Source organism: Kogia breviceps, chromosome 1, assembly GCF_026419965.1.
Source record: "Kogia breviceps isolate mKogBre1 chromosome 1, mKogBre1 haplotype 1, whole genome shotgun sequence".
Classification (NCBI taxonomy): Eukaryota; Metazoa; Chordata; class Mammalia; order Artiodactyla; family Physeteridae; genus Kogia; species Kogia breviceps.
Genome location: NC_081310.1, coordinates 156361067 through 156483306, shown reverse-complemented (window position 1 = coordinate 156483306; position 122240 = coordinate 156361067). Strand labels below are relative to the sequence as shown.

At 46.1% G+C, this 122240-nt stretch overlaps 3 protein-coding genes across 10 annotated transcripts; 2 read left to right on the top strand and 1 right to left on the bottom strand.

The window, feature by feature from the left end:
• The first annotated feature begins 20481 nt into the window (after nt 1-20481).
• MROH7 (maestro heat like repeat family member 7) lies at nt 20482-65164 on the top strand. The gene is given in 25 exon segments (XM_059062988.2): nt 20482-21069; nt 21071-21707; nt 31439-31509; nt 31939-31942; nt 32842-32924; nt 33866-33945; nt 34258-34387; nt 36985-37070; nt 37543-37681; nt 37895-38030; nt 40588-40700; nt 41109-41285; nt 41671-41711; nt 41713-41808; nt 43963-44101; nt 46266-46456; nt 48476-48612; nt 50457-50572; nt 56207-56347; nt 57050-57229; nt 57820-57975; nt 58262-58384; nt 62141-62243; nt 64340-64402; nt 64920-65164. Coding segments are annotated over 25 exon segments (3975 nt in total).
• Nucleotides 65165-70063: 4899 nt separating this feature from the next.
• Nucleotides 70064-107194, top strand: TTC4 (tetratricopeptide repeat domain 4). 3 transcript variants are annotated; one of them, XM_059063272.2, is made up of 10 exons: nt 70064-70294; nt 70948-71065; nt 72230-72391; nt 75678-75755; nt 77180-77304; nt 93202-93288; nt 95049-95266; nt 95842-95923; nt 103857-103939; nt 106010-107194. In XM_059063272.2, exons 1-10 carry the CDS (start codon nt 70184-70186, stop codon nt 106110-106112), a joined length of 1167 nt encoding a protein of 388 aa, XP_058919255.1. In that variant the 5' UTR covers nt 70064-70183; the 3' UTR covers nt 106113-107194. The 3 variants fall into 3 exon arrangements, with proteins under 3 accessions (XP_058919255.1, XP_066863260.1, XP_066863249.1); XM_067007159.1 differs by having other exon boundaries at nt 70103-70294; nt 106073-107194; XM_067007148.1 differs by having other exon boundaries at nt 70103-70294; nt 106054-107194.
• Nucleotides 107195-114527: 7333 nt separating this feature from the next.
• On the bottom strand, nt 114528-120261 carry PARS2 (prolyl-tRNA synthetase 2, mitochondrial). 6 transcript variants are annotated; one of them, XM_059063125.2, is made up of 3 exons: nt 118230-118803; nt 117432-117566; nt 114528-116782 (listed from the first exon to the last, which is right to left on the bottom strand). In XM_059063125.2, the coding sequence occupies exon 3, from the start codon at nt 116751-116753 to the stop codon at nt 115326-115328; it is 1428 nt and encodes a 475-aa protein (XP_058919108.1). In that variant the 5' UTR covers nt 116754-116782; nt 117432-117566; nt 118230-118803; the 3' UTR covers nt 114528-115325. The 6 variants fall into 6 exon arrangements, with proteins under 6 accessions (XP_058919108.1, XP_066863230.1, XP_058919127.1 ...); XM_067007129.1 differs by having other exon boundaries at nt 114528-116670; XM_059063144.2 differs by lacking the exons at nt 117432-117566; nt 118230-118803 and adding an exon at nt 120194-120261.
• Between the last annotated feature and the right edge of the window lie 1979 nt (nt 120262-122240).

Below are 122240 nucleotides of genomic sequence, written 5' to 3'. Positions count from 1 at the left end.
AGACTGAGCCCCACCTGCTGCCTGTCTGCCCCTGCCTGGGAGTTGGGGGACCAAGGATCTAGATCCAGCTTGACTTTGCTTTCCTGAAGACCTGGAGGTTTTCTGCCCCTGCATAAAAGGAGACACCTAGATGGTTCTTCCCTCTTTCTGCCCTGCCCCGGGGAGTCACAAAGGTCAGGCAAGGGTGGGTGACAAGGACAGAGTAGATCTGCCAGAGGAATATGAACTTTCCTTCTATCCCAGATAGATTATCTGCCTGAGATTGAAAGTGATAAGCCTGGAGGGCAAGGGGGAAGACGGCAGAGTAGAAGGATGGGCGCTCACTCCCTCTTGTGAGAGCACCGGAATCACAACTAACTGCTGAACAATCATCAATAGGATAAAACTGGAACTCACTAAAAAAGATACCCCACATCAAAGACAAAGGAGAAGCCACCTTGAGGTGGTAGGAGTGGCACAATCACAATAAAATCAAATCCCATAACTGCTGGGTGGGTGACTCACAAACTGGAGAACACTAATACCACAGAAGTCCACCCACTGGAGTGAAGGTTCTGAGCCCCAGGTCAGGCTTCCCAACCTGGGGGTCCAGCAACGGGAGGAGGAATTCCTAGAGAATTAGACTTTGAAGGCTAGTGGGATTTGATTGCAGGACTTCAACAGGACTGGGGGAAACAGAGACTCCACTCTTGGAGGGCACACACAAAGTAGTGTGCGCATTGGGACCCAGGGGAAGGAGCAGTGACCCCATAGAGACAGAACCAGACCTACCTGCTAGTGTTGGGGGGTCTCCTGCCGAGGCAGGTGTGGCTGTGGCTCACAGTGGGGACAAGGACACTGGCAGCAGTTCTGGGAAGTACTCCTTGGCGTGAGCCCTCCCGGAGTCCACCATTAGCCCCTCCAAAGAGCAGGCTAGGCTCCAGTGTTGGGTTGCCTCAGGCCAAACAACCAACAGGGAGGGAACCGAGCCCCACCCATCAGCAGACAAGCGGATTAAAGTTTTACTGAGCTCTGCCCACCAGAGCAACACCCAGCTCTACCCACCACCAGCCCCTCCCATCAGGAAACTTGCACAAGCCTCTTAGGTAGCTCCATCCACCAGAGGGCAGAGAGTAGAAGCAAGAACTACAATTCTGCAGCCTGTGGAAGGAAAACCACATTCACAGAAAGATACACAAAATGAAAAGGCAGAGGACTTTGTACCAGATGAAGGAACAAGATAAAGCCCCAGAAAAACAACTAAATGAAGTGGAGATAGGCAACCTTCCAGAAAAAGAATTCAGAATAATGTTAGTGAAGATGATCCAGGACCTAGGAAAAAGAATGGAGGCAAAGATTGAGAAGATGCAAGAAATGTTTAACAAAGACCTAGAAGAATTAAAGAATAAACACCTAGAAGAATTAAAGAACAAACAAACAGTGGTAAACAATATAATAACTGAAATGAAAAATACACTAGAAGAAATCAATAGCAGAATAACTGAGGTAGTAGAACGGATAAGTGATCTGGAAGACAGAATGGTGGAATTCACTGCCATGGAACAGAATAAAGAAAAAAGAATGAAAAGAAATGAAGACAGCCTAAGAGACCTCTGGGAAAACATTAAATGCACCAACATTCACATTATAGGGGTCCCAGAAGGAGAAGAGAGAGAAAGGACTGAGAAAATATTCAAAGAGATTATAGTTGAAAACTTCCCTAACATGGGAAAGGAAATAGCCACCCCAGTCCAGGAAGTGCAGAGAGTACCAGGAAGGATAAACCCAAGGAGAAACAAACTGAGACACATAGTAATCAAACTGACAAAAATTAAAGACAAAGAAAAATTATTGAAAGCAGCAAGGGAAAAATGACACATAACATACAAGGGCACTCCCATACGGTTAACAGCTGATTTCTCAGCAGAAACTCTACAAGCCAGAAGGGAGTGACATGATATATTTAAAGTGATGAAAAGGAAGAACCTACAACCAAGATTACTCTACCTGGCAAGGATCTCATTCAGATACAACAGAGAAATCAAAAGCTTTACAGACAAGCAAAAGCTAAGGGAATTCAGCATCACCAAACCTGCTCTACAACAAATGCTAAAGGAACTTTTCTGAGTGGGAAACACAAGAGAAGAAAAGGACCTACAAAAACAAACCAATAACAATTAAGAAAATGGTAATAGGAACGTACATATAGATAATTACCTTAAATGTGAATGGATTAAATGCTTCAACCAAAAGACCCAGGCTCGCTCGCTGAATGGATATAAAACCAAGACCCATCTATATGCTGTCTACAAGAGACCCACTTCAGACCTAGGGACACATACAGACTGAAAGTGAAGGGATGGAAAAAGATATTCTATGCAAATGGAAATCAAAAGAAAGCTGGAGTAGCAATACTCATATCAGATAAAATAGACTTTAAAATAAAGAATGTTACAAGAGACAAAGAAGGACACTACATAATGATCAAGGGATCAATCCAAGAAGAAGAGATAACAATTACAAATATATATGCACCCAACATAGGAGCACCTCAATACATAAGGCAACTGCTAACAGCTATAAAAGAGGAAATTGACAGCAACACAGTAATAGTGGGGGACTTTTAACACCTCACTTACACCAATGGACAGATCATCCAAACAGAAAATTACTAAGGAAACACAAGCTTTAAATGACACAATAGACCCGATAGATTTAATTGATATTTATAGGACATACCATCCAAAAACAGCAGATTACAATTTCTTCTCAAGTGCACACGGAACATTCTCCAGGATAGATCACATCATGGGTCACAAATCAAGCCTCAGTAAATTTAAGAAAATTGAAATCATATCAAACATCTTTTCTGACCACAATGTTATGACATTAGAAATGAATTACAGGGGGAAAAACGTAAAAAACACAAACACATGGAGGCTAAACAATATGTTACTAAATAACCAAAAGATCACTGAAGAAATCAAAGAGGAAATCAAAAAATACCTAGAAACAAATGACAATGAAAACACGACGATCCAAAGCCTATGGGATGCAGCAAAAGCAGTTCTAAGAGGGAAGTTTATAGCTATACAAGCCTACCTCAAGAAACAAGAAATATCTCAAATAAACAATCTAACCTTACACCTAAAGGAACTAGAGAAAGAAGAACAAAGAAAACCCAAAGTTAGCAGAAGGAAAGAAATCATAAAGATCAGAGCAGAAATCAATGAAATAGAAACAAAGAAAACAATAGCAAAGATCAATAAAACTAAAATCTGGTTCTTTGAGAAGATAAACAGAATTGATAAACCATTAGACAGACTCATCAAGAAAAAGAGGGAGAGGAATCAAAAAAATAAAATTAGAAATGAAAAAGGAGAAGTTATGACAGACACCACAGAAATACAAAGCATTCTAAGAGACTACTACAAGCAATTCTATGCCAATAAAATGGACAACCTGGAAGAAATGGACAAATTCTTAGAAAGGTATAACCTTCCAAGACTAAACCAGGAAGAAATAGAAAATATGAACAGGCTACTCACAAGTAATGAAATTGAAACTGTGATTAAAAATCTTTCAACAAACAGAAGTCCAGGACCAGATGGCTTCACAGGTGAATTCTATCAAACATTTAGAGAAGAGCTAACATCCATCCTTCTCAAACTCTTCCAAAAAATTGCAGAGGAAGGAACACTCCCAAACTCATTCTATGAGACCACCATTACCCTGATTCCAAAACCAAACAAAGATACTACAAAAAAAAAGAAAATTACAGACCAATATCACTGATGGACATAGATGCAAAAATCCTCAACAAAATACTAGCAAACAGAATCCAACAACACATTAAAAGGATCATACACCATGATCAAGTGGGATTTATCCAAGGGATGCAAGGATTCTTCGATATATGCAAATCAATCAATGTGATACACTATATTAACAAATTGAAGAATAAAAACCATATGATCATCTCGGATGCAGAAAGAGCTTTTGACAAAATTCAACACTCATTTATGATAAAAACTCTCCAGAAAGTGGGCATAGAGGGAACCTACCTCAACATAATAAAGGCTATATACTACAAACCCACAGCAAACATCATTCTCAATGGTGAAAAACTGAAAGCATTTCCTCTAAGATCAGGAACAAGACAAGGATGTCCACTCTCACCACTATTATTCAACATAGTCTTGGAAGTCCTAGCCATGGCAATCAGAGAAGAAAAAGAAATAAAAGGAATACAAATTGGAAAAGAAGAAGTAAAACTGTCACTGTTTGCAGATGACATGATACTATACATAGAGAATACTAAGGATGCTACCAGAAAACTACTAGAACTAATCAATGAATTTGGTAAAGTAGCAGGATACAAAATTAATGCACAGAGATCTCTTGCATTCCTATACACTAATGATGAAAAATCTGAAAGAGAAATCAAGGAAACACTCCCATTTACCACTGCAACAAAAAGAATAAAATACCTAGGAATAAACCTACCTAGGGAGACAAAAGACCTGTATGCAGAAAACTATAAGACACTGATGAAAGAAATTAAAGATGATACCAACAGATGGAGAGATATACCATGTTCTTGGATTGGAAGAGTCAACATTGTGAAAATGACTACACTACCCAAAGCAATCTACAGAATCAGTGCACTCCCTATCAAATTACCAATGGCATTTTTTTACAGAACTAGAGCAAAAAGTCTTAAAATTTGTATGGAGACACAAAAGACCCCGAATAGCCAAAGCAGTCTTGAGGGAAAAAAACAGAGCTGGAGGAGTCAGGCTCCCTGACTTCAGACTATACTACAGAGCAACAGTAATCAAGACAATATGGTACTTGCACAAAAACAGAAATACAGATCAGTGGAACAGGATAGAAAGCCCAGAGATAAACCCATGCACCTATGGTCAACTAATCTATGACAAAGGAGGCAAAGATACACAATGGAGAAAAGACAGTCTCTTCAATAAGTGGTGCTGGGAAAACTGGACAGCTACATGTAAAAGAATGAAATTAGAACACTCCCTAACATCATACACAAAAATAAACTCAAAATGGATTAGAGACCTAAATGTAAGACTGGACACTATAAAACTCTTAAAGGAAAACATAGCAAGAACACTCTGACATAAATCACAGCGAGATCTTTTTTGATCCACCTCCTAGAGTAATGGAAATAAAAACAAAAATAAACAAATGGGACCTAATGAAACTTCAAAGCTTTTGCACAGCAAAGGAAACTACAAACAAGACAAAAAGACAACCCTCAGAATGGGAGAAAATATTTGCAAATGAATCAACGGACAAAGGATTAATCTCCAAAATATATAAACAGCTCATGCAGCTCAATATTAAAAACACAAACAACCCAATCCAAAAATGGGCAGAAGACCTAAATAGACATTTCTCCAAAGAAGACATACAGATGGCCAAAAGGCACATGAAAAGCTGCTCAACATCACTAATTATTAGAGAAATGCAAATCAAACCTACAATGAGGTATCACCTCACACCAGTTAGAATGGGCATCATGAGAAAATCTACAAACAACAAATACTGGAGAGGGTGTGGAGAAAAGGGAACCCTCTTGCACTGTGGGTGGGAATGTAAATTGATACAGCCACTGTGGAGAACAGTATGGAGGTTCCTTAAAAAACGAAAAATAGAATTACCATATGACACAGCAACCCCACTTCTGGGCATATACCCAGAGAAAACCATAATTCAAAAAGACACATGCATTCCAATGTTCACTGCAGCACTATTTACAATAGCCAGGTCATGGTAGCAACCTGAATGTGCATTGACCGACGAATGGATAAAGAAGATGTGGTACCTATATACAATGGGATATTACTCAGCCATAAAAAGGAACGAAATTGGGTCATTTGTAGAGACGTGGATGGAACTAGAGTCTGTCATACAGAGTGAAGTAAGTCAGAAAGAGAAAAACAAATACTGTATATTAATGCATGTATGTGGAACCTAGAAAAATGGTACAGATGAACTGGTTTGCAGGGGAGAAATAGAGACACAGATGTAGAGAACAAACATATGGACACCAAGGGGGTAAAGTGGTGGTAAGGGGCATGGTGTGATGAATTGGGAGATTGGTATTGACATGTATACACTAATATGTATAAAATAGATAACTAATAAGAACCTGCTGTATAAAAAAATAAAATTCAAAAAAAAAGAAAAAAGGGCAGGGGAAAGTTGGTATAAAAAAAAAAGAAAAGAAAGGGATAGGCCTGGCATGCTGGCCTGGGTTGCTGCAGGCCACTCCTGAGTCCACAGGGAAGGGACTGAGTCACCACCTGGCACAGAGGGCGTCCCATGCGCCCCAGTGTGGGAAAGAGACTGTCCCTATTTCAGGGACCCTGGAGTTTAAATGAGTCCAAGAATCACCTGTAATGTGCACAGGGACTTGGGCTTAGAGAGGTGCACAGAGAAATCCAGCAGGGTCCCGGATGTCTGACTCGAGTGTACGTGTGTAGGAGTGACTAGAGGGATGCCCACGTGGGCAGATGGAGGGAATCTGGGAAGCAAGAAGCAGGTCAGGAGGGAATTTGGTTCAGGCCTCCTGGAGTCCTGGGGGCTCTGTGTCATCCCTGAAGAGCTGTCCAGGAAGGAACTAGATATAGAGGTCTGGGGCTCTGGACCAAACATGCAGGTGTGAGCACCATTTCCTGCCCAAGGCAAAGAGAGAAGGGAGTGGAGGTAGACCTTTGGAGACCACTGACTTTAGGGATGATGAGGGAAGAGAAATCAGTCAAGCATAGTGGGACAGAACAGCGAGAGGTTGGGGAGGGGTCCCAGGAGCCAATGGAAAGGTCACTTTGAGAAGAAAGAGGTGGTCATCTGTGCCTGGAGATGGAGGCCCATAAGGACAGCAAGGTGCTGCCAGATTCAACAGTAAGAAGAGTAACGGTGATGTTGGCGAGGGCAGCGTCCATGGACTCCATTTACAATGGGATCGTCACTCTTTTTGATTACAGTATCTAATGCCAATGCTAGACAAATCTCTTTTTTGAAAGAAAAATCCAGAACTTAGCTCTTACAATTGACCAGGGCTCTCCACATACAAACAGCCCTCGTTTTAGAATTGTGTGCTTATTTAGTCTTTGTGACACTCTTATGGGGGAAGCGTCACAGCCACTTCTCAGATAAGGGAGTGGGAGTGGGTCAGCAGCAGAGCTGGGGAATATGACCCTGAGTCTTTCCGTCCAGCAGGCTGTGTGTTGCCCACCCCTGGAAAGGATGCTGGTGAGTTCTGAGGCACTGAGCTTTGCTGCCTCTCTCGGCTCTGAGGCCTCTGCAGGCTGCCTTGGAAGAAGAGGGACCTTATCCAGCTCTGGCTTTTATCAGGAGGAAGAGCTCTGGGATGGACTCCAGGCTGCAAAGGACTCTACTGCCCGTGACACTTCTCATAAGACAGATAAAGGATGCCCCACTCTGTGCTCGGCGCTGTGCTAGCTCTGGGGACCCAATGGTCCCCCATGACATATAGTAAGAAAGGAGAACCGGGGGGTTGTCACGGACTCCAGCATATGAGAGGTGGAGTCGCTGCTCTACAGCTGGCGCTGCAGGAGCGGGCTCACAGCCTATAAAGATGTGCTAATAGCAGGGCCTCCAAGGCGGGGCATGATGGATCAGGAGACACAAGGGGATTGGGAGCACAGCAGAGGAGCCCCGACCTCCTGCGTGGGCCAGGCGGTTTTCAGGGGAGGCGTGGAGAACTTGGAGAGCCATGCGGGACCGGGGCTAGGGAAGGATGTTCTACACAAGGGGATAGTGTGTGCGGAGCGAGCAAGCCACGTGGGAGAAGGACTGGCTTGGGAGGGCAGTAGTGCAGTGGGACTGGATCCCGCCAGGTGGGAGACAGGGGTGCTCGGGAGGGGAGGCTGGGGAGGCGAGCAGGGCTGGGTCACTCTGATAAAGAGCTTGGCTCCAACCTGGAGGGCATGGGGAGCCTTCACCTGTGGGACAAGCATGAGAGAGACATGCTCAGCTTTGATTTCGGAGAATGATTCTGGAAGTTTGTATTGAGATATGGCTGAAGAAGGCCTGACTGTCCCTAGCACTGGGGACATCCAGTTTTAGCACCAGGGGGTGCTATACCTCCCCATCCCTCCATTCCCTGCCATGGAGCCACAAGACTTCCCATGCCATTCTCCTCAGAACAACCACAGGCCCACAGAGGCCCAGCCTCTGTTACCTGGGTTACTTCAATCCCCCTGCCTTTACCTGAAAACTGGGTTCACCTCTTGTCGGTGTCAAGTCAAAAGACACAACCAAGCCAAACATCCGGGAAGGAAGGATTTATTACCTGCAGCAAGGAGAAACACTCCTTAACACTCCTTTCCCAAAGGAGTGTTAAGCTAAGGGTACATGCATATTCATGAGGGGCTTGAGCAGAGGAGAATTCAGCATTGAACTGGGGCAAAGGTCAACAGAGTCCAAGCTTAAACTGTTTGAAGTCATGAAGGTCAGGAAAGGTCAACATCATCCCATCCTCCACCTGGGTGGGGGCCTTAGTTCCTGCAGAACTCAAAGATTGTTAGGTGTATCCCTTGAGGAGGAACTAGGACTGTTTTATCTGAACTACTCTTTTTTTTTTTTTAACTTTTTATTCTACATTGGAGTATAGCCGATTAACAATGCTGTGACAGTTTCAGGTGCACAGCAAAGCGACCCAGCCTGTTTCTTGACTGCTTTTCCTTTGTTCCTGCATTCCCTTACTTCCCTTAAGATTATTGATTACTGAGACCTGTTCAAGGGCAAGCATTGTGGCCAGGCTGAGATCACAAAAATCGCTTAGGCCCAAATGGCTTCTCTTAAGTCAAGAAAGCCGTGCCTGGTTCTCTTTCTCTGGGGCTCCCCTCACCTATCTGCTTATACCCTCCACCTATATGATAGGGAGAAAAAATAGAGGTTATTAGGAAGCACCCACATTTCAGATATGGAGCAGTGGTCTTTAGAATCTTTAGAGCTGGTGCTGCAGGAACTTCTGCCCACTGTGCCCTAAGAGCTTCTGTGAGGCCGTGTCGCCCCGCACAACCCCACCCTCCCCACCCAGAATCCCATCAGAGTGTCAGGAAATACAGCCTTGAAGTACCTCAGTCAGGAAAAATGATTGATTGTTCCTGAATCCAGGGCTCCCCTAGCACTAGCCAGGGCCCCTGAGCTCAGGGGAGAATCCCACCTGAGGCATTTAGAATCCAGATGTAGTGTTAAGGCCATGGGAGAAGAGATGCCACCCCTAACCATGGGTAAAGTATCTGGGAGGCTTCCTGGGGGAGGTGGCATTTGACCTGGACCTTGAAGGATGGGTATGATTGCTTAGGGAGAGTTTTCCCCTTATAAAAATGGTACAAAAAAGATATTGGAAAATTTGGAAATATGGAAAAAGAAATGATCATTCCTTAAAAATAAACAAAGAGATTCACCAGCCAGGTATAACTGATTGTTTTCATTCTATTGAAGACCTGTCCAATCTTTTTCAACGCACATTTATTACTGGAACTTTTGCTTTGTTTTGCTTTTTTGGTGGGCGTGTTTTCTACTGCTGCTGTAACAAATTACTGCAAATTTAGTGGCTTAAACAACACATCTTTAATCTTACAGTTCTGGAGGTCAGAAGTCTGAGATAGGTTTCTCTGGGCCCAAATCAACTTGTTGGTATGGCTGGAGGCTGGAGGCTCTAGGGGAGGATCTGTTTCCTGGCCTTTTCCAGCTTCTAGAGTTGGCCTGCATCCCTTGGCTCCTGGCCTCATTCCTCCATCTCCATAGCCAGCAAGGTTGGGCATAGTATCGTCTCTCGGACTCACTTTCTTCTGCCTCTCCCTCTTCTACTTATAAGGAACCCTGTGATTACATTGGGCCTCTACCCAGATAAGCCAGAATAATCTCCCCATTTTAAGGTCAGCTAGTTATTAACCTTAATTCCATCTGCAATTGTAATTCCTTTTGCATATAAAGTAACACAGGTTAGGATGTGAATATCTTTGGGGGGGCCATTATTCTACCTACCATGGCAAGGTTTGGCTATTATTGCCCTTTCAGTCTTTGGGGTTCCACTCCTTGTGGGAGGCAGCATGGTTAAGTGCACAGGCCCTGGGCTGCCTGTACTCCCTTCCAGCCCTGACACCCACCAGCCGTGTGATCTAGGGCTTTCAGTGCCTCAGTTTCTTCATTTATCAGCTTGTAGGACTGTTGTGAGGCTTAAATGAGTAAATCCATGTAAATCACTTGGGACAGTACCCAGTGCAAACCAAGCGCTTGATAAAGATGATGTGCTGTTGCACATGTATATACAATTAAAAATATATGAGTTTGTATTCTGCTTTTTTTCACGTATACAATATGAGTGTTTCCCTATACGATTGTAATTTTCATTTTCATTTTGTCCCCCCTTTGGTCTGTTGGCCAGACTTTTTTCTTTTTTAAATTACTAGTGTTGTCTAATATGTAGCCCATTGTTGTATTTTGGGCTCAGGAGCTGAACCTGAGTGTCAATCAGCCTTCTCCATTTTTATTTTATTTTATTTTTAAATTTTATTTTATTTATTTAGGCTGGTCTATGCGGCATGTGGGGTCTTATTTCCCTGACCAGGGGTCGAACCAGCAGCCCGTGCACTGGAAGCGCAGAGTCTTAACCGCTGGACTGCCAGGAAAGTCCCTGTAACTTTCATTTTTAATAGATGCATAAAATCTCATTCAATGGCTGTTTCCATAGTTTATGGAACTATTGCCTTCCATGGTGGATACCTGGATTGTTTACAATCTTTTACTAACAGGCAAATGCTCCAGTGAGGATCTCTGGCCACATTCCTGATTATGTTCTTAGGCCAGATCCTCAGAAGTGGAATTGCTTGGTCAGAGAATAAGCACATTTTGAAGGCTTTTGGTATCTGCTGTTAAAATTTCATTCCAGGGACTTCCCTGGTGGTCCAGTGGTCAAGACTCCACTCTTGCACTGCATGGGGCGCAGGTTCGATCCCTGGTCAGGGAACTAAGATCCCACACACTGAATGGTGTGGCCAATAAAAAAAAAAAAAAGAAAATTTCATTCCAAAAGATTTACATCAATGTGGAGCTGCAGGGCTGGGTGGGGTTTCCACTGGAGGAGATGCAAAGAGAAAGTGCCATTCCAGATAGCGGGCAGGATGACCCAAGGCTCAGAGTGAGAGAGCACAGGACACCCTAGGGGAACCGGAAAAAAGACTGACTGGTCATGAGGTCTGAGTGAGCAGTGGTGGGGTATAAGGCTGCAGGGAGGGAAGAGTCTGCTTTGTTTTTTTGTTTTTTGCTATACGTGGGCCTCTCACTGTTGTGGCCTCTCCCGTTGAGGAGCACAGGCTCTGGACGTGGAGGCTCAGCTGCCATGGCTCCATGGCATGTGGGATCTTCCTGGACCGGGGCATGAACCCGTGTCCCCTGCATCCGCAGGCAGACTCTCAACCACTGCGCCACCAGGGAAGCCCAAGAGTCATGTTTGATTCACCAGTGATGGGCAGGTGTAGGATGACTCAGGGAGATGTTAATGGAAGCGGGGAACCCAATGGAGAGGCTCTTGTTAGAAGCCAAGCAAGAGAAGAGGAGATCTGAATTAAGTGGGGGTGGTAAGAATGGAAAGGGGGGTGGGTATGGGTATTTTCTTCAAAGAACCTTTTGGACCTGGAAACTGACACCACATGGAGGAGGGGGGAGAAGGAGGGAGGAGTCAGAGGCCTTGATGAAAGCTTTCAGCCTGCCTCTAGGAGAATCAGGGACGACTGATAGAAGTAAGGACCCTGGGTGGAGGAACATGTTCTGTGGGAAGGAGATTCAGCTGAGACGTGCTGAGTTACAGATGTCCCGTAAGTGGTGGGGCATGCAGATCATGACCAAGCTGGGGCAGGAAGTATAGGTATGGGGCTGTGTTAATCTCAGATCCACTCCTGGCTCTTCCCTTGCCCTGCACTGAGTTAACCCCTGCCTCCCTTCTCACTGCCTTCCAGCTGCCTCAGCCAATGGGAGGCGCTGGCAGGAGCATGGTGGGTGGAAGGGGAGAGGCAGAGTGTATTTTGTCATCTCTCTCCTTCTGCTTCAGAGAACATGTCCAGCAATGAATTGCTCTGTCTGCCTATGGCGCCCACTCCTACCAGGTGACCCAGGAACCTGGGCTTCTGTGTCCCTTCCTACTGCCCATTTGGCTTCTCAGCTATCACTGTGGAACCATGTCCCTGGAATAAATTCCCTCTGTTTTAAATACTCAGTATGGTTTCTTGCTTTCCTGGTTGGACCCTGACTGATCCAGGAGCCAACTGAATGGATGCCCTAATGAAAGCAAGGAGTGTGGAAGAGGTCCCAGGTGAGAGAGAGGAGACCCAAAGCCAGAATCCTGGGGGACACAGATGTAGGGAGTGTTGGGTGGGTGGAGACTCTGAAAAGGACACAGGAGAAAAAGAATCTGGGGCAGGGAGAGGACCAGCAGAGTGAAGTGCCCCAGGGGCCAAGGAAGGAGAAAATTTGGAGCATCGTAAGGTAGATGTTCCAGAGAAGGCAGAGAATGAAGATGAAAGACAAGCCTTTCAAGTCAGCCATGGCCTCAGAGGCAGAACCTCAGTGGAGAGGAGGTGGCAGAGATTAAATGCTTAAGAACAGGGCAGGGAGTGAGGTGGAGGAGGCCAAAGTGAGAATAAGACATTTCTTCAGGAGATACTTACTGAAGTATTGAAATACTGACCCAAGTATACTTGGTACCAGGTATGGGTCTGGCCTCGGGTACCAGACATGCAAAGATGAATAAGACGTCATCTCTGTTCTTAAAGCATTCTCAGTTTAATGGAGGAAATAATCAAGTTACCAGAAATTTATAGCACACTGTAATAAGGTGTAATAATGCTGCAAGAGCAGAGGAGAAAGTCCTAAAACAGCTGTGGGGAGGGGCTCATGACGGACTTCCTAGAGAAGATACCACTGGGTTTTGACAAATGAGTAGGAGTTATGCAGATGAAATGGGGAGGAATGGGAGGGAAACAGCATTCTGGTTGGAAGGAACAGCATGAGAAAAGGCACAGAGGCAAGAAACACCACTATGAGTTCTGGGAAACCACTGTGTTGCTAAAGCAGAAATTGTGTAGGAGGAAATTGTAGGAGATGATTGAATAATGAACTAGAAACATCAATGGGGGCCAGAAGGCAGTGGGATATTCACTTTGATGTGCTAAAATAGAATAACAGACACCCTAGAATTCTACATGCAGTGACAATATTTTCAAGAATGAGGACAAAATTTTTTTGTAAACAAAAACTAAAAGAGCTTATCACTAGTAAACTCTTATTAAGGAATTTATCAAGGCTATTCTTTTTTTTTTTAAGGCTATTCTTTAAGCAGAAGGAAATGGATCCCAGATGGAAGGTCTGAGATTGAATTAAAAAAATGATTGCTACCGAGCCAAACGTGGGTCCACTTGCTCACCTGTGTGAAATAAAGCCAATCTACCAACACCAGGCTGTGATAAAGGAAAGTGCAGCATTTATTGCTGGGCGTCAAGCAAGGAGTTTAGGCAGCTAGTGCTTAAAAGACCCGAACTCCCTGATGGCTTTAGGGAAAGGTTTTTAAGGACAGCCTGAGGGAGGGAGGTTGTGGGGAGTGTGATCAGCTGGTGGACATTCTTCTGATTGGTTGGTTGTGCGGTAATAGGGAGTCAACATCATCAACCTTCTGGTTCCAAGAGATCTGGGGTCTACGTGCTGTGGGTGGCATACAGTTAACATCTTCCATCAGGTGGGGCTTTCAGTATCTGAAAAATAGCTCGAAGGACATGACTCAGGATATTATCTATGGCCCTTGAGGAGGAACTAAAAGTTCTTGATTTTGTTTAATGGTTACACTTATTATTTTGTCTTGCTTAACTCTGACTCTTTGCTTCTGCATTTTCTCACTTCTCTGATTAAATTTATTCTTTAGAACTTGGGGAAGGCCTAGGAGGCTAAAGTTTTTCTACAAACAAGAGACAGGTGGAGGAAAAGGAGGGGTGTTGTGTCCAGGAAGGCCCCATAGAGTCCTGCTCGGTTACATGATCAGACAAAATATTGGTGAGATATTGGTTAAATCTAAACAAACACTGATTGCATAAAACAATGATGTCTAATTGGTAGGATTTAAAAATCAGAACAGGACTAAAATAAAGGATCACAATGGTATATAAGTTGGCTGATTAGTGTTAAACTCTTCTCAGGTCCTTATGTCTTTTGTTTTCTGATTTTTCTGGAGGAAGATAACAGTATTACTTAATTTTAGATTTTTCTATGTAAAGCATGCACGTTAAAATGGCTAGAGTAACCCCAAGGAATAGATACAAAATATGTAAATTCCATACAGATAGAAAAGGGGAAAAAAGGAGTGAGAGAAGAAAGGCAAATTCAATAATCCTAAAGAAAGGAAAAAGGAAGACAAATAAGATAAAAATTTAAAAGGAGAGATTCTACTTCTGGTAATGGCAAGGGTAGCTCCTATCAGACCAACCCTCCTAGAGATAGCAATTATGAGCTCTGGACAAAATATGAAGAACAACTAACTTCCTGAAGGCTCTGGAAAGAGATCAAAAGCAGGAAGAAACTAGAGAAGGGAGCCAACATTGAGAAGAAGGAACAGCCAACACATGCAAAAATATGTAAAATCTCACAAATTTAATATTGAACCAAAGAAGCCAGAAGCAAAAGAGTCTGTGCTGTAGAATTCCATTTGTATAAAGTACAGAAACAGGCAAATCTAAACAGTACTGTTAGAAGTCAGGATAGCACTTACCCTCCGTGGGGGTGGATAGTGACTGGAGGGTTGCTGGGATCCTGGTGGGTTCTATTTCTAGATCTGGGTGCCTGTTACGTGGGTGCGCCCACTTGGTGAAGATTCATCAAAATTGACATGGTATGTGCAATTTTCTGTATGTATATGGTGCTTCAGTACACACTTAAAAAATTGAAAACGGAGCAGAAACAAGGCATGTAGGTAGGCAAAGGCAGACTGTGAAGGGGCCTCAATTCCAGACCAAGGAGTGTGGATGTGACCTTGTGGGGAGTGGGAGGGCTTAAGGGGAAATGAGCTGTCAGGGATGCTCCCTTAGCTGCAGGATGGAGCTGGATTTTATTGTGAAGACTGGCCAGAATCTGGGTTTCCGATGATGATGAGGACCTCAGCCAGGACAGAGGGTATGGAGTTGGAGGGACAGGACAGCTCTGGAAGCAGAAGGACGAGGTGATTTATTGGGTGCTTGAGGCCAGGGAAGGAGAGGGAGGAGTCAAAAAGGGTTCTTGTCACTGCAGGTGAAGAGCGGAGTGAGGGGCTGCGGGGAAAGAAGCAAGTTTGCTGGAGGATTTTTTCTGAGAGGCCATGTTGGGAGGCCACGGAAACAAACAGGTGGAAGACCAGCTAAGCAGCAGGGGGGGTGGGAGGTGCAGGGCCAGGAGTGGGGAAGGCAGGGGGCTGGGGGAGGGGCCAGAAAAGGCGAGATCCCAGGTCGACAGAAGGGAGCCCACTCTCCAGAGCTGACACACCTGGGGGTGGGGACTACGTGTGAGGAGGCAGGTTTCCGGGGCCTTAGAACTCAGAACATCACGTGACAGACACAGACTCTCCTAGGGTCTCAGGATCTGGATGAGTGGGAATACAGCTTAGTGGACAGTTCCACTACTGTTTTGAAGTTTGAAGTCACTGGTTGTCTTAATTAGCTTAGTTATTGCTCAGCATTAAGCAGCTTGTCTTTAGGAAGATAATAGCATTGCCTTCATTTCCTTATCACAGAATCCAGGTTTCACATTCTGGGTCTCCTGGCCTGCTCCACCTCCACACTGTTACCTGAGCCTGCGGAAGCAGGGTGGAGCCAGAGAGAGACAAAGGACACATGCAGTGTCCTAGCTCATGACCTTGGGCTAATCTTTTCCCTCTGTGGGTCTCGGTTTCCTCGTTACAGGTTGTCTGATTACAAGCACTTTGCACACACAGCACTACCCACGAGATTCTATCTCAGGTCTGCTGTGCCCCAAACCTGCCCTGTTCCTTGGAACCAGTCTGTCACCAAAAATAAATGGAGGCATAAGGTCGCAGGGTGAGGGGCTTTTATGGGGAGGCTTGAATGCCAGGCAAGGAAGTCAGTCTTCGTTTGAGCTAGGTCATTTCATTTATAAAAAAAATTAATTTATTTTATTTTATTTATTTTTGGCCGAGTTGGGTCTTCATTGCTGCGCGTGGGCTTTTTCTAGTTGCAGCGAGTGGGGGCTACTCTTCATTGCAGTGCGCGGGCTTCTCATTGCAGTGGCTTCTCTTGTTGCGGAGCACGGGCTCTAGGCTGCAGGCTCAGTAGTTGTGGTGCACGGGCTTAGTTGCTCTGTGGCATGTGGGATCTTCCTGGACCAGGGCTTGAACCCATGTCCCCTGCACTGGCAGGTGGATTCTTAACTGCTGTGCCACCAGTGAAGGCCTGTTTGCCCATTTTTTAATTGGGTTGTCTTTTTGTTGTTAAGTTTTAAGAGTTCTTTGTATGTTCTAGATATTTGACTCTTATCAGGTAAACGTTTTACAAATATTTTCTCACATGCTGTAGGTTGTGTTTTCAGTTCCTAATAGTATCGTTTGATGCACAAGTTTTTAATTTTGCTGATGTTCAGTTTACCTATTTTTTCTTCTGTTGCTTATGCTATTGGTGTCATATCTATGAAATCATTGCCAAATTCAAGGTCATGAAAATTTATGCCTATGTTTTTGCCTATGTATTTATGCCTCTTATATTTAGGTCTTCAATCCATTTTGAGTTAACTTATGTATCTAGTGTGAAAAGGGTCCAATTTATTCTTTTAGATATTGATTTCCAGTTGTCCCACCACCATTTGTTGAAGAGACTATTCTTTCCCCACGGAAAGGAGTTGGCATCCTTGTCAAAAATCAATTGACCATAGATGCATGGATTTACTTCTGGACTCTCAGTTCTATTCCATTGGCCTATATGTCTATCCTTTTGCCAGTACCACACTACTGAATGTAATTTTAAAGGAAGATCTTTGTGGCTCCATTTGGAAAATGGTTTGTTGGGAGCTGTCCTTACACACAGAGACCCTTGTTGAGAGGGCAATTCGAAGACAGAGCCCCAAAGCAATGGGAGCTGTACTTGGGTTTAGCAGTGGCGATGGAGATATTTGGGAGCTTTTCTGGAGCCAGAATTAGCAGAACTTGGCCAAATTTGGATTCAGCAAGTGAAGAAGAGAGTAGTCAAGGATAATATTTTTTCTGGCTTGGGTAATGGTGCCAGTTTCTTGCAATGTAGGAGAATAAGAGGGTCTGATTCGGAGGAAAGCTGGCATGTTCTGTTTCGGATTCTCTAGATCTGAGGTACCTCAGTGTCAGGTGTGTGTGCATACATATTCACATGAGAGCCTAACACATTCCAGGCCTATACGACTGATAAACATGTTCTCAAAGAGGAACTGGAAGACCCACTGATAGTTCCTCCTCCTGAGAGCTCCAGAAACCCCAGTTAAGGGCCTGGAAGCGTTCACAGAAGTGGAGGAGAGAGGATGGGAATTGGTCTGTGGTTCTCTCGGTCTCTGACTGGACTAGGTGTTTTATGGCCTCCCTCTACTCTCCTTATTTGGGGCCCCAGAGCTTGGGGGCAAAGATCAATAGGCAGCTGTGCAGTGACCTCCTTTAGCTCTCTTGGGTCCCACCCAAGCCCCTCAACAACCATCACTTTTCCCAGTGCACAACTTCCCTTTGGTGGAGGGTAAGATATGGGCTGTCCCCCACTGTCAGGCAGCTCTGAAGCCTTGCCTGTCTGTTGCAGGGTGGAGAAGGAGGACTGAGGGAACAAGAGAAAGTGGGGGAGATCGCTCTTTTCTCATGGATGAAGGAGGGTCAACCAGAACTGGGACATGTGCCTTCCTGCCCAGTGACCAGTATTGTGCCTCTGCTGTATCAGAGGGGTAGAAATTATTCACTTTCACAGGCTAAACCGGTGAGGCCTTACAAAATCCTGCTGACTGCATCATAGGCTGTACCTGACTCATATTTTTTTTCAGGTTGAAAATGCCTCCCTTTGTTAACTATAGCCTCTCTGTGTGTGTGTGTGTGTGTGTGTGTGTGTGTGTGTGTGTGTGTCTGTGTGTCTGTGTGTCTGTGTGTCTGTGTCTGTGTGTTTCACGAGAGGAGAATTCTGGTGGGGTGATCCAAGGCTTTTTGGAGCCTGAGCCTTTTTATAATTTTGAGGCTCCTCTTTCAATAGAAGAAGACAAAATGTGAACACAAAATTAAGGACAGTCCCTTTGGAAAAGAACTGTATGAGCAAGGAGCCTTGATATTTTAAATTTCATTAGCTTCAGGTTAAAATCACCTCTGGTGCTGATGGTAGGTGAACACTTCCTTCCTCTGAGGCAGATTGCAAAGTTCTGCATGAACTGCTTGCTTGGGGGTGAAGGCAGTTCCCGCTGGGCTCTGAGCACCTTACTGCTCTCTGCCCACAGTGCCTTGCAGAGAGTAACAGAACAAGTACTAACATTTAGAGAAGAACTTCAGTGGGCCACGTGGGCTGCATGCCAGACACTGAGACTTCAACTGCTCTTGGGTGGTAGGCTTTATGCTCCCCATATTAGAGATGAGGAGGATGAGAGCCAGAGCGGGAGTGTCTCTTCCCCAGATTTACTAACATTACTAGGAGGATGAGCTGAGATTTGAACCCAGGACAACATGACTCCAGATCTATGTTTTTCCAAAGCCAAGCCATAAACATGCACAGCAAAATTTATGGGATGAGTAAATGACTTAGTGCATAAATGAATAATAAATGAATACGTGTTGAAATGAACTAGTGACAGAATGGATGAATGAATGAAGAAATAAAAAGATGAAATAACAAGCTCATTTATTGAAAATTTACTGTGTGCCAGGTGCTGTGCTAGATTCTTATGGATCTTCTTGTCTAGTGGGGAAACCAGATATTGTGTGCCAAGAAAGGGGAAGTGGATAAGATGCCCCGGGGACTTATAAGTGGACCTCACCTGTCTGGGGGACCTGGAAGGCTCAGAACATATAAGCTAAAATCTGAAGGGGTGAAGCTGTGGGTGTTAGTCAGGGAATGTGGCTGGAGAAGGGGGTGCCCCACCTATGGAGGGCCAGAATTAACCTGGGAGCTTGGCTCTTTGGAGAAACTCAAAGGAGTTGAGGGATGTTGGAATGAAGAGGTGGGGTATAGAGGGAGCATGGAGGGGCAAGAAGGGAGAAAAGGGAGTTGGGGCCAGACACAGAAGGGCCTTTTAGGTCCTGCTAAGGATTGGGGATGCTGTCCTGAAGACAATGGGAAGCCATTGAGGGTAGGAAGTCAGGTGGCATAAAGAGGTGGTCTTGGCTGCCCTGAGGGCCAGTGGTGTGGGTCATCCTTCTCCCCTTGACCTCCACTTCCTTAAGTACATAATGCAGTAATCATATCTAACTTCTGGGACTCTGTGTGTGCGTGCAGGGAGATTTTGTTAGCAGATGTGCGTGCCTGGCCTTTAGACTTTGCTCAGTAAGTGTTGAAAAAGCCACTCTTGCCTGACTTGCTGTCCTTTTGCATCTCCTCCCAGGGACCAACTCCTGCTTAAGAACACCATGCACACAGGTGAGCTGTCCCTACAATTCCCATAAGAAGGGTGGCCCAGGTATGGAGGTAGGTTAGAGTGGGAGGACTGGGGAGTTCAGCCAGCAGTCAGATTGCTGGGCTGAGACAGGCTCTGTTTTGGATGATTTTGCCCCAGGTTCTCCTCCATGCAGTCTGCCTCACCCAGAGCAAACTGCTAAGGGCAGTGGGCAGCTCTGTCAAGGCTGCTTTGGGAATCTAGAACCACAGTCATTCACAGAATAGTTCTAGAAACTTAGGAGCTGGCTGGAAGTAGGGTAAGTAAGGAGGCTCCCCCTTCCCTTTTTCTGCCTTAAGGGGGATCCTCATTTGTCTAGTATTTATGGACTTCTTACTGTGGACCTGGCATTGTGTTAGGTGCTGGGGTTGCCCCTGGCACTAAGATGTGCATAGTTCTCTCCAGCGGGGAGCTCATCTCTAGCAGGGGCTGGACCACTAAAAAAGTCATTGGAATAAAGTGCCATGAATCATTTGCTCAGAAGAGTGGGATCGGCAAGGAGAGTAGGAGGAGGTTCCAGGACAAGGCAATTGCATTTAAGGGCCGTGAGCTGCAAGGAAGCAGGGTGTGGTCAAAGAAGGGAACACAGGGGATGGGGCTGGAACTGAGAGAGCCAGGGGAGAGCCGTGCAGGACGGGACTGGACAGGTGGGCTGGACGTGGTCATGAAGGACCTTGTAAGTCACCCCAGGGACTTCATGCTAAGGATGGTGGGGAGCCATGGAAGGGTTTCAACAGGTGAGGCTCAATTTGCCTTTCTCCCTCTCAGGAGCGCAACAGTAGGCTATCGGACAGAAGGGGGCAGTGGCATTGAGAGATCTCCAGACCAGGCAGGGCCATGAATCCAGGGGCTAGTCTGGTCCTCCGTGAAGACACAAAGATGATACCCACTCTCAACTCCACTGAGGCCCCTGGTTTAGGCTCTGGCACCATCTCTGGGCCCAACCTAGATACAGACCTTGTTCCTGTCTTGAATCCACCCCTGGGTCCTGGCTTGGTTCTTGTTCCAGACCTTAATCCAGCTCTGAGTCCTGTCTCAGAGGAGGCCCCTGGCCTGGCATCTGATAACACCCCCAGACCTGATGACAGCAGGGCCGCAGCTCCAGCCTCCCTCCAGATCACCACTGCCCACTCTGGTGAAGCCTTGGGTTTGGATTCCAATCACATCTCGACAGCTGACTCACAGGGGGCCCTAAGTCCAGCCTCAAACCTCGTTCTGAGCCCTGGCTCTACGGAAGCCCAGGGTCGGAGCTTGGGGAACCACTCTGGGCCAAATTCTGAGGAGGCCTTCAGCTCCCTCCCAAGCAAGATTTTTGATTTGGGTCAGAGTAACTCCAATCCTTCCAGGCCTGAATCAAACCCATTTAAAAGGCCTTATTCAAAAGAAACCCTTGTTCTGGGCCAAAGCATCTCCAGGCCGGGCTCAAAAATCTCTCCTTACTCCAGCCCCAAACTCTTCTCTCGATCCTGATTCCAATCAGCTGCTCAGTGTGAGCTCAGGAAACACCTCCAAGCTGGACCTGAATGCAGCTCCAAGTTCTCCTGGGTCCCTAATGCCAGACATGAACGAGACCATCACTTTGGTTTCACATAACATCTCTGGATCTGTTTCAAAAAGAACCTTTGGTGCAGCCTGAAACACGAGTTCCAATGGAACCATCAACATGGCTTCAAATGACAATCCCAAGTCTGATTTGAACATGACTGTCACTCAGGCCTCATGCTTGACCCTGGTTCCTGGTTCCAGCGAGGCTATCAGCCTGCGCTCCAGCACCCAGGCACCCAACTCCACCCCTTCTCCACCCTCGTGCATGACCCCGATCCTGGGCTCCATTGAGACTCTGAGCCTGGTTTCCAGCCTCATTGTCAGTGACACCTCCACCCTGACACCGAGCAGCCAGCAGGACTGTTCCAAGGACAACAGCATCCACACAGTGCCCCTGGAGGGGAATCCGGGGAGCTGGAGCAAGATGACTAGTGTCGAGGTGGGCAAGTTCCCATTGGGGTTCCCCACCAGTGACACCATGAACAAGGACTCCACAGCCTTCCAGAGCATCCCTCAGGGTGAGTAAGGCCAGAGCGCCAGCCCCAGAGAAGACACTGACCTAGAAGAACTCTATTCAGACTTGTAGGGCAGGGAAGGGAGAGGAGAGGGGAAAGGAAGGGAAGAGCATGCAATGGATAACGTGCAATATATTAACTATACGTGAGAAGGGAACAGCATGCAATGAATAATATGCAATATATTAATTATACATGAGAGATCTAGTGCTTGCTGTGTGACTTGGGGCAAGTTACTTAATCTCCCTGAGTTTCAATTTTCTTAACTGTAATATAATATCTCCATATAATAATACTTGCATTCTGTCCAAATTATAAGTCAGCTAACTAACTATACCTTCCTTTCTTTATTGATAAATTTCAGGTCTGTCTTCTCAAGTCAAAGTTTGAACAGTGGAGCAGGCAGGCTTGAGTTTTTGAGGTCCCCACCTAAGTGAAGCCTTGGGGTCCTATCTGGAACCTGTGGCTCACTTCTGATGTTCTGTAAAGGAATCCCCCACCAGTTTTTGATGTTGTGAAGATCTTCTCCCAATTATTTATATCTCCAAATATTTTTGTTTGTTCATGCACCAATACCATATTGCAATTAAAAAAATTTACCATGGCTTTGCAAGTATACATTCATACACTGATAGGGTGAAAACTCCTCTTTAAAGTTCTCAAGACTATTCTGAGGACAACAGCATCCACACCATGCCCTGGAGGCTATTTGAATACCCTCATTCTTCCATATACATTTTAAAATGCATTTGTCTAGGTCCTCAAAATATCTTTCTGGCATTTTTATTGGAGTGTTATTAATCTATCCATCTATTGGAGTTTTACTTTATTTTTTTAATTTAAAAAAAATTTTTTTATTATTTATTTATTTTGCGGTACGCTGGCCTCTCACTGTTGTGGCCTCTCCCGTCACCGAGCCCAGGCTCTGGACGCGCAGGCTCAGCGGCCATGGCTCACAGGCCCAGCCGCTCCGCGGCATGTGGGATCTTCCTGGACCGGGGCACGAACCCATGTCCCCTGCATCGGCAGGCGGATTCTCAACCACTGCGCCACCAGGGAAGCCCAAAACAAAGATTTTTGTTTGTTGGTTAGTTTGTGTATTTCAATTTGTCGCGAGTACACTTAGCATGCCTGTATCAACAGATTCAAATTCCGGCAAAGGGACAGGTCTCCCCGGTGTCCCCTGCATCGGCAGGCAGACTCTCAACCACTGCGCCACCAGGGAAGCCCTATTTTTTTATTTTTTAAAATTTATTTATTTATTTATTTATTTTTGACTGCACTGGGTCTCCGTTGCTGCACGTGGGCTTTCTCTAGTTGTGGCGAGTCGGGGCTACTCTTCGTTGCGGTGTGCGGCCTTCTCATTGCGGTGGCTTCTCTTGTTGCGGAGCACGGGCTCTAGGTGCACAGACTCAGCAGTTGTGGCTCGCGGGCTCTAAAGCACAGGCTCAGTAGTTGTGGTGCCTGGGCTTAGTTGCTCCGTGGCATGTGGGATCTTCCCGGACCAGGGCTCGAACCCGTGTCCCCTGCATTGACAGGTGCATTCTTAACCACTGCGCCACCAGGGAAGTCCCAAGTTTTACTTTATATGGGATATATCCTTTACTAGAATTTAAAAAATTCTCCATAAAAGACTAGTGCATTTTTGGATAGGTTAATTATTAGGTACTTTACAGTTCTTATTGCTACCATGAATCATACTTATTTTCTAATACAATTCTTATTTTGTACTGATGATGCTGATGATGTAGAGAAACTTTGTTTACCCAGTTGGTCTTTTTGTTTAAACAGCTTTATTGAGCTAAAACTTACATATCATAAAAGTCACTCAAAGTGTACAATTTAATGGTTTTAAAATATACATAGAATCATGCAACCATCACCACCACAATCAATTTTGAACATTTTCCAAAGTGGCTGAACTATTTTACATTCCCACCAGCAGTATATGACACTTGTTATTGTTTGTCTGTCTTTTTTTTTTTTTAACAAAAAGCTAGGAATCCTTTTGAATTTCTTAAAATTATTTTTATCTTTTATTTTTATATAATGTTAAATGTTACACTCCATTTACAGTTATTACAAACTATTGGCTATATTCCCCATGTTGCACAATACATCCTTGTAGCCTATCTTACACCCAATAGTTTGTACCTCCCACTTAATTGTCTTTTTGTTGTTGTTGTTGTTGTTGTTTTTGCGGGCCTCTCACTGTTGTGGCCTCTCCCGCTGCGGAGCACAGGTTCTGAACGCGCAGGCCCAGCGGCCATGGCTCACGGGCCCAGCTGCTCCGCGGCATGTGGGATCTTCCTGGACGGGGGCACAAACCCGTGTCCCCTGCATCAGCAGGCGGACTCTCAACCACTGCGCCACCAGGGAAGCCCATGTCTGTCTTTTTGATTATAACCATCTTATTGGGTATGAAGTATCTCATGGTGGTTTTGATTTGCATTTCCCTGAAGGGTAGTAATATTGAATGACTTTTCATATGCTATCAGCCACTTCTATATCTTATTTGGATAAATGTCAATTCAAATCCTTTGCCCACTTAAAAATTGGGCATGTCTTTTTATTACTGAGTTGTAAGTGATCTTTATATATTGTAGATATGTTATATCCCTTATCCCCAGAGAAGATATATACCTTATCAGATATATAATTTACCAATATTTTTTAACCTATGGGTTGTCTTTTTGCTTTTTTCATGGTGTCCTTTGAAACACAAAAGTTTTTTTTTTTTTTTTTTTTTGCGATACACGGGCCTCTCACTGTTGTGGCCTCTCCCATTGTGGAGCACAGGCTCCAGACGCGCAGGCTCAGCGGCCATGGCTCACGGGCCCAGCTGTTCCGTGGCATGTGGGATCTTCCCGGACCGGGGCACGAACCCGTGTCCCCTGCATCGCAGGCGGATTCTCAACCACTGCGCCACCAGGGAAGCCCCCACAAAAGTTTTAAATTTCATTGATGTCCAGTTTATTTTTTCTTTCATTGTTGATGCTTTTGGTGTCATATTTAAGAAATTATTACCTAATCCAAGATCATGAAAATTTATGCCTATGTTTTCTTCTAAGAGTTTTATAATTTTAGTTCTGAAATTTAGGTCTTTGATCCATTTTGAGTTAACTTTTGTATATGGTGTGAAATTGGGGTCCAACTTCATTCCTATGCATGTGGAGTCCAGTTATTATTGTGATATAATTCACATATTATACACTTTACCCACTTAAAGTGAACAATTCAATGGCTTTTGGTATATTATTAATCTTTTAAAAATTGTAGTAAAATATATATAACATACATTTGCCATTTTAAACATTTTTTAAAATAAATTTTTTTATTTTATTTTTGACTGTGCTGGGTCTTTGTTGCTGTGCGTGGGCTTTTCTCTAGTTGTGCCTAGTGGGGGCTACTCTTCATTGTGGTGTGTGGGCTTCTCACTGTGGTGGCTTCTCTTGTTGTGGAGCACGGGCTCTAGGCGCATGGGCTTCAGTAGTTGTGGCATGCGGGCTCAGTAGTTGTGGCTCACGGGCTCAGTAGTAGTGGCTCGCGAGCTCTAGAGCGCAGGCTCAGTAGTTGTGGCGCATGGGCTTTGTTGCTCTGCGGCATGTGGGATCTTCCCGGACCAGGGCTTGAACCCATGTCCCCTGCATTGGCAGGCAGATTCTTAACCACCATGCCACCAGGGAAGCCCTTAAACATTCAGTGGCATTAGTCACACTCACAGTATTGTGTAACCATTACCACTATCTATTTCCAAAACTTTTTCATCATCCCAAATAGAAGGTCTCATCATAGGCAATAACTCCCCATTCCTCTCTCCCCAGTCCCTCATAAGCTCTAATCTACTTTCTGTCTCTATGAATTTGCCTACTCTAGGTAACTCATGAAATGGAATCATACATTTGTCCTTTTGTACCTGGTTTATTTCACTTAGCATAACGTTCATCCATGTTGTAACATGTATCAGTACTTCATTCCTTTTTATGGTTGGATAATATTCCAATGTATGTACCACATTTTATTTGTCCATGGACAAATATTTGGGTTGTTTCCACTTTTTGGTTATTATGAATAATGCCGCTATACACATCAGCACAGAAGTATCTGTTTGAATGCTTGCTTTCAATTCCTTTAGGTATATACTAGGGGTGGAATTGCTGGATCATATGGTAATTCTATGTTTAGCTTTTTGAGGAACAGCCAAATTATTTCCCATAGCAGCTGTACAATTTTGCATTCCCTCCAGAAATGTACAAGGGTGCTAAAGTACAAGGGTTCCAATTTCTGCACTACTAATCTCTCCTTGCTAACACTTGTTATTTTCCATTTTTTAGAAAACGTTTTTATAATAGCCATCCTAAAGAGTGTGAAGTAGTATTTTATTGTGATTTTAATTTGCATTTCCCTAATGACTAATAATGTTGAGCTTTTTAACATGCTTATTTGCCATTTGTATATCTTTTTATGGAGAAATAATTATTCAATCCTTTACCCATTTTCAAATTTGGTTGTTTTTTTTGTTGAGTTTTAAGAGTTCTTTACACATTCTGGATATTAATTCCTTATCAGATATACAGTTTGTAAATATTGGCACCCATTCTGTGAGTTTTCTTTTCATTCTTTTGACATTGTCCTTTGATGCATAAAAGTGTTTAATTTTGATGAGAACCAATTTGTCTACTCGTTTATTATCTGTTATTTTGGTGTTATGTTCAAGAAATTGTTGCCATATCCAATGTTATGAAGATTTCCCCCTATGTTCTCTTCTAAGAGTTTCATAGTTTTAGCTTTTAAGTTTAGTCTTTAAGTTAATTTTTGTATGTAGTATGAGGTAGGGGTCCAACTTCATTCTTTTGCATGTGGATATCCAGTCTTTCTAGCATCATGTGTTGAAAAGAACATCATTTTTCCACTGAATGGTCTTGAGACCTTTGTCAAAAATCAATTGACCATATATATGAGGGTTTATGTCTATTTTATTCCATTGGTCTTTATGTCTGTCCTATGCCAGTACCACACTGTTTTGATTTCTATAGGTTTGTAGTGAGTTTGAAATCAGAAAATATGAGTCTACCAACTTTGTTCTTTTTCAAGATTGTTTTGGCTATTTAGGGTCAATTTTTGTTTTTTAATAGGAGCATTTTGTCTGTTTGGATTTTTAAAAACAACGTATTTTCAAACTGTATCTGTCTTTTAAAAACTTTTTCAAAGTATATAATATATATCAGTAAAATATGTAAAGTGCACTACTAACCTTAAGTGTACAGCTTGATGAATATTTACATACATATACACACTGGTAACTACCACCCAGATCAAGACACAGATCTTTTCCAGCATCCCAGAACCTTCCCTTGTGATCCTTTCCAATCAATACCCTTTCTTCTGGAGCAGGGTTTCTCAGTCTTGGCACTATTGATATTTTGTGTTAGGTAGATCTTTGTTGTGTGAGTGTGGGTGCGTGGGGAGCTGTTCTATGCATTGTAAGATGCATCCCTGGACTCTGCCCAATAGATGCTAGTAGTAACATCCCCCCTCACAAGTTGCCCTCAGTTATCAACAGCCATAGAGGGAACAATTCTGATTTGTATCACCATAGACTAGTTTTGCCTGTTTTTGAACTTCTTATCAATAGGATACTATAGTATATACTGTTTTAACTCTGGCTTCTTTAGCCCAACATGATGTCATTTAGATTCATCCACATTGTTGCATGTATCATAGTCTATTCTTTTTATTGTTTTGCAGTATTCCATCTTATGAACATACCACAATTTGTTTATCCATTTTTTGCTGATGGACATTAGGATTTTTTCTACTTTTTGGATATTATGAATAAAGTTACTTCGAACATTTTCATACATGTCTTTTGGTACACAGCTACATTTATTTATCTAGAAGAGGAATTTTTGGGTCATAGCATAAGCATATGTTTAGCTTTAGTAGATATTGCCAATTTTTCAAAAGTGGTTGAATTAATTTATCGTCTCACCTGTGAGAGTTCCAACTGCTCCACATCCTCACAAACATTTGGTATTGTTTGTTTTCAAAATTTTAGCCATTCTGTTTGGTGTTTAATGATATTTTGGTGTGATTTTAATTTGCATTTTTTGATGACTACTGATGTTAAGCATCTTTTAATATGATTATTGTCAATTTGTATATCCTTTTTTAGAATATATTTATTTATTTTTGGCTGTGTTGGGTCTTAGTTGCTGCACACAGGCTGTTTGTTGCAGCGTGTGGGCTTCTTTCTAGCTGTAGCATGTGGGCTCCTGAGTGCGCAGGCTCTCTAGTTGTGGCATAGGGCTCTCTAGTTGTGGCATGCAGGCTCTCTAGCTGTGGCCTGCAGTCTCAGTAGTTATGGTGTGCAGGCTTAGTTGCCCTGCAGCATGTGGGATCTTTGTTCCCTGACCAGGGATTGAACCTGCGTCTGCTGCATTGGAGGCAGTCTTAACCCCTGGACCACCAGGGAGGTCCCTGTATATCCTTTTTTATGAAGTGCCTGTTCAAGTCTTTTGCTCATTTAAAAAATGTGGGTTGTCTTTTTCTCATTGATTTGTGGAAGTTCTTTATATTGATACAATCCAGATATGTGTACCCAAAGGTTTTGAAAATAGTCTCATATTTTCCCCCAGAAGTTTTATTGTTTTTTCGTTCACATTAAATTTATAATGCATCATGTATTAATTTTGGAAAACAGTGTGAGAGAGGGACTTAAGGCTCATTTTCCCCCCATGTGGATATCTAATTGCTCCAGACCATTTATTGAAAAGACCTACTTTCTCCACTGAATTGCAGTGTCACCTTTGAGGTAAGTCAAGTGACTGTATATGCGTAGGTTTATTTCTGGACTCTTTCTGTTCCTTTGTTTGTCTATCCTTAACCATTGCCATAGTTACTGTGTTTTAGAGTAGGTCTTGATATTTATTACTGTAAGTCCTCCTACTTTGTCCTTTCTCAAGATTGTCTATTCTAGGTGATTTACTTTTCCATATCGATTCTAGAAACAGCTAGTCAATTTCCATAAAATATAATAAAAATCTGTTAGATTTTCATTGGAATTTCATTGAATTTATAAATCAATTTATGTAGCATTGTCTTCTTTATAAACTGTGTTTTCCAACCCATAGTCCATTTATATTTAATGTAATTATGGATAGTTTAAAATTTTTTTTTAAATTTTAAATTGAAGTATAGTTGATTTACAATTATGGGTAGTTTGATATCTATCATCTTATGTTTGTATTCTTTGTTCTGCTCGCTCTATATTTTTTTACTCCTTTTTTGGTTTTAGGGTTATTTTTTCCTTCCTCTTTTCTCTGTTACTTGTGTGGAAGTTACACACTGTTTTAAGTCTTTTAGTGATTCTCTAGAAGTTACAATGTGAGTATTTAATTTATCACAAAGTCCAACTAATCAATGCATTTATCTTCCTCCCAGACAGTTTAAGACTTAGAAACATGTTAACCCCACTTAATCCCCTCCTCACCACCAATTTATATGCTCTCCTGGTAATGTATATTAATTCTGTCTTTTTCTTAACCCTGTAAACATTATTATTATTTTATGTAGTTAATATTCTTACATTTACCAAAATATTAACCTCTTTTTCTTATTTGCTTGTTGCATCTCAGACCTTCCATCTGGGATTAATTTCCTTTTGCCTAAAGTGCATCCTTTAGAATTTGCTTTAGTGAATTCTGCTGATGGCCGACTCTTTCCATTTTTGTCTGAAAATGCCTCTATTTATCCCTTATTCTTTCAAAAAACTTAAAACAATAAAAACTTGCAGAAAAGTTGAAAGTACAATATAAAATTTTTTTCTGAATAATTTGATAATAAGTTGCCAAATGATATCCTACCCATCTTGAATTTTAATATGTGTTTCTTACAATAAAGGATAAAAGTTAACCATCAGAATCAGGAAATTAATACTGATACACTGTTACCATCTAATCATCACGCCCCATTCAAATGTCACCAATTGTCCCAGTAATGTTCTTTATTAAAAAAGGATCCAGGTCAGAATCACTCATTGCTCTTTTTTGTCTCATCTGTTTTGTTTCCCCCAGCCCTCAGACTTTCCTTGACTGTCAAGTCCTTGATACACTGGAAGATTACAGGCCAGCTATTTTGTAAGGTGTGCCTCATTTTGGGTTTATCTGATGTTTCCTCATGATCAGATTCATGTCATACATCTTTGGCAGGAATAGCACAGACGTGATGCTTGGTTTTCCTCGCTGCATCCTATCTGGTGGTGTATGATTTTGATTTGTTCCATTACTGGCAATGTTCACTTTGATCACTTGAGTACAATGGTTGCTGCCAAGGTTTTCCACTGTAAAGTCATTATTTACCTTTTTTAGTAAATATTATGTATTAAATATTATGTAAAAATATTAAGGAGGTACTTTGAAACTATGTAAATATATCATTCCTCATCAAACTTTCAATTTAGTTATTTACTTATTTATATTAGTATGGACTTATGTTTTCCTAGTCTACTCAATGGACCATAATCTGTTGCTACCATCATTTTTTGTGATACTCAAACTTTCCCCAGTTTAACCAAGGAATCCCTTTTGAGCAAGCTTTGTATCTCTTTGATGTGTTTCCATAATTCCTTGGGCTCTCTTCCTTGTTTTCTGGAAGATGCCTCAGGCTCATCCTGCACTTTCTCTGCCCAACTCCTAGAATCAGCCATTTCTCCAAGGAGACTTGTTCCTTTAGTACTTAGAAGCCAAGATTTGGTGCTAGCTGTATTCACTACTATTGAGGTGTCTCTGCTTCTCACTATTGACCCCATCCTCTGGTAGCCTCTGGTGGCCAAGTTGCTCCTGAAGTTCCAGGGTCTCGCTCCTTAGGCTTCCCCTCAGCCCTCTTAAGTCAAGGGCTCTATTGGCCCTGCTCAGCCAATGGAGCCCATAGCTGGACCAATCACTGTGTCTGGGGGCACGGGAATCTCTTACTGGCCAAGCTTGGGTTCCAGGTCCACCTTTATTCATGTTTGTTTATTGACAATATTATATTAGTTTCAGGTGTAAAGCCCACCCTTATTTGAAGAGGGATGATGGGTGTGATTTGCAGCTTCACCTAGCTATATGGAATGAGTAGCCTACATGGAAGACAGAGGCTTTTTCACCAGAAGAAAGATGAGGAACTTTGGGGTTGACAAAATAGCATGTATCTACTATAACAAATAAGAGTTTAACTATAAATTGTGATAACAACTGAAAGAAGAGAATAGGATGATGCACAAGAGGATCACAGTGTGCCTTTCATTAGCCTGAAGGTCAGGGGAGGCCTCTTTGAGGAGTGGTAGACAAGCAAAGACCTGAAGGATGGGGCTCTCTACCTGGGCAAAGGGGTGTGGCAGTGGAGCGGCCCTGGTAGAGGAAACTACCTGTGCAAAGGCCCTGAGGGGGAAGTTTGCTGGGCCTGGAAGGAGGCCAGTGTGGTGGGCGCATGGTGAGCGAGGGGAGAGCAGGGGGAGGGGAGGCTGGGGAGGTGGGCAGGGGAGACTGACCTGGCAGGGCCTTGAAGGCATTAACAAGGATGTTTGCTTTATGCTCCGTGAAATGGGGCCCCTGAAGGGTTTTAGGGATGGGAGCTCAGTCTGGCTGCTGGCGGAGTAAGGATTGGAGGGGCCCAGTGGGGGAGGTGGGAAGGGACTCTGCTACACCATATCTTTACCCTCCCTCTTGTCTTCTCAAGGAAACTATGACCTGCAGGAGCCTTCGATGAAGTAGGCTCATGTCTGGTGAAGGTGCCAGGGCAGAGAGAGGATGGCAACAAAATAACTGTGGTATGCTTCCTGCTAACACCCACCTGACTTTACTGGGATGCCCTCTTCCCCCGTGCCAACCCCACCCCCAGCATTCCTTGTTTCTCTGCCTGGCTCTTCTCTCCTCCTTGGTACTCATCATCATCTGAAGCACAATAGGCTTTATGAGTTTATCTTGTTTCTTGTTATTCTCTTGCACTGGGATGCATCCTCCATAAATCAGGGATTTTTGTTTGTCTTATTCCCAGCTGTATTCCTAGCATCTAGAGCAGTGCCTGGAATATCCTAGGTGCTCGATAACAGTTTTTAAACCATGGAATGAATTGTGAGAGGGTTTCTAAAAGCGGAAGAAGAGGGAATTCCCTGGTGGTCCAGTGGTTAGGACTAGGCACTTTCACTGGTAGGGCCTGGGTTTGATCTCTGGTCAGAGAAACAAGATCCTGCAAGCTGCGTGGCATGGCCAAGTTAAAAAAAAAAAGGGGGTGGGGGTGGGGAGAAAAGCTAGAAATTACCTTTTTCAGGACACAAGCCCAACCCAGGTCTTGGCCATGCAGCAGGCCTCGGGAGGCCAGAGAAAGCCAGCATCTACAGGCCTTGGTGAGGGCCAGTGGGGGCAGACTGGACAGGCTGGTGGATGTGAGTGGGACACACGGAGTGTGGGTGAGCCTGGTTGGCGGACAGAGTCTGGAGGCAGAGGGTCCACCCAGGCCAGGCCGTGCAACCTGTTCTCTTGACAGGAGGGGTGGGAAAGAGCTTGTGGCATCTTTGACCCACCACACTGTCCATTAGATTTTCTTGTTTTGCTTTCTTTACTATATATTTCATCTGTTTCATGTTTCTTTCTTCTTCTGCCTTATGATAATGAGAACTAATAGATTAATTAGACGTTGGTTAATGTTTTCGCTCTCTCAGGTTGCAGAATGCCTTAATCCGACTAGTGTGTGCCCTTAAGAAGGGTAGATATTAGAAGGCTCTTATCACTTACGATGGCATTTCAGCTTGAGGTGTTGGGACCCTTTCTGTCCCATTGGCTCCTGTCTCTTCTCCCTTGCTTGGAGAGGAGAGAATGCTTTGCAGTCCCTGATATCTGGTCCTCCTCCAAATGCTGGCCTACAGGGATTATCCCCAACCTCCCTGCTGCCACCACGATCTTCTCAAGTCTTCACCCACCTCAAGTTCCCCTGTGGTTTCTCACTTGTCTTGAGCTGACGCTGGGGGCTGGCAGCTGGGGAGGAGCAGGCCGGCTTGCCTGCAGGTGGCAGGTGGCTAAGGGGGGTGTAGGGACGGCCCCTGAGGGCTGGGTGCAGTGTGGCTCTCACCGTGCGGCTTTGCCCTCTGCTGCCCCCGAAGTCGAGAGTGCCCTCAACCTCCAGAAGAGCCGGGATGTGCTGGACGTGGAAGAAGAGAAGAAGACCACGATGAAGGAGATGATGGTGAGTTAGCAACTTGCAGTCTGTGACATCCGGGTAGGGAGGGGGCAAAGTCCTGAGTCCACCCACTGAGGAGGCTGGAGTAGGGTGGGATGGTCAGAGGACAGTCGAGGCACAGACACTTGGGCTTGAGTCTCAGCTCCACCTCTAATTGCCCCCCACCTACCCTGGGGGAGCTCAGCCCAGTCTCTTCCCCTCTCAGAGCCTCTCTCTTAATACCTCACAAATGACTGTGATAAAACCTGTGTCCTCGGCTTGTTGGGAGGACAGAACCCAAAGGTTAGTTCATTGTAAAGCCTTAGGCACCTGGGAGCAGTCGTTATTATTTTATACATTATTTCCCCCCAAATTCCTTCTGATCGGGAACCTCTGAAGGAACATTCCTTTTCTCTTTGCTAAATACACTCACTTCTCAGTTAACCACCAGAATGTTTGGGCTGGGATAACCACTGAAGTTTCCAGAATATATTTAGCTATAAAGAGAGAAAAAAATCCTTGCCTTTGATACTTCCATTTAATGAATGTTAATTGAGCACCTATGGGTCGTTGGTGCTAGATCAAAATTGAGGAATTAGAAGGACATTTTAAAGGAATTCAACCGGACCACTTTCGAGGGCCATGCGTGGTGTTTTCTGCATTGGGCCGGTCCACGGTTTAGATATACTTCCTCACCATGAGGCTGCTGAAACAGTTCTTCCAGAGCCCTACATGCGGGGCGTGCAGCAGGCTAGGGCTTGTCATGTTTTTGGTGGCCTTGAACTGAGGGCTCTGGACAGGGCTTGAGCAGTCAGCTGGCTCCCCCCCACTGGAGGCCAGGCAGGCTGTGGAGGCTGCCCACGCCAAGGGGCTGCCACGGCCTGCTCCCTGTGAGGAGGAGTGGCCTCGGCCCTAGTGGTCTGCAGTGGCCTGTGCCCTCATCGACACCTCCATGGTCCCCTGTCCAGAAGCAGATCCAGGAGGAGCCGCTGGATTCTCTCTTGAGTTCTGTCCGCCAGCAAGTCATGGAGACCCTGACCCAGCTGAGGTGACCACGGCCCCTTCCCCGAACCCCCACCCCATTCCCCCTACCCCCGGGCTCTGCCTGTATGTTATGGGGCCACTCTGCTGTGCGTGGCCCCAGCCCAATCCTGGGCCTTTTCCTTTCCCTTTGCCCAGCCCCTGCCGGGGCTGTCTGCCCTGCACCCCACTTCTCTCCTCCTCCCCTCCTCATCTCGTGCTTTTGTGGATCTGAATCTCAGCCCTCATGCCAGCCCTGCATCCTTCGCTTCCTGCCTCCAGCCCCAGGGCCCGCCCCCCCAACCCGGCTCCATGCCCTTGCTTTCTGTTTCTTCCTCAGTCATTCCCAGCTTATCCTGGGCGTGCGGGAATGGTCGGAGCTGGTGAACACGTGCGTGAAGAGTGTGTTCTCCCTGCCCTCCGTGCAGGCCATGCAGGAGAGGGATGAGGACAAGGCTAAGGTCATACAGGTGAGGCAGGGCCCTCCCCAGTGGGGCCTTGGGGTTGCCTGGCGTCCTCAGAGTGAGACACGTTCCTGGACTCCCAGCAGGGAGAGGAAGGTGTTCTGGGAGGTAGATTTTTAAATTTATTTATTTTATTTATTTATTTTTGGTTGTGCTGGGTCTTTGTTGCTGTGTGCGGACTTTTTCTAGGGGCAGCGAGCGGGGACTACTCTTCGTTGCAGTGCGCGGGCTTCTCATTGCGGTGGCTTCTCTTGTTGCAGAGCACGGGCTTGAGGTGTGCGGGCTTTAGTAGTTGTGGCACGCAGGCTCAGTAGTTGTGGCTCACGGGTTCTAGAGCTCAGGCTCAGTAGTTGTGGTGCACCGACTGAGTTGCTCCGCAGCATGTGGGATCTTCCCGGACCAGTGCTCAAATCCGTGTCCCCTGCATTGGCAGGTGGATTCTTAACCACTGCGCCACCAGGGAAGTCCCCTGGGAGGTAGATTTGATGTTCACACTGCTACTCAAGTAGCTTGGGTAGTTCACTTCCCCTCTCCTAGCCTGAGTAGGCACTCTATAAACATTTGGTGAATGTGTGAATCTGCAGAATAAAGAATCCCTCATCTGAAGCACTGTCCACTTTGGGCTCTCCCCCATGAGAAGGATGTGGGCAGATGTTGGCATGGCCTCAGGAGGTGGCCAGAAGTGAGAGGAAAAGACCTGAGGACTGGGCGAGTTGGGGCTGAGGCCTGGAAGTGGAACCTCAAGGGGCTCCCATGAGCATCTTCAACCCCCTGCAGGATAGTCCCAGGAGGAGTGATCAGAGGTGACCCTTCATGTAGGATGGGGTTAGTGCGGGAGATTAGGGAGAGGGATTTCAGCTCTGGGTGAGGCACATGCATGCATCCTTTCATTCAGCAAGTATTAACTGATGCCTAATCCAGAAGTACAAGGGAAGGATACAGTAGGGCTGAGGGCAGATTATCTAAGTATCATACAAATAAATGCAAAATTACAACAATGGTACATGTTGCAAGCAAGGAGTACTTGATGCTGTGAAGACTATGAAGAAGCTGGAACTGGGGGAGCCTGAGTGTGTTGGGGGTCAGGGCTCACGATGCTGGAGGTGAGAGGTTACGGAAGAGCTAACTAGTTGAAGGGGACGGCAGAAGGAAGAGTGTGCCAGACAGGAAGCAGCCTGTGCAGCAGCCTGAGGGCAGAGGGAGCATGGTGACTGCAGGACGATAAGGAGGCCATGTGGCTGGAGTCCAAAGGGTGAGGTGAGAGAGCAATGGGGGCCAGACCAGCCCCAGCGTGAAGGTTCTGAGTCCCGGAGGTGGTGCACTTTAGAGAAGACCCAAAGGAGAGGGGGGGAAACCCTGCTGGATGTGAAGAGAGCAGTGCTGCACAGTGAGGGGCCACAGATGGGAGGGAAGGAGGAGGTAGTCGGTGAATGAGGCTTGCTTGATGGTGGTGGTGTAAGCCTGGTGTGCACAGACTCAGGAAGCCTGGACAAAGACAACCTGGAAGGTAGATGTGGAGAGCGGCGGGAAGAGGGGAGGCAGGGGAGAGAGGGTCTCCAAACACTGCTCAGCCTTGTGTGTGTGTGATGCCTGCACCCTCCTAAGATAATTTCAGGACTGTGGTGTGGCTGAGGGAGGAAGAAACAACTGAGCAGAAGAGAGATGGCTCCTGGAAGGGGCAACTTAGAAAATCTATTTGGATCTAGGAGTAGTAATTTAAAAAAGAATCAGAACACTTCCCCAGAGATAATCATGTAAGTCACGCTGGTCGTCCGTTGATCTAGCTCTCACAGTTCCAGAGCTTTTTCCCACCCATCTTCTCATGTTCCTCACAAACCAAAACTACCTTGGACAAGTGTCTCCTTATTGGTAGAATGAGAAAAACACTTTGAGGGGCTTCCCTGGTGGCGCAGTGGTTAAGAATCTGCCTGCCAATGCAGGGGACACGGGTTCGAGCCCTGGTCCGGGAAGATCCCACATGCCATGGAGCAACTAAGCCCGTGTGCCACAACTACTGAGCCTGCGCTCTAGAGCCCACGAGCCACAACTACTGAGCCTGTGTGCCACAACTACTGAAGCCTGCGTGGCTAGAGCCTGTGCTCTGCAATAAGAGAAGCCACTGCAATGAGAAGCCTGCGCACCGCAACCAAGGATAGCCCCCGCTCACCACAACTAGAGAAAGCCCGTGTGCAGCAACGAAGACCCAATGCAGCCAAAAATAAAATAAATAAAATAAAAATAATTTTTTTTAAAAAAAGAAAGAAAAACACTCTGAGGACAAAATGATATGGTTGTGCAAATCACGAGGCATGCACCTGGCCCGTGGTAGATTTTCAGTAAATGCTGGGCCTCTGATTCCTCCCCTTGTAAGCTAAGAAGGGCAGAGATAATAATTACCAATTTGTCGATAAGGAAACTGTAACCCATGGAGGGGAAATAATTTGTCCAATATCACACACCAAGGTTAGTCTCAGAGGTGGGACAAGAAAGCAGCTCTCCTGGGTCCGAGCACCCCTTCTTCCCCTGACCCACACCAGGGGTTGCCTAGGGCTGGGGTCTGCTCCAGAGGCTCCCTAGTGGCTTGGTCCTCCTCCTGTCCACAGACACTTTACCATCAGACCTTGGATGCTCTGCAGACACTTCTCAATGCCCTCTTTGTTGAGGACCCCACTCCTGCCGGGCTGAAGAGGTACAGAGGCCGGGAGGAGAGCAAAGGCAGAGGAGAATGGAGAATTGACTCGTGAGATCTGGGGTGGTGGGGCTGGACCCAGAAAGAGTGATTTTACTTCAGGATGTCATCTTGTGCCAGGTTTGTGCTTTCCTGCCCCTCTCACAGGCCATGTCCCAAACTCCTGCCCCTTCACTCTCTCCCTATCCCCCATACTCCTGCTACAGCTGTCCCCATATCCTTGCTTTCTAAATTCTTGTTCCTGTCTCTCTCTCCTATCCTCAAGACTCTCCACCTTTCATCTCTCTCCTCACTGACCTTTATCCTCCCTCTGGTCTTCCAGTCCTGTGCTCAGTTTCTGGACCCCATGTCTCCCTATACTCTAAGAAGAGGAGGAGGGCTATGGCGGGTTGTCTTTATGCTCTCCCTAGAAGCTTCCTGATGATTGGTGAAGGCTGGCCTGCCCATCCAGGCAGTAGACGCTGGCATCCAGCTTGTAGCTTTGAGTCTTGCCCTTTTCCCCACAGCCTCTGGGGCCCTGGATGAACTCTGGGAAGGCCCATGAGAGAGCACGGGCTGTGAAAAGCAATGTCTCTGTGTCGAACCACACGCTTATGACCCTGCCTTTGTTTGTGAGTGGCCCTGGGAGGGGGGAGGGGACACTCCTAGGGAGAATCTTCCCAGCTCTGAGGGAGCCTGTGCATCTATCCAGAGATTCCCAGGTGGTCCCCACTATCCTCAGAGGGCTCAGCTCTCAGGGCCAGACCATCTAGCTCTGTTCACCGTTTACTGTATAGCCTTATTAAACCTATAAGTCTCAATCCCTAAGATTATGACATAAACAGATGTCCTCGGGGTTCCCGGCACTGGGGCTTCTGCTGGGGAGGCTTGTCATTCGCGTCGGGGATCCTGATGAGGAGATTAGCCAGGAGGCTCTGGACGGCATCACCATCCTCTACACCATCTTGGAGCTTCAAAAACGTAAGTCCTTTGGAGTGCCTCTAAAACAAGGCTTTTGAGCAGGTACTCGGCCTATAGGAATTGAATGGAGCCATGGCAACAAGGCACTGGTGGGGTATGGAAGAGACCAACACAGAGTCCAGTGGGGTCTGGAAATCAGTGTGAAGGCTTAGTCCCCACAGAACTAGGAGACAGAGGTGACAAACAAACCCGTTTTGACTTAAGCAATGCTTCTATTTAAGCTTCTCTTCATTCTTCCAAGTTTAATGTGTGACTCTCACTTTCACATTCCCATGCCACCATGTACACCCAGGCATAAGAGCCCCAATGTCCTGGTTTTTGGTCTGTCTTCCCCCACTAGACTATAAGTTCATTTGAGTCTGTGTCTTGTTCACCACCGTATTCCCAAGATCTAGCCCTGGGCCTGGCACATGATGGGTGCTCAGTGAATATTTATTGGATGAATGAGCAAAGAGCAGGTCCTATCTTGGAATCTGGAGTGGCTAAAGCCTGTAGGTGGGAGTACATCTCTGGATTCAGCTGCAGGGAGCTGGCGATATGGTATGGGCTGCCACAGAAACCCAGCCGGCCCTGCACCCAGAGGTGTGCCTTATCAGCTGTTACTTGCCTCCTTCCTTTCTCCAGAATCCCAACTCTGCTCCAAACCAAGGAACCTTGGCGCGTTGTTCAAAATTCCCTGGCTCTGGAGGCAGAGTGACCTGGCTACAAGAACTAGCTCTGGCTCTTCCTAGCTGTGTGAACTTAGGCAAGTATTTTTCTTGTCAAGGCCTAGATTTCCTCATTTGTAAAAAAGGACACAATAGGATATAACTCACCAGTTTTTTGGAAGATTAAATGAGATCATATATGTAAAAAGACCAGCTCATTCCACCCATTATAGGTACTCGCCAAATAGAGTTTCCTTTTTCCCCATCCCTACAAGGATCCTCTTATTAGTTTCAGCCTTTTGGGATATGGCTGGTGTCCCTGCTCTTCTTGTTCTTTAGCATTTGGGGCAAAGATTTAGCCCCTAGGAGATTTCCCCTGCTGCCTGGGAACCACTCAGACCTCCTGAGTGATAGACGAAGGTGATATAAGCCATGTTAATGATCCGTCTTAGGGACAGGAAGAGTATACACCAAATTAGTATTGCCAGATTTAGCAAATAAAAATATAGGACACCCAGTTAAATCTGAATTTCAGATAAAAGGCAAATACCTTTTGGTATATTTGAGACATACTTTCACTAAAAATTGTTTATCTGAAATTCAAATGTACTGGGTATCTTGTATTTTATCTGGTGACCCTAAGACAAACCCATCCTGTTCGATTCTCAAGGAGTGAAATGGTTTATCCAGGCCCCCTGCCTGTAGGAAGCAGCAAAGCTAGGATTTGAATCTGGGTCTGCCTGATTCCAGGTCTCAATCTCCTTCCCTTTACAAACAACCTGAATGCTTAGTCCATATGTTATTCTGCCTCGGTGGCCCTTTCTTATGCCTGTGTCTCACACACCCTGGGGGATCCAGGTAGGACCCACTCCAGGCCACAGTTAGGCTCAGGAAATGTTCCTGAAATGTGTTTCCTTCAGCATAAAATAAGGAGCCCACACATGCAGGTACTATTCTAGGCACTCAGGACACATAAGAAAAAAGATTAATTCAATAATCCTCCTGTTGAGCTTATCTTCTTGTTGTCAGGAGACAATGAACAGATAACAAGTAACACCTATAGTAAGTCAAACGATGATTAGTATTACAGAAAAAAGAAAACAGAAAAGGGGGATTGGGGACACCAGGGGTAAGGGAATTGCAATTTAATAGAGGTGTTGCCACGCACACACCAGAATGGCAAAAATGGAACAGACAATTCACTGGTGAGATGTGAATCCACTGGAATCTCACACACTGCTGGTGGGAGCATAATTGTTCCCCACTGTGGAAAACTGTTTATCAATATCCCCTGAAGCTGAACCCATACCCACCTTAGGACACAATTCCAATCCTAGCTATGTGCCTACAAATGTGTACCTATAGTCACCAAAAGGCATGGACTAGATGTGTCAGAACATTCACATCAGCGCTATGCATAATAGCTGGAAACAACCCAAATGTCTGTCCATCAGAAGTAGAACAGATCAATAAATTGTAGTATATTCATACCATGGAAAATTATAGAGCACTGGGAGCGAGTGAACCCATGCAACTTGCAACAGTGTGGATGAATCTCACCCACAGAAGGTTGAGTGAAAGCCAGACACAAAGGATAACATACAGTATGAGTCCATTTATATAAAGTCCAGCAGCAAGGAGATCGAATCCGCGGGTTTAGAAGTCAGAATAGTGGTTACCCTGAGTGGGGGAGGAGGATAGTGGACTGAAATGGGGGCACAGGAGGGTCTTCTGGGGTGCTGACCGTGTTCTATTTCTTGACCTGGGTGCCTGCTACAAGGATATGCTCACCGTGAAAACTGATCCCCCTGGTCATCTATGATTTATGCACATCCTACATCTACGTTTAATAGAAAGTTAAAAAACAAAATAGGTGGTCAGGCCTCACTGAAAAGGTTCTTTTCTTGCAGGAGCCAGAGATAAGGAAGCGACCAATAAAAAGGAGCTGTATGAGAGCAACAAGCGTTTCCTGGGCCCCTACAACCTTGTCAGCCCGTGCCAGAACATTCTGCGTGTTATCGTGGTGACCACCTGCTCCCCATCAGCCCTGGGCCTTCCTGGGGCGATGGGGACAAGGGAGGAGGGGGCAACACCAGCCTGCCCCAGTGCTTCCTCCTCGCCTTCCATCCTTCCAGGCTCAATTTCCTTTACATTCATTTACATGCTTTCCTTGACCACACAGGCCCATCCTGTGGGCTCCCAACCCCTCTGGTCTGTGCCACAGTGTGTGGGCCGTGTCACCAGCTCTGGGGGCAGGGGCCACGTCACCCCTTCTTCTGTAGCTCCTCCTCAAAGTGTTTGACACTCACGGATTAACTGAGTATATGCCCCCCTGCTGACCTCTGCATATGTCTGGTGGTGTTAGTGCGTCCATGTACGGCTCGCTCTGGGTCTGCCCATGTGTGTCAAGATCTCTATGCCTTTGTTTCAGGAATTTGGAGACTTCCTGGGGCCCCAACAGGTAAAGGACCTGATGCTAGCAGCCCTGGAAGGGCTGAAAGGTGGCTCAGAGGCTTGGGGCAAGGACTCGGGGGAAATGATGCAGCTGGCCTCGGAGGTCACAGTCAGCTCGGTGCTGGAGCGGTACCCACCCAGGGCACTGGAGGTGGTAAGGCCCCCTGGGGGCAGGGGCTGGGCTGGGCAACCCCACAGGGCCCACTCATCCCTCAGGCAGGGCAGGGCTGGTGGTGGCTGAGTTCTAGATGCTTCCAACTTGCAGGTGAGAAAGAACTCGCTTATAGGTCCCCAAGACAGCTCAACTATCAAGTGTGGGGTGGGGGAGGGCAGCAAAGACAAGCTGTCTCCCAGGGAAGGGGCGGCTGCTCTGTCTGCCCGTCTCCCCATTTCTCCCCTCTGCGCCCTCCTCTCCCCTCTCTCTCCCCTCACCCTGTCACCCCCTTCCTTCCTCCTCCTGTCTCCCTACTCCCCCATCACCCCCTTGGCTTCTCCACTTGGCCCTCTGCCTGCTCCTGTCCACCCTGGCTGTACCCCAGATTCCAGAAATCATGCAGGGCATCTATGTGCACCTGAGCCATGGGCCCGAGAGGTGGCCCTGTTGCCCGTCTCCTGGCCAGCTCCTTCATGAACAAGGTCGTCGTGGCCCTGCTCATGTGTCCCCTCCCACTGGACAGGTACCAAGTGAGGGAGGCTTCCATCCACTACACTTCAGAGGGTTGATACAGCCCTGTTCCCGGGCTGGGAATCCCTTCTTCTACCAGAGGAGCCCCTCGCCCTCCCAGGTGGTCCCTCTTCTATGATCTATGATGCTTATGACAACCGTTAAGTCCTTCCTGAGCACTGCCAGGTGTCTGTGCTGCACATTTATATGTTTTCTCACAAGTGTAACAACCCCATTCTATAGATAAGGAAACTGAGGCTCATGGGAAGTTTCTAGCCCTAGGCACCTACTGAGCAAGCAACAGAATGAGGACCTAAACTCGTATCTGACCAACTCCAAGCCCAGAGCGCTTCAATGATGCCATAAAAGTAGAACTGAGTGTTGGTCCTGATTCTGCCTCCAGACGCTCTGTGGTCTTGGGCAGCCTGCTTGCCCTCTCTGGGCTTGAGTTTTCCCCCATATGCAAAAGGAAGACATAATCCCCCCATCCTCACCCCAAATGGGTGGTCATGACAAGTAATGCAGCCAGTCGTGCTGAGTGCCTGCCCTGTGCTCCATGCTGTCAGCCTTCAGGGACCTCTGGTCTGTTGGGTAGAGGGGACTGTGGCCAGATGGTGATGAGCTCGTGGGCAGGGGAGACAAATCTGGCTGCTGCAGTCTCCCAGCTCAGGAAATGCTCCCACACCTTCGAATGAAAACAAGGCAGAAGCGTGTGATCCACATCTTAAGGTAGCTGGTTGAGAGTGAACGGAAAAGAATTATGCAGAACTGTGCAATTGAGGTGCGCTTCTAACCAAGAGAGCTGGTGTCATTCATAGAAACCAAGATCAGTGCAGGGGTGACACACTCCCATTTCCCACCTGGAAGAATTTAACCCTTCCTGACTTCCCTGGAAACCAGGGAGTTTTCTTCTTGGAGCCACTAAACATTCAGACTCAAGACTGCCAGGGCCATACCTGACCTCAGTTACTCAGGATATAGGACAGGACAGAGTCCTTACAGCAGCCTGTGTAGCAGGCCAGACAGAGCTGGGACAAAATTTAAGGAGGCCTCGCTCTCAAGTGCCACTCCTGTGCTTGCCCGATTGGAGGACCTCCTTAAATGTTGTGGCCTGGATGCCTCACTTTCCTCAACCTAGTATTGGCCCTGGTCCTCCCAGGTGAAAGGTGTAGGTGCTGCCCTGGCTTAAGTGGCTCAGGCTTCAAAGGAACTAGTGTCTCTTACAATAACTGTCTAGACTTTGCTTCCAGGATCCCCACAGGGACAAGCCCAGTCACAAGAGTCACTGCACCCTGAGAAGCTCAACGCCACAGCGTCCCCAATGGTCCTTCGAGTTAATTTATAGTTGCTCCAGCCCAGACGCAATTTACCCATTGGGTCATTTTTACCATAAGCAATGTTGCCTAGCAACATAGTTGACATACTATCTTTATCAGGTTTCCAGGGGAACGGAGCTGGAAAGTTAACGGAAGGTTCAAATCTTAAGCAGAAGGGGGAAAGGGTTTTGTTAACCGTTTAGTGCACTGGCCCTGTCAACATTTCCACCTCCCCACGATAAGAGTGCCTACAGGCTGGTGCCTGCTGGCCCAGATGCTTTCCCCTGCCTGGTATACTGCCTTCTAAGGGACAGGAGTGGGCCCTCCTTGACATTATGTGACAAATGCAAGATCCAGGCCCCGAAGGGCTCCTTGGCATAGAAGAACAGGCAAAGGCTTTGGAGTCGTCAGGCCTGGTCACTTCTGGTCTCTGTAGCACATTAGCCGTGTAGTCTTGGACTGGTGATTTCACCTCTCTGAGCCTTAACTCCACATCTGTAAAATTAGAATAAGAATCCACCTTGAGGGTCAGTGTAAGAATTCAGGGACCTTGAGTATCTTGAATATCTTGCTCACGTCTGCTGGCAGACAGCAAATGCTCGATATTTGCCGAAATAATAAATTGTATGCAAAACACCTGGTAAAGTAAGTACCTGAGTCATAGGGTTTTCGATAATTGTTAGCCCCCCGTCTCTTAGGGAGTGTTTTCTTGTCCATTCCAGAAATTTTCTGGTACGTCCATGGATGCCATTTCAAAGGCACCTTCCCTTCTCCCTCCCCAAACAACTGGGCTGCAGGGTGTGCCCCACTACCCTGGTCCCCACTAACCATCGCCACCCTTGACCCCCCAGCAATGGAGCAGAGATGTGGAGGCAGCTGATACTGCGCAAGCCCAGCTGTGACGTCCGAGATCTCCTGGATCTGCTCCTGACCAGCCTGAAGGAAAAGCCTGTCACCAAGAAGGGCCGGGCCTCCATCGTGCCCCTAGCAGTGAGGACACCCCACCCCGCACACCCATCTTCTAGTTCCCTGCTCTTCCAGGAACTAACTGTGTGGCCTTGAGCAAGTCTGTCTCTGGGCTCTTGTTTGTGATCCACTGGACGACAATAGTACTGTTACTTACAGTGACGGCAGCAGCCTGGAATAGTGGACACAAAATGACCTGGGACTCGCAGATCTTAGTCTGAGGGCTGGCTTTGCTCAGGTTTTGTAACCTGAGCAAGTCACTTCACCTCCCTGACGCTCACTCTCTGCATCTATAAATGGAAATAATAATATCCACCTCATATGGCAGTTGGGAAAATTAAACGAGGTAACTCGTTCACTCATTTAGCAACATAAAATGTTTAAGTGCTGCTGCCAGTCTCAGAGGTCGGCCCTGGGAACACGGAGGGAAAGGGCTCTGACTGCAGGAACGGGGCTGGTTGGAGAGACAGATTTCTCTCCGCCTCTGTCACCAACCCCCTGGTCCTAGCTAGCTGGATAATACCCCCACTCATCTCCTTGCTTCCACTCCAGCCCCTCCAATCTGTACCACAGCTAAAAAAATCTTTGAGAAATGCACATCTGCTCTTCTCAACCCTCTCAATGGCTTCCCATTGCCCTTGAGAGTAACACAGTGCTCCTACCTGTGTGCTACAAGGCCCTGCACCCCTCACCGGCCTTTTGCCCTTATCCCTCACCGTGATCCTCTTGCTTGCATGGGTCCAACCTCATTGTTCTTTGTCAGATCTTCTTCTTCTTCTTCTTTTTTTAAAAAATATTTATTCATTTGGTTGTGCCGGGTCTTAGTTGCAGCAGGCGGGCATCTTAGTGTGGCATACATGTGGGATCTAGTTCCCTGACCAGGGATGGAAGCTGGGCCCCCTGCATTGGGAGCGTGGAGTCTTATTCACTGTGCCACCAGGGAAGTTCCCTGTCAGATCTTAAACACTGCTGTCTTCTGTCACAGGGCCTTTGCACATGCTGTTTCCTCTGCCTAGACTGCTTTCCACCAAGTTAACTTCTGCTCAACCCTTAGCTCTTATCACCTCCTCAGGGAAGCCCTCCCTGATTTCTCTGACCAGATCAAATCAGTGCATATTATACTTTGCTTCACATACTTTATCTTGGGAGAGTTTACACCAGCTGTGATTTAACAGTACTCTGTGTGTGTGTGTGGGGGGGGGCGGCGTGTCATTTGGGTAATCAGTGAGATGCATGAATTCAGTGCCTGAGCCTGATATCCCCAAAGTCCAACATACACCTGGCACACAGTAGACTCAAAAATTTTTTGTTGGATTGATCAATTTATTCAACAGATATTGAGCACCTATTATGTGCCAGGCATACTCATAAGTTCTGGGGATTCAGCAGAGAGCAAGACAAGCTGGTGGAGGGAAGCAAATAAAGAGGAGCAAGTGGTATTATCCCTTTACAGAGGAAGATACTGATGCTCAGAGACATTCCATGTCTCACGTAAGGTCACACAGCTAGTGAATGGTGGTGCCAGGACTCAGATCTCCTGCCCCGGAATCCCGCGCTTCACCACTGGATCTCTCTGCCTTTCTCCCCCAGCACTGAGTTCTATGACTAGGGCACCAGCACCCATTCCTTTCCTGGTTTGGGCATTCAAGCACTCCTCCTCTGATCACTGTGTGTTGGTATATTCTCATGTCACTCAGAGGAGGCAGTGAGGGCAGCCTAGTTTAACGGCCCTCAGCGAAGAGGCAACTGGTGTCCCCCTCACCGTCTGTGTGCCTGTGTTATGAACCAGGAAGAGGCAGGGCTCACTACAGTGCATAATCTGAAAACCTGGCTTCAAGTCCCAGCTCTGCCCCCGGGAGGCTAGGTGACCTTGGGCAAGTCTCTTCACCCCTTGTCTCCTCCCCTGCACAGTGGGATGAAGACTCTACCTCACAAATGTGGGAAGAGATCCTTCCACCACGATTCTTCCAGGGGTGTGTCAAAGGCAAAGGGTCGCTGTGGTTGTTCTGGGGCAGGGCTCACCCAGAGAGCCAGGAGCTGGGGTGTGGTAGTTGCGGGGGGGGAATCTGGGCTTGCCCAAGTTGGGCCAGAGAACAGCAAAGATCCAGGGCCAGCCTCCTAGAGAAGCAGTCCAGGCCCTGCCAGGAGTGCTGGGACATCTACCAGATCCCGCCCCCCGCCCCACCAGGCAGTCAGAGGCCTCTGTGAGCTCCTGTCCGTCAACATCTGCATGGGCCGCGTGAGGCGCGTCTACCCCCAGCTTCTCCTGGCCCTGCTCATTCAGGTCCATTATCACATCGGCCTCAACCTGCCTGGCCGCGTGGTTTCCCTCAAGGATGCCAAGAAAGACGGACAGCCCTCTGGTTTCGTGCCCGTACAGTATGTTCCTACTGTCCCCGGCAGGGGGAGGGCCACCAGCGAGGGCCCTTCTGAAAGTCTTTAGGGCAATTGATCAGTAGAAATTAGCTTTGGGACTAGAAGAGAAAACAGACATGCACTTTTTTTTCTTTTTTAATTTATTATTTATTTTTGGCTGCGTTAGGTCTTTGTTGCTGTGTGCGGGCTTTCTCTAGTTGCGGTGAGTGGGGGCTACTCTTTGTTGTGGTGTGCGGGCTTCTCATTGCAGTGGCTTCTCTTGTTGTGATGCACGGCCTGTAGGTACATGGGCTTCAGTAGTCGTGGCTTGTGGGCTCTAGAGTGCAGGCTCAGTAGTTGTGGCCCACGGGCTTAGTTGCTTCGCGGCAGGTGGGATCTTCCCGGACCAGGGCTCGATCCCATGTCCCCTGCACTGGCAGGCGGATTCTTAACCCCTGCGCCACCAGGGAAGTCCTCAGATGCACACTTTTATGAGAGAGCCAATCATGTGTTCAACAACTGTTTGTGAGTACCTGCAGGGTATGTCCTCTGCTTAGGGCTGGATGGCAGGGAAGAATCAGCTTCCCCCAAGCAGCTCACCATTTCGGTCTTCATCCTCCCTCCCTAGAGATATTATTTGTATTAGATTTGTACCCAAGGCCAAACTATTTGATATTTATTTATTAATTGGAACAGGTAATATAGGCACACGGGTAAACATCTCAAAAGGCATTAAAAGGGAGTCTCTGTTCCTCTCTTTACCCCAGTTTGTCTGCCCTAAGAACCAGGTTCTTTCTCTTGCCCTTCAGAGGGGGTTGATGTAGGGCTAAGCCCACATGTTTTCATTCTCTACTTTTAAACCAATTGTAGTGGACCTTACACAGTTATATATTTTTGCTTTTATTGTATAACATATCTCTGAGATCATTACATATAGAGCTGCCTCATTATTTTTAACAGCCACATAATATCCCTCTGTGTAGATTCCAATATACCATCATTTACTTAACCAGGATCCTCTTGATTTAGGTGCTTCACAGCATTTTGCAATTAGAAACAATGCTGCAGTAAGTGAGGCTGTTTATATGTCTTTATACTTACATGTGATTGTATATGTACGATGAATTCCTGAAAGTAGAATGGGTGCATCAGAAGGTTTCTGTATTTAAATATTAATGGTGGTATAGGAATATGTGGTGGAAAAAGTTCTTGACCAGTGAGTGAAAGGAAAATGAAGGACCTCCTAAAGCACCCAGTTTGCCAAATTGCCTCCCACAGAGGACACCACCGCCAGTAGTATATGACACTATTTATTTCCCCACAGCTTTGCCAGCACATTCTCATCTTTGCCAATCTGAAAGTTGAAAAAAATGGCATTTTGCTGTAATTTTAGTTTGTATTTCTCTTATTATGAATGTGGTTGAAGTTTAAATGCCATTTCTGTTTCCTTTTCTGTCAGCAACCTGTTCTTGCTCTTTGCCTAATTTTATATAGGACTGTTGGGAATTTTTCTTATTAGTTTGTAAGAGCTCTTTATATATTAAGGACATTAACTCTTTGTCATTTGTATTCCAGTTTATCACTTAACCTGCAACAATTTGATGGTCTTTTGCTATTCAGAACTTTAAAATTTTTATGTAGTCCAGTTCCTCAGTCTTTTCCTTTTTGGTTTCTATTGCGTGTTATGCTCAGAAAAGTGCACTTTGAGGGATAGAGGGCAAGCAGTTGTGTAGGTGGGCTTGAAGTCAGGACACCTTGGGTTTGAGTCCTGGCCTATAACAGTGCTTTGCACTTTGGGTTAAGCCAATTTAACCTCCTGGCAACTTGGTTCCTTGCCTATGAAATGGGGTAAGCAGTTCCTACCCTGACAGGTGTGTTGTAAGGACAAGATAGGATCTCGTCACAGGACGATACCGTGTGCTGAGGCTGTGGAGAGAAATTTGTCTGGCAGATGGAACTGATGGTGGGAAAGACTTGGGTGGAGGGAGGTCTGGCCTTTTGGGGGCAGGGTGACGTGAGGTCTCAGCCCTCTTGTCTTAGCAGCTGGGTGGTCAAAGTGGTGAAAATCCTTCTGCTGAAGATGGGCTGCCCATACGAGGTTACCTTTCTGGAGGACCAGGGCGGCTGGGAGCTCATGGGGCAGGCGGAGAACCACCACCGTGGAGTGTCCCTGCTGGCCAGGTGAGGCCGGGGATCCCCAGGGCAGGGGTTGGAGGGAGGGAAGAGACCTCAGGGTCTTTGGAAAGACCTGCGTTTGCATCTCTCTCTGGGCAAGACCCTTCACTCACTCCATCGTCTCTCCTCTGAGACTGGCAGAGTATCATCTACCTCAGTGGGTAGACAATTCAGATGTGAAAGATAGCACACACTCTACAAACTGTCGTTATAGCAGTACCTGGCATTGCAGAGCACTTAGGTTATTTATAAAGCACCTTTCTCACCACATTATGAATTTAGTTCCCACGCTAATACAGAAATTATGGTCTAACCAAGCAGTTTATAGTGCGGCCTTGGAGCAGGTCTATCTGCGTCTGAATCCCAGCTTACCACTTCCCAGCTGTGTGACACAGGGCAAGTTCGTTTCCTTCTCTGTGTCTCAGTTTTCCCATCAGTAGTATGGGAATAATAACAGGGCCCACCTCCAAGATTTAGGGTGAGGATTAAAGTACTATGAACAGCCCCTGGCATATAATAAGAGTCCAACACAGGTTAGCTTTTATTATCATCATGCTGACTGGTGGGGCAGGGATTATTAATGCACATTTTGCAGGGGAAGGTGCCAGGGTTCAGAGAGGGACAGTTATATACCAAAGGTCACACAACCAGGAAGTGGCAAGGCTTGGAAATGACCTGCTGACCCAGATCAGGGCTTTTCCCCCCAACCACTCATAGCCTCCCATGGGGTCAAGAGAAGGGTGGGGTGGCACCTTGATTTCACTAATGTGGCTCCTGCAGGAAGAGTCTGCTTCTTAGCCCTGCACGCTGAGTGTCCAGGATGGCGCTCTCCCCAGGGGTCTCAAGATACAACCTCATTTATTGAGCAATTACTATGCTCTAGGCACCATGCAAACAGCCGTACATTCATGGACTATTCCATTTAACCCTCGCCATGACCGATGAAATAGCACTATTATTTTCCCAGTGTTACCCATGAGGAACCTGAGACCCAGAGAAGTTAAGTGACTTGCCCAAAGTCACACAGCTAGTGGTAGGGCCAGAATTTGAACCCAGGCTGTCTTATTCCAGACTCTACTCTTGGCTGACACACTTGCCTGGATTCATTGATTAATGAAGCATAGTGCAGACTTGAGGGTGCATCAGAATCATCTATGGGACTCGTTAAAACACTGATTGCTGGGCCCCACCTCTAAAGTTTCTGATTCAGTTATCCTGGGATGGGAGACTGAGGATGTGCATTTCTAACAAGTTCCCAGGTGATGCTGATACTGCTAGTCCAGGGGCCGCACTTTGAAAACCACTGGCTTAGTAGAATGAACGAGGCAGCTGGAGTGGGGAGCCCTGGGTTGGGGCTCCAGCTCTGCCATTTTCCAGCTCTATGACCTCGGGCACTTCACACTCAAAGCCTCTGTTTCCTCATCTATGAAATAGGTTAACAACAGTAACCTACCTCATAGGGTAATGGTGAGGATCAAATGCAATATCTACTTGAAAGTGTCTGGCTGCTGCCTGGTGCCTAGTGAGGGGGTCCTCACACCCTTTCCTTCCTGTCTCTTCCTGCTGGAGCGGTCCTGTGCACTCTGGGGTCTTAAGCCTGTCTTTCTTACTGATTTGCTCTGTGCTCTCAGGCAAGTCACCTTCCCACTCTGGGCCTCAGTTTTCCCATCTGTAAAATGAAGCAGTTAGACCAAATGGTCTCTGAGATCCTGTCCAGGTGGGAAACACTGGGGATTCAGGAACCCAGGTGACTTGGGCTCGCCCAGAGTTTTGAGTGTTGGGGCTAGGCCCCCACCCAGAACATGCTGCTGGGGCTGGAGAGCCTAAGGGCACTGTTCCCCCACACCCGGGGCCATGGTCCACTACTCCTGCCAGGAGCTGTGCCACATCCTCTACCTGCTCATCCCACTCCTGGAGCGAGGCAACGAGAAGCACATGATCACCACCACTGCCTTCTTCGTGGAGGTAGAGACTGGGCACTGGGCGTGGGGCAGGGGTCCCCCCGGGCCTTCCCCTGAGCATAGGCCTCAGTTCCCATTGCTGGTCATTTCTCCTGTGCAATAAGTACTTAACACTTTAGAAACTTTCCTGAACATGATTTCTTTTGAGTACAAAGGCTTTGTAGCTCTCTCTCCCTCCTCCCTCCCATCTCTCCTCTTCTTTCTACCCCCTCCACCCCATTCCATTCTTCCCAGACTCCCCCTTGCCCCAGGCAACCACCAAACTTTGCTGGGCACATCTGTGTGCCAGGTACCAGATTGGAGACACAAATATGAATTTGACTCTTCCTCGCTCTCAAGGAGTTCTTGGTATGGGAGGGGAGATAGAGCACATCCCAATTATAACACAGGGTACTATAGAGTGACTTGTGCTATGATGGGGGCAATTCAGGCTGTGGTGGGAGAACCAAAGTCTTGGAGGTGTTGGGTGGGGGAACATCAGGGAGGCCTTCCTGGAGGAAGTGACAACTAAGCTGAGTGAGTGTATGGGGGTACTGGAGTGGATACTGGGGAGAGATGAGTCAGGAGAAGGTTGGTAGGGTTGACCCCAGAAGGGAAGACTTGCCAATAACAATAGCCAACGTTTATTGAGCACTTACTACCTTCTAGGCATATTCTAAGAGCTTTATACCTATCGATCCATTTAATCCTCACAATAATCCTATGATGCATATACTATTCCATCCCCTAGTTTAGAGGAGGAAACAAAGGCACAGATTTAAGTAACTTTCCCAAGGCCACACAGTTCATTAAGTGGCTGATCCAAGATTCAAAGCCAGACACCTGGGCTCTAAAGTACACTCTCTCTTTCATTTTGTGTGTGTGCTTGTGGTTGTGTATGTGGTAAAAAAATAAATACTTCATGAAAGTTACCATTTTAACCATTATCTATTTATTGATTGATTGATTTGCGGTACGCGGGCCTCTCGCTGTTGTGGCCTCTCCCTTTGCGGAGCACAGGCTCCGGACGCGCAGGCTCAGCGGCCATGGCTCACAGGCCCAGCCGCTCCGCGGCATGTGGGATCTTCCCGGACCAGGGCATGAACCTGTGTCCCCGGCATCGGCAGGCAGACTCTCAACCACTGCGCCACCAGGGAAGCCCCATTTTAACCATTTTTAAGTGAACAGCTCAGTGGCATTAAGTGCATTCACACTTTTGTGCAAACATCACTGCCATCCATCTTCAGAAGTTTTTCATCTTCCTTCCCAAACTGAAACTCTGTACCCATTAAACACTAACTCTCCCTCCCTCGTTTCCTCAGCCCCTGTAACCACCATTCTACCTTCTGTCTCTATGAATTTGCCTATTCTAGGTTTCATATAAGTGGATTCATCAATATTTGTCCTTTCATGTCTTGCTTATTTCACTTAATATAATGTCTTCGGCTTCCCTGGTGGAGCAGTGGTTGAGAATCCACCTGCCAATGCAGGGGACACGGGTTCAAGCCCTGGTCTGGGAAGATCCCACATGCCGCGGAGCAACCGGACCCGTGAGCCACAATTACTGAGCCTGCACGTCTGGAGCCTGTGCTTTGTGACAAGGAGGCCGTGATAGTGAGAGGCCCGCGCACCATGATGAAGAGTGGCCCCTGCTTGCCACAACTAGAGAAAGCCCTCGCACAGAAACGAAGGCCCAACACAACCATAAATGAATAACTAAATAAAATTATAATGTCTTCAAGGCTCATCCATGTTGTAACGCAGGTCAGAATTTCATTCTTTTTTAAGTCTGAATAATATTCTGTTGTATGTACATACCGCATGTTGTTTCTCCATTCATTGGTCGATGGACATTTGGAAAACCCACTCTCTTAACTACCATCCCATCTTCCTCTTGTGACCTGCTGGCTGCCACACAGGGGGTCTGGGCTATCACCAGGGTCTGTACAGTGGGGCTCAGAGGCTCACTGTCTGCTCAGACAGTGGAAGGTTAAGGAAGGCTTCCTGGAAGAGGTGCCATTTGAGTTGGGCCTTGAGTAAAGATTGCCAGGTGGACAGAGGGCAGCATGGCAATCCCGGCACTTCTTGCACCTTTCTGCCTCTCCAGTGGACTGTGAGTTTAGGGAGTAGGGACTACATTGTGTTTATGTTGCATCCCTAGACCCAATCCCAAGAGGGCCCCCAAGAAGTGGGGATATGATGGATGAGTGAGCACCCAAGTGAACACTTTGCCTGGCTCTGCAGGCACCAGCAGAATATGTCACCTCCAAGAGGACAAGCGTGTGTCTTGGAGCCAGGAGTCGGGGTTACAGCCTCAGCTCTGCTGGGGTCTACTTCTAATTTCCCCGATGACCCTGGTGAGGAAAGGGAAAGTGCCATTTCTTGAGGGGCTGTCACATGCCAAACACCATGCTGACCTCTTTTATCTGCTACCCTGCTCATCAGCACAGCAGCCCTGAAAACCAGGAATTGTGAAGCTCACGTGTCGACGAGGTAAGAGGCAGTTTTCAAGGTCACACAGCTCAAGTTGTCCAGAGGGATTCCGACCAGGTCTGCCCACCTGGCTCCTCTATCCCGGTCAGCCTCGTGGGAGAGGCGGTCCTCTCTCTGTCTGTTAGTGGCTGCCACAGGGGCTCTTGGGGGAGCGGGGAGGAGGTTGGACCTCCCGTGTCCACAAGGTCAGGGACAGTAGGCTTAACCTTTCCCAGCATTCCCCTGGAGCCCTGAGCAGTGGCCCTCCCTCCCTGGGGCAGGGGTCCTCACCCAGCTTCAGTCCTTCTCCCGCTCCCCAGAAGAGATGGCCTACTCCTGGCCAGAACCAGGCCCACCATGTTCATGGTGGTGCTTTGATGTTGCTCAGATGTCCCTCCCCAGCTCCCCTAGTCCCTCATGCTGTGACTGTGTGTGTGCTTGATTCTTCCAATGGTGGGTGAAGTCCTCAAGGGAGCTGTGTGACCTTCGGCAAGTTGCTGAACCTGTCTGTGCCTTGTTTTCTTATAATACAGGGATAATGCATTGCTCATCTCGTGGGGTTTTTTTTTCAAGCAAAAATTTTAAATCTTTTATTGTTTCACTCTTATTTTGAAATAATTTTAGATGTAACAGAGGAGCTGTAAAAATAATAAGCAAGTTCCTGTATATCCCACACCCAGCTACCCCCAACGATAACAACTTACATAAAAATAGTACAATAATCGAAACTAAGACATGGGTACAATACTATAAACTACAGACTGCTCAGATTTCACAGTTTTCCACTGATGTCCTTTCTCTATTCCAGGATCCATTCTGGATCCCACCTTGCACATTAGTTGACTTAATGGGACCTCCTTCATCTCCTCTAATCTTGCCTGTCATGGCCTTGGCACACTGAAAGACTAACTCTAGGTATTTTGTAGAATGTCCTTCCATTTGGCTTTGTCTCACGTGTTCCCATGATTAGACTGAGGTTATGCATTTAGGAGAAGAACCTGTATAGGTGATGTGACCTCTCAGGGCATCATGTCAGGGGGCCCATGACCTCTATTTTAACTTCTTATTATTGATGATGTTAACTTTCATCAGTTGGTAAAGGTGGTTGGGACTGTGAGGGTAACATGTATCCTTTTCTAGTTAAGAAATATATGTGGAGAGATACTTTGAAACTAGGCAAGTTAAACTTTTACCCCCTAATTTTAGCATTCATCAATGGATCCTGCCTGGAGCCATTATTCCTGTGGTTTTCTAATGGTGATTTTTCTATTTCCTTCATTCAGCCTACAATTAGTTGGAATTCTTCTGTAAGAGTTGTTCCTTCTACTTTCACGTATTTATTTGGTCATTTTTTAATAGCAATACAGACTTGTGGATATTTACTTGATTCTTTGGGTTATAATCCAATACTATCCTTATTTTTTTTTTAACATCTTTATTGGAGTATAATTGCTTTGCGATGTTGTGTTAGTTTCTGCTGTATAACAAAGTGAATCAGCTATATGTATACATATATCCCTATATCCCCTCCCTCTTGCATCTCCCTCCCACCCTCCCTATCTCACCCCTCTAGGTGGTCACAAAGCACCAAGCTGATCTCCCTGTGCTATGCGGCTGCTTCCCACTAGCTATCTATTTTACGTTTGGTAGTGTATATATGTCCACGCCACTCTCTCACTTCGTCCCAGCTTCTCCATAGTGACTGTATCAATTTACATTCCCACCAACAGTGCAAGAGGGTTCCCTTTTCTCCACACCCTCTCCAGCATTTATTGTTTGTAGATTTTCTGATGATGGCCATTCTGACCTCTCATAGGTTTTTTGTGGTACGCGGGCCTCTCACTGCTGTGGCCTCTCCCATTGCAGAGCGCAGGCTCCGGACGCACAGGCTCAGCGGCCATGGTTCACAGGCCCAACCGCTCCGCAGCACGTGGGATCTTCCCGGACCGGGGCACGAACCCGTGTCCCCTGCATCGGCAGGCGGATTCCCAACCACTGCGCCACCAGGGAAGCCCTCTCATAGGGTTTTGATGAGGATTAGGTGAGTTCACATAAAGCACTTAGAACAGAGCCAGCACACTGGTGCAGAGCAGCAGTGTTGTATGATGGGTGGAGGGCGGGTGGTAGGTGGAGCCCCACTTTTCCTGCCTCCCCCACTTCCCACCCCATCAACTGTCCTGCCCGCTCTCTCCAGCTCTCTCTTCTCATCACAGACATAGGGTCTCAATAGTCACAGTAGATGGAGGACAAGGGAACAGATGGGAGAAGTGCTTATGGGGATGACTAGGCAGGAACTGAAGACCAGTTGGGTGCTGGAGGTGGGGGGCAAGGGAGAGGAAGGAGATGAGAGTGATGCCTGGTTTGGAGCTGGGACAATGGGGGGCTGATGGTGCTAATCCCGCAATGGGGGGCACTGGAGGAGGGCAGTTCTTTTGTGGTGCGCAGGCTCCAGGGTGCGTGGGCTCTGTAGTTTGTGGCACAAGGGCTCTCTAGTTGAGGTGTGCAAGCTCAGTAGTTGTGGCGCACGGGCTTAATTGCCCCGCGGCATGTGGGATCTTAGTTCCCTGACCAGGGATCGAACCCACATCCCTTGCATTGTAAGGCGGATTCTTTACCACTGGACCACCGGGGAAGTCCTGGAGGGCAATTCTAAGGAGGAAAGGAACCATTTCTTGTTGGATGTGAACTCAGGCAACAAGTGTTCCCTGAGCACACACTTCACCCTAGAGCTTGTATCAGGTAACAGGCGCCCAAGGAGAAAGGCTCAGTTTGTGTCCTCAAGGAAGCCACTAGTGGGATAGGATACGGGAGGCAGATGCATAAGCACATGGGGGCACTAAGGTTTCCATGTTCAGGGCTCCCAGGGCCCCAGAGAAGGGGGCAGTCAGCCTAGGTGAGGCCTGGGGACACTGTCAAACATGCCTTCAGGGGGGCTGAGTTTTGGATGGAGCTGTTCACGGTGGGCTGGGGCTAGAGTGGAGGTGAGAGCCCCTGCAGAAGGGCATCCTGCCCACACAGAGGGGACAAAACAGCCTGGGTCATTCCGTGAATGAGGGGCAGCTTAGTTAGAAGTTGGCTGGTGGTAAGAATGTGGGCTAGAGGGTAGGCAGGTGTGAATGAGGCCCCAGAGGCAAACAGGACCTGAGGTACCCCTTGGGCCAGGGAGTAATTACCCTTACTTCCTCAGCTCCTTCAGATGGAAGAGGTGCGACGGATGCCTGAGGAATACTCTCTGGGGCGGATGGCAGAAGGCCTGAGCCACCGGGACCCCATCATGAAGGCGCTGTCCATCAGAGGCTTGGTCATCCTGGCCCTAAGGACTGAGAAGGTAAGTGGAGGGTAGGGGAGAGCCCACCCAGCCAGGCCCCTGACAGGAGGAAGGATGGAGCTTGGCCATCCTTGACTCTCCAATGCTGGTGGCTGGATACAGAGCTCATTTCTGTCTCTGCCTCAGTTATCCCATCTGTAAAATGGGTATCACTTAATAATTCCTTCTATCCTTTATTCTTTAGAAAATAGTTTCTAAATTCAGATTTTTCACAATGACCCTAAAGGCAGTGTGTATAGGAGGGGTGGGGATGGCAGTAATTATTCCTATTTTACAGATTAGGAAACTGAGTCCCAGGAAACTGAGTCCCAGATTGTTGATATATCATTAACGTTTTTAAAAGTGCTGTGTTTTTCTCTACCAGGCACTGTTGTTGCAGCTTAGGATTTAGAGGGACAAAGGGACAGGATATAGACTCAGAAAGCTAACTAACAACTCATGGTATCATCTATATAGTGCCAAGAAGAGGGGGAGACAACAAAGGGCCTCAGGTATCCAGGCTAGGAAGGAGTCAGTGAGGCCAAAGAGGGCTTTGGGGACAGCAGGAGCTTGAGTGAGGGCATGCCAGGCAGGTGGGACAACATAAGCAAAGGCCTGGAGGTGGGACTTGCTTGACCAAGTTCATCTCAGTGAATCAGAGGCTGGGTCTCCCACCTGTTAGCACAGATAGGAGCCCCCATCCCAAATGCTCCTTCTCCACAGACCACCAAGGTGCAGGCCCTCCTGCCCTCCATGGTGAAGGGTCTGAAGAGTATGGATGGGCTGCTGGTGGTGGAAGCGGTCCACAACATCAAGATCACCTTCAAGGGGCAGGACCGGAAGCTGATGGACAGCTCGGTCTATGTGGAGATGCTGCAGATCCTGCTGCCACACTTCAGTGATGTAAGGAATCCCATGGGGGCGGGAGGATGGGGTGGGGTGGCACCCGGAGGGCAGTTCTTTACTGCTCTGGGAGTTGCAGTAGCTCCCACGGCCTGTTGGGACCTGGGCAAGGCCGAGTCAGCCCAGGGGAAGGGGCACTAGTCCCAACTGGTCCTCATCTCTTTGTAACTGGTTTGCACAGAGAACTTCCTTTTCTAATTAGTTCTCACAGAGGGAGGTCTTTTTGCGTCATCAAGTTTCCCCAGAGACACGCCTCACTGTGATTGGTCCACCTAGAGGGGTCACTGTTTTTTGATTGGTCGCAGCAGAGGGGGGCATTTTCCCACTTGGCACGAAGGCACATTTTAGGCTAGTGGGGGCCCTGGCTGGGAAGAGTGGGCAGAGCTCCAGACCTAGGCTTTGCTGAGGGAGACGCCAGCCCCAGATCGGCCCACCAGGTGGCCTTCACTGTTTTCCGTCTCTGTGTGACTTGTGCCTGGAGGGGCCCTCAGAATGAGTGGAAGGGAGGCCATGTGCCTCCATGGGGGGCACAGAGGCCCAGGCAGCCTCCTGGAAGACGGAGCATGCCTGAGCCTCTGGATCTGCCCCAGTCACGAGAGGACGTGCGCACCTCCTGCATCAACCTGTACGGCAAGGTGGTCCAGAAGCTGCGGTCGCCTCGCACCCCGGCCATGGAGGAGCAGCTGATCAGCACCTTGGTGCCCCTGCTGCTGACCATACAAGAGGGCAATGCCAAGGTGAGCCAGGTGAGCGTGCATGGCCCTGAGCCCTGAGGGTGCACCCCTCTTTGCAGAACCGAACCTAGAATCACAGATGATCCATCACCGGATAGTTTATTTATGTCTGGCCAAGTCTGTTTACCAAAGGTACCCATGTCAGTATTTCTCTTCAAAACAGCCAACTTCACTTGTATGTTTCGAATAGGAATGCTTTTCCAAAATCCAGTTTCATACAGTTTTTTTTTTTTTTGGAACACGTTCCGGCTATCCTGGAATTCCACAGCTCTGGTGTTCTCTTCCTGTTGGCCCCCAGAAATGTGTGAAGACCCTGTTCCACTGTTCTTGCTTCATGGCTTGGGAATTGCCAAAAAGAGCTTACAGTCGGAAGCCCTGGGACGACCAGCATCAGAAGGTGGACAAAATTTGCAAGTACCTTGTGAGTGCTTCCAAGACTACAGTGGGTCCTTATGAGTATGTTGGAGGTGGCAGTTACTTTCCTTGCCTCTTTCTTCGTTTTTCATTTGCATCCTTACTGACGATGCCATTACCACCTACAAGTCGTTGGTTCCTGGAAGTTCATCTTTGTCTCTGATTCCTCTCTCCACTTCTCGTGTTCCCTCTCCATGGCTTACCGACATCTCCCCCGATGAACCACACACACACCTTAAACTCAGCATCTGTCTTCTGATGTCTTCTGATGTCTTCTTATGCCCATCCCATGTCAGTTCTGCTCTGTCCCTCTAGATCCCCAAAAGCTGAAACCTAAAACTCTCTGAGGCTTGTTCTTCTCCCTCACCTTCACCTTTGATCAATCTTAAATATCCTTAATACCTCTGAATCTGTCTTTCCCTCCCCCTCCCCACTATCATTACCCTTCGTTCAGGTCATGGATGTCTCTCAGCAGGGCCATTGGTCCAGCCATCCAGTGGGTCCCCAAGCCTTGAATCTCATTCCCTCCAGTCCACTCCCCATTCAGGCCACCAAAATGGTCTGGTTAAAACACAGTCTGTCTATATTATATCCCTGCTTGAAGGGCTCCATTGGCTCCCTTTTCTACAACAGTAATTCCCAGTGTGTATCCTTTGCAACACCCGTCCTACAAGATATGCCCCACAGGGGAGAAAAGAAGTTCCAAGAAAATAAGTTTGGGAAATACTGCATCGTCATCTTCCTCTTGGAGATTTGCAGTGCCATCGGTACATTAAAGCTCTGAGATGTTCTGTGCCGAGGAAATGTTTCATGGTTAATTCATGGTTTCCCAAAGTTATTTAACCACAGAACTCCCTTTCGAGATAACACCTGAGAACATCCTGCAGTAGGAGAGAGCCACATACACAGTGAAATGCTGCACTGCAGGATGCAGCCTGGTTCCTCCACATACAATTTGGGAGGCTTTGCCATCTAGTCCCATCTACCTTCCCTGTTGTTATGGGCTGCGTTCCCCAGGACGCAGGCTCTGAGGCAGAGATTGGCATGCAGGAGGTTTACTAGGGAGCACCCTTGAGAGCAGTCCCTGTGGAAGGAAGGGCAGAGAGCAGCAGTGGCAGAGGGAGAGTCAAGCTGCAGTGTAGTTTCAGGGGAAGTCTCAGCCAACACTATGCTGAGATTCCTCACATTGGACCTAGGGGTCAGGTTTCCACATAGACCGAGCCGTCCGTCAGTTTCCGGTTCTGTCCCTTGAAGAAGGTCTTGAGGTTGTGGATTGCCTTGTCATTGGACGCCAGCCAGCCTGGGAAGGGACATGACTTTGGGCCAGCAGTTCTCTTCCACCAAAGCAATCTGTACCTGGGGGAATAAGTCCTTTACACCATAAGGGAGCTCTGGCTGGGGCCTACGGCATCCCCATTCTCCCACGGACCTAACCAAAATATACAAAGTAACACATTGTTACTTTGCAACAATAACCCTTATCAACAATGCTCAAAACCTCTGCAGTCCAGTGCCTAATATTTTACCTCATTTTACAGAGGGAAAAAGGCCTGGAGGAAGTGTTTGACCAGGGTTGCTTATTCAAATACTTACCATGATCTGTGACTGCGCAGATAATGATCATAAGTGATGTGGAGGTGGTAGGTCTGTGACAACCTGGAGCGCCCAGGCTCTGGTTTAAAAAAATTTTTTTTTAAGCATTGGTTTTATTTATTGTTTTCCTTAAAACAAAAGTTATTTATTTATTTAGTTAGACTGTGCCAGGTCTTAGTTGCGTCACGCGAAGTGTTAGTTGCGGCACGCGAAATCTTCGTTGTGGTATGCAGGATCTTTTAGTTGTGGCATGCGGGCTCATAGTTGCGGTACGTAAACTCTTAGTTGCGGCACGCATGAGGAATCTAGTTCCCCAACCAGGGATCTAACCTGGGCCCCCTGCATTGGGAGTGCAGAGTCTTACCCACTGGACCACCAGGGAAGTCCCCCCAGGCTCTGTTGAAAGCATGAGTGGAGAGCTCCAGCTCACCATGCAGCCCACTCTCACCAGGGCCTCCAGTTTCACAAGAAAACCTAGATTTTTATAAGACATTAATTAACAATCAATTTAGCTTATTTAAAACACTGTGCTGGCCGCTGCCCTGCCAGCCACTTGTGGCTTGTGGGCTGCCAGCTTGTGACCTCTGCATTAAACCCTTCCAGATTCTCAGTCTCTTCTTTGCTCTCCAGGCATCAGCAGCTCCGCTCATATGAAGGTCAACCTCTAGCCTTAGCTTTAAGAAGGGGTCCGTAACCTAGTCATTCATTCATCCAACACTTTCAGGGCACCTGTGCCATGCCAAGCTCTGTCCAGGGTACTGAGGACTCTGAGCTGAGTGAGCTGGCCCCTTCTTTTGGGGGAACACCAGATTCAGTGGGGGAGATAGGTATAAATAATTATAGGCCTATGTCATAGGTGCCATGACAAGGGCTGTGCAACATGCTATGGTAACGTCAAGAGTGGTGGGATCAGCTTTGCCTGAGGCTTGTGGAAAGCTTTGGGGAGGAGCTGGTTGCTGAGCTGAGCACCAAAGAATGAGAGGGAACTCATCAGGAAGGAAAGAGGGAAAGGCACTCCAGTCAGGAGCAATGGCTTGTACCAGGTACAGATCTGGGGAGAGCTGGGTCACGACTGGGACTGGAGCATGGTGTGCATGGAGGTGGTGATGGAAGTTGAGACAGATTTGCCCACCAGGCCCAGGAGTTTACTCCCCGACATGCAGATTGTCAACAGGATAGTGATCAGATCAGACTTCTCTTCATCTCCCTCAACAGTCTCTTAGCAGATTGCTTGCCCCCTAGTTTCTACTTGATCACACCCAACCTGAACACCACTGTCAGACTATTTTGCCCAAAACATTGCTTGTCATTGCCCATTAAGAATGAGTGCTGGCTTCGTATTTTCTAATGCATAAGGAAGCCCTGTTCCTATCTGGATTTTAAGGACTTTTAAGACCCTCCTAAGTCTCTAGTTTATTCCCCACTGCTCTGTAACTTGAATCCTTTACCTTGGTCAAACCTGTCTCCTTAGTCATGTCCCTCGCATGCCATGTCCATTCTCAGCTCTGGCTGCACTTGCATTATATTTTATTTTTTAAAATAAATTTATTTATTTATTTTAAATTTATTTTTGGCTGTGTTGGGTCTTCACTGCTGCGTGTGGGCTTTCTCTAGTTGAGGCGAGCGGGGGCTACTCTTCATTGCGGTGTGCGGGCTTCTCTTTGTGGTGGCTTCTCTTGCTGTGGAGCATGGGCTCTAGGCCCACGGGCTTTAGTAGTTGGGGCACGTGGGCTCAGTAGTTGTGGCTCGAGGGCTCTACAGCACAGGCTCAGTAGTTGTGGTGCATAGGCTTAGTTGCTCTGCAGCATGTGGGATCTTCCCAGACCAGGGCTTGAACCCATGTCCCCTGCATTGGCAGGTGGATTCTTAACCACTGTGCCACCAGGAAAGTCCCTGGACTTGCATTTTAGAACTTACCTTCCGGCTGTAGCAGGTGGGTGGATTGGAAGAAGAGACAACCAACGCAGGAGGACCATTGAAATGACTGTTGCAATCAGCTAAGAGAACATGAGGCCTGGCCTCTGGGAGAGTCCAGACTGGGTAGCAGAGATGTTTAGGAGGCATGGAGCCAGGACCCAACTGCCCGACATGGTCCCCGTTCCTAGCTTTGGGAGGGGTGGATGGGAGTCCCTCTGAGGACCCAGCACTCTCAGGTTTCTCTTTGTCCCAGGTGGACACCCATCGAGACAGTGCCTTCGCGTTCCTCAGCCAGAGCCTGGAGTACACCAAGAGCTCCAGGGCCTCCCTCCGGAAGTCCTCGGTCATGTCCATAGGTAACCTGCCCTAGCAGAGCTAGTCCTACTGCTTTCTCCCATTGGAAGGAAGCTGTGGCCCTTCTGGCACTGGGTGGATGCCTCCCCTTGGGTGCAAGGCTTGGCCAGCAGATGGCCTTGGTATAAATTAGAAAGGTCTCCCCTCCTCTGAGATCACTGTTTGGGAAGTGAGCCAAGGTCACAACCTTGGCGTCTGTACGCAGAAGTGCTGCTTCCCCCCTGAGTAAGGTGCGGTCCAGGCCCAGCAGGATTTTGCTGTTGACCTCGGCAGAAGGCGCCAAGCTGCGCAGTGGAAAAGTGAACTAGGATCTCAGCTCCATGATCCCCTTTCTGTGTGACCCCCAACTGAGTCATTTACTCCCACTGAGCCTCTGTAAGATCTGTAAGCTCATCAGGAAGATGGGGATCAACTCCTACTTCATGGAGCGGATGAGAATATTTTTTGCGTGTGTGAACACTGGCAGATAAAGCTGCTCCCTCAGTGTTAGTCACCTTCATCTTTCTTTCCACAGTCCCTACCTCTGCCTTTCTGGGGGAAAAACCATAGATTGCCCTCGCGCAGAGTCCCCCCATAGGACCCTTCTGATGGCATGCTTTCTCCTCTCAGCTACTCCCCTCCCCTCCGCTCCCTGAAATATCCACACACCCTTCAAGGACCAGGAGACCCTACTGCAGAGAGGCTTGGAGAGGATGACGTTCCCAGCCCTCCACCTTGTAAAGCGATGTTTCTTTTAGTACCTTCGCCCAATTCACTTGCAGTTTTTCATCCATCCTGTCGTCCATGCATTCAATGGCTTATGCCGCAATCATTGATTGATCCTCTACTCCGTGTCAGGCACTGCGCTTAGCCTAGAGAAACACAGAACTTTTCAGGAGGTGATGTTGATGTTTGGGGGTGGGGAGGTGTAGGGGTGGCTCTTAACGTGATCAGTTCCGGGACATATGAGTGATGCCCAGGACAGGGTGCGGGGTGTGGGGGTGGGGGGTGGGCAATCCCTCAGGCTGTGGGGACCGGCTCAGGGACACCTTCTCACACAGAGTGACATTATTTCTTAAATTCTGACTTCTCTAAATCTTGCTCCAAATTAATCACTTCTAAAAATGTTGGTGTTTAACACCCTGGGAGTCTTCTCTGTGTCAGGGCCTGTGCTGGGAAAAGAAAGCTGGGTAGCAGCTGCATCTGCCCGCAGACAGCTCCTAGTGTGGTGTTTTGATTCCTAACCTCTTGTGGGTTATGGATCTTTTGTGAGACCCTGCAGAAAGTTATGAGCTCTTTCCCTAGAAAAATGCATATAAGCATACACTCAGAGACTATCCTTCCTACTCCCCCATCCCCAGTGGATGGATCTAAGCTGAAGAAACCCCTGGTCTGGTGGGAGATGTTCAGGAATCACAAGGAAAATGCAACACAGTATATACAGGTAGAGAGAAACTCAGCGAGTCTGGGAACCCAGAGAGGCATTTAACTAGCTTGAGGGCGGGGTCAGGAAAAATTTCCCGGAGGAGCGACTGTGTTAAACTGAATATTCAAGGACAAATAGGAATTAGCCAGGCACAGAAGTGGGGGAAGGGCCTTTTGAGAGGTACGGCTGATTCAAGGATCCGCAGGTACTTTAGGAGCTGGGCATGCAGGCTGGGAGCAGGGTAGGGCTCAGCAGTGTGGCCGAGGAGCTGAGTCTCAGCCCCTCCCGGGGCCCCACCAACCACCAGCCTGGAAGGTATGCGAGGCACTTAGTACCCTTCCTGTTACTGTGGCTCAAACTCCCTGGAGGAGGGGGTGCCGAGGCAGCACCTCCCTGAGTCTAAGGACACTAAGGACCAGCCTGGGGAAGAGACCACCTAGGACCACCCCTCAGAGTCAGCTGCAGCCCAGCTCCTGCCCCTGTCCTGGTGCCACCCCTGCCTGCTGGACCTGCCACCTCTCCTAGGAATCTGTGTCGTAGGGAATCTGTCCCAGGTCAAGACAAAGTTCTCTTTTTGTGTCCTTACTTGTGGGGCTGGAAGAGGGTAGGGAGGGCTTTTCTGAGGGGGTCTGGTCCAAAGGTGGGGGTCGGAGTCAGGAGGTGGAGGCACTCACCTCTCGGATTATGCTCAAGGGTCCCTGGTCCCCTGCATGGAGAGCATCATGACGGAAGATCATCTGAATGAAGTTAAAGCCGGTATGCCCTGCCCTGCGCTGGTGAGATTTCAGGGGCCAGTGAGGGAACGAGTAGGCTCACAGTGGGTAATGGGAAAGGGAAGGGCTATGTCTCAAGGTCAGGGGCCTCAGCTCAGTCCGGGTGTGCTAGTATTGACCCAGGCAAGTACATGTTAAGTACTGTGGAGTCACCAAGACACAGACACACAACCCCACCCTAGGGGAGCTTATGATCCAGGAAACGAGGCTCAGAAAATAAGACCAAAAACCATTTAGTGCAGAGCAAGTAGTTTAGTCTCTTAAGGGAGCACGTACATTTTTTTAACTGGGGAAGCTGATGGGAGCATGAAGGTAGGCTGGGGTAGTCCAGGAAGGCTTCCTGGAGAACGCAGGTTTTGATTCAGGCTTCAAAAGAGCTGGGAGATGAGGGGGTGCTGAGCAGAGTGATTAAGCCAAGGCATGAAGGGCGAAGGTTGAGGTGTGAGACTCATGGGGGGACCTGGTCTTAACAAGCGACTTCTCTCCTCCCCATAACCCAGCTCTGGAAAACTTGAGACACGACCCAGAAGCATCAGTGTGCATCTACGCGGCCCAGGCCCAGAACAACATCCTGGCCAGCTGCTGGCGGAACTCTTGGCCACTGCCATGTGGGAACTCTTGGGTGTGTGACCCAGCTACCACGCGCCGCTGGAGCCCTGGCTGTGAGAACCTGCCCACTTCCCACCAGCGGCGCTCCTGGATCATGCAGGCACTGGGTTCCTTGAAGATGTCCTTGAAGCAGTGATACCCCTGAGCCCCCAGCCCTCCTCGGAGGTGGCCGTGGCCCCAGCCATGCTCACTGTAAATGCCACATGTTTTGCCTCTCCTCACGGAGTGTTTCCTATGAGATGAGCATGGCCTTCATCACTGAGTCAGTCAACACTTACAGATGCACATAGGCTGTCTTGTCCACATCTTATAAGTGGGGAGACTGAGGCTCAGAGAGGTGGTATGGCTTGCTCAAGGCCACACAGTAAGTCTGCTGGATATCTCAGGTTGCCCTCCCTCACAGGGAGAGAATAAGAACAAAAGGAGATGATGATTTGGGTAGCCTTTGGAGGAGGAAAAGAGAACCCCATGATATCATGCATATCCCAGAATCCTGATCTCTGAGTCCCACCCTCCAGTCTTTGCCCAGCAATTGGCCACCAGTCATTCGGGCAATATTTATTGAGCACCTAACCTGGGCCAGGCCTGCTCTGGGTGCCAGAGATATACAGATGTGAATGAGTCTCAGCCCCAGGCCCTGGGCAGTTCACAGTCTGATGCAGTGGTTCTCAACTGGGGGTGATTTTGGCCAGGTCTGAAGACATATTTGGTTGTTACAACTTGGGTTGGGGATATTATTGTCATGAGTGGGTAGAGGCCAGAGATGCTGCTAAACATCCTACAGTGCACAGGGCAGCCCTACAGCAAAGACTTGTCCATCTCAAATTGTCAAAAGTGCTAAGGTTGAGAAACTGTGGCCTAATGGAAGTATCAGAGACATATAAAGACACGAACAGCCCAGCAGGTCAATGCTGTGCTGAACGGCAGCATAGGGGCTGTGAAGTCCAGAGGAGGTACATCAGCCAGCTGGGGGTCGGAGTGTCAGGGAAGGCTTCCCAGAGAAGACACGTCCCCTCCAGGGGGTTTGGAAAGATGACCATATGACAGGCGTGTATGGGACCAAGAACCAACTACAGATATGTAGGTGCCCTGGAGCCCAGAGTGGGAAGGAAGAGGAGGACAAGGGCTGGGTCAGTATGGCCTTGGAGCCTGTGTTAAGGAGGAAGACTTCAGAGTCTGGGAAGGCATGGTGGGAAGGGGAGAGGCAAGCAGTGGGGAGATGTGGGCAGATGTCTGTTTCAGAAAGCTCCCTCCTCATGCACATACAGGCACTGCTGATAGGAGGGCAGATGGTAGCCATTCTGGACAGGAATCTGTTACTCTTCAGTCATATTAGGTTTATGCATGCCTGTAGCTCAGCAATTCCACTCGTGGGCACACATGTCAGGGAACTATTCCCATAGGTCCATAAGGGGAGACGGATGAGGAAGTCTTCGTGTTCTCTGTGGTGCGAGGGAGAGGAGGCAGCTTGAGGATCCATCTTCGGGAAGTGGATGGGCACTTTGGAGTCCCACGCAGCAGTTAGGGGCAGTAGGGGTACATGTAGCACCATGGATGGGACCTAAAACCTAGTGCTGAGGGAAAAAACTATATAAAACATATGCACAAAAGAAGTTGCATTTTGCAAGGACACTTACAAACTGAAAATGTACATTAAAACACATTAGAGGGCTTCCCTGGTGGTGCAGTGGTTGGGAGTCCGCCTGCCGGTGCAGGGGACGCGGGTTCGTGCCCCGGTCCGGGAGGATCCCACATGCCACGGAGCGGCTGGAACCGTGGGCCATGGCCGCTGAGCCTGCGCGTCCGGAGCCTGTGCTCCGTAATGGGAGAGGCCACAACAGTGAGAGGCCCGCGTACCGAAAAAAAAAAAAACGAACAACAACAACACATTAGAGTGATAGGAGTGGGAAAGGGGGAGGGCTCTGGAGCATAAAAGGGAATAAATCAGAAAACAGAGAGGAAGAAAGCTCATGCAGGAATGGAGGGAAAGTGCTGGGTCGGGGGGCTGGACAAGAGCACAGACAGGGAGACCCGGCTAGAGTCTTATGGGGCCTGGAAGGGGCCTGGGCTGCAGTGCAGGATGGAGAGGGTGACTGGACCTGTGGGAGACTGAGGAAGGAGAATTTTCAGAATCTGGTGGTTGACAGGAGGGAGAGCAAGACGTCAGGATGGTGCCCAGGTTTCTGGGTGGGTGACTAGGCCAATGGTGTCCCCGACTGAGTGTCCCTCAGGACCAGGAGCAGGTTTGGGGAGTGGTGAGGTCAGTCTGGACATGGTGAACTTGAGGGGCTTGTCTGCCATGCTAGTGGAGACCGCCCCCAGGTGCTGGCTGCACGCGGGAGGGATCTGAGATGGAAACAGATTTGGAATTCATCTGTGCACAGGTGTGAGCTGAGATTCCCCGGGTAAGTGTGCAGAGCAGGAAAATCTGAGATGTAAACCTGAGGGGCACCTACATTTAAGCTCCTGCTGGGGATGAGGAACCCGTGAAGTTGACAACACAATCATCTTCCAATAAATGTAGGCCAAGGCCATCAGGATTCTGGGCCTGAGAGAGTAGGAAATGGGGTGGTCATTTTGCATAACCTTGTCCATTGCCAAGAATGTTCACGAGCATTGCCTCATTTGAATCTCACAGTAGCCATATGGAATTAAGGGGAAGGCAGGTTGGCTTCATTGCCCACGTTCTCCAGATGAGGACAGGGCTCAAAGACGGTGGGTGTTGTCCAATGTCATGCCAGGAAGCAACAGAAGTGTGGATCCCAAAGGCCTCCCAACTCCCATGCTTGAGCCCTTTCCACCTAGAGACACTGCTGTTTTCATTGGTCAGCATCCTGGTCTTGGTGGCCTTGATAAATAACAGCCACCTATTCTGGGTCTGGGTGGTCTTGAAGCACAAAGGAGTCTGATAGGCTCAATTATTGGCCAAGGCCCCCAAGTAGTCTCGAGTTGGAAGGGTCAAAGAGCACTTCCCTTCTCTGAACCTTCCCTACCATCACCTGTAAAATGAGTTCTTACAGGATTTTATAGGAATCAAATTTTAAAAAGGAAGCAAAAGGACTTTGTAGGCTCTGTATTCAAGAAGGGAAAATAAATGAAGAGAATAAAAGGGAATCCTTGGGCTTCCCTGGTGGCACAGTGGTTGAGAATCTGCCTGCTAATGCAGGGGACACGGGTTTGAGCCCTGGTCTGGGAGGATCCCACATGCCACGGAGCAACTAGGCCTGTGAGCCACAACTACTGAGCCTGAACGTCTGGAGCCTGTGCTCTGCAACAAGAGAGGCCGCGATAGTGAGAGGCCCACGCACCGCGATGAAGAGTGGCCCCCGCTTGCCACAACTGGAGAAAGCCCTCGCACAGAAACAAAGACCCAATACAGCAAAAATAAATAAATTAATTAATAAAACTCCTACCCCCAAGATCTTCTTAAAAAAAAAAAAAAAAAAAAAGAAAGGGAATCCTTAGGGAGCGGGCTAGAGGAGGAAGTATGGAAAAGGAGGTTTGGATTTAGAGGAAAGGGAGCATTTGGACCAGGTGTTCTGCTGGGTGTGGGTGAGGTAGAAAGGGAAAGACACAGTCCTGGCCCTGGAAGGCTCCACGTATCATCCTTAGCCCTGCTGTCTGTCTCATCCTCGTGTCAAATAATGAGCAAGCCTGTCAGCTCTGCTTCTGGGCTTCAGATCTCTTTTCTCCCCTGGCCTCTCACCAGCATTCTCCTTGTCAATCTCTTAATCCAGACTCCCCCATCAATCCTTCACCTGGCAACCCAGGCCTTCCTAAGACAAATTTGCCTGTAGGTGTGTCAGTGACTCACTGTCCTCTGCAGGATAAAGGGCTACAGGGCAGTCAGGCCCTCTGGCCCCCACCCACCTTGCTGGCCTTCCTCTCAACTCTTGCAGTAGCCAGCATGCAGACTGTTGCCCACCCACACGTCTCTTCACATGGGCTCCCAACTGCCTAAAATGCCCAACTTCCCTTCAGCCCCCATCCATCTGCAGAGATAGTCCTCATCTCTGCTCCCAGGTCTGCGTCACCTCCTCTGTGAAACCTCCCTGAACCCCCCAGGGAACAACCACTCCTCTGCACCTCCACTGCGAAGGCTTGTGACCAGCCGGGGTTTAGATTGGTCTGCCACCTGCCTGTCTTTCCTTCTAGACTAGGTTGTGAGATGCCAAGACTGTAGCACCCGATGCAGGGCCCAGCAGCCAGTTGCTGGGTAACCTAGGGGTTGCAGGAAGGCTTACTTGCCCTGGAGGCCTTGTTCCCATCTCAGCTGTGGGGACTGAGGGTAGAGGTGGTTAACCTCAGAAACAGAGTGTGAGCACATCACTCCTTTCCTCAGAACTCTCCAGAAGGTCCCACTGCACGCTGAGGAAAGCCCAAACGCTCAGACTCACAGCCCATTATCCCTCCCACCTACCTTCTACTCACACACCTTGCTGCACCCCAGAGCCCGGCCCTCTCTGTTTCCTCCGTGGGGAATGCTCTTGCGCAGACAACCCCCCACCTCTTCCTTTGCTTGAATGCCTTCCCACCCCGTTTAAAACTTTTCTTCCAGGGCTTCCCTGGTGGCGCAGTGGTTGAGAATCTGCCTGCCGATGCAGGGGACACGGGTTCGTGCCCCGGTCCGGGAAGATCCCACATGCCGCAGAGCGGCTGGGCCTGTGAGCCATGGCCGCTGAGCCTGTGCGTCCGGAACTTTTCTTCCATAGTCCTTGCTACCACCTGACAATCTGTCACATCTTATTTGTTTATTGTCTGTCTCTCGCCTCTACCTAATCAACTCCTAGAGGGCAGGGATTTTACCTGCTTTGCCTAGCGCTGTATACCCAGCGACTAGCACAGGCCTGGAGCTTAGGAACTATGTGTTGACTGAATGGTTGAATAAATGAATGAATGAAGTGATAGTGGGGTGTTGTGGGCCCCTGGGCTTGCCCATGACCCCAAAAGTACTAGGGAGGGTGCGCCGGGTCCGGTGCTTCCCGGGGATGGGAGTTGGGGGGTGGAGTCGGGTCGGCCACGCCCCCAGAAAGGCGGAACCAGAGGCGCAAGGGCCAGCGCAGCCCGGAAGATTGAGGGAAGGGCATCCACGCCGCCGGAAGTCGTCGAGCGATTCTTGGCGTCTGGACCGTGGCAGGAGAGCCAGGGAGGTGATATGGAGCGGCCGGAGGCGGATGCGGCCTCTGACGACGCCATGGACTCGTTCCTGGAAAAGTTCCAGAGCCAGCCTTACCGCGGCGGGTTCCACGAGGACCAGTGGGAGGAGGTGAGCGGGCCCGGGGTCTCCGCAAGTGTCTGTGTGTGTGTGTGTGGGGGGGGGGGGGGGGTGTCGTCCGAACTCCTGGGGCCTCCAGGGCGCGGAGGGGCCTCCAGGGCGCGGAGGCGCCTCCCTCACCTCCGAGCCCTGCCGCTGCCAGCGGAAAGGTAGTTTCTACTTGAGTGTTAAAAATCGGTCCCGAAGTTTTGAGGGTCTTAAGCTGCCAGTACGTTTAGGTGTCCAGGTTTTGGAGTCAGAAACCTGTGACTCCACCACTTACTGGCTGTAATACTGGGTTAGTTATTTCACCTATCTGAGCCCGTCCCCTCATTTGTAAAATTCCTCTAACTGTAACACCAATCTCGGGATTGTGGCGAAGCTGAAGTGAGAGGGTGGGTAAAGTGCCAGGAACCTATGAGCGTTCAACTGATGGTGATGACTACCACTCTTATAAGAATGTGAGAACTGAAAGATCTTTAGGGATTATTCTACGCTCTGTTTTACAGATGGGAAACTGGGGCCTGGATAGGGAGAGAGAAGGGCAGTCATGAAGATTTGCAAATTATGATGAGTAAGAAAACTTTGATGCAGAGACATGGAATTGGATGTACTCAGTGGAAAATCCTATATATGTAGTTCATTCTTCTCTTAACAACCTCCAGGAATTTGAAAAGATCCCCCTATTTATGAAGAAAGCGCCATCAGAAATTGATCCCCAGGAGAATCCTGACTTGGCTTGCCTCCAGTCAATTATTTTTGATGAAGAGCGATCTCCAGAAGGTATCTTCAACGTTTGTTTTGCTCCTCCATTGAATTGAGATAAAGTGTGAGTCAGAAAGCTTCTGATGGATAACAAGAAGTAGTTAGCCCGAGCTAACTTGTCACTATTTATTCCAAATATATTTCTTTGGATACCTACTAAATGCTAGTCATTGGGGATACAGGAATGAATGAAACTGCCCTCAAAGGTTACATTCCAGTGGATAGCCAAACTGCCCTAAAGAATCAGGACAAACCTGTGTGATAAGTGCCAACGTGTAACTATAGGTACTGTTGGAATACTATAGGTGGGGGAGGTAGGAGTGGGCTTTCACTGGGTGGGAAATTTGAACTGAATTGTAACAGTTTTGTAGGCTTTTGCTAAGTTGAGGGGGGTAATTTGCATCCCAGGGACTCAAACAACATGTGCAAAAACAGAAGTGTTATTTCCCCTGCGTTTCTTCTGTACTTAAAAGAAAAGTCCTCTCTCTCAGACTTCCTTGGTGGCATAGTGGTTAAGAATCTGCCTGCCAGTGCAGGGGACGTGGGTTTGAGCCCTGATTGGGGAAGATCCCACATGCCGCGGAGCAACTAAGCCCGTGTGCCACAACTACTGAGCCTGTGCTCTAGAACCCGCGAACCACAACTACTGAGCCCATGCGCCACAAGTACTGAAGCCTGCACGCCTAGAGCCCGTGATCCGCAACAAGAGAAGCCACCGCAGTGAGAAGCCTGTGCACCACAATGAAGAGTAGCCTCTGCTCACTGCAACTAGAGAAAGCCCGCGTGCAGCAACGAACACCCAATGCAGCCAAAAATAAATAAATAAATAAATAAATAAATAAATAAATAAATAAATAAGAAAAAAGCAAAATAATATTTGGAAAAAAGAGTCCTCTCTTCAAGAGCTAGGATAAGTATACTTTTTTCCTTTATACTTTTTTTTTTTGTAAACACTTAATAATCTACCTTGTAAGATATTTGGAATTGATTGTAGTTAAGTATGTGTGACTTTATCTCTCCATGGTGATACCCAGTTTTATAGCATTCATTTTTGAGTTTTCTTTCCCTATTGGTTTCTTGTTTTTGTTTGTCATATATTACATTATTGCATGATATAGAATTATTTTTAATGAGCCCTTTAAAAAATAGGAAATAGTGATCATTTTTTTCTCTTTTTTGCAGAACAGGCCAGAACCTTTAAAGACGAGGGCAATGATTACTTTAAAGAAAAAGACTATAAGAAAGCTGTGATTTCATACACTGAAGGATTAAAGAAGAAATGTGCAGACCCTGATTTGAATGCTGTTCTTTATTCCAACCGGGCAGCAGCACAGTACTATCTGGGTAATTTATTCCATTATTTAGTACTTTCTAAAAAATTAGCTTATGATAAAAACAACTGTATGATGACTAGTGGAGGGTTTGAGAGTGTCAGAGGAAGAGGAGCTGCTTATCCCAGAAGCCTAGGATAGCTTACTCTAACTGAACTCTGCTTTTCTAGATAGACTTGGTGAAAAGGGAAACAGGTAGGTTGTATAATTCTTACTGTCTGAACCAAATGAGTAACATCAAATACCTTAATACATGAGTTGGTATGATCTGGAATTTTTGAGCCCAAATGCTTCTACTCTGTCTCTCAAAAAAAAGATTTTTTTCTGGCCTCAAGGATGCTAGAAGGGTTAAGGCAATAGAGTTCTTTGTGTGAGAGAAACTATTAATACAAGGGAGAATTTCTCAAAGAGTATTCTGTGGGACCTTTGAAGTAAAACATTCTTTGGACAAGTAAATTTGAACAGTGCTGCTTCTTCATGGGAGATTCGCAGTGCACATTAGTATGTTAATGCTGAGAAAACCTACAGCAAAGAACCTTACCCTGTGATTCTCAGGTTTTGTAAGCCCCCTTTTCAAGTAACACTTATTAACATGCAGGACTGTTCTGCAGACATGACTTTGGGAAACACTGATTAATTATTTGGTTGGCATTATTGGTGGTGACTATAGTCTTGGTCGTATTAGACCCAGGTTTCTTATCACAGAGTTTTAGAGAGGACCTGGGAATGACCTCAGCCTTTTCTGAGGGGCTGGTAGACAATAAACCTTGCAGTCTAGCTGGGATAAGTCTGTTGGGACTCGTCACCATTGGAGCAGAGTTTCTTTCTAATCATAGGCCGCTTCAGCTGTTTTCTCCTTTAGAACTTTAGAGATTATTTGAGCCAACCAGCCCCCTTATTTTACATAGGCCCAGAGAGCGACCCCTTTGGTTAGTGCCAGAACCTTGACTAGAAACCCACTCTTCTAACTTCTGGAGGAATACATTTTCTTTATTCAGCAAACTGATTCTTGTTCCATGCTAGGCACTGGCATCATAGGAGTGAGTTAAGACCTGACCTTTCCCTAAAGGAGTTTAATTCATTTACCTATTCAGTCAGTAAATAGAAAGCATTTACTGTGTGCTAGGCACTGCACTGTGAATAAGAGCTACATAGTTCCTTTCCTTGGGGAACTAAAGAATGTCATGTATAGGGCTAATAAGACCAAAAACACCTTGAAAGAAAAAAACCACATGTAATGTGATAACCAGAGGAGCAAATGTGTAATACTTAGAGACATTCCTTAAATGATGTCACTGGTATGGTATAGCTTACAGAGCACTTTCAAATTTTTTTTTATCCCTCTTGACCTCATAGCAGCTATGTAAGATAAATGAGGTTTACAGCTTTATCCCTAGTTAGCAGAGTAAGAAACTGTAGTAATAAATGTAGTAAAGTGAATTGTTGAAGGGTACACAGTGCTAGCATTATAGTGTGGAATCAAGTTTGATTCAGAATACACTAAATGGAAGACCCCTTTACCCACACTTCCAGAGGTACCTGGTGCTGTTGATTCTTTCGTTCTGAGTGTAGGTTCTACAGTATAGCTTGGTAGCTTTGAGTTTTCTCTCTGCTGGCTTAGAAGTCAGTTTTCTCAAGCCTAATTAGGCATTTAGCCTGTGTCTCTTTGTTCTCCAGCTTTAAAATGTGTTCTGTTGTTCTCATTCTTGTTGTCTCTGTGGATTTATGGCTTTTTTGTGGCAGAGGGGAAGTGGTAGGGGTTGAATTGCATGTGTTCAGTCTACTGCCTTTAACCAGAAGTTTTTGGATTTCTCTTATATGTATTTTTTCCATAGTTAGGATCATGCTGTTCTTCCAATTTTGTATTCAGTTCTTTTCACTTAATTTTATAACATAAACAATTTCACCTGTCATTAAATTATTTGTGAATACTATTTTAATAGCTATGTAAAGTTGCATCATATGGACGTACTAGGGTTTACACTATTTGCTTTACTATTCTGCAGTTGTTGAGTATATGGCTGCTTTTAGGTATTTTTAAGTAATGCAAAAACGAACAAAGTTAGTGATAAAGTTTTTCCAATAATTCTGGTTATTCTTTAGGATTTGGCAAACTATGACTCACAGGCCACATCTGGATCCCTGACCTCTTGTGAGCTAAAAGTGTTTTTTACATTTTTAAAGGATTGTAAAACAAAGAAGAATGTATAACAGATCATATGTAGCCTGTAAAGTCTGAAATATTTACTATATGGCCCTTTAGAGAAAAATTTTGCTGACCCCCAGGCTAGAGTTTTAGAAGTGAAATTAATAGGTAAATACTGCTAAGTAATATTTACGGTATAAACTAGAAAGTGAACGTCTATCTCATGCCTCCTAGTTTGGATAACCAGTGTGTATGATTGCACACCTTTTTTAAATGCACTTACAAATATATATGTGTGTGTACCTGTGTCTGTATATTTAGATTGGTTTGTTTTATAATGATGGGCTTCTATACACATTGACCCACCACTTAAAATAATATAGCACAGACATCCTATCATGCTTTTATATGCAGAACTGTCTTACTCTTTTTAATAGCTGTATAGTATTTAGTAGGATGGATTTACCATAATTTATTTCATCATTACTAAATTGAGGATATTTAGGTTATCTCCAGCTTTTCATAATTAAAAGTAATGCAGTGGTTAACATGCTTTTACATTTATCCTTGTACATTTTTGCAAGCATTTTGTTTTGTTTTGTTTTGTTTTTGCAAGCATTTTTTTTTAACATCTTTATTGTTTTGCAAGCATTTTTAAGGATCAGTTCTAGAAGAGTATTGTTGGGTCAGAGTGTATGTACAAAGTGCATGCCAGTTTGCTCTCTAATTTACTCTTAGAGTGTCCTTTTTCCATATCTTCACCAACATTGGATATTATGTTTTTAGATTTTACCAATTTCATGTTAATTTTAATTTCTCTAATCATTAGTGATGTTGAGTATCTCTCCATATGCTTACTAGCCATTTATAGTTGTTCAGTGGGTTGCCTGATGCTGTATAAACATTTCTAAGGTGCTTGATGAGCACAACTATACTTTTTTCTATTGGGTTGGCCAAAAAGTTCGTTCAGGTTTGTCTGTAAGATGTTATGGAAAAACCCGAACAAACCTTTTGGCCAACCCAATATAAACAGTTGCTCTGATTTTTATCTCTCCAAGATTGTCCAAGAGTGTTTTTGTTTCTACACACAAAATTTTGGAAGTAATCTGATCTCAAAACGTGTTTTCTCTTTTACTAAATGGTGTTTTGTTAGGCAATTTTCGTTCTGCTCTCAATGATGTGACAGCTGCCAGAAAGCTAAAACCCTGCCACCTGAAAGCAATAGTAAGAGGTAAGTCTTGTAGAGCTGCAGTATGATTGTCATCATGGAAAAGCTGGCATGCACTGCACCAGAAGTATTTTAAGCTTTGATATGAAGGTGCTAAGATACTAATGAAGTCACCTTATTTTTGGCATCTTGATATTAAGTCCTTGTCAACAGCAACATGCCATTTTTAAAAGAATTCCCCAGAGAATAATCCAACCCTCTGTTTTAAGAATTTGTAGAGAAATTGAAACTCATTTTAAATTAATAAAGATAAAATTAATTAAAATAAAGCAGTTCTAAAAGCCACATTCAAATTTTTTTCCAAATTAGCTGATTGAAAGGCATGATCTTCAAATGCCATGTTAATGTTAATGAAAAGGTAAGTTATGGGACTTTTGCTGCTAACTGTAATGCTGAGATGTTCCCAGATTATTTTTTCTCTTGTAGTCTGACCTTTGTGTGTAATAATAGTGCTTTTATTACTTTTATACTTCACCTTTTCTTTGAGAATCTCAAAGGTGATTTGTAAACTTTAATTTATTCATTACATATTAATCTCTGTATCCTCATGACCAACTTAAAATGCTTTATCAAAGTTATTGCTTAAGTAATCATGGTTAGGGGGTTTAAGTAGATCTAGGTCCTTCAGCTGTAGGGAAAGGAGGTACTAAACAAAGATGGGCAAGTAAATTGAGCATAGTCCTGTGGAATTTGCCACAGGCTGGAAGTCTGTACTTTGAATTGTCACTTTTACCTTACCATGTGACCCTGGTGAGACACCCACTCTGAGTATCAGTATGCCCATCTCTGGAAGATGAGGTTGAATTCTATTGACATTTAAGCCCTTATAGTTCTGATATTTAAAAATTCTGTGGAAAGCCCAAAGAGGCTAACTGGAGAAAAAACATGATTAAAGGAGAAGCAGCTTAAACTGGTAGCCATCAAGAACAATTTTAGGAGAGACCTAATGTCTTTGGTCTTGCCATTGCTTTTGTGAATGACTGAGACAAATTCTGCTTTCTCTCTCCATTTAAAGAAAGTCATCTGAGATGAACTTTATTCTTCTCATTTATAGATGAGGAACCTGAAGCTCAGGGATGCTCAGTCCTTTGTCTAATGTTTAGCTGGTAAATGACAGCCAGATTTCCAGTCCAGATCTGTCTGATTCCAAAGACTGTGTTCTTTGCCACTAAGCTGTAGCCTTCCCTACTTTGAGTCCTTGATAGAAAGGCTTACAGGAGTTTTGAGCTGAATGGGCCCTAGAAATCTTTCTGATCTAAGATACAAGACATAGTCTTCCTTGTCTGGGGAATGTACTACAAGGGTCTTTATCATCCATTTTCCCTTCAGAGTACTGGCTGGTAGCTGGTTAAGGTTGGGGGTCCCGTTCAAGGATGGCTCTTCCCATGCCTGTTGTCCACAGATACTAAGGATGCTGGGTTCTACAGGTGCCTTATGCCATCTGGAACTGAAAAACTATGTCGAGGCTGTGAACTGGTGCGATGAGGGGCTGCAGATAGATGCCACAGAGAAGAAGCTTCTGGAAATGAGGGCTAAAGCAGACAAGTTGAAGGTTGGTGGCAAAATCAGCCAGTTGGCATTTGTTAATTAGCATTAATTAATTTATTAGTATGTCCCAGATTGTATCTTGGGTCATTGTAAACTTTTTCTTCTTTAAAACAAAACCCAGGGAATTCCCTGGCGGTCCAGTGGTTAGGACTCGGCGCCAAGGGCCCCGGTTCAGTCCCTGGTCAGGAACTAAGATCCCACAAGCCATGTGTGGGATCAGCCAATACAACAACAGCCAGCCAAACAACAACAACAACAAACAAAACGCCAAATCAGTCCCTATCCTTGGCACTCTGGAGGATACAGATAAGTAAATAAGCAAGTAAATAAGTAATTATAACATGATAGAGGCAAGGAAGAATACATAGTACTTGATAAATTTATGACCATTATGATTTGAATAAATAGATTAGTGCCATAGTCTAGTCTGCACACTGAGTATAGCTATTGAAAGAGAGGAGGGGAAAGGATAGTTAAACATTTAAGCAAAATCTTAAACTTCTATAATACTGTGTAACTCCCAGCATTAAGACACGTATAACTTGCTCATGAAATGCTACATTTCTGGCACATAACCGCAACAGTGATGATAAAATTAACTCTGTAGTCTGTAATAACAGACTGCCAACACTACCAAAAAAAAAATCCAACATTTAGATAGCACTTACTGTATGTATGTTCCAAGTGCTATTTAAAAATTTTTACTTATATGAATCCATCTGAACCACACACAGTCCTATAAGAGAGGCACTATTCTAATTCACCTTCCACTAGTGAGGTAGCTAAAGCAGAGAGACCAGGAAGTTGCCCAAGTCACACAACTGGTGAAGCTGGGCTTCAAAGTCAGGCTGTTTGGCTCCAGAGTCCACATTCTTAGTCCTGTGCATTATTGCCTTACAAGTCTCTTCAATACAAATCCATACTTGAGTTCTCTTGATTCCTGGTCTAGGTTCACTGTTTATACTATGGAATGGGAATTTTCAGTGCCTAGGGAGCCTAGACCTGGCCCTGAACAGGGATAAGTTTTAGTCAGAGGTCATTTTGGTCATATCTACAAAAGTAGATATGTGTGGACCCACATGGCTCAATAACAGAATTCTGAGCCTAGGCAACTAGGTGTGGGTCAGAATTTCTAAAAGTGGTATACACAGGAGAGAAGATCTCTAGAGGGCTACTGTGGAAGGCCATCGCCGAGCTTATCTGCAGAAAAACCCTTGTTTGACCTAAATGAAAGCTTTTAGGTCCTGCAGCATAATTAAAGGCACATTTCAGGGCCCAAAAGCCTGACATTAGGTATAGGTGACATTGCTTGCAGAGTATCAGGATTATACCCTTTTATCTGTGTATAAATTGATTCTGGATTCCCATGTGCTTGGTATATGTGAGCAGTAGACCCATATGGTTATGTTAAGATCAGAAAAAATAGAATTCAAGGCAATGACTGTTACCAGAGATAAAGCAAGGGATTTTTTTTTTTAATGATGAAAGGGTCAGTTTATCAAGCATATTTAACAATTCTAAATGTGTATGTACCTAATAATAGAACTTAAAAATGTATGAAGCAAAAATTGACAACTCAGGGCTTCCCTGGTGGCGCAGTGGTTGAGAATCCGCCTGCTGATGCAGAGGACACAGGTTCGTGCCCCGGTGCAGGAATATCCCACATGCAGTGGAGCGGCTGGGCCCGTGAGCCATGGCCGCTGAGCCTGTGCGTCCGGAGCCTGCGCTCCGCAACGGGAGAGGCCACGGCAGTGAGAGGCCTGCATACCGCAAAAAAAAAAAAAAAAAAAAAAAGGAAGGAAGAGACAAATGTATAAATAGGTAGAAATGTCAACATCCCTCTCTCAGAGTAACTGATAGACTTAAGTAGATAAATCAGTAAAGAGAAGTGATGTCAGCAAAAATAGCCAAATAAAGACCTGGAAAAATTTTCTCCATAAAGTCAATGGAAAATGGACAAAAATGCTCAATCAACTTTTTCATAACTCTGAAATGAACGGAAGGCTTGCAGCAATCTGGGTAGTGTTTGTTCAAGAAAAATGGCTGAACCTCTGTAAGAACAGCAAGCTTTGTGGCATTTTTAACTTGCCCTATCCCCATCTCCTCCCTCCCCAGTTCCATAGTAGCCTTGAAAGCCAACAGCCCACAATCATGGTGAAAATGAGCAGCCTGGCAGCCACCAGAGGAGGCAGAACAGGATTAGAGCTCCTTCAAGGCCCCATTCCCAGAGGATTGTCATTATTTGACCATCTAGAAGATCCCACTTACAAGTTTTTATTTGACACATCGGCTATCCCAGTAGGAAAAGCTTTTCACAGAGTGTTGGTGTAGGAGGCATTTGTTAAAAACAATTTGAGGCAGTTATTTAAGATTGCATCTGCCGGAGGCAGTGGAAAACCCCTGAGGCAAATAATAGGCTTACCAGAAAACTTAAAAGGAAAAGCTGGGGAATGGGATTCTGTAGGGGCTTTGAAAAGCTCCAACATATTCCTGGGAATCTAGAAGGTCACATATGTGCTCTTGCTATGCATGTACTCAGGAAAGATCTAAGAATGTCCTAAGCTCTAACCTCTGACTGATTTGGAAGCTTTGTGCCAGCAGGAAATGAAGGCTAAGGCTGAATTGTTAACTGCTGGGGTGATTGTTGAAGCCTTGTCCAAACATGCCTGCAGAGCCCCTTGGCAAAGACTGGGAGACTTTTTGGCTTCAGGCATTTAGGGAAATCTGTCCAGTCATTATCTCACCACTAAGCTAACTGGAGACTTTAGTAGTCACATATAACAGAGAATACAGGCTTTACAGAATTAGTTCAGAAAAGTCACTAAACAAACAATAGCGACAGCAACAACAAACACTGGGGAGGGGAGAGAGAGAATATGATTTCCAGAGTTGCCACATTATATTATTTTAAATGTCCAGTTTTCAACAAAAAAATTACAAGACATGCAGAGGATCAAAGTGTGGTCCATATCCAGGAAAAGAAATCAACAGAAACTGTCCCTGAGGAAGCCCAGACATGAGACTTAAAAGGTAAAAAACTTTCAACCAGCTACTTAGAATATGTTCTAAGAACTGCTGCCTGAAAAAAAATGCACAACCTAGAAGTTGAGAAGTTTTATTCACCAGACTTACTGAGGACTTAAGCCTGGGATACCAGCCTCTCAGATAGCTCTGAAGGACTGTTCTGAACAGGTAGGGGAGAAGCAAAGATATAGGAAAAACAAAAACCCCATGTGGTCGAACATCAAAAGACTACTGCTAATTAAAGAAACAGACATTTCAAGTTAATGAATTTAGTGCTTTTCTATATGGGAAGATGGGCTTATTGAAATTTTTCCTTTGATATGCATGTTAACTATAGGACCAGTATTCTGTTTTTTTCCATGCTGAGCATCCTTTAGGATGCACCATCAGGGTGGCTGCAGTGGCTGCTGGCTTGATGGCCACAAAATTCTTTCTTTACTGAAATGGCAGGTTACATTCTTTGTCCACAGTGCCTCCTCTTGATCATAAATTTGATCATTGTTTGGGAGGCATTTCATGACCAATTTTTTCCCACTGCACTAGGAAGGCTCATTCCTAGATCAGGCAAAGAGTCTGTTGGTAGATGACTCAATGTGCTAATTTTGGATCAGGTCCTGTTGATAATCTTAAATTCTCTGGATCGCCTGTCTTACTAGTCTGTTATCCAGGAAATGTTTTCCCTTGTTACTTCTTCCCATATCTAGAGTTGTACTATTACAATTATTCTGTGTAGAGTTGTATATATGATCAACTGCCTTAAGATGTTTAACCATCATTAATTTTGATGGAGGCCTGGTTACACATTGGGTAATGCAAGAGACAACAATCTTATGAAACAGACAGGATATAAGTAATATAGCTAGTAAATTAATAAAGTTGTAGTGCAGCAAAGAGGCACAAGGTATACATAATTTGAAAACAACAAGAGAGAGCAAGTTAAAATAATGGTTAGTATAGCTAGTTGTAATATTGTCACAGTAAGCCATCAGGTCCACAGGGGAGCCAGCTGGAGAAGCCAAATGCAGGAGGGATCAGGTAGAGAGAAAAAAATTAATGTTTCATCTTTGTTTACAAAGGTATACTTTCTCAATTTGTTGTAGGTCATGGTTGCCATAAGAGGAAAACTTTTCTGGAAAGCCAAGATTAAAAGCCAGTATATTTCAGAAAAAGTCATAAAATTATAAATCATATTTATCAGTTCATTCAGTCCCATGTAATTAAGTCCTTGATCTAGATGGAAGCATTGGGTTTTCCATTAGAGTTTTGTAATTTCTTTTTTTAAAAAAATGTATTTTATTTTATTTATTTTTGGCTGCATTGGGTCTTTGTTGCTGCGCACAGGCTTTCTCTAGCTGCGGTGAGCAGGGGCTACTCTTCGCTGTGGTGCGCGGGTTTCTCATTGAGGTGGCTTCTCTTGTTGTGGAGCACGGGCTTTAGGTGCATAGTCTTCAGTAGTTGTGGCTCACGGGCTCTAGAGCACAGGCTCAGTAGCTGTGGAGCACGGGCTTAGTTGCTCCGCAGCATGTGGGATCTTCCCAGACCAGGGCTCAAACCCGTGTCCCCTGCATTGGCAGGCAGATTCTTAACCACTGCACCACTAGGGAAGCCCCTTTTGTAATTTCTAACCCATTTCAGTGGTATGATCTAAAAGTTATCAGAAATTAATATTTTTCAAAGTCCTTCTTGTGAATCTTCTTGAAGATTTTCATTTTATAAAAGCATCAGAGTAAAACAGTGATTGTATGTAAATGACAAAAGACAAAATGGCATGGTTAAAGATCAGATTACAATATGATTGACAAGAAACTTGGTTATTTCTGTGACATACAACATTTTAAGATAATAATTAGAATTATGACTGATAACATACCAGGACAATCAGATTTTTAGGAATTCCATATAAAATTTGGAATATCTGTATTAACATTTACCCACACAGCATAATCTAAGAAGGTTTATCTCCAATCACTTAACAATGTTTTTCAAGTAATTTAACATACCAAATAAACCTAATTAGTTTAATATTCCTCTGAGATGCCTCAGGGTTCCTTTGAAGCTTCCCAGAGTTAGCTGGAGGTCGAAAGAACTTCAGGTAGAATTTGATATTTGGAAAGTGTGTCAAGAATATCAAAAATGTTTCAAAAGGTTTGACTTGGTCAAATAGGATCATAGGTCATTGTGAAACAATACTTACTTAACCAAAATGACAAAAGATTTCAAAAACAGGGACTTCCCTGGTGGTGCAATGGTTAAGAATCCGCATGCCAATGTACGTACGGGACACGGGTTTGATCCTTGGTCCAGGAAGATCCCACATACCGTGGAGCAACTAAGCCCATGCACCACAACTACTGAGCCTGCAAGCCACAACTACTGAGCCTGAGTGCCACAATCACTGAAGCCTGTGTGCCCTAGAGCCCACATGCCACAACTGCTGAAGCCCGCGTGTTCTAGGGCTCATGTGCCACAACTGCTGAGCCCATGTGCTGCAACTAATGAAGCCTGTGCACCTAGAGCCTGTGCTCCACAACAAGAGAAGCCACCACAGTGAGAAGCCCATGCACCACAACCAAGAGTAGCCCCGCTCACTGCAACTAGAGAAAGTCTGCATGCAGCAACGAAGACCCAATGCAGACAAAAATATAAAAAAAAAAGATTTCAAAAGCAAATACACATCACCTAAAGGCAAAGAAACCCATATAATCTGTTATCAAAAACAGTATTCCAAGAAAATTTTTTTCTCTTAATAGAGAGAGGAACCAAATCTAGTCCTGCACCAACCTACTTTTAATAACAAAATCCATTTACCTCATTAATTTAATCCCAGCCTGACCATGTGCAAAACTCCTTTATCAGGGCTTCCTTTCTACAAACCTTCCACAACATTCTGTATCCATATTAGTTTGTTCCTTATTTTTCCATCTAGAAACAACTAGCTTTAGGGCAAAATCACTTGTTGCCCTTAAAATATATTTCCATTCCTCATACCTTCTTTTGCTGAAAACACACATTGTACTTAGTTGCATACTGAAACATTTCCCTTATTGTTTTTAGTGGCTTTAATTACATATTACAGTTTTTTTTGTTTTTTTGTTTGTTTGTTTGTTTTTTGTTTTGTGGTACATGGGCCTCTCACTGCTGTAGCCTCTCCCATTGTGGAGCACAGGCTCCAGATGCGCAGGCCCAGCGGCCATGGCTCACAGGCCCAGCCGCTCCGCGGCATGTGGGATCTTCCCAGACCAGGGCACGAACCCGTGTCCCCTGCATCGGCAGTCAGACTCTCAACCACTGTGCCACCAGGGAAGCCCCTGAGATGTCTGTTTTTATTTAGCAGTAATCTTTCGATGTTCCGACTACCTGGTTTTATGTAGAAACTATATATCCTGGCTCCTCCCTTTCCTCTTCAGAGCAGTTCCTAGAGCTGTCTGCCTCCCAGGTTTAAGTCCTCAGCAAGGACTTAAGAGGCTGCCTCCTAGGCTTAAGTCCTCAGCAAGTCCTCCAGATAAAACATAATTCTCAACTTTTAGGTTGTGCATTTTTTTCAGTCAACAATACCAAGTTAATTTTTCTTGCTGATAAACTCTGCAACAGAAATAACATGAACTTAGTTGACCTAGGTACAATAAAAGTAAGGTATGTCTATATTGATTAAACCAACAAGCTTAAGCTAGCTCTATTACCAGATACAATTTAATATTAAATATTTCCTAGGTCATGTGAACCTGAAACTCATTCTGGCCAGTTTCCATTATATTTAGAAAAATTTAATTTGTAAGTGCTTACTTTTAAGTCAATTAAATGGAGCTCTTTTATAAACTTAATTTTGATAATATTTTCCAGAGGTAGAGACATCTTGTATATATAATGTACACACAGACATACAAACAGACAAAACTAGAGATCTCATAGCTTTAACATGTAGTTATGAATCAGGTATTATAGTATAAACATATTAGTTTATAAATAGCAGTTGGAATAAGTTAAATTTATTTGCTCAGATGACTAAGGCTTATACTGTGTGTGGAAAAGCCTTAAGGTTTATATTTGTCCTTGATAAATCCCTTAAGGAGGGAGGCTATAAGTTAGATTTTGAGTGAGGGATCCTTTCCAGCAGTTTGAGTTTAAAAGAGCCTTTTTGTCTCCTTTGGTTTCAGGTTTTACCTGATTGAGCTAACTAGGCTCAGTCTCAGGTGTTTGTGGGCTGTATTTACATTTCTGATTTGTAGAGGTTTGCAGCACGAAGACAGTTGCTTTAAATTCTCTAAAGAACTGGTCTGCTGCCTAAATGATATTAAAAGATTGATTTGCCCAACTATATTTTCTTTAATTTGCATTTTTATATCAGTGAGAAAATTTCCATCTATCTGAAAATTAAGAGTTCTATGTTCTAGAACTTTAGGGTTCAATTTATCATGCCTTCAAAAGTTTGCACAAGGCATTCAACCAAGGCTCTCTTTCTGAGTGTGTAGGGTAAACCCAGAGCAAAAATCTCTATTATTATTTTTATTGGCCCCTGAATATTAACTCCCAGCTTTTATTTCATATAATGTGGGCTCAGGTAACCTTTTTGGTTTCTTTTGGTATGTTTAATTAATATTGTCTGAGGGGCAGATTTATATATGCTGTCTTATAATAGCAGGCAGAGGAAGCATTCCCCAGTGAGATATAATGCCTATCCTACAATATAATTAGGCATAAGGGATATAACCATCTTACATAAAGCCCATTTAAATATACCAATTTATATAAATTTTCATCTCTATTCTGTCAACTTTAAAAAAAATTATTTTTGGCTGTGTTGGGTCTTCATTGCTGTGCGCAGGTTTTCTCTAGTTGCAGTGAGCAGGGACTACTCTTCATTGTGGTGCGCTGGCTTCTCATTGTGGTGTCTTCTACTATTGCAGAGCACGGGCTCTAGGCATGTGGGCTTCAGCAGTTGTGGCTCTTGGGCACAGGCTCAGTAGTTGTGGTGCATGGGCTTAGCTGCTCCACGGCATGTGGGATCTTCCTGGACCGGGGCTTGAACCTCTGTCCCCTGCATTGGCAGGCAGATTCTTAAGCACTGCGCCACCACGGAAGCCCTATTCTGTCATCTTTTATACCTTTAACTAGTTTCCATCAGGATCTGATCAACAAGCCTTGGTCTTAACAACAGTCCTAGAAGCTTTCTTTTCTTTTTATCCCTCAAACATTTAATCTATTTTTGTATAAAAGGCTCTGAGGTCCCCGGTGAGAGATTGAGCCAAGGCACTCAGGCCTTTTTGTCAATCTTTTAACTTGATTAATTGGCCTAACTGTTGCTCCAAGTAATTGTTGGTCAGGTGTCTCAGTGTAGTTTTTTTCGACTTGTTTGGGGCCCTTTAATGTTGGGGACCAATAGAGGGTCCCTTTGGCCCATCCAACCTTAGGTAGTGTTGTATCAGAACCTTTTTAATCCTATTAATGTTCATTTTATTTATCCCGTTTCTTAATAACCGTCTAAAGATTTCTTTATCCATTTGGGATGAGACCGTTTAAAATTTCCACCGTGTTGGGAAGAAGTCTCTAGACTTTCTTTCAGTTTTTTTCTTACTTCCCTGTTAATCAACCTAATTAACATTAATTATCCTAATGTTTTTATTGGCATCTGTAAGACCCATTGAGGGGAAGCAGAGACCACAAATAAGGCTTCCCAAACTGTTTTTTTTTGTTTGTTTGTTTTAAACTAAGGAGTTCTGGGAATTCCCTCGCAATCCACTGGTTAGGACTCCACGCTTTCACTGCCTAAGGCGCGGGTGCGAAGTAAGATGCTGCAAGCCATGTGGCCAAAATAAAATAAATAAATAAACAAGGAGTTCTTAGGTTAGCCATTTTACATATATATATTTTCTACCTTCTAATTTGGCTTTATCATAGGTACCAATAAAATAGCTGTTTATAATGAGAGCTCTCTAAAAGATATACCAATTTAGAATTTTCTCCAATTTAAAAGATCCATTGTCTGGCCATTAACTAGATATATCCTAATAGTGACTCAAACCAATAAGATGCAAGAGGCGTCCCCACAGGAGAGTGCGAAGGATGCTGCCTATATAAGATCTAGGAAGTGTACTCCCAAAAATAGCGTAAGAAGGTAAAGGCCTTTGTTGTACAGGCTGATGCAACTAAGGTTCAGATGACAAAAGCCCCTGAGAATTGGCACAGTCAGACAAAAGACTGCTGAGAATCCCAGTCTGTTCGATTGGTTGTGAAATGTACACCATATGTGTATCTTCCAGATGGCAGAGAACAGGCTCTTAAAACACACACACACACCACATTGAAGAAGATCAGGTAGAACGTTTTCATCTTAAAGGCACAGGGAGAGAAATGCAAGTTCCCTCTAGAAGGGCTTTTGTTTCTTTAAGGTCAGAATTCTGCAAAGATGTTTTATCAAGCTGTCTTTCTCTAACTTAACTGCGAACACAATAAAAGAACTTCATCTTGGCCATTTTCAGGGTGAGATTTCCTTTAATTACCAATTAAGTAAGTACAAGTTTTGTATGTACATAAACCTGGCTGGGGTGTTAGTTGGAGGCTGGCTTTCTGATGCCCCTCATTTAGAAAAGATATTAGGCCAGCCTCTCACCCAATCACATAGTCCAGATCACTCAGTATCTCTTGACTGAGCAACTCGCAGTGTCTTCCAACCGGGATGTACTTTTTCCTGTTATCTTTCAACTAGGCTCCCCCAGTATCTTTCAGCTGGGGAGCCAGATACTGGTTATATACAACCGAATAAAACTCACAACCAATAATTGGGAGATCTGAGAACCAAGAGAGACTCAGCCAAATTTGTTTGGACTCTGAGGCAGACGGGCACAAGAGGCCTCTGCTGATACCAAGACTCCGGCTCCTTGTAGAGGTCAGGTGAAGCAGAGAAGTTTGCCCTGAGTCCCTTTGTGGTCACCAAAACTGTCAACTGAAGAAAAAAATGCACTATCTAGAAGTTGAGAATTATGTTTTATTCAGCAGAGTTACTGAGGACTTAATCCTGGGATACAGACTCTCATATAGCTCTGAGGGACTGTTCCATACTGCTAATTAAAGAAACACACATTTCAAGTTAAAGAATTTAGCACTTTTCTATGTATGGGAAGATGTAAGAGTCTGGGCTCATTGAAATTATTCCTTTGATATGCACCATAAATATCTACGGCCAGTATTCTCTTTTTTTTCCATCCTGAATTCCCTCAGGGTGTGCTCTCGGGTGGCTACAGTGGCTGATGGCTTTATGACTACAACATCTTTTGTTTACTGAAATGGCAGTTGACATACTTTGTCCACAAAAGGAACGGAAACAATGTCTAAAGAACTTCAAAAAATACATGGGAACACTCACTCACCAAATAGGGAATATCATTAAAGAAAAATTAACAACTGAAATGAGAAATTCACTAAGGGGTTCAAGATTAGAACTTTGAAGATAGGTCAATTGTGATTACTCAGTCTGAGGAATAGAAAGAAAAAAGAACAAAGAAAGATGAAGAGAGACTGAGAGACTTATGGGATGCCATCAAGCATATCATCATAGGCATAATGAGAGTCCCAGGATAGAGAGAGAAAGGGGCAAAAGAATATTTAAAGAAGTAACAGCCGACAACTTCCCAGATTTGACGGAAAATAGTAAGCTACTCTCCCAAGAAGCTTAACAAACACCAAGTAGGATATACTTAAAGAAATCTATATCCAGACACATCATAATCAAACTGTTAAAAGTCAAAGACAAAGAAGAGAATCTTAAAAGCATAAAAAGAGAAGTGACTCTTCATATATAAGAGATCCTCAATAAAATTAATAGCTGATTTCTCATCAGAAACCATGTTAGCCAAAGGGCAGTAGGATGACATGAAAAGTGCTGAAAGAAAAAGACTCAACCAAGAATTCTATATCCAGCAAACTTATCCTTCAAAAATGATGGAGAGGGGGCTTCCCTGTTGGTGCAGTGGTTAGGAGTCTTCCTGCCAACGCAGAGGACACAGGTTCAAGCCCTGGTCTTATTGGAGGATCCCACGTTGCTGCAGAGCAACTAAGTCCGTGAGCCACAACTACTGAGCCTGCGCGTCTGGAGCCTGTGCTCCACAACGGGAGAGGCCGTGACAGTGAGAGGCCCATGCACTGCGATGAAGAGTGGCCCCCACTCGCCGCAACTGGAGAAAGCCCTAGCACAGAAACAAAGACCCAACACAGCCAAAAATAAATAAATAGATTTATTTTTTTTAAAAATGATGGAGAGGAAGAAGTAAAACTCTATTTGTAAATGATATGAGCTTATATATAGAAAATCCTAAAGAATCCACTAAACTATTGGAACTAGTAAATTAGTTCACCAAGCTGGTAGGATATGTCAGAATACACCGATCAGCTGTATTCTATACACTTTTAATGAACATTCCAAATGTGGAATTAAGAAAATTCCATTTACAATAGCATCAAAAAAAATAAAATATTTAGGAATAAATTTAACAAAAGTAGCATAAAATTTATACTTTGAAAATACAAAACATTGTTGAAAGAAATTAAACCTAAATAAATGGGAAGACATCCCATATTCATGGATCAGATCTTTTTTGAAAAAAAACTTTTATTTTTGGCTGCGTTAGGTATTAGTTGCAGCACGCAGGATCTTTGTTGGGATCGTCACTGCAGCATGCAGGATCCTCTGCTGCAGTGCATGGGCTCCTTGTGGCACATGGGCTTCTCTCTAGTTGTGGCATGTGGGCTCTCTAGTTGTGGCTCAGTAGTTGCAGCACGCGGGCTTAGTTGCCCCATGGCATGTGGAAACTTAGTTCTCCAACCAGAGATCAAACCCGCATCCCCTGCATTGGAAGGCAGATTCTTAACCACTGGACCACCAGGGAAGTCCCTCATGGATCAGATCTTAATATTGTTAAGATGACAGTACTCCCTAAATTAGTGTACAAATTCAATGTAATCTTCCTCAAAATTTCAGTTAATTTATTTGAAGAATTTTGATAAGCTAGCTGATTGTAATATTCACATGGAAATTCAAGGGACCCAGAATAGCCAAAACAATCCTGAAAAACAAAAATAAAGTTAGAGAACTCAAAATTCCCAATTTCAAATCTTACTATAAAGCTATAGTAATAAAGACACTGTGGTACTGGTGTAAAGGTAGACATATAGATCAATATAATAGAATTGAGAGCTCAGAAATAAACCCTCACATTTATACATAGATGATTTGCAGCAAGGGTACCTAGACCATTTAATGGGGAGGGAATAGTCTTTTCAACAAATGATGTTGGGACAACTGGATATCCACGTGCAAAAGAATGAACTTGGACCCTACCTCATACGTGTGTGTGTGTGTGTGTGTATACACACACACACACACACACACACACACACACACACACACATTACCTCGAAATGGTTCAAAGAACTAAAACTGTAAAACTCTCAGAGGAAAACATCAGCATAAATCTTCATGACCTTGGGTTAGGCAATGGTTTCTTAGATACGACACAAAACGCATAAGCAACAAAAGGAAAAATAGGTAAACTGGATTTCATCAAAGGTTAAAAACTTTTGTTCTTCAAAAGATACCATTGAGAAAGTGAAAAGACCACCCACGGAATGGGAGATAATATTTGTATCATATATCTGTAAGAAACTTTTATCTAGAATATATAATGGACTCTTAACATGTCAATAATTAAGAAGACAACCCAATTATTTAATTGGGCAAAGGATCTGACTAGATGTCACTAAATATAATACAAAAATGGCCGACAAACACATGAAAGATGCTCAACATCATTAGTCATTAAGGAAATGTAAATCAAAACCACAGTGAGATACTATTTCATACCCACTAGTATGGCTCTAATTTCTTTTTTATAGGAAGATAACAAATGATGAAGATGTGGAAAAATTGAAACCCTCATAAGTTGCTGGTGGGAATGTAAAATGATACAACCACTATGGAAAACAGTCTGACAGTTCCTAAAAAAATTAACCATAAAATTACCATATGACCCAGCACTTCCACTCCTAGGTATATACCCAAAAGAATTGAAAACAAATATTCAAACAAATACATGTACATGAATGTACATAGCAACAATATTCATAATGGCCAAAACATGGAAACAATCTAAATGTCTATCATGGTAGAAAAAAAGGGATGAAGTACTGTAAAAAGAAATGAAGTACTGATACATGCTACAGTGTAGACGAACCTCAGAAATACCATGCTGAGGGAAAGAAGGCAGATACAAAAGAACACATTGTATGATTCCTTGTATATGAAACATCCAAAATACATAAATCTGTAGAGAGAGAAAGCACATTAGTGGTTGCCAGGGTTTGGGGGAAGGGGTAAATGTTGAGTGACTGCTTAATGGGCTTGAGATTTCTTTTTAGGGTGTTGAAAAGTCTTGGAACTAGATAGAGGTGATGGTTGTACAATAAAGTGAATGTACTAAATGCCACTGAATTGAATACTTCAAAATGGTTAATTTTATGTCATGTGAATTTCACTTCAATTTTAAAAGTTTTTTAAAATATATGCTAACCATGAAATAAAAAATTATTGGACTTGGTCAAAACTGAAAATATTCTATTCTATAAAAGATATCAATAAGAAGATTAAAAGGCAAACCATGGAATGGGAGAAAATATTTGTATTACATACAGTTGGTCCTTGAACCACAGGGGTTTGAATTGTGCACGTCCACTTATGTGCAGATATTTTTCAATAGTAAATACCACAGAACTACGTGTGTGGTTCATGGTTGGTTGAACCTGAGGATGTGGAGAAATAGAGGATACAGAGGGCCGACTATGAGTTATACATGGATTAACCCCAGTGTTGTTCAAGGGTCAACTGTATATCTAACAAAGGATTTGTATCCAGAATACATAAAGAAATCTATTCAATATGAAAATTCCTTTTAATTTTGCAAAAGAAACAGACACTTCTCAAAAGATTTACAGTAGCACATAAAGATATACATAGTATCATTAGTCATGTGGGGGGAGAATGCAACTTAAACTATCAGTGCGATCCCAGTTCACAAGACTGACAATACTGGCAATATTGGCAGAGCTGTGAAGGAGCTGCAACTCTCATAAATTGTCAGTGGGATATAAAGCACTTTGGAAATCAGTTTGTCAGTTTTATATACCTATCCTATGACTCAGCAATTGTACTCCTAGGTATTTAGCTAAGAGAAATGAAAACATGTTCATAACAAGACTTGTATAAGAATGTTGGTAGCTAATTTTATTCATAATAATCCAGAAACAGTCCTTGTGTCTATCAACAGGAGAATAGATAAACAAAGTGTGGTATATTCAAACAATGGAATATGAGTTGGTAATGAAAAGAAACAGACCTATCAGTGATGGGATGGGAGGGTGATGAACTGCAAAGAGGTATGAGGGAACTTTCTAGAATGTTCTCTATCTTGATTGGAGTGTTGGGTACTCAGGGTATACATTTGTCAAAACTCATCTAACTATACACTTAAATTCTCAACAGAGTTGACATTTTTTTACGAATATAATGGGGCAGCAAACCATAGTTCAGGACTCCTCTGACCTAGGGGTTATGTGGGCTTTATGCCGGCTGCAAGGCCCCATACTTCAGGTGAGACAGCAGGGAAATCACATCCTCCTACTTGAATCTGTAAGTCAGAGGAAAAACAACATGGGACAGAATACAAGTCATCCTTAATCATACATCTTAATCATTCTCTAATGTGGACCAGACACTGTGGTCTGGTGTAGCTCAACTGTGAAGGCAGAATTGGACATAGTTCTAGTGATATCCGTGGGTTTGATTATTCTTGGTAGTATAATCAGACTTCCTAACAGCAGAAAGGAGTTTTGCAGCTCTTGGCAGACTGGATTGGAGAAGGATGGCCAAGAATTATCAGCCGTTGTCTCCTGAACGGGTAGACTTTGTTCATAAGAAAAAGAAGATCTGTATTAGCCCTTGTGGGGCTCTTGTGGGGAGGATAAGGGATGGTTGGTGCTATATTTTAGAGCAGGGCTCAGCAAACTGACCCACAGGCCAAATGCAGCCTTTGTTCTGTTTTTGTACATTCTATGAACCAAGAATGTTTTTCATATTTTTAGAAGGTTATAAACAACAAACAAAGCAACAGACAAAGCCAGATAATGATCGACAGAGACCATACATGGTCTGCAAAGCCTAAAATATTTACTGTCTGGCCGTTTACAGAAAAAGTTGGCCCCTACTAATCACAATCCTGAGGGTAGGTAGGAGTACAATCACCTGGCTTTGGGTAGATTAGCAGGAAAAGGAAATCTAAATTATATTTCTGCCAGATGAAGTAGACTGGTGGTATTTTTCTCTCATGGGCTGTAATTGTGCAAAAGGCAGAGCCTCTGATAAGTTCTTGGCCTGGGTTTTTCCAGTGTGTTTTCCTAAACCCCAGCCATAACAGAGAGGTTTAAATGCCCCATTGGCCCTGATGTCAGTCCCTCTACCAAGAATGCCCTCTCTGTTTCATTTGGTTTCTGTCTAAACCCACCTCCTCGATGGGGCAGAATCAGTCACTCCCTTGTCTGTTTTTCATAGCACTCAGTTCATGCTACCAGGCTCACACGTAGACCTTTTTACATGTCTGTCCCCCTCAGTGGACTATGAGCTCCTTGGGTAGATTTTAACATTTTTGCTGCCACTGGTCCTGGCATCCAGATATGTGCTGCTTAAATGTTTATTGAACTGAATCCAGCCACTGGTATCCCTTGATATACAGGAGCCTGGGTTGAATAGAGACCAGAGATAGCTATTTAGGATCAGGCTGGGGTAACAAGCAGAGGCAAGTTCTCTAGAGCTGATGCATCTGAATTTCATTTTCAGCGAACTGAACAGAGGGATATAAGGAAAGCAAAGTTGAAAGAAAAGAAGGAGCAGAATCAGAATGAGGCTTTACTCCAGGCCATCATGGTGAGTTCTCAAACTTTAGGCCCTTCTGGTCTTGTGAAATCCACTAATGCTGAAGCCTGTTGGGAACCTTTCTGGGAATGCTTTACCTGAATGAGTTGTACATTGTCTTTCTGCTTTTGGTGAAGCAGTGTGACAAGTCAGACCTGAGTTCAGTCAGCTCTCTCACTTGCATGCATGTTGGTTTCAGGTAACATATACTGAATTTAGTAGCTTTTGGTTAAGCATTATCTAATCTTCACAGTAGCCTTGTGGGGTAGCCTTTTTGCTCCTGTTTTTGCTAGATGATCACATAGTCTCAGGGACATGAAGAAACCTCACACAGCTAATATGTGTCAGAGCCAGGTCCTTGCTCTCGAAGAAACCTCACACAGCTAATATGTGTCAGAGCCAGGTCCTTGCTCTCAGCCCCTGTGTTATACTGCATCCTGAGAAAGTGAATTTTTAGGATGTAGCTCTTCTAACTATAACAACAACACAAAATTCGATCTCCCCTTCCCTCTCTTTACTGCATCTTAAATGAATGTAGTCTGATCCAAATCTTGCTTTCACAAGTCACTTTGAGCCTTGGCTACTCAGGGGAGGTAATACTGGCTATGAGATTGTGGGGTAGGTTCTTGGTTTCATTCTTTGCCGAGTTAAATTATGTGCCTATTTAAATTACTTGTTGACTTTGAGAACGTCACAGTTCTAAGATGCACTCCACTAGTCCCTCCGCACAAGGAATCTGTTAACACATTAACAGATTAAACAGAAGGGAATACTCCAGAAGGATTTGGTCATTTTCTAAAATGTGGAATATTGGAATGCCCAGACATTTGCGTACAGACCTTATTTTGGTTCTCTCCTTTAACTGTGCATCTCAAACTTCAGTGTCTTAAGAATTAATCTCAAGAGTAATATACACAAAGCTGTATATACTACATTTTAGTGGTTTAAAGCAGGGGTCAGCAAGCTGCAGCCAGTGGCTTACAGCCCTGCCTGTTTGTGTATGTCTTACCAATGGCTGTTTTTACACTACAGTGGCAGGGTTGAGTAATATCAACAGAGACGATTTGGCCCGCAAAACCTAAAATCTTTCTTATCCGACCCTTTAAGGGAAAGTTTGCCAACCCCTGATTTAGGAGATACCATCAAGGTAATTTTGATTATATGTCATTTTCCCCTTGTGTGCTAGCCTTAGGAGGCTCCACACAACATACATAAAAGGTGACTCTACTATTCAGACCTTTGATTTATCCTTATTTCTATGAGACAATCGAGATTAAGTCAATATGTGCATTATTTTTATTATCCCATGTCCTAGCTAAATGGAAATGTTTGCCATGTTCGTACATGCCACTCTCTGCATCTTTTCTGTACCTTTGTACATGCTGTTCCCTGGCTGTTACTTGGAGTAGAATGCCCTTCCCACTCCCCTGCCCCCTAACTTTTCTGCTTTTCAAAGTCATTGTTCAAGGCCTAGCATCCTCCAGTCCCCTCCAGCCCCCAGGCTGAATTAATTATTCACGGTCTACAGTTCCACAGCTTTACTTCTTACCTTATGCTGTACTTATTACCATGTCTAGCTCATGTCTGTGACAGAGTCTAGCATGTGGTAGATGCCCAGTAAAGGTGAGTTAAACAGGTCTCAGGTATAATGAAGATGAATCATGTGTAGAGTTGGCTCTCAGGGAGCTCGCAGTGTTATGGTTTCCTTGTTTTAGTGAAATGAGTTTGCATCCTTCCACACATAAGGTGTGTGTTTTCTTTTTTTAACCCAGGCTAGGAACATCAGGCTACTGTCTGAAGCTGCTGGAGAGGATGAAGATTTAGCTTCAGAAGGTCTCGGTGAGCTCATCCTGAACGGGCTCACTTCTGAGAACCTCTATGGAGCCAGGCTGAGTGTAGATGATGGGGGAAGACTGAGCTGGCCTGTGCTCTTTCTGTACCCAGAGTATGCCCAGTCAGACTTCATCTCTGCTTTTCACGAGGACTCCAGGTACTTCCTTACCCGGGAGCACTCTGCTATACTTGCATGGTCTTCCCTGCTGTCTCCACATGATGGACAGGTGGATTTTTGGTTGAGGGGGAAAGAGAATAGTTTTAGAGGGTTTTACACAGTCTGGTTGGTATAACCTCTCTATTCCATAGCTGATTTCTCCTTTTACTAAGTAGCTTTGCAGTGACAGACCACAGTACAGTGTTTGTCAAGCACTGGTACTTGTCTCGTGAGAAATGAAACCATTGGAGGTAGTACCTGCATAGAACTGAAGGATATATTTATTAGAAAACATGTAACTGGTGATTTTAACATGTGATTTCATAGGGTTAATGCTTAGAATGTGGCTGAATATAAGAATGTTGTTAATCCTGAGTCGGTTTAAAGAGCATTATTGTGTCATAATAGGACAAGTGATACACACATTTTAGGCACTGCTGTCAAAATGGATTAAGCCTGCATTTCATGATTTATACATTCTTGATATCTCTGTGAATTGGTGTCCAGGGCATGGGATATAGGAAAACAGATTATGAGTTATTGATACCCAGAAAGTACATGTTATATCTCCTTAGGTTTATTGATCATCTAATGGTGATGTTTGGTGAAACGCCGTCTTGGGATTTAGAGCAAAAATACTGCCCTGATAATTTAGAGGTAAGAGAAGTTTTATTTTGTTCCTCTATGGGAATTGGGGTGGGGAGGAACAGGGAATGCAGTGAGGTTTCACTGCCTTTTAAAAAAAAATTGTGGTAAAATATAAAAGACATAAAATTTACCATTTTAACCATTTTAAGTGCACAGTTCAGTAGTGTTAAGTACATTCACACTGTTGTACAACCATCACCACCATCTGTCTGCGTTTTCATCATCCTAAACTGAAACTCCATGCCCATTAATCAATAACTCCCTATTTTCCCTTCCCCTCAGCCCATAGCATCTACCCTGATACTTTCTGTCTCTGAATTTATCTCTCATATAAGTGGAATCATACAGTATTTGTCCTTTTGTATCTGGCTTATTTCACCTGGTATAATGTCTTTAAGATTCATCATGTTGTAGCATGGGTCAGAATCTTATTCTTTTTTAAGGCTGAATAACATTCCATTGTTGCAACTTAAAAAAAAATAATCACAACTTTACAGAACAAAGAATTTATCTTCTAACTATTTGAGAGTAAGATGCCAACTGATGCCCCATCACTCCTGAATACTTAAGTGTCTATTTCCTGCAAAAAGGACATTTTCTTTCATGATTCCAGTCAATCATCAAAATCAGGAAATTGTCTTTAATACACTCTTACCAGCTAATCCTCAGACTCCATCAGTTTTCACAAATTTTCCCCCAGTAATGTTGTTGTTTTTTTGGGGGGGCACACACTACTAATTTTAAAAAAATTTTCTTTGAAGTATAGTTGATTTATAGCATTGTGTTAGTTTCAGGTGTACAGCAGTGATTCAATTATATTTTCTCAGATTATTTTCCATTATAGGTTATTTTAAGATATTGAATATAGTTCTCTGTGCTGTACAGTCAATTTTTGTTGCTTATCTATTTTATGTATAGTAGTTTGTATCTGTTAATCCCATACTCCTATTTTATCCTCCCCACCCCCCACTTTGGTAACCATAAGATTGTTTTCTGTGTCTGTGAGTCTCTTTCTATTTTGTATGTAGATTTATTTGTATTAATTTTAGATACACATAATGATATCATATAATATTTGCCTTTGTCTGACTTACTTCATTAAGTGTAATATTCTCTAGGTCCATCCATGTTGCTGCAAAAGGCAATATTTTATTCTTTTTAATGGCTGAGTAATACTCCATTGTGAATATATACCACATCTTCTTAAGCCAGTCATCTGTTGATGGGCACTTGGGTTGTTTCCAATCTTGGCTATTATAAATAGTGCTGCTGTGAACATCGGTGTGCATGTATCTTTTCGAGTTAGAGTTTTCTCTGAACATATGCCCAGGAGTGGGATTGTTGGATCATATGGTAACTCTATTTTTAGTTTTTTAAGGAACCTCCATTACTGTTTTCCATAGTGGCTGCACCAATTTACATTCCCACCAACAGTGTAGAAGAGTTCCCTTTTCTCCACACCCTTTCCAGCATTTATTATTTGTAGACTTTTTAATGATGGCCATTCTGACTTGAGATGTGATGATACCTCATTGTGGTTTTTGATTTGCATTTCTTTAATACTTAACAATATTGAGCATCTTTTCATGTCCCTGTTGGCCATCTGTATGTCTTCTTTGGAGAAATGACTATTTGGGTCTTCTGCCTGTTTTTGATTGGGTTTGATACTGAGTTGTATGAGCTGTTTGTATATTTTGGATATTAACCCCTTGTCAGTTGCATCATTTGCAAATATTTTCTCCCATTCTATAGGTTGTCTTTTCATTTTGTTGATGGTTTCCTTTGCCATGAAAAAGCTTTTAAGTTTGATTAGGTCCCATTTGTTTATTTTTGGTTTTATATTTTGGCCTTGGGAGACTTAAGAAAATATTGCTGCAATTTGTTTCAGATAATGTTTTGCCTCTGTTCTCTTCTAGGAGTTTTGTGGCGTCATGTTTTATATTTAGATCTGAAAACCATTTTGGGTTTATTTTTGTATACGATGTGAATTTCATTGATTTGCATGTAGCTGTCCAGCTTTCCTCAATACTATTTGCTGAAGAAACTGTCTTCTCCATTGTATATTCTTGCATCCTTTGTCGTAGATTAATTGACTGTAGGTGTGTGGGTTTATTTCAGGACTCTCTATTCTGTTCCATTAAGCTCTATGTCTGTTTTTGTGCCAGTACAGTGCTGTTTTTTGTTTTGTTTTGTTTATTTTTGGCTGTGTTGGGTCTTCATTGCTGCACATAGGCTTTCTCTAGTTGTGTTGAGCAGGGGCTACTCTTCCTTGCGGTGCGTGGGCTTCTCATTGCAGTGGCTTCTCTTGTTGTGGAGCATGGGCTCTAGGTGCACAGCCTTCAGTAGTTGTGGCATGCAGGCTCAGTAGTTGTGGCATGCAGGCTCAGTAGTTGTGGCTCACAGGCTGTAGAGCGCAGGCTCAGTAGTTGTGGTGCATGGGCTTAGTTGCTCCATGGCATGGGGGATCTTCCTGGACCAGGGCTTGAACCCATGTCCCCTGCATTGGCAGGCAGATTCTTTTTTTTTTTTAATTTAAAAAAGTTTTTATTTATTTATTTTTGACTGCATTGGGTCTTTGTTACTGCACGTGGAGTTTCTCTAGTTGCGGTGAGCGAGGCTACTCTTTGTTTCAGTGCATGGGCTTCTCATTGCAGTGGCTTCTCTTATTGCAGAGATCAGGCTCTAGGCATTCAGCCTTCAGTAGTTGTGGTATGCAGGCTCAGTAGTTGTGGCACACGGGCTTAGTTGCTCTGTGGCATGTGGGATTTTCCCGGACCAGGGATCGAACCTGTATCCCCTGTATTGGCAGGCAGATTCTTAACCACTGTGCTGCCAGGGAAGTCCCTGGTTCTTGCTTTTTTAAATCCAATCTGCCACTCTGTGTCTTTTGATTAGAGCATTTAGTCCATTGACATTTAAAGTAATTAATGCTAGGTATGTACTTACTACCATTTTAAACCTTGTTTTCCAGTTGTTTTTGTAGTTCTTTGTTCGTTTCTTCTTTTTGTCTTTCCTTTTGTGGTTTGATGATTTTGTTGTAGTATGCTTGAGTTCCTTTATTTTTGATTTTTGTGAATATGTTTTATGGTTTTGCATTTTGGTTACCATGGAATTCAAGTATGTTGATCCATAGCTATATCTACATCTACTTGCCATTTTTTTTTTTTTTTTTTTTTTTTGCCATGCTGCATGGCTTGCATGATTTAGTTCCCCAACCAGGGATTGAACCCAGGCCCTGGCAGTGAAAGCTCCAAGTCCTAACCACTGGACCTCCGGGGAATTCCCAATATCTGCTTGCTTTAAACTGATGGTCATACAAGTTCAAACACATTGTAAAAAAAAATCTACATTTTTATACTCCCCCCCCCATTTTCTGATTTTTATGTCCTGTTTATTGTACATCTTCATGCTTATCCTTTAGCTATTAATTGTAGTTATAATCGACTTTACAGAATTTTTTGATTATTTGTTAATGTATGTACTGGCTTATTCAAGTGATCTTGAATCCTTTTATATATTTACCTTTCCTGTTGTGATCTTTCCTTTCCAGTAGATTCTTGCTTCTTTTCTGTTACAGTTAGAGAAGACCCTTCAACACTGAAGACCCTTAGTATTGCTGAATTCTTTTAGCTTTTGCTTGTCTGAGAAATTCTTTATCCTTCCTTCTATTATAAATGATAATCTTGCTGGGTAGGGTATCCTAGGTTGCAGATTTTTCCATTTCAGGACTTTGAATATATCATGCCACTCCCTCTGGGTTTGTTTTTGTAGACAAATCAGCTGATAGCCTTATGGGGGTTCCCTTTTAACTGACTCTTTGTTTTTCTCTTTCTGACTTGGATCTTCTCTTCAACTTTTGCCATTTTAATTATGATATGTTTCATTGCAGATCTGTTAGGGTTCATCTTGTTTGGGACTCTCTGTGCTTCCTGTACCTGGATATCTATTTTCTTCTTTAGGTTTGGGAAGTTTACAGCCATAATTTCTTCAAATACATGTTTTTTGTTTTTTGTTTGTTTTTGTTTTGCACGGTACACGGGCCTCTCACTGTTGTGGCCTCTCCTGTTGCGGAGCACAGGCTCTGGACGTGCAGGCTCAGCGGCCATGGTTCACGGGCCCAGCCGCTCCACGGCATGTGGGATCTTCCCGGACCGGGGCACAAACCTGTGTCCCCTGTATCAGCAGGCTGACTCTCAACCACTGCGCCACCAGGGAAGCCCCAAATACATTTTTGATCTTCTTTTCTCTCTCTCCTTCTGGAACTCCTATTGTGTGTAGGTTGGCACGCTTTTTATTAGCCCATAGATCTCATATATTGCTTTCATTTTTTTTTTTCTTGTTTGTCTTTCTGTCTGCTGTTCTGATTAGGTAGTTTCCATTATTCTATCTTCCAGATCACTTATTTGTTCTTCTGTGTCATTTAGTCTGCTATCCATTACTTCTAGATCGGTTTTTATCTCGGCAATTGAATTGTCTAATTTTGATTGGTTCATCTTTATAGTTTCTAGTTCCTTTTTACAGTGATCTGCATTTCTATCAATAATCTTTCTTAATTCCTTTAGCAGTTTTATTACTTCTTTTTTGAACTTGGGGTCTTATAGACTGGTGAGGTCTGTTTCATTATTTGTTCTTTCAGGGGATTTCTCCTGTTCTTTTAATTGGGAGTAGTTTCTCTGGTTTTTCGTTTTACTTAACTTTCACTGTTTCTATGAATTTAGGAAAACAGTTAACTATTGTGGTCTTAAAAGGGCGTTTTTATGTAGGAGTGTCCCTGTGTAGACTGTGTGTCCAATATTTTTGGTGTGAGGGCTGGTTTTGGTATGGATGCCTGCCACATCTTTCATCAGAGTGTGCTGGCTGTTACCCCTTTATAGGGAGTGTGATTGGTGTTGCGGTGTCCAGAGCCTGCATTGGATGTGAGGCGGGGCCTTCTCTTTGCTCCATGGCCTGTCAGGGGTGGGGTCTGTTCCTCCGTTGTTGGAGTAGAAGCCATGAGGGACAGGTTCAATAAGGCTTTGTTGCCCTTGAGTGTGTGCCCTGCCGTAAAGGAGGTGGTTGCTGAAGCAGGTGAGGCCCGTGTACTCACAGAGGACTTGTGCACTACCTGTGTAAGCATCCATGATTCACTCAGAAGCAGCCCAAGGTCGCATCCCTTTCTCCATTTTGTTCGTCCCAGATCTAGTGCAAGGCTGTGGTGTGGAGTAGGCTGGAGTGGGGGTCAGGGCATTGTGGTTGCAGGAATTGAGGTGGCCGTGCTGCCATCTGGGACCTGGGGTTGCCTCTGTGGCAGAGCTCTCCCAACACCTGGCCACTCCAGATCTGACGCTAAGGTGCAGTGTGGAGTGGGCAGAACTAGGGTGCTCCCACCGGGAAACCATCACTTCATACTCCCACCCAGGGCCTGCCTGACTGCCCAAGATTCAGCGCCTAGCCACTGTGTGTTCTTGTGGCACTGCCCAGTGTGTGCACTGACAATGTCTGCTGCAGCTAGACTTGCTACTGCTGTTTGGATGCTGACAGTGGGTTTTGCAGCTACCCCCAAATCATATCTCAGGCCTTCCAGGCTGTCTCTGTAGCTAGACTGAGTCCTCTCCCAGGATCTGCCTGCCTGAGATTCAGTGCTTAGCCTCTGTGTGTTCTTGTGGTGCCGCTTGGTGCGTGCACTGACGGTGTCTGCTCGGTTTGGCTCACCACCCTGGTGCGTACATGTTGACAGTGGTCTCCATCGTTGTGCTCAGATCACACCCCAAGCACCCTGGTCTGTCTCTGCGCAGCTAGACTGAATCTTTGCCATGATCGCACACCAGGCTGTGGTGTGGAGTGACTGTGGCTGAGGCACTGGCCCCTTGGGATTGGGAAGTGCAGCGAGGCAGCAGCCTCCAGTACAGGTCTCTCTCCACTGTGATTGTTAGCAAGCCAGCATACGCGCATTCCTCTCGAGTAGAGTCTAGGCTTCTCCAGCCCCTCTATCTGTGTCAGCGGATTTCCCAGCAGTCACGGGGGCTTCCCAGGGTGAGGATCCATCCATGTGGACCTTCTCTTCCTTACAGAGCACTGCCAGGGGTGCCAGTCCCAACCTGATGCTTTTTTTTTTCTCTGTCCTATCTAATCACATGGAGATCTTTCTTGCAGCTTTGGTTGTATAGCAGATCTTCTGCCAGTTTCCAGTTGGATTTCTGTGAGAATTGTTCCACATGTAGATGTATTTTTGATGTTTGTGGGGGGAGGTGAGCTCCACGTCCTCCTATTCCACCATCTTGATCCTCCTCCGCCTATCCGCAGCGGTGTTCTTTGTAGCAAAAGGAATCCCACATTGTATTGTATCTAGTGCTCATGTCCCTTTAGTCTCCTTCAGCCTATGGAAGACTTTCTCAGTCTTGTCAGGTTTCTTGATCTTACCACTTTTGAAGATTACAAACCAGTTATTTTGTGGAAAGTCCATCAGTGTATTTCCTTGTGACCATGACCTGGATTATGTATATTTGACTGGAATATCACAGAAGCAATGCTATATTCTTGTTGCATCCCATCAGGTGCACATAATTTCAAATGTCCCATTACTGATGATGTTCACCTTAGTCCCTTGAATGAGGTAGGGGTTTGCCAAGCTTCTCTGCTGTAAAGTTACTCTTTTCCCCTTTGTAATTAGTATTTTATAGGGAGGTACTTTGAAATGATACAAATATCTTACTCATCAAACCATCAACATAATCATTTATATCAGTGGATTTATGGTTTCTTACTTTATTCATTGAGTTATAATCTATTACTGTGGTTGTTATGCTCAAATTTTCTCAGATTTGGTCAGTGGGAATGCCTTCAAATTTGCTTCTATGTCCTTTTGACTTGTCTCCATTTTTAGAGCACTTCTTGCTTTCTGTCACAAGATGTTCAAGGCTCAAATTGTGCTTTCCTTGCCTTAGCTCTAGAATCAGCCATTTTTCGCAAGGAGGGCCTGGCTCTTTTTGGTGGAAAATGATATTTAGAAGTCAAGTAGGTATATTCATAAGTACAGGGGTGAGGGGAGGAGGGTGCTCACTGCTCCAATGCTGTGTATGTGTGTATGAGCTCTCACTGGTATCTCCAGTTCTAATCCAACATCCTCTCTTTCTGTATTTTTAACAGTAGCTTCTATTATTCTTAACATATTTATTTGTTTGATCAATCCCCCTGTATTTAATCCCCCTCCTGTCACCACCAGTGTCCCCTCTCCCCTGGGGAACCTTCCTCACCTCACTTGGATTCCTGATTCCCTCCATCAGGCTGCTGCCCCAGCACAGTGCCCTCCTCATCCTACATGCACTCTGTCTCCCCACGCTGCTTAACCACCCTGCATGAATCTCTTCCTCATCCTGCGTGGGTCCTCACTCCCCTCAGCAGGCCACCTCCTGCCATGAGTGGCTGCCCTTCTCACCCTGCTTAGCTGGCCAGTCCGCAATGAGGATGCCTATCTCCACTGGCCGGTCTCTGATACCCCTCACCCCACAGCATCCCTCCTATGCAGATGTCTTCCTCAACCTGCTTGGGCTTTGACACCTGCACAGGGCTGTCCCCTGTGTGGACATCTCTCTTCCCCTGCTCTGGGCCACTGGTGCTTTTTTTCCCCACACCTAATGGCTGCTGGACTGAATTGTTAGGGAAGGGAAGGCTCATAGGCCTGGCTTTCTGTCTTGGCCTCCTCTGTTTACTAGCTGGGTTTAGTCGGTAAGTTATTTTCCCTCTGTGAGCCTTGGTTCTGTATTTGGAAAATGGAGCCAGTAATACCTTTCTTAGTGTCGTGGGAGAGGACTGAGTGCTTTATACTCCATGACTCTGTAAGGGAGGCATTCAGCTAATGACAGTTGCATGTCTTTAACGTTTCCCCAGACTTGGCCTCAACATGGCTAGTGCTGCTGAAGCCCTTTATTTGTATCTGACTCCTGCTCCTCTGTTCATCCTGCAGGTCTACTTTGAGGATGACGACAGGTCAGAACTGTACCGGGTGCCTCCCAAGAGCACCCTGTTGCAGGTGCTGCAGCACCCCAGGTGAGTCACCTTCATGGGGCTGAGGAGACCTAAAAGGATGCTCAGGCACCATCCCAGGGATACAGCCAGGTTCTCGTTCCACCACTGAGTGTTTGCCTTGTATTCCCCTCCCTTCTGCCCTGGATACAAAACTGTGTGAGACAGCGACCACAGAGACTGTCCTGAGCCATCAGCCAAACAGGTTGCAGTGTGATGCCTCAGCCCATTGCACTGCAGCCATGACGTCCTCAGGGAGAGGTCAGTGGGGCTGGTTGAGAAAGAAGAAGCTGCCTGGCTTTTGAACCAAAAACAGCTGGGATGGCCCTCCTGTTCCTAATTGTGCCTGTGTCCCCTGATATTGTCATATGGAAAGAGCATTGGCTCTTGATGTCAGACACCGTCATTTAGTGGCTCTTTGGCTCTGAGCACATACTGCCTCCCTGGGGCTCTTTCTTCATCTCTAAAATGGGGATAATAATTGTTGCCTACATATTTCTCAGGTATTTGAGAGAGTAGGAGTCACAGAGCTCTGATGAACTAAGGGTCAGTCTTGCTGTGAGAGGGCACCTTTGTTAGTCGCAGTGGCAGCCAGTTGGATTTGGCAGTTGTCTCTTTCTTCAGCTTTGGGGTGTTCTTGGACTATAAGGGAATGCCCTCAGTAGCTTTGTAAGGTGACTCTTGGGCTACTTTTCCCTAAGCTTTGAGTGAAGCAAATGTCTTGCATCTACGCTAACAGAGCTAGGGCAACGAGGGTGGTTGGGCGTGGTAGGAAATGTGGCTGGAGGACCAGGTTAGGGCCGTGCGCAACAGCCTTGAATGCCCTAAGGAGCACGAACTCTATCCTGACGGTGGTGTATGGAGCCCCAGGGGGTGTTCAGGTAAAATTTACCAAGTAATGTACAGAGCTTGTGTACTCTTCAGTGGTGAAGCCTGAAGTAGAGGGTGGATTGAAGAGAAGTATAGGAGGCACGTTGGGATGGGAGTTGGTGATGTGCTGACTGACTTGGCGTGGGTGTCCAGCTGGCCTTGATGCTTCTGCTTCGGCCTGGCAGGCAGGAGGTGAAGGTTTCTTCAGATACGATCCATGACTTCTCTTGGCAGCACTTTTTTCTGGCCCTAAGTCTCCCTTCTAGTTTATAGACAAATTTTTAGCTGTTCATTTTCTCAGTTGTTAGCAGATTACCCAGAATTCTTTAAAGGCCCAAGGTCTACTCTATCCCGTCTTCCAGAAAATGGGGGAGAAATCTAAACAGAAAGCAGACTGATTTGTGGAGGAAAACCAGTGTCATGCTTCTCAGAAAGTGTAAATGCATTGGAAATGATTATTTTTTAAATGACTAACATAGGCAGGAGGCTTAGCACGGGTGACTGGCAACTTCAGACCCTGAACTGGGTGCTGGGCCAAGCTACAGGCTCCTCTGTGCGTACCCAAGCCCATGGGGTGCTGCTAACACCCCTGGACCCGGGAGGCCAAGACCTTGCCTAGCCTGCCCACTCCATTGCTTTATGCCCAACAGCTGCAAATGCTCTAGTGACCCGCACCTCCTGGCTTTTGCTCCCCCATGCCCCATCTCTACCCCTTTTTCAGTTAATGCAAGCTGAGACATGGCAGCTTCCCGGAAGCCTTTCCTGATTCCCCTTTCCCATAGAGGGAATCATGTCCCTTGGCCTAACACCGTACCTCACAGATGCTTCTATAGTTGTGCCTTGCTGTCATTATTTATCTCCCTCCCCCCAGAGAGGGATGGTGAATTTTGTTTGTTGTTTAATGTGTGTTTTCAGCAAGGGGTCTGGCTTACCCTGGGCACTCACTGTTGAATGAAGGAAGGAAAGCATGTTCTTGTTTTATTTCACATTTAGCCATAGACATACATGATGCTATAGGACTTGCCCAAAGGTTCTCGCTAGGTTCTAAGGGAGAGAGGGTCATGCTAATTTGCAGACTTATAAACAACCAAACAAATAAATATGCTGAACTTGCATTTTAATGTTGACTCATATCTAAAGGTTCACCTTGACTTGTTGGGAAGGTCCATGGATGATTAAGATTGCAATTCAATTAACCCCTCTCTTTTATTGTGTTCACTGCAGGTACTTTGTAAAAGCCCTGACACCAGTATTTTTGGTCTGTGTAGGATCCTCTGCTTTTTGCAGGAATTATCTCCGGGGGAGAAGGGTGTGCCAGGTAAAGTGACCGGGCCATGCTGTGAGAGCCAGGTCCCCTGGACCTCCTCCCCGCTCCTCCTCCTCAGCCTGGGGTCTAGCACACTTGAATCAGCAGGACCTACTCCTAGAATCCAGCAGTTTATTTCTGTCACCCTGTGGACAGGCCTTCCCTGCATTGTGGTTGGGGAGGAGCTGCCGACTTCCTGAACTGCAGCCTCTCTGGTCAGAATGCTGAGCTCCAGCTGGTCTTCACTCATCTCTCTTGGTACAAAACTCCGTGCCTTGGTCATGACATCCTTGGACTCACTGTGAGCTGTGTTAACCAACAGCCTCCATCTCTGACCTGAGGAACTCACTGGCCTGTGGACGCTGACTCACAATCCAGTGACGTGGTTCTGAACCTTTGTGGAGTCAGAGGCCTTAGAGAAGCTATGGCTCATGCTGCAGACATACACAAACCATGCGTGTAATTGTAAGGTATCAGAGCTGAGAGACTCGGGCCTCCCGTGACTTCACGAGCACAGACAGCTGCTCTGTGGGGATGCTGTAGATCCCTTGGGGTGAGATGGGGCCAGGAAAGCCAGGTCCTGTTTCTTTATCTATAAAGACCTACAAACTGGGGTCCTCCAGAACCCCTAAAATGTTTGTCACTTTTCCTGATCTTTGCAGCATGGAGAACTGTGACATACTTGGACAGTATGTCACAGTTTTCACATTTCAGAATTTTATGCCTTTTAAACTGGGAAATCTTTTTGTATGTTGAGTCACTGTCATATGTTGTATTTTTGTCTGCAGCTTTTTGCTTCCTCCTTCCTAGAGGATTTTATATACCCTTACCTTGCGTTGCCCACTCCATCCCCCAGGGAAGAGTGTACTTCCCTGCTCCTGATGCAGAGGGATGTGAGTGGACATGTCCAGACCGAGCTTACAGAGCATCGTGTGGTAGGCTTTTGCTCTTTTCCCTCTGCCGTGGGAACATATTTCCCAGAGACGGACTGTTCCTTTAGCCTGGGTGTCAGATGCTAAGACACATGGAGCAGAGCTGAAGCAGCTGGCCTTCAGCCATTGACTGTAACCTGAATGAGAAATAAATGTTTGTTGTAGTAATAAGCACTGAGATTTGAGGGTTGTTTGTTACTATAGCAAAGCTAACTAATACATCATTAAACTGAAACCAGCTGCTATACTTAAGATCGACCAGTTTGGGGTTTTGTGCTGTGCCTGCCTTCGTCTTTGAAGCGCATTTTGCTGTGGAATACTTACAAAGGACCAGGCAGCTTTCTTCCAGGTGCAGGTCCCCCTGCCTGTGGCCAGAGAGCCGAAGTCCAGCCTCCATCCTAAGCCTGGCTTAGGCCACACTGAGGCCATCCTCTCTCACTTTCCAGCTGGACTCCATGCTTTGTGTAAGAGGCTAACATTCAGCTAGCAGCAACCCCAGCAGGCATTGCAGGGTTCCCTGCAGGAGCCACCACACTCTCATGGGGCAGAGCAGGTTCCAGGGTGCCGCCTTACTCACCTGTGACACAGACTGGATACCGTGCCCCTTTCTGGACACTGAGGCTAGGGTGAGATGCCAGATGATAGCAAATTGTACGGTCAAAAATATACGCACCTTGAGAACGATCCTTACGTGAACATCATCCCCGTCACCCAGCCCTCTTGTAAGACTCTCGGCAGTCAAGTCCTCAGTCGTTTCTGCTCCACCTTCAGTCCCTGCCCCAGCTCCAGCTGGGGTGGGACACAGGCCGAAAGGGGAGAAAAGGGACTTAGGATGGCGGGCTGTGAGACCAGAGGTAGGATCCTGATGCTGCTGACTTGCTGTGACTGTGAGTGAGGGACAGCCACGTGGAGAATGGTCCCTGTTCCCCCCTCACAGGCATGTCTGCGGCAAAGTGCCATGTGTAGTGCCTGGCACATAATTACTAATAACCAACTCTTAACTCAGTGAACTTTACACAGGGTCACAAATCCGTGCACACCCGTAGCGCTTAGACCAGTGATTCTCAACCAGAGGCAGCTTTGCATCCCGGGGGGACATTTGCCAATATCTAGAGACATTTTTGGTTGTCACAACTTGGTGGAGTGCTAGTGGGTGGAGGCCAGGGATGCTGCTAAACATCCTACAGTGCACAGGACAGCCCTCACAGCAAAGATATCTGGCCCAAATTGTCACTAGTGCTGAATTAGAGAAAGGCTGCACTAAACCTTCCAGAAGGTAAGCTGTCAGTGGGCAGGAGCCAGGTGAGGGGCTGGTCTGACTGCCCAGGCCTGACACACAGTGGGAACTCAGTGAGTGTGTGCTGATGAGTGGATGGAAGAATGAAGGAACTAATGAATGAAAAGAAATTAGCCAGAGTCCTGTCCCAAGGCCCCACTTGCATACACACAAGCACTAGTAAAGGCATTCCCAAGCTCACACCCAATGTGGCTGCCTTACCTCTTCCAGGAAGGCTCCTGGCCTCCCAGTCCATGGCTCTGCCTCCTCTGACTTCTGCCATCCTCTAAGGGTCACCAGGCGAGTGAACCCAGTTCGGACTTAGGAGTGACCTACAGAAGTGAGGATGAGAACCTGGCTGGGGTGAGGAGCAGGGGGCCCCGTGAGCCCCACCTGCCTGGCATGTGTGCCCACACCCCCTTCCAGAGCACAAGGCCTCAGCCAGCCTTGCCCCACTGCAGTGGCTATGATGGTGGGCAGCGCAGCCCAGCTGAGCACAGCCAGGAGTGTGGGGGAAGGGCCCTAGGCACTACCCTTCCTCAGGGGCGGAGCCTGTGGGGTTGGGGGACAGGTGGCCCTCATGTGAAGCGGATGCGTGAGGTGGGACCTGTGGGCCTGGCCTTCACCTGGTGCCTGCCCGGCCACCTGCCCATGCCTGGGATTCCAGCAGAGCCTAATCAAAGCTCCCCACAAGTTCTTAACCTCTCATCACCTCATTTTACAGAAACTTAGGCCCAGAGGAGGGACAAGGAACCAGCATCCTTGGCATCCCCGACTTGAGGCAGAGCCTTTCCCACCATCCCAGGGCCCCTCCTTCCCACAAGACTAGAGTGTGGCCCTTCCCAGGGCCAGGGGTCAGGGATGGAGGCGAGACCCCCCACACACACCCTGTCTGGTTACCTCTGTGGATTTAGGGTGGTAGCTGGAGAATTGGGTGGAGAAACAAAGCCCTCTTAAGCCAACCCCTGATGAAACACACTGCTGGCAGTTGCACAAGGGCAGGCAGAGAGATGATGGCCATCAATACGGAGTGCAAGCACTGTGCAAACCATGTACCTGAATTCTCTCATTCTAACAGCCATGCTCTCAGGTCTGTGATCCCAATTTTATGAGTAAGGAGATGGGGGCACGCAGTCTCACCAATGAGTGTCAGAGCCAGGATCTGAACCCCAGCATCTCACTCCAGAGCCCCCCTGCCTCCTTTCCCATGTTCCTTTCATTCCATTTGCTTTACAAACATTTAATGGGCACCAACCAAGGGCAGGGCATCAGACAGCCTCTGCCTTCAGGGTCATGCTGTTGAGTGGGTGTCAACCTAACGCTGGGCTGAGAACTGCTCCAGTGAAGAGAAATGCAGCCGCTACAAGCAAGTCTGTCCATGCCCCTGCTCCCTGTTCCCCCATCAACACTCTTGGTGTGGCATTCAAGGCCCTTTAGGGTCTGGCCCTTTATCTCTGCAGCTCCCTCTGTCTCCAGCCTCTTTAGCCCAGCCATCCTGGCCTCGGTTCAGCTATAGGGCAGGATGGTGCACTGGCTAGAGTATCAGCTCTGGAACCACGCTGCCTGCCTTCTAATTCCAGCCCCATGACCCACTAGCTGAGTGGCCTCGGGCACCGGTCCTCAAGTTTCCTCATCTGCAAAATGAGGATAACAGCATCTACCTCATGCAGATGCTGTAAGAATTAAATGAATTAATCTATGTGTAGCACATGGCACACAGCTTGCCTCATACCAAGTGTTTATTTAATCTATGGAACTTAACTTTTTATTCTCCAGTCTTGCCATGCTCTTAGCTTTGGACTTTTGCACAGTTTCCTCTGTCTGGAAGACTCTTTCTTCCACTTCTTCCCCTCCCTCCATTCCCACTGTTCCCCCCTTTACTATTTAACACCTAGTCTTCCATTAGGCCCAGGTGCCTCTTCCAGGAAGCCCTCCTGGCTTCTTATTCACACGTCCCATGATACCTGCACCACCCTACACTTATACTACACAGTAATTGTCTGCTTACTGGATGGTTGCTCCCACTTCTCTGGAAACTGAGTCAAGGACCCTGAACTGTGCATCGTTTACTCCCAGGACGTAGCACAGCACCTGCTCAGCACACAGCAGGTGCACAACAAATAATTACTGACTGATGACACAGGCAGGAGTGATGAATTCTGAACAGATGGAGTGCAGGGAGCCACCACACATGACGGATGTGGGCCGTTCAGTTGAAGAAGGGATTGGTGGGGTTGGGAGAGGAGGGAGGGTCTTCAAGCAAAGGCAAGGAGCCTTGAAAGGACATATTCCAGGGGTAGCATGCAGGTTGGCTGGGCTTGGTAGTAACGGCTGCCATCTATTGGGCACTTAGGATATGCGAGACAGCGTCCTAGAGTGCTTCATGTGGATGGGCTCAATCCTTGCAACACCTCTGGGAGTCCAGGAGCTCAGCAACATTTTACTGAGAAGAAAAGTGGCACAGAGAGGATAAGCAGCTTACAGAGCCAGCTAGTGAAGAGTGGGCCAGAACTTGAATTCAGGACTCCCCTAAGCCCCTCAGGAGATAGTAACAGTAGCAAGACTGGGCCTCTGCCTCCAGGAGTTGGCAACAAACCCAGAGGCCCTTGCCTACTCACTCCAAGGTCATGGTAAAGTCTTGGCCCTCACTGTGACCTGCAATGTCCCCGACATGTCTACCTGGGTAGAAGAAGCCAGCCTGCAGAAACCCCTGCCAGCACCCAACATCCTGCCCATGGCACTTCCGTCAGACCACGCACTTTCTGGGTGAGCTGGGCAGCAAGTTCTCTCCTTGTACATGGGGTGTCCTCACCGGTAAGTGCCTCCACCTCACTCTCCCGGCCCTACACGGTTTTAACCACAAGCTTATGAGCAGCCTTGAGAGCTGCTGGCTTAATAGGAGTGGACACCATCCCCACACGGAGGAGGGGCCCGAACATGGGAGCCTAAAGTTGCCACCCCATTGTGGTGGCCCACGTGCACTACCCACCCACCTACTGAGCGCAGAGGACTAACTGACCTACCTTCCATAAGGGCAACTGCCACTTCACAAGCACCTGCTGTGAGCAGGCACTGCTGTCCCCGTTCTACCGATGAGGAAGCACAGGGGTATGAGAAGTATCTTGCACGAGGTCACATAGCTACTAAATGGCCCAGGCAGTCTGACACCAGCGTCTCTAGTCTGGGTCACTATGATGTAAGTCATTATTTTAAATTAAGTGAAGTTCCTTGACTTTTTTTCCCCAAAGTTCACAGTAACATCATAAAAATCTTTATTTTCCCATTTTCCACATTATAGAAAACTTAAAAAAATCCTCTTCCTAACCCTAAAACAAAGCTGTGTGTGCCCTTGATGCGTAACAATTCTAAAATGCATTCTGGCATCTAGGAGTAGAAATGGACAGTGGGAGCTCTGTGAAGAGGCCTGGCGCTCAAGTAGTTAAGGAAATGACAATTACGAGATTTCTGCAAAGCTCCTTTTTGATAGCCCAGCAGGTGTTTCTGCCATTAAAACACCGAATATTACTGGAGACCTTGATTTACATTCTAAACTTGATTTACACGACGGTTTTGTTATGCACCAGCCTTTGTCCTCAAGTATTATTTCTGCGAAACATTTCTCAGCCGGTTGCTTCTCCATCTCCCCAAGGAATGAGCAATGATAATACAGCCTGTACCTGTTATTTTGCCAGCAACCCCATTTCATCAATTTATGGCAAGAGGTAACATTGGCAAGTTCAGAAAGGAGAGAGGAAGGTACACGGTTTGAAAATGTCTATCTTTCCTCTGAGGAGATGGAACCATTCTGCAGGCGTTGCTTAATTCTTGCTCATGGCGCTCCCCAGGAAGGTCGTGAAGCACCATATCCAAAAAATAAAACCCAAGTCTCGAGATAATGTTAACAGCAGAACCTGAGCTCCCAATGGGGGTATTTCCTAAGTCATCCCATGTAAGGGAAGCATTTCCTGAGAGCACACTAAGGGTTAAGCTTTTCATATAAGTCAGCTCAGCCAACCCTTAAGACAACCCAGGGAGGTAGGTACCATTAGCATGAGCGCATCTTACAGATGAAGGATCGGAGATACACAGATGCACAAAGGACAAGTTGTTTGTCTAAGATCACATCCCTGCTAAGTGGTGGATTTAGGACTGTCTATTCAAGGTTCTGATCTTTCCACCAAATTATACTGCCTCTGGCTACAGGACACTGGCTAAGTAATCAGGAGACCTGGGTTTCAGTTCAGCTTGACCTTGAGCAAATCACTGTGCTCCTTGTATGTGTCTCCCTTGGAAAATAGAGCATGGGTGCCTGTTTCAAACCTACAGCACTTCTGTAGCTCAAAGGCTGACTCAGCCAGACATCACTCCCTGCAACAAGATGGACCCAAGGTAGCCTAACTTAGGGGATGTAGCACCTGGCCTGCAATCAGGCGGTTTGCCAGTAAGATGGGTTGTGGCAGGTTAATTCCCACTGCAGGCCTGTCTCCCATCTGTGAAACGAGGGCTGGACAGGCACGCTCCAAGTTCTCCCATTCTAAAGGTCCATGATTCTACATCACCCTCAAATCATTCTGCGTCATACACATTTATGAGCGTTTTAAATTAATTGGTTCTCTGTTCCCTGAGTCTGATTTTTTTTTAATGAGGCAAATGCATATTTATTTATTTATTTTTGGTCGCACCCTGCAGCATGTGGGATCTTAGTTCCCCGAGGGACTGAACCCACGCCGCCTGCATTGGGAGGGTGGAGTCTTAACCACTGGACCGCCAGGGAAGTCTGAATCTGATTTTTAAAAGTGTTTATTCTTACATTAGGCTAGCCTTCCATAAATGAGTAGGCTTATGGAGCATAAATTTAAAATTAAAAATATAGATTTAAAGCACCCATTTGCACGAATTCTAATTTCTCTACTTCAGGCTAACTTGATCAGACAGACATAAATAATCTTTTACTTATTGGAATCATTTTGCCCAGGCAGAGGCCATGCGGTATAGTGGGACAGGCACAGGTTTTGGTCAGTACTCAGATTCTAGCTCTGATACGTAATAGCTGTGCATCCTTGATTAAGTTGCTTAAATGGAGTTTCAGGTTTCCTCATCTGTAAAATGAGGATTTCACAGCACCTACCTTGCACAATTTTAAGGTCTGAACACGGCATATAAAAGGGCCTCAAAGCACAGTGGCAGATGCAGGCCCTCAACAAATGAATGACCAGACCACTGAAAGCAGAGAGCTCACATCAATCTGACAACGCACGACCGAAATGACTCAAATACTCAACCTTGCAATGTAGCCTCAGAAGGCACCCCATTGACGTTACGAATCAGAATCATCTGGGGAGTTTTAAAACTGCCGATGCCCAGGCCACACCCCAGAACAGAACCTCGGGATGGGACGCAGGGGATTCCACTGTGCATCCAAGGGTAAGATTCCTGCCTTACAATCCAGCCTTTCTGGGTTTGCTCTCAGAATCCCTGTCTCCTGGCCTGAATGCTGGCCCAGAGCCCAGCGGTAGGCCTGGGAGTCATTAGGAAACCTGATGGTGTGTGCTGGGGGTGAGGTCACTCTGGCAGGAACAGTGGTCACAAGCTGCTGGGAAGCTGTCTGGCAGGCAGAACAACAGACCGAGACATGAACTTCAGTGCACTAGGAATCAGCCTAGGACCCCAGCCTCAGGGAGCTGACCGTCAACAAGAGGCTGGCCACCATACAGTGAGCTGTGCCCGCCAAGTGAAAAAGAAGGGCGTCGGTGCTGAGCAGGCGAGCATAGGGGGAGCCAAGGACAGAACCACTGCCAGGAGCTGCCGAGCATGTTTCAGGAGGTGGTGGCTTTGAGCTTGGCCCTGAGAGATTCTTATTCGGTTTGGACAAGCCATGACCCTGGGGGCCGAGGATGGAGAACCTGATTCTGCTCCTGGAAGCAGGAGCAATGAAAGCTCAAGCCCGCTGCCAGTTCTCCCCAAGGCTCAAGCAGAGACCTTCTCTTAATATTCACCGCCGTCGTAAGTGGCGCTAGGATGCAACTCTGCACGCAGGACCAAGTCACCATGGCACTTGAAGCCCGCTGCCCTTCACACGTGTGGGAAGAAATGGTTTAACACACATTTTCCCAGCCACCCAATTTTCATTTTTGAGTGAAGAGTAGAAAAAGGAAAGTTTCCAGGTAGGGAGCCACTGCACTGTTAACATGGCAGGTGTTAGCACTGTTTCCAATTAACATGCAAGGCTCATCCCAATAGTTTGACTTTATTCAATCAATATCAACGTGATCTCAGTGCTAAGCCACCTCAAGAGGAAGGGCCAGGTCTCTGGAGGTGGTTTGGGGGCCATTAGCTAACTGTATTTACCTTCTGGGTAGCTTAGACGATGGAGGATCAGAGGAACAGATCAGATCTGATCTGCCTGTCATGAACCTCTCAGGGAACCAGCCAGTCACAGCTGTAAGGACCTTACAGCTCTAGTTCCATTTTCTCACATCACAGATGGGGAAACTGAGGCACCAGCAGGGGAGGGGTCGTGTCCAAGTCTCCAGTGAGTCCGTGGCAGTCAGGTGTCCTGATTCTTCTCCCCAGACCATCAGGCCAACTTTGCAATGGAGGAAGACAGGCGGGCTGTCTCTCTGGACCGAATGCAGCAAGAGGCCCGTGGTTGGACTCCTGGAGCTGGAAGGACCTCGGCCACTGGGGAGGCCCCATCCTACACATGAGAAACTCCTCTGAGAGAAGGGAAGTGACTCTCCTGAGGGTCAAGACAACTTGGCTCCTTCTAGCCACTACCTCCGAACAGAATATAAAAGGAATGATATGTAGCAGCAGGGCCAGCCAGACAAAGGGATCAAGATAATGACTTTAAATACAAATAGTCCAAACAGATGACTGGATAACAATTGGTTTTCCTAACATGGTCTCACCTTCCATGAGTTGCCCTCTTTCTGGGGAGACCAGCTCTGGAACGCAATATAAGAAAGGCAGCGTTAGAATGAACACCGAGACTGTGAGATGCACTGGGAGGGGTCCAGGGGGCGTTTAGACAACCTGCGCTTGGCTCAGTAATTCCAGGACTCCCTCTCTGGTGAGGAAGACCACCTCTCCGGTGTTCTGGCACCAAACCTCAAAATGTGCAGGGTCGTCCAGGGCCCTCTTGCCCGCGATGATCACAAAGGGGTAGCCGAACTTGTTGGCGTCTTTCAGTCTGTTTCCAATGGTCAGATGGGTCCTGTCATCCAGCAGGACCTCCCCTCGGAGCTGCGGCACCGCCTCTGTGATGTGGTCATACAGGTGCCCCGTGAGCTCTGCGGCCGCCTCCTCCTTACTGCCCTTCTTGGGGGAAATGAGGCAGACTTGGTAAGGGGCCAGGAGGCCGGGCCAGCGGATGCAGTCTTCTGTAGAGAGAGCTTCGATGACAGCGGCCAAGATCCGTGTCACACCCAAGCCATAGCACCCCATTTCAGCCAGGGATGGCTTGCCGTGGACATTGGTGAACTGGGCACTGAAAATGGAGGAGTACTTGGTGCCCAGGTAAAACGTGTGCCCGACCTCGATGCCTTTGGTTTTGGTCAGTGGCCCCTGGCAAGCAGGGCAGTTTGTCTGTGACAAGTCCAGAGTCTCCATGTTGGCTGAAAAGCCGCAGCTGGGACAGACTGCAAGCCGGTCCTCTCCGACGTCCACCGGCAGCTGGAACTCGTGAGACATGGTGCCCCCGATGTTGCCCACGTCTGCCTGGACCTTGACGCACTGCAGCCCCAGCCTGTCAAACAGGCTGCTGTAGGCATCACACACCAGGCTGTAGGTCTGCTGGGCGGCCTCCGGGGAGGAGTCGAAGGTGTACATGTCCTTCATGTAGAACTCTCGGCCTCGGAGAAGACCAAAGCGGGGCCTGGGCTCATCCCGAAACTTCCTCGTCACCTGGTACAGCAGGAGCGGGAGCTGCTTGTAGGACAGTGTCTGCTGGGAGGCAATCAGGGCTGTAATGGCTTCCTCGTGAGTTGGTCCTAAGCAGTACTCCTTGCCGTGTCTGTCTCTAAGTTTTAGCAGCTCCTTGCCCATTGAGTCCCACCGGCTGGTGGCTCGCCAGAGCTCTGCTGGGCTGAGACTGGGCATGTTGACCTTCTGTCCCCCGATGGCCTGCATCTCCTGGTCTATCACCCGCACAAGCTTCTCCATGGCACGGACAGTATAAGGCAGGAGGTGGTAACAGCCAGAGCTTGCCGGGTGAATCAGGCCCACCTGCAGCATCAGTCGCTGGCTCTTACAGGTCAGCTCGCCAGATCTGCCCTCTAGAGAGAGCACCTGGTCTTCCCGAAGGTTCTGGGGCTGGAACATGCGGGACAGCACCATGCGCTTCCCTCTCCCTGGGGCACAGTGGTGAAACCTGTGAGGAAAGTACCCCGAAAGCTGGTGACTGCAGGTGGCCAAGGCAGGCAGCGCTCTGCATCTTGTCAGCAGCCCTTCCATCACACCCCAGCGTAAGGAGGCACTTGCGCCTGAAGAAAAACGAGCCGAGCAGAAATAGGTGTTAACTGTGATCCAACACCCTGCAGTAGTCAACGCAGGCTGGTCTCCAACAAACTTCTACAACCACCGATCTTGTGGATGCAAATCCTTTCTTTTCCAATATCCTAGCAGTTCAAAGTACTATTGTACTTCTCTCACAATTTACTGCCGTTTAAAAAAAAATCAGTATTTTCCCGTTTATGGGACTTCCCTGGTGGCGCAGTGGTTAAGAATCCGCCTGCCAATACAGGGGCACAGGTTCAAGCCCAGGTCTGGGAAGACCCCACATGCCGCAGAGCAACTAAGCCCGTGTGCCACAACTACTGAGCCTGTGCTCTAGAGCCCATGAGCCACAACTACTGAAGCCCATGCGCTCTAGGGCCTGTGTGCCACAACTACTGAGCCCATGTGTTGCAACTACTGAAGCCCGTGCGCCTAGAGCCCGTGCTCCACAACAAGAAGCCACCGCAATGAGAAGCCAGTGCACCACAATGAATACTAGCCCCCGCTCGCCACAACTAGAGAAAGCCTGTGCGCAGCAACGAAGACCCAATGCAGCCAAAAAAAAAAAAAATATATATATATATATATATATATATATATATATATTTTCCCGTTTATAAAAATACAATAGCATACTGTAGAGACACCAATGCGTGGTGACAGCATTGGCTCTGGAATCAGGCAGCTTGGATCCCAGTCTGGCTTCCCAATAACTGCACCCTGTGTAGCTTGGGACATGTGACGCAACTCCTCTGTGCTCAGTTTCTTCAACTGTAGAATGAAGGGACCCACCATATAGGTTTATTGTGGGAATTTAGAGAAGAGTTATAAGAAGTTATTAGAACAGTATCTGGTATATTCTATGAACTGAATCTAAGTTTGCTAAGAAAAACAGAAACAAAAAAGAAAGGAAATCACCTATAATCTCTCAGCCCAGAGACAACCGCTACTGATGATCCCTTGTCTCTTTTGCGAGCCCTATCTTTGCCCATGAGCCCCCACCCCACCCATGCCTTCAATGTCCTTAATGTCTCTTCCCCCCTCACAACACACAGTCCCTGGTCAGGCCACATGGTCATGGCTCCGAGTCACACCTCCATCTCCATTCTGTACGTTGTGCCTCTTAAGCTTCACATCTACCCATCTCCTAGAGAACACACTGCATGAGTACCTCACACTCAGCACCCCACAGGGAGCTCGGCATCTTCCCCCTAAGCCTGCTCCCCGTCCAGCGCTGCCTGTCACTCTGAATGGTAGTGCAAGCCACCCTTTGTCCAAGACAGAAACACAGGTTCATCCACTCTGAGCTCCCTCTGTGCCCTACCTTCACCAACCCCTCTGGCCCTGTGATTCCTACTGCTTCACTTGCTTTTGATTCTGTTCCTTCTCTCCACCTCCACAGCCTCCACCCAGGTCCAGGCCACCATCTCTCACCTGGGCTACTGCAACAACCTCTTCACTTGGGCTCCCAGCTTCCAGGCCCACCCTCCTCCAGTCCATTCTCCACGCTGTAGCCACAAGGGATACTTCCAAAACACACACAGCAACAGCTTTTCTTGCTTAAAATCCTCCAACAGCTTCCTGCTACCCTTAGAATCAGGTCTAAGCTTCTGATCTTCACAGTGCTCATGGCCTCATGTGAGGTAGCTGCTGGTCCCCTCTGGCCTCCTCTCACCAGTGTCCTCTCTGTGCTCCAGCTTCAGCACACTCATTATTAAAACACAGTTCCCAGGCTTCCCTGGTGGCGCAGTGGTTGAGAGTCCGCCTGCCGATGCAGGGGACACGGGTTCGTGCCCCGGTCCGGGAAGATCCCACATGCGGAGCGGCTGGGCCCGTGAACCATGGCCGCTGAGCCTGTGCGTCCGGACCCTGTGCTCCGCAATGGGAGAGGCCACAACAGTGAGAGGCCCGCATACTGCAACAAACAAACAAACAAAAAAACACAGTTCCCTTTGCGTAGAATGCTCCTCCCCCCTTTGCATACCAATATCTACTCATCCTCCAGGCCTTAGGAGTGCCACCCTGTCTTCCAGGATGCCTTTCTTGACCCACTCCCCATACACCAAAGACCAGCTTCTCCTGCAGCAGCCCCTGATCCCCTATCAAACACCAATCACTCTCGGGAGTTACTGCTCCTCTGGCTGCCGGTCTTCCTCCAGGCAGTCAGCTCTGTGGAGCTAACTCGCTCACCACTCAGCACAGAGCAGGGGCTGACTAGACAATTGTCTAATGAATGAGCACGTAGGTTTATGATTTTACAAAATATTCACACATTCCTAAGGGCAGTGATCAAAAACTAGATCTGAATCAATTCAGATCAAAACTAGATCAAAAACGATTCTCCAGAGAGTTGTTAATTTTCTCTGTTGTATGTAATCTACAACAGAAGGCTTTCTTTTCTTTTGTTATATATTTGGGAGAGCTCTTCAGGAATGGAATTACTGAGTCAAAGGGTATAAACTCTTTCAAGGTTATTGATTTATGTTGTCGAATTTAGTGAGCACCCCTAATCTTCAGCAAATCCCGTGGGACAAAGCTCTTCTGCAGTATGCTGAGAACAGGTTACTAATTCCCCTCAGCTCTGGGAAGCTCAAATCCCCCCAGGTGGTTGCCTCCAGCTTTCAGCAGCCTCAGTCCTCCAGGTGGTCTCCTCCAACCTCAAGCAGCTTCATCCATTCCCCTGGGCACTGTACAAATATTATCATTTCCTATGTGGCCTATGACCTGAAAATGGCTGGGAGGTACAGCCACAGAGCCCTAGTGTGACTGCGTGGAAGAGTGCAGGCCTGGAGGCAGGGCACACGTGGTTGACACCTGGAGCCATCACTTAAGGTCCCACCTCAGGCCCGTGGCCCAAGCCAGAAACTCCTTCACCCCTGACTCCTCCTTAAGCAACTGAGTCTGTCTCCAAGATTCTCTCAAGTCCACCCCCTCCTTTCTTTCCCTTACTTTCTCAGCTTGGGTTGAGAAGGCCTTCAGTACAGCTTGCTACATTACGGAAGCCCGTGGTTCTGAAATTTCAGCAAGCATCAGAATCACCTGGAAGGCTTGTTAAAATACTGATGGTGGGGCCTCATCCCCTGAGTTTCTGATTCAATAAGTCTGGGGTGTGGGCAGAGAACCTGTATTTCTAACAAGTTCCCAGTCACAACGACCCGAGGCAGACAAGGAAGGAAGTCCTGCAATTTCACAACGGAGGAAAAAGACTAGGAGACGAGTATTATTCAAGAGTTTGTGATAGTGACCCCGCCCCAATCCAAGGACGAGATGCAGGTGGGAAAACGGACACCACGGTCCTCGGTCTCCCCGCCCAGAACCGAGCCCTCTCTTCATTCCGCAGCCCCACCCTCAGCCCATCCCTCAGCCCCTAGCCCTCACTGTCACCCATGATCACCAACCGTAGTCCCGGCGAACGCCAGACCCGCAGAGACCGCCGCGCCGGGCCACCGCGCCTGCGCCAGGGGCGTGCCTGCACAATCCCCGCCTCCTGCCCTTCCCGCCAATCACAAAGCTGCGCTCACGGGGACGGGCCCCACCCCACTCTAGGCGCCGGTGAATTGCTTGCCGGAAACTTAGGCAAGGAGAGAGAATGGGCTCATAGGTTGGCCTACGCAGCAATAAGTAAATCACCGTCCCGGAAGTGCCCTCTAGGATTAAGGGAGGTGTAACTCTATGATCAAGGCCGCGGGCCTAGGTTTTGAGTCTGGTGTTCCCGCCCACTGCCAGGGCCCGCCCCACTCTCTGAATAGAACCGCCGGCTATAGTGTAACCATGACAACAGTAGGCCATGAGGTTTCGAATCTACCCTATGATTTTACAGGCTATCAATTTAAATAAATTAAAAATGTTTAAACAATTGGAATGACACCTTTATTTAATCTTTAAGACACTAAATCAAACTTTCACAAAATATTTTTTGAGCAGCTACCACGTACCAACCGCTTGTAGAAGCTGGGAATAGTGAACAAAATAGACAAAGTTCCCGGCATTCAGTATAGCTTACATTCTAGTCAATAATCCAATACAATGAAATTTAAGGGAAGGCCAAAGAACTCAAGATAAGTGGTATTTTAATGCAATTAAAATTTTAAAAAACTACAAAAACTGACATGGTGAACAAGTTATCAAAATTTTATGTAATGACAGGATCCGTTAGTCAGATGTTGTTAAATGCTATGGAGAAAAATTAATTAGGGAAGGGAAAGGGTTGGGGGTCGACTGGTTGCCATTTAAAATAGGAGGATCCGGGAAAGCCTGGTGGAGAAGGTGACATTTTAGCAAAGACCAGAAGGAGTTGAGAGAACCTTGCAGATATCTGGGGGAAGTATGTTTCAGACACAGGGAAGAAGTGCAAATGTCCTGAGTGAGAGCTGCATATCATATAACTCTACCTAACTGATAACAGCTATAGTTTATTCATCACCTAAAATCTACCAGACCCAGTGCAAGACACTGGTGATTCTGCTATTGGCCCCAAGAAGCTCTCAGCCTGCCAGGATCTGCCAGGAAAAACACTGTGTGATCAGTGATGTAATGGGGCTAAGAAAAGTCCTGTGGGAGCACAGGGAAGGAGGGCTTCCCTGAGGAGGTGAGCTTCAAGCTGAGCCTGAAGGATGAGTGGGGTTTAGCAGCACAAGAATGGTAGTGGGAATGGAGTGAAATGACCAGGACACAACTCACAGGCACAGAATCAGGAAATAATGAGCTGGTGTGAGGGAAACAGGGCTGTGGTAGGGTTTACAACTTTATTTCCCACAGCTTCCAACACAGTGCCTGATACACAAACCAAACCAGTGGTTCTCAGCTTTGACTGAACTGGGAATCACCCTGTGCCCCCAGTCCCAGCCCCACAGTGCTGGTACTTTATAGTCCCCAGTGATCCTAACCGTGAAGCCTGGGCTAGATCTGCTGACCTAGAGGAGGGGCATCAGACAACACGGTGCCAGGTGGGGGGATGGTAGACATATGTCATCATCCCAGTCTTACAGCCGAGAAAAATACAGCTTGGTGAGTTCCACAACTGGCATCTGCTCACCAGCTAGAAGGCCAGGCAGACCTGGGCTGGACCTGAGCTCTTTTGCTCTAAGAGCATCACAGCCTCTGCAGCCCAGCACTGTGCTCGGGGCTTTCCCAAGGAATGCAGTCCCAAAGGTTTTACTGGGGCAACAGTCCCCATGCTTCTGTGGGGGCAGAAGTTGAATAGTCTCCAGTATATTTCGGGATCCGAAGTAGCCTTATATTTCTTCCTGCTGCTCGTGTACTTTATTACATCCTTTCCGATCCTGGAAAAGCCAGGCATCCATCCTCTGCACCCTGAGGTGTTAATTATTTCTCAATTAGCAGTTCCCGGCTGTAGAGCATAGTGGTGTGGAGAGGCCTAATGACTCACCGTGTTTAAACATCACCACATCTTCAGAGCACTTTACCAATGGTAACTAATTAATG

Coding starts and splice junctions, on each gene's coding strand:
- TTC4 (XM_067007148.1), top strand. CDS start 70,184: ATGGAGCGGCCGGAGGCGGATGCGGCCTCTGACGACGCCATGGACTCG. Junction 75,756..77,179: donor CCTGAAAGCAATAGTAAGAG/GTAAGTCTTGTA, acceptor TGGGTTCTACAG/GTGCCTTATGCCATCTGGAA. Junction 103,940..106,053: donor CAGGTGCTGCAGCACCCCAG/GTGAGTCACCTT, acceptor TGGTCTGTGTAG/GATCCTCTGCTTTTTGCAGG.
- PARS2 (XM_059063144.2), bottom strand. CDS start 116,753: ATGGAAGGGCTGCTGACAAGATGCAGAGCGCTGCCTGCCTTGGCCACC.